Below are 143220 nucleotides of genomic sequence, written 5' to 3' on the forward strand. Positions count from 1 at the left end.
CATTGATGAACTGCCATTGGAGTTCTCGGAACATTGGAAGGGACGACATTGTTGACAGTAGTGTTGTATGAAAATATGATTTGAATTTTTTTATTTTTTTTTTTTCAAAAAAATCAATTAAACAATACAATTGTGAAATTAAAATTCCAGTCTATCCAAACAACATGTAGAATTTAAAATCCTAGAATCTAAATTCTAGCAATTTCCCAAACACCAATTTTGGAATTAAAAATAAGAATTTCAATTCCAAGAATTGAAATGAATAATTTGAAATTAAATACTAATTCCCAAACACCGCCTCAAAGTTTTCAAAATTTACCAAATGTCACTGACAAACAATACAATGACACCTCGTGCCATTAATAGCATATGGACGTTAGTTTTCCGCTAATGCAATTCTTATTTTACCAAATGTCATGGCTTTGGAAAATTATTTCACCAAATGCCATTACATTTTAAAATTAAGACACAATATTTATTTTAATGAATAAAAATAATACTTTTTTCGATTTTCGCGGCGAATAATGTTCGGGTAAGGTTTAGGGGTCATTTTGACCCTTTTATGGGTACAAATTAAACTCGAAATTGGCAAAAAAAAAAAAACGTAAATACTCCGTTTCACGTTTTTCCGAAAAAAATTACGATATCGACATACAAAACGGGGCATATGCGTTATTTTTTAGTCAATTTCGAGATTAATTTGTTCCCATGAAGAATCAAAATGACCCCCAAAACCTTATCGGATCAATTTTGATGGTTAAAAAATAACGACACTCTAATCGAAATATTTTTCAGCACACAAAATGAAGCATTTACGTTTTTTTTTTTGTCAATTTTGAGCTTAATTTGTATTCATAAAGGATCAACATGACCCCCAAAACCTTACCCGGTCAATTTTGATGGTTAAAAAATAACGACACGCTAATCGAAATATTTTTCAACACATAAAAATGAGCATATACATTATTTTTTTTTGTCAATTTCAAGCTTAATTTGTATCCATAAAGGCAAAATGACCCCCAAAATATAACCGAGCAATTTTTGCCACAAAAATAAGAAAAAATATATTATTTTTATTAATTAAAATAAATAATTAAAATGAACCAATCATATGACACGTGTCAAGATTTAATTTTAACTCCGTTAGTCATTAATCTCGATGACATTTGGTAAATTTTGAAAACCTTATTGGCATTTTGGTGAATTATTTAAGTAATCAGTAAATAGCTGTTAAATTTCTACCATTTTTTATTTTTGAACGTGTGTCAATCACAAATGACTGCCACGTACCCCACCACCTCCAAACTTCTCACAACAACAATGGCGGTAAATGAAAAACAAACTTATTATTATGACGCACACCATTGATGCACCATCATCTCCAGTTCTCTACCAAACTCCTACTCTTCGCAATCTCTACTCATTCCTCGGTACTTTTCTCTCTCCTAATTTTCGTCATCTCATTGCTTCGAATTGTCTGATTCTCTCGCTAATTCCTTTGAATTTGTTCTTCATATTTTATTTTTTTGGTTGAGTAATTTTATGATAATCTTTCTTTCCTGTTTTGATTGTTATTTATGTTATTGTTGATCATACTTCAAAAATTTTGGAAATATTTTGATTTTTGTTTCGTTGTAAATTGTTTTGTTGCTCAGTTGCTCTTGCTATTGAAATGCGAGCATAGTGTAATATGATGATTGTGGAAAATTATCCTGGTTATTTGAATCAAATAAATAAAGAATACTATTTTTTTTGGAGTTTATTGTAATTTTAGAGAGTAGTTTGTATCTGATTATATGCAATCGGTGTTGCATTTTGGTTGATTGTTCGTAATTTTAAGGTGTTGAGTTGTTTTGAGTTGAATATGTAGATATTGATGGTTAAATACTCTAATTTGTGTTTAAATTGTAATTATTAGGGTTTAATTGATGTCGATGATTTGAGTTTTTGATTATTTTTTATTTGCTATGTATTGTATGTAGTATGTTCAATTTCTATGCTTTACGTTGATGCTTTTGATATTATGTGATGATTGAAGCTATCTGATGCTAATTGCTTATCAAAGTTGTAATTAGGGTTTTGTTGTTGTTTTGTGTAGAATTTGGGGTACGGGGAAAGGACTATATGATTAGTGAGCATATTGGGGCCGTGCACAGTTCGTAATTAGTTAGGAAGGAAACACTTTAAGTTTCTTGTGTCCGTATTCTTCATTTTTTGAACTTAAGGTCTCTCACAAGGATAATGCTTATGGTAAAGAAATGTATCTATGTTAGACTCGTGTACTTCTGTTAGACATGAGCATGTGTCCAATTGAAATGAAGATTCCGAATGACATAGGTTTCATCAACACATTAGATGGAGGGATATGGGTGTTTTTAGTTGGTAAGTTTAATTGAAAATTAGTATAGATTAGTCGCAACATCAAGGAAGTTTTTAAAGCATGAGGAATGGAGCATGCTCATATAGAAGGTCAGGTGCTCTTTCTATATGTATCTACCATATTTTTCTTCTTAAGAGCATCCTCTTAGCTGTATGCCTGTTTAAAATAACCATTGTTCTGCCACTTTGTTGAAGACATCTGATCGACGAGTCAATTCAAATATCAAGTTGGAATGCATTTTATGTAGTTTTCGTTTTAAGTTTGGTGAAAATTTGTATTTATGATGCATGATGGTCGACACTTATTTTTGCTTTTTCTTCATGGATCTTGGACAATATTTTGAAATCTGTATTTTTGCAGGATGTATTGATCTGTTCACGTGAATTGGAAATAGCTTGCTGATACCACCTGTGAGGCTGTGAATGTCAAAACCCATTATGGAAGATAAAGGAGCTGCTATGATAATTGGTACTAGCTTCTACTACATCAAATTCGTTAACAGCTTAAGCTTTGGATCTCTTACTTCCAAATTTTTTGGTGTTTATATTCAATTTTGGGTTAGTGCTACTGCTGATTTATTGTAGACCAATGCATCACTCCCTCTCAAATTGAACCATGATGTGTCCTGCTGATGCTAGCTAGTCATTATTAATAGTTGGTCCAGATAATTATGTTATTTACTGTGATTTGGCACAGGGAATTTTAACAGGTCTAGTTGAAGAGGGAGTTTTAGCAGGTCTAGTTGAATATTGTTTCATTACTGGAATAGGCAATTTGTTGTCTTTACTCTTGAGATTTACATTATCACAACTTGACATGTTCCTTGTGCATCATGCTCTTGCTGTAAAGCTGTTTATGGCTATTTTTTAGCTGATTGATTAGTACAGAATGGTTGCAAGTCTCTTTAAAGATTTGCACTCCGTGAACTCAGCTAGTTGCAAATGTTATTAGCATTACTGGTAATTCATGTGATAGTGATTTTCTACTGTTCCTGGTCCTCTGCCTTGGCTCAAAGTCATCTCTGCCTCTAAAATATATTATGAATTTCCAATAAATTAATAGCATTGCAGTGCTTGCAGTGATTTTCGGTTCTCCCTCTTAACATGATAGGTATCTTGGAGGCATGCAAGTTAAGGCATTGCCTTGAAACATCTGTTATACTGTCCTTGTTGAAGTGTTTCTATATTCTCCACCAGTATATAGTATATACCGTATATTTGGACTTGAACATTAAAGTAGTCACAGTATTGATGTTCCTTAGATGTCCGAGTGAGTGCTGAGGTGGAGAATGAAAACTTCCATTCAAATTTAAGAAAATTTCAGCATGTGCTTTGTGTTAATTATGTTTTTGTGGTTGTTTTGGCAAGATTATCTGAAGATCACCTCATGTATTTATTAGTAACAAATAACTTTTAGTTTTCTCATTCCTTGAACTTTGTTGTATCTCGTTTTTATTACTCTAGATGATTCTAAAGGAGCTTTATGTGACTCAGATAAGATTGACAATGGCCAGAGCAAAAAAGAAGCTAAATCTGAGAGGGTTCAAGAGGATGTTGTGCTTATGCCTACAGAGGATTCATTCTCTGCAGAAGATACCGTACCATTCAGCATGACTGATCCCCAATCTGGGAGAGAGATTGCACAAATGGAAGCACTTAAACAATGTGACTATTCAACAGATGTGAATATGGAGGCTACTATAAATCCTGATGATGTTGTACGAGCTGGAGGTTTTGGTGCCAGAGATGACTTAAGTAGTTTTCTTCCTACTGCAAGTGACTCAACTGACTTTGAAGCTTCTTTGCTTGACGCACGTGACTATGAAGAGTGCCAGGGTGAGCAACACCGACCAGGCCTTGGCTGGAGTGAAAATAGAGTGTCAGAGTAAAAGTGTTGTTTCAGGAAATCTCTTTCAGATTTTTTCTCTAGTCACAAACTATGGTAAAGGTACGTTTGTAACACATTCAGTGTGTCTAGTTCTTTATGGTTGTGTGCTTTGTTGTTGACTTGCTTTGCCTGCCAAAAGGCAAACTTGTTGCGTGTCTTTTCATGTGGGCCAATCTAAGATTCTTTTTCAGTAATCTCTTTCTACCATGGAAAATTTCTAATTTATCTGCTCTTCTCTTGTCTTTTCAGCTTTACATTCTCATTAGCATAAGCAATTGAATCAGTTTATCTATAGTCTAACATACAAAAATGGGTGCTTTGTTCAAAATTGTTGGAAAAATGTGTAGAACAAGATTGTAAATCAATGAATGCTGTACTTCTTTGTGAACTTTTAGATACTAGGGCGCTGAAAGATGTGCCAGCTATGTAGATGGGCTACTTACAGACTTTAGCTTTATTGCTTCCCTCTTTTATGCTGCTGAGTGGACCAATTTGAATTAGGTTCTTGAAATGATGGCCTGTATCATGAAATGGCTCTACCTTTTGGGAAGATTCTTTGCCCTGGTGTGAGAATTGATAGAGGGTCATAGGCTAGTTTCCTACGTGCAAAAACATTCCATTGAGGTCCAAAATGAGCTCTCCATCCGTCCTGACTGTCATAATGTGGAAGATATTGCTTTGCCCCAAGCTTGGAAATTTTACAGAAATTAAGTATTCTGTTGTTTTTGGCTAAAATGCTTTCAAGTCCGTCTGATCCAGATGAAGATGGCATCGCAGATGTTAGAAAAGCTACAAGGTAGAAAACATCTTCTGATGGGGTCACCATTGATGTCTTGTGATTCCATCTGTTAAGCATTATTATACATATACTACTTTAGTGCTTACCCTTAAAAAAAAAAACATTGTTGTCTTCTCTATAAGGGGGAATAGTAGACAAGCACATGTCGGAAAAGTAAGTACCTTGATTGGTTGACGGGATAGATGAGGATCGGGCCATTGCTTGTGTCTGTGAGAATATGACCGATTACCTCTTCAGCAAAAGTGTGTATCTTACTCTTGGGAATAAGAAGATTTAACCAGGGATGGGGAACATCCCACAATCCTTTCTCTCGGAGCTTTATCTCTGATAGGTGAACTCTGTTTAGGAAATCCATGTATGATACTTCAGACTGGAAAAGTGTGTGAGAGATATAATTTAATTTGGATAGTATATGTTCTGTTTCCTGCATTTGGAAAGACACAAGAGGTTCAGTTTCGATAATGAATGATTTGCTTGTGTATCAACATATGAAAAAGTGGTTTTTAAGAAATACTAACCTCATTTGTAATGCTCGCATCCTCGGGATTAAAGTATTTTGCCATTTCAAGGCAGTAAAGAGTTTTTCCTTCTGATCTAAATTGACTAGCCTGCAGGGGTTCTCTGGGGCTGAAGGTAGATCTCCAGTTATTAATAAGACCTGTTCTGTTTATTATGACAAAGCCTTCAATATAATCAAATGGATTATCTGATGATATTAGCTGTTCTTGATCCTTGGTAAATAAGTTGAAGTCCGAGTATAGCACTCTAATCCATTTTACCTGTGAAAAAAGTTTTCAGATGACTACAGGGACCTTTATAATTCAACAACCAAAGTCAGTTAAATTATGGACACTACTTACCGTTTTGGAAGCTGGCTCGAGAGAGATTCTGGCCCGAGTGATGATGCCAAACTGTCCTAGTCCCCCAAGAACACCATAAAAGAGGTCAGCGTTCTGTTTTGCTGAACAGTTCACTATGTCTCCTTTTCCTGAGCCCATAAAAAAAGGAAAACAATTAATCAAAATGGGCCTAAAATTTTTCCCTGCATTAAATGTGACCTTGTCAAATGAATAACATGCTGAAATAATTATATGCCTGCATTTATTTTTTTGATATTCTAGTTTAAGTATTTACTTTCTAATATCTTGTAAGTTGAGTAACGAGTTAACAACTTACCAGTGACAACTTCCAGCTGATGGACATTGTTTATTTGAGGTCCATGTCTGAATGCTTGTCCACTAATCCCGGCATTTGATAAAGTTCCCCCGACGGTCAAATAAAGGTAATCGGTCCATGATTTAGGAGTTAATCCCTGTTTTAGGGTCTCATGCAGAATATTAATCCACAATTCACCCCCTGAAACATCGACATAGGGTTGTTCCCCTGTATGAACATGCATTTTTGGTTCTTCTAATGATTCCATGTTGATGACTATGCCGCCATGACTTTGCGATTGGCCTTGAAGTGAGTGACCGTGGCCTCTTGCGGTAATAGTGAGTTTTGGATTATGGCCCATGTTGAAAACATGTTTAACTATTGTAGAGATGTCAGAAACTGATTTTGGTAACAGAATTGCCATTGGAAGGAAATGGTATCTGTTACCGAAGTCATTTGCTACACGATGGGTATTTTCGAAATCAAGACGGCCGTTTAGATTGAGTTTTTTAAGTGATGATACTAGATCAAGTGAGCTCAAGTTTGTGAAATCTGGGATAGCTTGGGGAAGGTAAGAGCAGTGATTGATATTATGATCAGCTAAGTTTAACAAGAGAATTAAGAAAACTTTTAGCAGCACTGCTGCACTTTGTCTAAGGGACTTACATGAGAACATTTTCTCGACTGATTTTTTTTATATGCCGATCAAACTATAAGTTTTGTGAAAGTGAAAGACAAAGAAGAGGCACTGAAATTTGGGAAAATCTTGGGTTTTTCTTTGTAAAGCAAATGAAAAGAAGAGGTGTGGAAGAGATGCAGTGTGGGAGGGAATTTAAAGGGAGTGCCTTGAAAGGCCTTAGTCAAATGCGGTCACGTATGTTACAAAGTGGTGGAAACTTCATTAAGAGATTGACATTTTCTTGCTATTATGTTATTATTAATTAATTGTAGGCCATCATTATAGACTTGCTGTGGGGGCTGGTTTCGCTAAGTTGATCTTAGATTGGCTGCAACTGTTTTACCTTTCTCTTTTTTTAAGTTTGTACTTGTATTTTTTAAATGTGTTTTCATATTTGCATAAGGATGTAGGAATTTTCTTTCGTAAATGTTAGTGGTAGTGGTTTTTCATACGCGACTGTATGCTGTATGCATGTGTGTATTGTTTTTCAGAAAACCGTTATATCTTTACTTCTTCAACCCATAACTTCTCTAGCTCCTCCATGCTTATTATGATTGAAAGTATGTTTTAAGAATAAAATTCGATTATCTTAAATCAGACGATAAAAAACCCTTTACCCAGCCTTGGAATTGTAGCACAGTAATCACAGGAAGAGGAAAAATATTTTTCTTAAGTTGTTTTTAGGTGCCAATTGTGTTTAGTTTTCTTTAAAATTTAACATTTCGGGAAATATACCTTTCAAGTGGATTATCCCCCACCTACCCTACCCATCAAGTCTTTGCCTGGTCCTTGCCCTATCAATTTTTTTCTTTATTCCCCCTTTATTTTGGAGGTATATTATTCTCCCAATATATCAATGGAAGATCTCTTGTCATGGACTAAATATCTTTTAACAATTATGGTCTATGGAGGAGGACTAAAATACTTGTCAAAGTGATTGGGTTGATCGTCATGTATAGGGGTATGTTTTTGGTGTTGGTGACATATATTGGGGTTATAATTGTGGTTATCCTCATTAAATAGGGTGCGTTTTGGGAAGAAAGATACTAGTGCAAGGTCGTTTTTATGAGGTTTAACATTTCCTAGACTTTTCTATTTCAAATTTAGGTATTCGTGATTAATCCCTAACACACAACACTTTATTTCGGGCTAACTACGATTTTTTTTTTTATTTTTTTTTTTTGGTATTTTAAACTTAGGACCTATTCTCTTACGTTGAAATTCAGATCAACTCAGTTCAGTTTAGTTCAGCTCCTAATTTTCCTTCTCTTATAAAATATTCATTTCATTTCAGCTCATCTCAGCTCAGTTCATTCAATGAGAACATGCCCTTAGTCTATTTAAAAATGTCTCAACCTATTTTGTTTACACTCTTTTGAATTAAACTTTCCTAGAACTTATTTTGTTTGAAATAATTTTAACATAACAGGGCCTTAATCGTCATTCATTGTGTTGTGTTAATCATCCCTTAAACTGATGATAGATATAGGTAGCTAGGAATGAAAAGTTAGAAAATGAAATGAAGCAGTTGAATGCTATTTCTAATTTTTCTAGCCAATTATTAGCCCTACCTATTTAAGGCAATTAGTCCTGTATCCCCAAATAAGGAGAAAAAACCTAGGGTGTATTCAGTCTACAAGAGTGGAAAAACATGTCTCTGAAAATTACAAGTTGCAGAAGGCAGTTTGGTAGAACTGATGCTGAAATCTTTGATCGGAGAGCGATTGACGGGGTTGGCCCCTACTATAGGACTCCCAGAAGGGTGGCTCTGAGTTGGATTTGTGGGGTCCTGCTATTGATCTTATTATTATGTTTTGGCTTATGGTGTGGGCACGTTTATTATGCTAATAATAATGTACTTTAATATTTCAAGTCTTCTTCTGGTGACCAGATTTTTGACTTGTGAGACTACAATTAGTAAGTTGTTGAATAAAATGTTATTAAATATAAAAGGGTAATGCTATACATAGCCCTTAGGGCTATATATAAGCATTAAAAACACTCTTGGAAATTGTATAAAATTAGGAATTTATGACAAAAACACGCGTAGATCAGTGTAATTAGTGTGAATTTGTCATGTTTTTCTAAATTTAAACAGTTTTCAAGAGTATTTTTAATGCTTATATGTAGCCCTAAGGGCTATGTATAACATTTTCCAATATAAAATAGAAATAGGTTAAATATAGTATATGTGATAAAGTTGCTGAGATGAGATTTTAATGGGATGTTAGTTTGAGACTCATGGGACTAGTGGAAGTTATGAAACCTACAAGATATGAGGTTATGGTTTAAAGAAATTTATGTAGTCGTTAAAGCTGGTTTGAAAGAATGAAAGCATTGAGTTCAAGTCTAATAGAGTTGTTTGTTAATAATATTGAATTATAAAGAGTAACTCATATTTGGATGCTGGCAAGAGCCCAATCTTCTACTTGTGTAATTCCATCAAGTAATTGTTTGAATGATGAGACCAAGCTAAACTTAGGCTAGTGACGAAGGAGATCATCTTTTAAGTTGGACTAGTATCAAGGTTGGGGTCTTATTAAAGGCACTTTGGGGGAAGGGATCAGATCCCCATACCTTACTCCCACTCTCAAAATGTAGCCTATAAATTGGACTAGGTAAACATGTGAAGGGATTTAGCCGGTAGGGCAATTTTTAATTTATATACTCGTATAGGGAATAAAAATATATTAAATGAAGTCTAAAACTCTACTGTTTAGCATGTTTATTGATACATTGGACGTGTGTTACACCTAAGGGTAGAGTTGTCGTAATTTTTAAAAATTACCTACTAATTTTAAAAGAATTATTCAGTTAACAGCTCGCCAATTATTTTATAATGAAAAAACCAAATTACCTTTATTTCTCTTCTATAGCTAACTCCATTTTGTCCAAAGAGTTACCTTACACAAGGTTATATTGGCTTGTGCTGGCTTTCTACTAGACTACTACTCCCTCCGTTCCTAAATGTTTTTTACGTTTTCATTTAGGGTGTTCCTTTTTATTCTTTACATTTAGTATCTTTTCTATTTTAGTCATAAATTTTGGACAAAATTACCCTTGTTTTATAATTTTTTTACTCAAAAGTCCTTACTTTATCATGTGCTATTGTACTTTTTGTACTATTTTAATAGTTTTTCAACACTTATTATTACTTTCTCTCTCCTCTCTCCTCTAACTTCTTCACCCACATGCTCAACATTGTATTTTTCAATAAAATTGTACTTTCAATCATTGAAATATTCCAATATACCTCAACTTTAGACAATTTCTTAATAACCGCGCTTAATTCCAAACGTAAAAAACATTAGGGAACGGAGGGAGTAGTAATTATGACAAAAAAAAAAAAATTATGTTAGAGTCAAATGTCCTTTTTATTTCTTAATTATTATGGCTTCAATGTCACGTGATGTTCACAAGGATGTGCTCTATAAGAAGAGCTTTGGACCACTGCCACTATGTAGTTCCATTAGCATCTATGATTTTAAAGCACACTAGCCTTGTGAGGAAAACAAAAAAAATCCATCATTTTAAGGTCAATAAAATCATTTAATGTTATTTTTGCTAATTGTTCACTTTAAATTAGTGCTCCTATGTTTCTTTTCTGTCCTTAAATTTTTCCTTTGGGGCACCTTTATTTTATTTTTAATGTTTGTTAATTTGCTAAATTTTAGTGGCCAGGGCATCTAGTTGAATTGATGGGTCTCTTATTCACAAAAAGAGCAGAGATTTTGAACTTCATTTCCTATCTTTCATTGATATCATTAGTAAATAGTATGGTGAAACTTTAAAAGATTAGGAGTTCTAGACTAAATTAACTGTGGCTGGTAACCACGTATGGGTGCATCCGTGCATATTTTTTTGGTGCGACACGGGCTAAACGTCAGGGATGGCATCTTGTGATAGGAAGGATTAGGGGTGTTCGCGGTGTGGTTTGGATCATAAACCGCACTAAACCGCAAAAGTGCGGTTTGTAATTTTTTCAAACCGCACTTTTAAAAAAACTGCACCAAACCGCACCGCAAGATGCAGTTTGGTGCGGTGCGGTTTGCGATTTAACTGTATTTTATTAAAATTGTAATTATTCTTTTTAAAACAAAACTTTTATTTTATTTTATAATTATTAGTTGATAATTTAAATATTAAACTCTTTGTATTAACCTTTAATTAACTAATAGTAAAAAATTAGCTCATATATTTTAGTTCTTTTATATAATTTTAACGAAAATATAGTACAAAAATCGCAAACCGCATTAAAGTGCGGTTTGCGGTGCGGTTTGGTCTCAATAATTTTGGAAACCACACCAAACCGCAAACCGCGGTTTGGTCATTTTAAAAAACTGCACCGCAATTTTCAAACCACAAACCGCACCAAACCGCAAATTGCGGTTTGGTTTACGGTTTGGTGCAGTCTAAACCGCACTTTGTACAGCCCTAGGAAGGATGTATCCAATATAAAGGAATGAAGTTGGTTGTTACCCTGCTTATGAGCTAGTCATGGCTGTTAGGATTCTTAAATCCCAACACTGGGGCATCCCTGAAATGATTTTGGTTATCTAATAAACTTGTCATACTTGGGTATTAAATGGGTAAACTTCCACTAACCTTTAATTGGATTACTATTTAATTATCTTAATACTACCATTATTATTTTGTTTCTTTTGCTCGTCAGCAATATATTTCAGCAGTCATTGTGGGAGTGTGAGTTGAAATTGAATGATGTTTATAATAAGCATGTTAGGTTTTTGTCTTTGTGTTCTTATGTGTCTCTTTCTTTCAATTTTTGTTGCTGTGTACATGTCTTCTTTATACTATATACTCGCGTCGTGGTTGTTAAGGGTTTAAGTATGTTTTAGAGTTTATACTAATGCCATCATATATTTTGCTTAAAGCATAGTATGTGGCATCTTCTATTGTTTAATGGAATTTCTATGTATTATCTTTTATGAAAAATGTATCACTATTGTGTTATCCTCTTTATAGAGGTTGCTCAAGATTCACCTAGGAATAGGTAGGAATCCTTTCTCTTTCAAATGTCTTGCGAGTGTAATAGGTCATACTTGTACGTACTCTGTCTATTAGTGGGTTCAATGGAACAAATTGTTAGGGCATGCTTGGATCGAGAGAAATGTATTACTAGGGTAAAAAAAGCCAAACTAAGAAAGGAGAAGATAGTGATGGTGTGCTTGTAAGAAAAATTATGTAGTGAAGGTGAGGTATGAGGTGAAATGAAGAGGCTCATTTTGGGGTAGTAGTTACAGTAAGGGGAGGGTGTGTAATTATTACTCTTATTATGGGGGTAATAATTCCTTAATCTCTCTCTTTTCCTCATGAAACAACTACCTCTTTTTTATTAGCAAAAATATTTCATTAATTAAAAGTCATACGACATTTACTATAGAGATTCGACGTTTACAAATACATAAGATATTGAATCAAATAAAATTTTTCTTCATAAAAATTACGATCATCAAGTAGATCTTGCACCGTGGAACATCTCCCGCTATATCGCTGGAAATTACAGTCCTGTTGGAGAGACAATTTATCAATTCTTTATAGTTGTGAGGATGTTTCCTTTTGATTCATCTGTCTGTATTCGAATATTCGAAAACTTGATAATTTTTTCACCAACGAAATAAATTCATGGCAATCCATTAGATTAATATCATGGTTTCAATACTAAGAAATTTCTCCCCCCGAAAAGAGGAGATAAACCTTGTCTTTTAAAGGAGATCGAAAAACCCTTGTCTTTCGAAAGAGATCGAAAAACCCTTGTCTTTCGAAGGAGATCGGAAACCCTATCTTTTAGGAGGGAGAAAAGTTCCTCCTAAAAGGAAGAAGCATAATTATAAACATGATTTTTTTTTAAAACAAACAAGAATTGGGGCTTTCTACCGGTTGAAACCGATGGAAACCCCTTCAAAATTCAACAATGGAGCGAAAAAAAAAAACAATGGAGGCTAGGGTTTTTTGACAGAGAGAAGTATACCAACTATTGAACAAATACTGTTCCATTTGTAAACACCATACCTCTTACAACAACCTCTAATTACTTGTGTGTTTGCAAGTTTGACTTTTAATATTCCCTTAATATATTACCTCCAATTCAAACATGACCTTGTGCAGAAAAATTGGATCAAATCCTTATAGTTGTGCAAGGGACATAACCTTTCGTTTGGTGATATATCTATTATTGTTTGTCAGGATAAATAAACCTACCAATTTTTGAACTACATAGCCTAAGTTATTTAGACATGGTAAGACTGTAAGAGTGTTACTTATATCCAAGTGATACGTCAAGGCTCAAAATTTTAACATGTTAAATGGGTCAGGGATGCTATCCTTAAACTGACTTTGGTGTAGAGGCTAGAAACAAGGCATTCATGTGTCATTTTTTTACTTTCAAGACTTGTGTGTATGATTTTTTTTTTTCCTTTAAGTGTAAACACGCAATTTAAGGCTTGTTATGTTTAGTTCAATTTCAGTTTAGTTCAACTCATTTCTAATTAGTTTAGTTCAGTTCAGTTCACTTTCTAGTTTTCTACTCTCATAAATAATTCATTTCAGCTATATTCAGTTCAGTTCAGCTTCAATCGGTTCAGTTCAGTTATTTTCAGTAAATCGGAACAGGCCCTTAGAACGGCTACATTAGTTGGTCGTTAAATTTATAATTCAACCCTATATGTGAGTTGTGAGCATACTTCACATATTTTCATCGGTTCATCCTCTTTCCTTTATTCCCTCTATGAATGTGAATGATTGAAGTGTTAGGTTATACAGAGTAAGACAAAATATAGAGTCGAAGTAACAGATAGACCATCATGTAGTATTGTAGTTGCATTAATTTTGCTTTAAGAAGATAATTGCCCACTAAACTTATATGGCCAGTATCTTAAGTTCATCATTCATTTGATTTTGAAGCAGGCCAAAAGGCGGTATTATTTATAATATTTTTATATAGGTTTTGAAATTTCATATGAGCAATCATGGGGTTGCATCTAGTGGTCATGCAACAATGGAGGACAAAATGAGCTTTCAGCCAAAAGGCTGTAAATCCTATACATTTGAGCTTTTTGAGTCCTAGATTCCAGCACTATAACCTTTCTTTTTGTAAGAGCCAAATTACAGCTGTTGCCCCAACCAAGAGAAACCGTGGGAAAATAATTACTTTGCTTTGCTTTTTTTAATTTTCTCATAATTGTTTTGTTTTTTGAGGTTTTCTTTAGATCCAATACAAATTTTTTGTTGGTACTTTCTTTGTTTATTGAGTGGTCTATCCAATATTGATTTGTGCTTTGTTTTAGGTAGTAATTTGATCATTGTTTTTTTAATTATTATGTGAGAATGACTTTCACAATAATTAAAATTTAATAGATTTGGTTGAGATATGTACCTTCTTTCATTGCAACTTAAAATGTCTGTGTTTGGTTTTTTTTTTTATATGATTATGTTTATGGCTCTGATGTAGTTATATTAAAGTGTATTAGTAGCACTCATCAGATAAGATTTGCCTTATTGTTACTATTAATGCATGGATGGATTCTACAATCATTCTGTTTTCCAAGGAATTGTAGCAAAGAAGACAGACAAGAATCTATTGTCAATTTATGCTTGTAACTTTCGGAAGGTTTTTAATTTATTAATGTCGTCTGTAAGCGTCATTGCTGAGGTTTTTCAGCAATATTGAAATGATTTGTTTTTAGTTCTTTGTTAAGAGTTGTATTGATAAGTAGGTAGATGTTTTTTTAGGCTGTGAGATAAAGTAGAGGGATGATGGTTTCCATGTTAATAGAAAAATAAATGAGATAATCTTGTAAGGACAAACTCAAACAATATGGAACAATCTTTAAGAGACCATTTGAGTACTCACCTATTACTCGGGAGATGATCTTGGCAAACCAACAAATGATTTTGGTGCACCCATTGTGATAACACAATTTGCTCTACTCTTCTTACAATATGGTTTAGTTAGCAAAAATCAGTTTCTTTAGTACTCTTGCTCTTAGATAGTTGCAGTTACTCCTTCCACTCCTTCAAGAATTGAGATTGCTTTATTTTCTTTTATGTTGTCCCAAAAATTGTCTCGTTTTCACTTTAATTTGTATGGTACTCAAAGGTTTTTCTACTTTTAGTGGTTATTTGGTTGAACATAGTAAGCATTTCTTATGATGTGTGTTTGCTCATGAATTTTTAACTCCTAGGAAGTGTAATAATTTGTAATTTGTTTAGGATTATAACGAGAATATGACTTATGATTGTAGGTTTATATCTGGGATTAATAAATGATAGAATTTGAAAATTTTGGCATTGATTATAAGTTTACCAACTAGTCACTTGGTCTCGTATTAGTTTTTACTTTTAATTGTCGTGAAAAATAATTTTGGATGATAAGTTGATGTTAAATGAAATAGTAAGGTATTATTTTATTGAGAAAGTAGATTTGATTGAAGATAGTGATTGTAAGAGACTGTAATCTGTACATTTTAGTAGTGGAAAAAGAAAGTCTAGGGTGTGCTCGTCGGTTTGAGAGGCAATAGAAATATTAGGGGGTTGGGAGGAGTTTATGGTGGTAAGCAATTATAGTGGTTGTTGAGGGGAATAGTGGGTGGCTGGGTGGGGAATGAGTGGAGGTGATCATAAATTCGGGCCAGGCCGGGCCTTAATATCAATTGTCATGCCCAAATCCGACCAAAGCAGGCTTTTTAGGCTGGGCTAGTGGGTCGGGCTATTGTTGATCACCTTTGGGAATGAGTTGCTTATTGAACTGATGGGTAGTTGGTTGCAAAGGGGTGACTTGGTTTATGTGGGTGGTTGGTGTGGTGTTAAGGAGGAATAAAGGGAATGTTAAATTTATTTTCTCTTTTAAGGTTAAAAAATTAAATAGATTAAAGAAACGATTTGAACCTTGTTGCTCTTTAATATGAGTTTTTGAGAGAAATTTATCGAAACTAGTGATATCTACAAAACTATGTCTTTTAGCGTAATCAAGATTATATTTGATGCTGTCATGTAAATCTTGGTGTTATTCCCTACCAAAGTATGGTTGGAATTAATCGAGACCATTATCTCCACTAGCTTAGAAGATGACATAGCATTGAGAATTTGAGATCATCCAAGTTAGATAATCCAAGGTTTTATCATGAGAAAGCATAAAGAATAGCATTGTTTATTCTTGGAATCACATCGTTATATAGTACTAGAATGGTTTTAGAGAGATTATAGCCGTTGTTGTATGACTATTTGATGGGAAAGCTACTGTGAAAATACATACAAGGTTTGTTGCCAATACTTTATTATTTTACCAAAAAAAACTTAAAAAGGTAGACTACCAAAAGGTCTTTTATTTAATTATTTATTTTAATAATGATTTAGTAGAGACACTCTATCAAGATCCTCAAGTAAATGTTTAGTGTGAACTAAGCAATCCAACATGGATAATCATACAATGGCACATACATGCAATTTTTTTAATCAAATTAAAAGTCTCCACAAACAGACCAATATTGCAATTAAAGACACAGTTAGGCCAACTATAATTAATTAATGTGAGGATGGGTTATATGATAAGAAGTACTCGTATATAAGCTAGGTTTGACTTGTGTTGGTATTTCATCTAAGGAGTTCTCGTCCAACTTGAATTCGGCTTGGTAAAAGTTTAGTTTGAGTGAGATTGATTTAATTCAAGATTTAAAAATTGAGTTGAGAAATCTTAACTAAACTCTATCAATTAATTTGATAATTGATATCCTAAACTATCAAAAATCAAGATATATCTTAATTTTTTTTTATTTTTTATTTTTTATTTTTTTTTTTTAATAAAGATGTATCTTAAATTCTTAAAAAAATTTACATCATTTTATCGTTTTATAAATGTAAAATTAATGATTTGAAAAATTTGAGTGAGGATCTCAATTGAGCAAGTCAACACAAACGACTTGAAAACCACTCGATCGTGTAAGCTAAGCTTGATATTCCTTGTTTGATATGTGCTCCTTACTCACGATTGTTTTTTAACTCGTGCTCTTTAAATCATTACATGATACAAACTTGTTGGTAGATTAATTTGAATCAATTTTTTCTCCTTGGTACAAGAGCAATGCTTGATAAAAGAGTTTTAGCCTAAAATTAACCCATGCCCAAATTAAGGCTTGTAGGTTATATTAATTCAATCTCATAACCCGTTAGGTCATTTTCAACTATATAGGATAAAAGTATAACAAGAAATTATAATGCATTTTATTTACTTGATTTTTACTAATTAAAACTTGTATAATTTTATCATATCTTATTTGAACTTACTTTGTATTTAAACTTATTACTATTTTATTAGAATTTATTTTAGGTTTGAAGTAAACTTGTGTAACCTTTATTAACCTTTACGAGAATTTAGAGTAGACTAGACCATAACAGCTTAAAAGAATAGAGTCTATGAGGAAAAACCAACCAAAAGTGATATGATCAAACTTAATGAGTGTGCAAGACAATTTTTAAGGGACGGAGTTAACTGACTTTTGACTAATGGATTAATATTAATTTTCCAATATTAACATAATAATTATGGGGAGAAACTTGTTCCATTGTTCCCCACGCACCAACATTTCACTTAAATGGAGTCCATATGTCGACCACAGAATCATTTTTTAAACTTTGGCTCAAATGAAATAGTATCACTTTTTTTCATCCTCTACACGACTACACTCCTTTCTTAAACCTTTGCCTTTATTTATTTGTCTTTGTTTTATTTTATTTTATTTTATTTCATTTTTTTGGTAAAAGAACGCCTCAACCTTTTAAAGGCTAAAACATTTTGTTAACATGGCTTTTTTTTACAAAAATAAAATAAAAATAAATTCTACTTTCCTACCCTTGCAAATAATTTTGTTAATGAAGCTCATTTTTGCCTTTTGTTTTCCTCGAATTTTCAAATTGTCACATTGATAATAATTGTGAACCATAAAATCAACAAATACATATTGTTTCCACCAAAAAAAACAAATACATACTGTGAAAAATAAATTGGATCCTTAAGTTGCTCTTTAATTTTTCTTTAAAATTATTGAGTATCATGCACTACATACTCTTCTTGTTTTTGAAATTTCGATTCAATTTTGCTTCATTCTATTTTTTGACCTCATATTAATGTATAACAACTTTACTCCTTTATCTCAAAACCTTTACATTTTTATTTTCTTTTATTTTTTTTAGTATAGACTTCATTCTGTAAGTTGGACGAAATTTTGGACCAGATTTAGCTAATTTTTCCCCCCCAAAATATCTGCATGCATTATAAAATTGCTGTTGTGTTGCTTTATTAACTTTTTGGCGGCTATGTTGCCTAACTGCCAATCAGATTAACCCCCTAAAAATTAGCATTGTCTGTCTAATACACTATAGAGATTTTATTTATTTATATAATTCATATAAAAATTGATTATATAGCACAACTGCACAAGGCTATTAATCTGATATTCGTTACTTTGCAGAAAATAAGGTAACCTAGTGGGGACTTTAACAACATTTTAACTACGAAGTACTAACCTAATGGTGACTTTAACGGCTTTACACTGAGATATTGATTCTTTCATAAATAGCAAATTTTCTTAGTTTTTATTTCTTGATAAATTAGGTTTTGGGCTTGTGAGAAGACGAACTTAATTTCCCATTGTATCTTACCTTTAAAAAAAATGATAATTTTTTACTCCCTTCATCCCTTATTGATAGTCCCTTTTGGCCAAATTGTTCATCGACTTCATCCCCCCCCCCCTCTTTTTTTGAAAGAAGTCTAAAGGACATTAAATTTCATTATTGAAAGTCATATGGCATCTGCAATTGACAATTAATGATAATGAAAAAAAATTTAGCAAAATTGAGCGAGAAGGGAATCTATCTGATCACAAATAGTAGCAGGAACTTTAAAAACCGAGAGAATGTGATTGAAAGAGGCTACCAAAATAGAATTAATAATGACCAACTTAGCTGCCGCCGACAATTGAAGAGACGAAAAGGTAGCTAGACGTTGAACCACCTTGTCTACCATAAACTGAAATCTTTGCATTTACCGCGGCTTAAATCAACAGGTAGACCCAAATAATCACCTATGGAAGGCCAAGTCTACGTATAAAGGGTAGAAGATAAAAAGTCCCGGTAATCATCCGGAGTATTAGCACTAAACCGGACATAGGATTTTTGTAAATTTATCATCTGACCAAAGACCGAGCAAAACTCATTAGTGACCGATAGAATGTGGTCATAGGCCGAGGGAGAAACCTTGAAAAATAACAAAGCATCATCAGCAAAGAACAGGTGAGAGACAGAAAGAGCTCGACGCGAGATACGCAAGCCGTGGAATAAATCAAGATGCTCATCTCGACACAGCATTAAAGAGAAAACCCTCTATACAAAGAACAAACAAGTAAGGCGATAAAGGATCACCCTGACGGAGACCACATTTAAGCTGAAATATAACTGGTCTCTCTAATGAAATATGAAAGCATCGCAAAAAATTATCCAATGGCTGACAAAAAGAGACATGTTATATGAAAGCAACGCAAAAAATTAAAAAAAAATGGTGTGGTGGCAATAGCAACAACAAAGAGACCGCCTATCTGATATTTTAATAGGCGGCCTCTTTGATATTTTAAAAAACCGGCAGTGGACTAAACTCAATAGAAGCACAAAGAGACCGCCTATCTTTAATAAGAGGTCTCTTTGATATATATATATCTTCAAAAAAAAAAGTGTTACATTCTTGTAAGTGCAATCCAACTAAACAACATAGAACTCCTTCGTTCAAAACTTGCTATCTTATTGATAATGTAGCATGACGACTGAATGAACTTAATGATTAATGGAGTTTTGAAGATAAGACTTTATTTTAAACAAGATTCATATCATTATAAATAAGACGAAAAAAAGAAGTAAAAGTTACATTATCGGATTAGGTGCTTTTATTTTACCTAGGTTAAAACTCGAAAAGGTGAAAGTGGAGGATAAAAAAAGGCATGAACTAATATATATATTTCAACTGAAAAATCTGATTGGAAATTGACCTTACAAAATGAAGGTAGTAATTAATTAATTTGGAACTTTCCCAAACTAACTCTATACAATCGACAACTCACCTTCCAAAAGAGATAATATCTTCAACACTTTCTACAAAAGCTCCATAAAAATGAATACTAAAAGGAAATTTCATAAGAAAACTCAGAATTTATGCATCTTTCATACCATATTATTATTTTATCATTGGACTATAGTACGTTTTTTGTTATCATTTAATTATTTTACATTGGACCAACCAATCAAACTCTAAAAGTCTTTATAAAACCAACTTTAAATTATGTGGTCATTTTAGTTATTTTCCACCATTTTGTTAAGTCACTTTCTTTAGCTTCCCAACTTGAGCATATTTTAATTATAACGCATGCATGTACTTGAAAAAAAATATGCTGGTTTTTATTATATAAATAGTTGTCAAGTATTTATAGGGTTGTAGGACAATGGGCAGTGAGCCAACATTGTGAGGCTACTAGCAAATGAAAGCAACTAACTCAATTGATGTACTTTGCCATAATATAGTCACAAAAATTGATCATGTTTAATGCAATGATACTTTTTGTGAAAACTCCCTTAGAACTAGTAGTTAGAAATTTAATATCGTTTAAATTAATTGTATTATTGTCGGTGCTTGCCTAGATGGTTCCATTAATAGCATATTGTTTGGAAATTAAATATGCCTGTTAAAAAAAATTCACCATCACAATATTTTATTTCTTTCATTATACTACAACCTCTTTCTATATACTGTACGTATTGTGTGCGGTTGGCCACACCATGTGGCCACTTATAAAAGAACAAAGTAACTTCTATAACACTGACCCGGTAGCCCCTGTAATACTGATCGAGTATCCTTAAGTAACCCCTATAACACTGACGGAGTAACCCCTGTAACACTAACAAAGTAATCCTCGTAATGGTTGGTCACACTGTGTGGCCAGCCAAATAAGACTTTGTGTTTTACATAACCGATAGAAACAATTGTTAAAAAGGACTTTTTATGTTTGATAAATATTATTTTATTATTATTATTTATTTAAAAAAAAAGTGGCAATTTCGGACATTTAATTGTTTTATGATTTTGATTGGGACCTTTTCCTGAATTTTGGACATTGGTAGGCAGATAATATTCGGCGAAGACCAATATCTATCTATTCTATATATTTAAAAGACGTTTATAAAATTGTGTATGTGCCACGTGTATCCTTTCTTACATCAGTATGACGTTACATCATCATTTAACAACCTTTAATTTAGCATCATGTCACATCCTCATTCAATCATTTTAATTAAATATGGATACAAAGATATTTGAACCTCAAACCTCATTGAATGGAAAACACATGTATTACTATCTTAGCTAGAATTGAATCATGCTCTATTAATCCACATTTATATATAAATACATACATGTATTAATGTATTAGAATGTAGAATAAAAAAAATCCAAAATAAACTATTGTTGTCATAGTATTCTTATTTACCCACGTTAAAAAATTAATAAGTCTTGTAAAGCACCTAATATAAAAATGAAATTATTTGAAGTATCACTTAGGCCTTGTTTAGTTCACCTTATTTTTACTTATTTCAGGAAAAATAAGTTTAGATCAGATCAGATAAAAAAAAAATAAGTTCAAATCAAATCAGATCAGGAAAAATAGTTCAGATCAGAAAAATTAAGTTCATATCAGATCAGAAAAAATAAGTTCAGATCAGATAAGTTCAAATTAAATACAAATTATTATTATTATTATTATTATTATTATTCAAACAATAAACGACAATAATTAAATTTTCATTATAAGCTCCAAATCATAAACGTTTACAAATATAATTTCCATCATAAGAAGTTCCAAATTTCCTTCGCTATATTAAGTTGTACTTCGTTCATTACAGCCTTACGATTCTCGTTAAACAAATCATAATCTGCTCTTGGTTCGATTTCTATACCACTATCAATGGGTATATCCAACTCATGTAATCGAATAAAATTGTGAAGTGTGAATACGGCTACCATAATCGCCAATTGATGTTTAGTGTCCATATTTGGCATCATTGTGAGTATTTTCCATTGAAATTTGAATTGTCCAAAACATCTCAAATCATTCCAATGATTTGTTTCTTGTTTGATATTGAATTGCTTCATTTTACGATCAAAGTACTCACTATTCTATCCCAATTAAGCTTTAAATATCCAAATTCTTTCATCTCCAAGCATATGTCCAACAATATCTCCGTACATTCTTCAGACCATGCTACTCTACCAGCCATTACACTATGATAAAGAGCACTTTGGAATCAATATTTCATGCATAAATTATACACATTAAGATAAAATATTAATTGTGCTTTACATTTTCATCGATATTACTTGCATTAGGTCAAATGTAAAATTCATGAAATCAAATAAATGTATATTTTCCTACATTATCAAAAAAACAATGGAAAAATGATAAAATTAATGACATAGAGTGTTGAAGTATTTACCTATGATTAGAGATGGCAATGGATCGAATTTGGATTGGGTGGAGCTTCACCCGCATCCATCCATTATCCTAATTGCTCCATCCACATCCATCCGTCATCCGCTTCACCCATCATCCATATCCGTCCGTCCATCATCCGCGGATGAAACGGGTGGAGCGGATGACAAATGGATGAGTACTAGAATGAAAAAAAAACTCACATAAACTTTAATTTTCGTTTATTTATATAATTATTATTTTAACTTATTAATAAAAAAAGAAATAATAACAACATATTGTTTGAAAAATTAATTTGCAACAAAAAAAAACAAGTAATTTCTTGCACATTTTATATTTTATTAGTAAAATTCTTTGATTAAAAATTTAATATATGTTAAACGGATGGGTGGATGGTTAGCGGGTGAAAAAAATATCATCCACATCCGATCCAATCCATCACCCGCTTCATCCGTCACCCGCTTCTCATCCATTTAATTCGGGTTTTCGTCCATTTATTTTAAGCGGGTGGAGCGGGTTAGCGGATATCCACTTAATATTGCCATCCCTACCTATGATGAAGATAAAAGACAAACAACCTATTGAACAGATGAATAGAAAAATATTTTAGGAGATTGATTTAGAGTGTGAAAATTATGACACTAAGATGTTGTTTTATATAGGTTAATAGAGGTGTAACCCATATTTGTTCGGAATATTGAAATATGAAATGATAATTTTCAATTCAATTTAGTCAACCATTTTACATTACCAAAAAATTTGTAAAATTCCCTATAACAAAAACAAGTCAAATCTCTTTTTTCTATATATGACAAATTTAATTTGCAATTTAGGTTTTTTAGGATCCCATTTTAATACTTTCTTATAAACAAATTCATTTATGAGGTTGGATATTGTAAATAATAAAATTATCAAATATTACAAGAATATTACCTAGTACTATATGATAATATTAATACTTTTAGGTTTCTTTTAAAATATTTGTAAGGGATCTAAATATTTTATATTAATAATAATAATAATTTTCCTAACAATAATAATAATAATAATAATGAATAAATAAATAAATAAATAATAATAAAACATTAATATGTTTTAAAAAAACATTAATATTGATTAAAATAAAAGTAGAATATTGAAATAATTAACATAAGTTCAGATCAGAAAAAATAAGTTCAGATCAGATCGGATCAGAAAAAATAAGTTCAATTCAGATCAGATCAGAAAAAATAAGTTCAGATCAGATTAGATCAGAAAACATAAGTTCAGATCAGATCAGATAAGATAAGATCAGATCAGATCAGACCAGACCAGATCAGCTAAAATCAGGTGAACTAAACAGGGCCTCAGAGCAAAGCCCGGATCACATACTAGTGTGCAAATTAAAGCATGCGTGACTTCGTCCATATATTTGATTCAACACTTTTGTTTTCTAAGCTTTAAATAAGCACTTTGGTTGTTGTAGGCATCATAGGAGTCGGTCTGTTGGCAATTGTTGGCAATCGTAGGAATATGTGAAATTGACATTGCATCAAATGGGATAAGGGAAAAAGTACGGAGCTGTCAACAAGATTTACGAACTTGTAAACTATTCTTGGTTCAATAACAAAAAGGACAAAATTAAAGCAACTAACCATGATATAATCAATGAAGTTTACACCCCTTTCATTATTCATGAGATTGCTAATTTCATATAATCTTGAAGCACAAGAGGGTTCAGGGATGAAGGTACGAAATCGAGTTTAGAAGTTGATTATTTTCGTATTGCCTTATACTCGGTTCTTATTGCGACATGTATTAAATTGCAATTGAAAAGACACACGAATATAAATTCAATTCGCTCTATAATTAATATGCTAAGTTGGTTGAATATTATGCATACATAATTGCTAAATTAAATATGTGATCACTCGATTAAACAGTCAGATTAATGGGATCTTAAAACGTTGTCCATAGTTATCTTACTAGTTGTGATTTTTAGATACTGGTCTTGATTAACATGTAATAGCGATCATGCAAATTAAAAAAGCAATAAAACAGGTAAACAATAATATTAAGAGCATATATATGAACATTCTACCACTCAATTTGACTACAATTGTTTGCAATACTAGCTCCTTCTATCATGGTTATTAGACTTGTTTAATGAGTATGTTATAAGGAAAAAACTTTGGTTTACATTCTACATAAAAGTAGTTGACCATAACTTATTAGTGGCCTAGCAAGACTCGTTAGCACTTGAAGCAGTTGCATATTCGAATCTTGTATAGATCATTTAATTTTTATGTGTTAGTTGATCGATAATATTTAATAAATAAATAAATTGATAATGAATCGTGGAAAGTAGTCGCACCACATGATAAGACTTCCTTTAAAACGATTTTTAATGTATAGTATAGATAAAAACATTGTCTCAAGTTAATCAATCTTCTTTAAACCCAATTTGCCCATTTGGTGACATTAAAGAGGGGGAGTGAAGATGAGAGGTGGGGGACGGAGAAGAAATAGAGTGAGACAGAAAGCTAAATATTGTTGATGTCGCAACTTGATAAATGATTTGAAATTAAATGAGTTTTATACTTCTATTCTACTTTGTATTATTCAATTGTCCCACAAAAATTACATATTCCAAGTTATGATGGTTTTTGACTTGAAAACGAAATTAAACCACTTTGAAAGTAACATGCATGTCAACAAAATTACCCCGGCCTCAAACTGTCAACATGTTACTAAATTCAAACTGTCAACATGTTACTAAATTATTAATACTGTATTTGGAACACCTTTCTCGCGCGACAAGGTAATCGAGAAAACCGAATTTGTCAGTGAATTTCCCGTTCTCAGTCCCAAACCTGGATAAAGAAAAATAAGGATTTTGGTAGGTCAATAACAGCCAGTGTAAAACTTTGTCACATCCCATAACATGAGCTAGATTTTTGTCGATGACTACACGGAATAATCACTTTTGATTCATATAACTGACCCCACTTACGGGATTAAGACTTTGATCGATTCAATTGATTGATTGATTAACAGTGTGTTTGGATAGTTAATTGGGAAGGAAGGGGGGGGGGGCAAGGGAGGGAAAAATAAAGAGTTTTCCTTCTATATCTCTTAAATAATAGAGAGATTAAATTCTTACAATTTAATCCCATCATTTATCATTGTTTCGATTCCCTTCCTTACTTATTTGTTATCCATATGAAAGATAATTCTTCCTTCTATTTCTCTTCTCTTTCTTTCCCTCTATTTTTTTTCTATCCAAACAAAGTAACAATTATTCATTTACTTACTTTGTATATTTCATATTGCTTCTGGTTTTCTTTAATTTACAACGCACCTTCATGGAATGCACTATGAGAAAGAGATTAAGTTCACATAATTGGACAATTGAATCAACATTAATTTAAACACACATTACCTAACCTTTCTCTATTATTATGTTAAAATTATTTTGATAAAGTCATCTTGTTAAAAACATTATGGTAAAAAGAATATCAAAAATATTATTATACAAATTTGTAAAATTACTCTTAATGTGAAAATAAAAACTCTTAACATGTTGAAGATCAAATGTAAAATTAAAAAATAAGTTTTTTTTTTTTTATATACATAATTTTAGGCAAAATACTCCTATTCAAGACCAATTTTAAAAGAGTTTCAGATTGGACCAAATTGAAGACATTAAAATTAAATTTCTCGACCAGAAGTTCAAAATAATGTTCTTTGGTTCGGATTAGTTTGGTACGGTCTAGTCTGATCAATTTTTCTAACTCGAAGTGTTTTCAAAAACCTTTATCCTTTTCCATCATATTTTTTAAAAAAATTATTTCTTATCAATTAAGAGTTTAGAGAACAATACACGGTAAAACAAGTATGGAGTACATAAGTATCAAGGATATTTGTTGTGGGTGGAATATTTCACAGGTGATAATAATGTATCACATCGATTAAAACAAAGAAATGTCTCTTGACATACGAATGAATATATGCCGCTAGTATAGCACCCGTTGATAGAAACCACATTTTTTTTTTCTTGGAATAGTTATTATCCTTTTTTTTCTTTCTTTCTCATAAAAATCTGAGTGTGATTGTATATACCATTAACTTACAATGCATGATGACTATATATAGTAATTAAAATCCTTACCGAGTAGTCTATTTCTTGAGTCATATCTTAATACTATCTTTAATTATATGGGATTCAATTCATTAATAGTAACATTTTGCATTTGACTAATTAAATAATTTGACATGGGGTGAGTAACATTGAATTTGGATTAAAGAAAGACAAACTAAAACTTAATTAGGGAGACAAATATTTGAGGGTATGATCACTCCAAGTATAGGGAGATAGTCACTAATATCGATCCATATTAGTCCATGGTGGAAGACAAGAAAGGACATGCAAAAAGTGAGTGCAATGGATTTTCAACCAACCAACCATTGATCATGCTTCTTTGATACCCCAATAACATGTGCAACAGTAAAATAAAATAAATAAATAAATGATACAAAAAAATTTCTATGTTATTTTGTGTCAAAGAAAAGGACCAATCATATGGCCTGGCCAAGGACTACATATATACCTATGAACTATCGAGTATCATTTTTTATTTTTTATTTTTAATTACATATACTTCCTCCATTTTTTTTATTGCATCATAGGGTTTTGAAGGCAAAATTTGGTAGTGGAAAAAAGTAAGAGAGAGAAACGTAAAAATACAAAATTGTCCATGTAATGTAAGATAAAATAAAAAGTAAGTGTGAAAAAGTAAGGGTATGTTGGGTATTTGCAATGTGAACATAGATATTTTTTATCCTAAAAAGGAAATGATGCAATAATAAGTAAACTTCCTAAAGTAGTAAGTGATGCGATAAAAAAAGAACGGAGGAAGTATATATTTTTATTTTATTTTTCAAATTATATATATATATATATATATATATATATATATATATTGTTTTTTTTTTTGGAAGATCCAGTATCAAAATTTGACAACAAATTAATTTAGCCAATAAAATAATAGTAATAAGAAATTTAGGACATATATGCCTTGAATGACTAAATAGTCATAAAAAAACCAAAAAAAAAAAAAAAAAAAAACAAACAACATTATTAAAAGACAGTAAATTAGTATTAGCCGTTGTTGCCCACAAATGTGTCTTTTGCACCTTGGTCCTATCCACCTTTTGAATGCTACACCAGGAGAAGGCTGATCCCTAATGAAGAATATGATCCACTGTCCATCTTAGATCAACGTCGATGTTGCTATTATTCCTTAATTAGCATCTTAACCATATTCTTCGAATCCGTGTAAATTGTTATCGACGTTAGATGTCGAAGAGCTCCCCACTTAAGACCATGGATACAAGCATTCATCTCAGTTTGCACGGCCGACTGAGCTAGGCCATGTGTCGCACCTCCGAGACCATCGAACTTATCTTTCTCCACCCCTTCTGGGCACCACCCCATTCCTGATCTCCTTGTCTGCTTATTCTAGGATCCATCAACTTATATTACAGTTGACCCTTTTTGAGTTCTATCATTAAATTAGTTAGAATTTCCTGCATAAAACCTGGCGGGTTGTCATGTAAACTCTCTGGAGGGTTCAGGCAGCGTAAGTTCGTCTCTCCATTACCGCTAAAAAGATCATGTTGACGCAATCCCTCTAAAATAATTGCCGGAGTCGACAACAAACTCGACCCTGACCTCCTAAAAACCCTATTATTCCTATTATTCCACAAACCCCACAAAGTGGCCAAGAAGAAGGTAATCCTATGGCCATGTTTCCCATCCAAGCTAAGGTAAAGCTGGATATAGTACAGAAATCAATCTACAAAGGACTGGTGTGCATTATCTTCTAAATGGATGCCTAATATTCCACCCCTCCAAATATCTTTCTCCGTCGTACAAAACCTGAAAACATGTTGCATATCTTCCTCCAAATCCTCACAAAGATCACAGTAAACTTGAATATCCAACCCTCTTCTACCTAGAATACCTCTTGTGGCCAAACCATTATGGAGTAATTTCCACACAAAAAAGTTTCCATTTGGGGAGTATATGAAGAGCCCAGAGAACTTTATAAAACTCCAAAACCGCCACATTTCCTGTCCGAGACTCCATTCCTTTAACAAAAGCATAACTTGTTTTGACTGAATAACAGCCAGACTTATAGTTTAACCAGTACATGTAGTCCTCTGCCTCCGTCATTGGCACTTTCATTGATGCTATAACAGTCGTATCCTTGAGATTAAAACAAGAATTCAGTTTTCTGTGATTCCATCCTGTACCATATTGGTCTAACAAATCCTTAGCCCTCCAATTCCAAACCTCGCTCATCGTATCCAAAGACCGCGTTGTCAGTATCTTCCTTTCCATCCACCTATCTTTCGTAGCCATATATAATTGTTTTCCCATTCCCAAACTTCCAACCACACCCCTGAATCAAAATGTTCCCAGAAGAGTAGGGCATGTTTACCAAAGAAGCTGGTTTCCCTGAGAGAATAGGACTTACAAAACGCGCCCTGCACACCTTAGACAACAAAAGATGTGGATTGTTACTTACTCTCCACGCCTATTTCATAAGAAGTGCGCTATTCAAACAAGCCAAGCTGTGTATCTGTTTTGGAAGTAGTATAGAAATTCCCTTAGGTTATGATTTATCCATAATTTTAAAAATAACCATTAAAAAAACACCAAACCAAAACTCTTCTCTTATCTGTTTGCGAACATAGCTAACTCATATTTACTGAACCACGTAAAATATGTGTGCGTCAGTGCGTGTGTGTGTTTTTTTTTTTGGTGTTTAGACAGCCACAAGGGCGAGTGATGAGAATTAATACCATGAACACCTAAAATTGGGAGAGAATTTTAAACAACTTGAGCTATCCCTCAATCTCAAATGTGTTTTTTTTTAATCTTTCTTGCATCTGGTATAACATAAAGCTGTTCTCTTCACCTTAAATCAATAATATTCCATAAGAATAATTTCAATTCAGTTTAAATAAGTTTAGTTTGACAAAAATAAGTCTAGTTTAGTAAAAAATAATTTAAGTTTAATAAATGTAAAGAAGAAATATAGTAGAGAATTAATAAAAATAATTTCAGTTCAATAGAATTAATTTCACTTCAATAACATTAATTCTAGTTCAGGTTAAATAATTTCAGTCTAATATTACCTCCGTTAAATGTTATGTGCAACTTTGAGGTATTATTTGTGAGATATAAAATATTCCAAAGTTGCACATAACATTTAACGAAGGTAGTAAAAATAATTTCGTTTAAGCAAAAATAAGGTGAAGTAAACATGGTCGAAAGAATATGCATTCAATTTAGTGATCTAAACTTACTTAAATATTTATGAGCTTAATCAAAATTATCTCATAGTAAGGACAGGGCTATAGATTTTAATTTTATATTATTTTATATTTGTTATTTAGGTGGCCAAAATTAATTAGAATATAAGTGTTAGTATAATTCGATTAGTAGAAGAAAGATTAGCTTTGAGTTGAAATCATATTTACAAAATAATATCCTTACAAAGTTACAAGTTAGGATTAGCTTTCTTAGACTAGGTTTTGTCATAAAAAAATTTAGACTAATTATTCAACTTATACATGTGTGATGGTGTTTAATGAAAAATATTATTATGGCATTGAAATTTATAGAATTTTATGCAAGTTTAGCTTGTGTATATCTTGGCCTTATTTGATTACAAATTATAAGCTCGTGATGCTTAGTGCTTCTTGACTGAGATTCTCAAGCCTCTTAACTGCGATTAAAGGTTATACTCGAAACAAAATTGCCCCTTAGTCGTATTTCACGAGGCTTGCCCGGATTATCATCACCTTGATAAACATGAGTTGTTTATCAAATGGAAAATTTGTAATTAAATGGAAAAAAAAAACATTGTTTATGGTAAAATCGCTAACACCATTAGCAGTTATACCATGAATAATTTTTTATTTTTGGGCACTGTTCATAGTAGAACCTCTAATGACGTTAGTTGTTCTACCATGATTAGTGCAAAAAAAAAAAAAATCAATGCTAATGATGATAAAACCACTAACACTATTAGTGGTTATTCCTTCAACAATGTTTTTTTGTTATTTAATTTACAAATTTGCCACTATGATAAACAACTCATGTTTATCAAGGTGACAAACTTGTATTTTCTGGTATTTCACTTAAGAAATCAAACAAACAAAACCAATTTGTGCAACACATTAATTATAACCAGCAAGAGCGGATCTTTTAATCAAGAATGCTGATAAGCTTTGGTTAAGGAGTCCACATTTTTTTCCCTTAATTATCATGCATCATTTGATTAAAAAATATATTAGTTTGCCTACAATTAAGGCCCCGTTCACTTCACCTTTTGTTGAATTGAAATTAATTTTACTAAACTGAGATTATTTTTGCTAAACTTAAATTATTTTTACTGGACTGAAATTATTTTTACTGAACTGAAATTAATTTTTCTGAACTGAATTTATTTGTCTTGATTCCCTATTATATTTCTTCTTTAGAGTTAGGCCCCATTCACTTCACCTTATTTTTGCTGAAGTGAAATTATTTTTACTGGAGTGAAATTATTTTTGTTGAACTTAAATTATTTTTACTTAATCGGAATTATTTTTACTGAACTGAATTAATTTTGCTGAACTGAAATTATTTTTACTGATTCTCTGTTATATTTATTCTTTCAACTTACTGATTATTACTGAACTGAAATTATTTTTGTTAAACTAAAATTATTTTTACTGATGTGAAATTATTTTTGCTAAACTGAAATTATTTTTTACTGAACTGAAAGTATTTTTACTGAATATTATTATTTTAAGGTGAAGTGAACAGGGCCTTACAAATTTTTGCTGAACCGAAATTATTTTTACTTACTTAAAATTAATTTTATTGAACTGAACTTATTTTTACTGAAGTGAAATTATTTATACTAAATATTTGTTTTTAAGGTGGACTAATAAGGGTCTAATTTACTTAACATTTTCCCATGGGTATATGTACGTATTATTAGATTGGATAAATATATAAATATTATATTTTATTATCATTGTGGTATTGTTAATTTGTTATTAAGGAATATGCCTGTAAAAAAATCACAGAATATAGAATCATGTTTTTTTTTTTTTTTAAAGACATATAGAATCATGTTCGTTCCCGTGCATTTTGTGTAGGCGTTGATGTGCACATATCTTTGACTATTATCTTTGATTTTCATACTAAAAATGAATACAAAATTGGTATTTTATATATACACCTTGAAACAAAACTAACAAGATTGAGTGGGAATTTTTTTTATTTCCTGGTGCAATAATTGTTATTTTGTTCTTTTAAAGATTAAGTGTGAGTTTTTTTTTTTTCTTTTTTTTTTTCCCTCTTGCATAAAGATAATCAGGACTTCAAAAGTTTCACCATATACATAAAAAATATATGGGAAAATGGAACAGATAATATAAATAGATAAATGGAACACCTAATGTGAACATTATCAATTTGTTTTTTTCCATGAACAACTAGGGTACATTTTTGTTATGCAGTATATAAGTTTTTTTTTTTTTTTGAAAACTTATATAAGTTATTAGAATGAAACAATATGAAGTATTATTATGGAATTGATCATGTAATCATACTATGATAAACTATTTTCAATTTTTCAGTATACGTGTTACTCAAATAAAGGTGTTCAAAATCAATTCACACAAAGGGTCAAAATCAATTTAAATTCCAATATGGAGTATAGAATTAAGCCTTACACTTGTGTGTATATGTTTAAACTATCACATTTTCAATTCATTTAATTTTCACGTGCATAATTTTTTTTGTGTTTAAAAAGCCATAAGGGCAGGTGATGAGAATTGACGTCAGGATCTCTTAAAATCAAGACAGAAACTCTAACCACTTGAGCTATATATCCCTCGCTCTCGTAATTTGACATTAGAACGTAAGATGGGTAATAAGACACCCAAGTAAGTATCCAACCACTCGTGAAGCTAAGTTTGATAAGTTTTAAGCTTTTGCATGGACATATATACCAACCATTTAGAAGCATTGCATGACTCAACATATACACCTTGAAATGGCTAAATAAGTCAAGCAACATCATAATCTTAGTTTTATCTTTGAGGACAAGAATATGACACATTTTCCCTCAAAGTATAGGACATAGAGACACACTTGTCAAGTTGTCATACGTCTCGAATGCTTGACTTGCTACTAAAATCGTTGGAATTAGGAAAATAATCAAAGTATAAATATAAGGGAGAAAGTAATCCATGACTCTAATTAAGCACATCCACCTAAGATAATTCCTCTGCGTTTTTGTTGGTTACCACGTTTCTTTAATTAAATTTGTCAACACACTAATTTATTTATTTTTTTAATCATCAATGAATTAATTAAATTTTTAAAAAATTAATTTGATGTTACAAACAATACTTTAAAACAAATTTAACAAGAACGTACACAGGCTGACGTTGTTGTACAGTTTCTTGAGTGATGTCGCGTGAATATCGATTATGTATAGATATAGGCATATAGCCATATAGGCATATAACAAATGTCGCCTAAATATTGATTATGTACCAAACTAAAATAGTATCCCAATCCCATAAAATATCTGAACAATAAAAGTTTCCAAATGAAGTATGATTGAAATGTAGGGATTATTGGGGAATATCCTTTCACTTTTTTTTTTTTTTTTTAAGAAAGACAAAAAAAATTGGTACTTTGGTAGTGCTTGATTTTGAATCAGTCAGTTGTCAAACTAAAAACCATGCTTTGAAGGGGCGGCAGAGGGGGGCTGTGCAACTACTCTGTTTAACTGCCACGTGGTCACTTGACAGTTTGTTTCAAGACTTGAAGTTCGTTGGGTAGTTAATTGCGTCATTTCATCTCTCTTTTTTTTTTTTTTTTTTTTTAAATTAAATCTTATCTTATCCAAAAAAAATATATTATTGTAATATATTTATTCCATCATTTGTGCTAATGAAAAAGTTTAGTTTGATGAAGTCTTAGGATTAGGTATATCCATTGCTATTGATTTAGTGCATCAAAAGGTTATCACTAATTTTCTTTCCTAGTAGTTTCTTGAGCTTTAATTTGCCTAAGTATTGTATTTTTTACTCTTACATTATATCTAATCTCACTTTATATGCAATAATATGGGGACCACCTAGCACTGTCAAAACGGTTTGACAGTTCGGTTTGAAATCGGTTCAGTATTAAATCGGGTCGGTTTAAGTGTCTCGCGGGTCGGTTTCAGTTCGGTTTAAATAGTTATCAGTTCGATTCGGTTTCGGTTTATTCTTGAGCGGTTTTAATTCGGTTCGGGTTGTAAACGGTTCAGTGCTGCCGGGTTACGGTTTGTTAACGGTTCGGTGTAAACGGTTTTTATACCGATTCAAACAGTTTCGGGTTGGAAAAGGTTTCGAGTTACAAACGGTTCGGTTCTTTTTCGGTTCAGCTTTATTTTGGTTCGGTTTGTTAATGGGTTCTCCTTTTATACGATTGAATGTTATTCGGGTCAGTTTCATTTTACGTGTGCTAAATTATGGTTCGAAACGGTTTTTTAATTTCAAAAAGTCGGTTTTTAATTGGGTCGTTTGGATTTGGGTAGTTAAACGATTTTGATTTGAAATTTCATAGTACTTGCTAACCTTTTGCTGGTTAACAAGTTTTATATCAAGCTAATACTTCATCACTTCATATTTAGTCATTAGACATTATATTATATACAAATTCCCATCGATTTAAAAAATACATATCATGTTATTTCAAGTTTAGTCATACTGATCTTAGTAGTTTATTACGAAGTAACGTAGATTATAAAAGTTTAGTGTATTAATGAATTATTATTGTTTTACTATCACATTATTAGCTGCTTCTTATTCAATCATCTAATTGATGTGTCATAATCATGATTTGATGAGTTATTGTGACATCGAAATTACAATTTGATTTATAGACGGTTCGATTTGTAAGTGGTTCGGCTTATAAACGGTTCGGTGCAAACGGGTTGCAGTTTGTTAACAATAAGGTTCAAACGGTTTCGGGTTGGAAACAGTTTCGGGTTAGAAACGGTTCGGTTCTTTTTCGGTTCGGTTTGATTTCAGTTCAGTTTAGAACTGGTTCGGTTTGTTAACGGGTTCGGTTCTTATACGGTTTGACATTATTCGGATCGGTTCGGTTTCGGATTTACTTAAATACGGTTCGGGTCAGTTTTCGGTTTTACAAAATCGATTTTTAATCGGTTCGATTCTCATTTGGGTCGGTTGGTTTCGGACAGTTAAACGATTTCGGTTTGAAATTTGACAGCACTAGGACCACCCAAACCAATGACTAATTAACATTCAAAACATATTAATTCAATTTTATAATGACAATTTCAAGAGCTACAAATGCAGATGCCGGTCACACAGCAAATTGTCCAAAACAATGCAAATAGTCAATTTTGAATTCCGCCCGATCAAATTGGTATTTGCTCGGTCAAGCAAGCAACAAAACCATAAAAAAAAACATGGTAAAATCTAACACTACCCTTCGCTGGATTAGGTGTGCAACATCTTAGGGCGAATTCTCTTCGGCTTAATTTCAGTTCGGTGCAGCTTCAACCAGTTCAGTTCGATTCCTAATTTCCTTATCTTATATACAATCCATTCCAGTTCTATTCAGTTCAGTTTAGCTCCAATTTGTCCAATTCAGTAAATCAGAAGATGCCTTAGTTAATGCTAATGTTTCATAATCATATTATTTTTTATTTCTTCAAATTTTTATGCTCATAATTAAATGCATTATATTCATAATAATATTTTATATGTTCATATATAATTTTAAATATTCATAATGTAAATATGTGTTGTTCATGATATATAAATTAAATCTGTTTATGCATATGTTGTCTTTTTTAAATGTTTATGTTCATATTTTGAAATGTTATGTTCACTTTCTGAAATGCATAAGTTCATATTTTTTATGCCTATGTTCACTTTATGAAAAGCTAATGTTCACATTTAAGGGAACCTATGCATATGTTCATATTTTGCATGATTATGTTCATTGATATAAAAAAAATGCAGAAATTCAGATAAAATTCAATTCATTGGAATTAAGAAAATCATATACTACCTCCGTTAACATTTAGTTGCAACTTTGGAATATTTTATGTCTCTCAAATAATACCTCAAAGTTGCAACTAAATGTTAACGGAGGTAGTATAACCTAATCAATCGAAGTTAATCACAAAGTCACCACATAAGAAATCGAAAATCACACATTTTTATGCCTATGTTCACTTTTTGAAAAGCTAATGTTCATATTTTTTTATGCCTATGTTCACTTTTTAAAAAGCTTATATTCATATTGTGTTGTTGTTACACCTATTTCTAGGTGCATGAGTGTGCACCTAAGAATATGCGATATATATGTATTAACTCGAGATTTTGTCCAAGGCTCCAAGCCCAACTAGTTATGACCATATATGATCCTTAAGTTCCATATTCAATATATATTCTAACATAGTTTAGGTTCCATTTTACACCTAGAACATAATGATCATTTTTGGGATAGAGAAAAAAGGGGGGGGGGGGGGGTGAATCTTAAAGTAAAGAAGTTAAAAATACTTTTATAATCTAAAAGATATCAATGGAATTGCCAAGTATCCTAAAGTGCAATCATGCATTATCATTTTAAACAAGCAAAAGTTGTAGAGTAATAACACAAAGATTTGTAGTATGCACAATTGATTACTAGTTCAAATTCCTCTTCTATTGTAAAGCTAATCATTCACTTTTTTTTTTTTTTAACCTATGTGCTTCGTATTGGTATTATCTTTCTCTAAATTAAAACAAAACATAAAATGTTCCACAAATCCTATCATAGTTACAAGTAATTGAGCGTTATTTGTATGGCTGGTCACATCATGTAGCCGGCTAACACATACCAAAACACTAATTGAGTAACCCCTGACTGACCGAATAACCCCTGATTGACCGAATAAAATCTGATTAACTGAGTATCCCCTGACTCACCAAGTCATGACCGAGTAACCTCTGACCAACTAACTTCAGCCACATATAAAACTTATTGTGTAAATTTATTTGAATAAGTTATACAAAAAAAAAAAAAAAAAACACTATTGAATTCAAAATATAGGGATCATTCTGTATGTTGGCCCTGTTTGAAAAATTTGAAAAAGTGGTGGGCAGCGATATGTGGGCCGTGTGGCCCAAGTCCAATCGAGTTACATCTTTCATTTTAAATTAATTGACGTTCAGAATTGATGAAAATTAAAACATAGCCTTCATAGGTCGTATACTCGTATGCCTTATCATACAAAATCATGAATAAAGTTATAAAGTATGCCATAACTTTTGACATATTTTTATTATAAAAAAAATATGTTTATATAAACAATACAAGTAATGGAATATATTTTTACATAACTAAGGGCTTGTTCATATTTACTGAACTGAACTGATTGGAGCTGAATTGTACTAAACTGAACTAAAATGAATATTTTATGAGAGAAGGAAATTAGGAGCTGAACTAATGTAACTAAAATAAAACAAAGCTGAAGTGAACAGGCCCTAAAAGGAATTTTACAACAATAAGCATATGAATAGTTAACAATAATTATTGCATCATCCCTCTAAGCTTCGTTCTCCTCATTTTATTTTCGTTCTCCTCTTCTATATCAACAAAACGACACGCCTTCCAAGATGGGATGTCAAGAAATTGGGATATTTTAGGTGAAAGCAATCTAGTAATATCAAATTCTAATGAGTGATACTTGAATACATTGATCAAGTGGTTTGATTTATTTAGTAAAATGTATCACAAAAAGATCTTTTGTTTTCCTCAACATATTCTCAAACCAATTATGAAAAGTATGATATATAACAAATGGAACAAGAAATTTGTTGTGCAACTCTGTTTTCTCCATCACTATGCTTAATTATGCATATGAAAAGCGAGTTTTTTACGTAGCATAATGGAAGAAATGGCATAAAAGCTAGTGCATTCAACATAATGGAAGAAATGGCATAAAAGCTAGTGCATTCAAAGCATTGAGGAAAATGCATAAGAGCCGTATTCAAAGCCGTCAATCTGGTATGTATTGCATCCCAGGATGTTGAAATGTCCATTAGCTTCCTCAATTCGCTGAGAAGTAGAGCTACTAACATATACTTCATATGAAAATCAACTTCTCATGCATTTATACGTCAACCAAATATGTAATTAGTGACAGCGTTAGTAACATATAGCCCAACCCAAAGCCTAGCAACTCGAGATTATGCCTAGAGAGTGCCTCTGAATCTAACAGTCACAATCCAAATGTGATAAACCTGATCAAGAAGAGAATCATTCCAAGACCCCTATAGGGCTCTTTAATCTTTATTCGACATCCTGGCTTGGTTGGAACACTTTGAGTTTTGTACAAGGTCATTTTCATGTAGAAATGGCAAACAAACACGATTGCTTACAAAACACAAATAGTGCTAGTTTCAAGCAAGTAGAAAGAATTTGGTTGTATATACTAGTGTCTCCAAGATTTCAAGTGACCTACAAACAAACCCCTACCTGTGATTTTTTTGTAAAAAAAAGCAGGCCACTTGAAGTATTGAGCACAAGAGCACCACTTCTCATTCCGGACCGATACATACCAACTTCCAAGTTGAAAACAACTACAACAAGCATGATTTCAGCAAATATGAAGACATGAATGAACTCCCTTAAGCATGGCACAGTAGCGCCATAACCTCTTTATCCCCATCTAGAGTTCCAACAACCAATATATCAACTTGCCTTCTGGTCCTCTAGAAAATGGATTTCTGGTATGTTCTCTCTCCATCTCAAATTACACAGCAGTTTTGACTAATTTAACAATGCAAAAGGGAAGAACAATAAGTACTGACTTCCATGGATGGGCAGGCAGAAATAAGGTCTAGGTTGCCGAGTGTCAGGTATGGGACATATACCCAAGTGTCAGGTATGGGATAGATATCCAAATGTCAGGTATACTTGGTGCAAAATTTCCAACACTTCTTGAATTAGACAGAGGTGTGACTCCTGTGAGAGCACGACATTCAAGAAGTGATGAAACATACACCAAATCCTCAAAGACTTCATGGTTTTTACCATACAATTAGGCATTTTAGGTTCACAATTTTCAGCAATGCTTCAGGTGTAACTCATGCTTCTGGTTGGATTTCTTATCTCAACCCCAATTTCAAGCACATCACCTGTCGCATGGTTTTTCTTTTGATATCTTTCTCTAATTTTATTTTAAAAAAACCTTCACATAAAAGTGCTTCAAAATAACTGAAATTTTGGGATTAGAATCAGAAGTATTGAGAAAAGATTTCATACCCTTATTAGAGGATCAAGTGTCCAAAATGGGTTCCAATAGTAACATAAATAATGTCAAACAACATAATTACAAGATATTGTTGCACAAATCCTGCTAAGCTGGATCTCTACCATCAGTGATCACACTTCAATACCAAATCAAAGAACTCCAATTACTTAGTACATACATAGAGTTCATTAAAATAATTACTAGCCGTTGCCAAGGGCTCTATAGGTAACCTAAACTCATATTTTAGGATTTGCTATCAAGTCAGAATAGTATACCTACTATAACATTCAGAGGAATAGGGGAAAAAAAAAAAGATTGGGAGCAAAAATCACATTTTCACCATCAAAACGTACAATCTGACCTCAAAAATGTTTCATCATGATGCAGCTTCAGCAACAGATTTCAATTTCTTTGGGGGTGGATTTCCTCCAGAAATCACCACATAAGAATAAAAGAGCAGCATCGCCGCACTGTGATAAGCATGACACAAGTAAGCAAGAAATCATTTATAAAAGCATAGCTTTACCAATGACAAAGATGAACAGTGAGAATAGCAACATACCTCACTAAAACATAAAGTCCTGATGGAAACAGTTTCTTTGACTGCAAACACATAGAGTAAATCGAAATTAACTTAAATGCACTAGACAGTCACAACCTAGCAAGCACTAATGAGTATTCACATACCACGGAGTAGTTCTGAAAGTTCTTCCACAACAAGGTTGCTGCAAGAACTGAACAACAGAATATGCAAGAGTCAAAGATATAGAAACATTAAGAAAAATGCATGATGTCAAGACAATACAGTAAGTAAGAAAAAAGCAGTCTAATGCTATCAAGTTTATAAGTCATTAATGACAGCGGTAACTTGGCTGTTCACACAAAATCGGAGTATAGAAATTAAAAATAAATAAATAAAATAAAATAAACAGAAACGATTATTAATAATTTTATTCTTTGGTCATAATGACGAAAGATTGGAGGAACAACTCAAAGGCTACATGCCCAGTAGTCCAGTACATAGTGTGTAGAGTTGTAGACCTAAAGAGGAAAGAGGAGACTCTTAGGGGCCATTTGGTTTGCACAGGGTAAACAGAATGGAGTCAAGAAAGAACAAGAGAGAGAAAGGAAAGCAAAACCATTTGATTTGAATTGTTGTTTGGTAACATTTGGTAATTCACCTCTCCTTTTCCTTTCACTATTGCACCAACACCCTATTTCTTTCTCCGCTCTTTCTCCTCCCATCCTTGCTCCCACCACTGCCGTCCCTTCACCTAGCCGCCTCGCCACCGATTTCGCCCCTCTTCACCTTGCTTCCATTGCCTCCCCCTCTCTGGGTTGTGGGTTATTGGATGGTTGCTGGTTGTTTGGTTGTTTTATGGTGGAAAGGGGTGGGTTTTCAAAGAGGTGGGTTTTCAAAGATGCATGGGATGTAGGTTTGGGGAGTGTGACACTGGTTGTAGGTAGTTAGGTGGGGTGGTACCTGTGGTGGTGATGAAGGTGATGGTGGCAGTTGGACGGTTGTGGAGGTCGTTGCTGCTGGTGGTAGTGTTGGTGGGTATGGTTGTGTGGTGTTGTATGGGGCAGCTCAAGAAAGGGATTGGAAATACCATTGGGGGTGGTGGAAACAAGAAAGGGAAAGGGAGTGGGAAAACTAACCAAACAAACAAACTAAGGGAATCAAGCTCGTTGATTTCCTTAACCTTTCTTGAAGACCCCAAGGGCCCCTTAGTAGTTTGATATCCATGGAAAAGTGAAAACCCTATAGGTGAGGAAATGGTTGTAGTGGTTCCTTCTTAAATCGGAATTCATATGAGATATCAATCTTTAAACACAATGACATTCATTTTAATTGGTTCTTTCAATAGTTCAGGAAGTCTGTTGTTGTCATCTGCAATGGGTTCAAAACCAGATGTGATAGTCATGAAACCAAGAAAATGTAATATATGATGTACGTAAACTATGAGTCAGATTATAAATTGGAGTAGTTTGTTAAGAATGTAAGTGACTATGGTCAATTAGAGATGAGAATGACAAATTGTGATGCAGCTGGTTCAGACATTCCCCCACCCTGCCACTCCTGCTGTAAACTAATGGCCAACTAGCAACAACCAAGACAGCAAGTGCATCGCATAGCACGTAGATTTGCCCATATAAGACATTTGGTCCATGGAAGATTAAAATATGTTAGGAATCCTAATTTATGAGCCAGTATGATTATGATATCCTCTGGAAGCAGGTTGGTCGTCTAATATCTTACCAATAAATTAAAACATATAAATAGCAAAAAGGCCATTAATAACTTTGTCAATGAAAATACAACGTATTTCGAGAGCAATATATATGCGTACCTGCTTGTCCAATAATAAGAGGGAAACTTGATTTGCCTTCTTTCCAAACCTTTAAACTGATTATACTGAATGCTAGAATAGCACCACCAAAAAGAACACCTGTTCCAAGAGAGGCCAAGTTCCTTGAAAAAATAGAACCAAGAAGTCCCCCAGTGAGAACGAAACCACCTGTTACAAAGTCACAATTAACCTGAAGTTTATTCTGCTGCCTCAAACGCAAAAACAAATGATAATATCTACTCTTTTTTGGGTAATAAACCATAACCAACCCATATTAATTACTCCTGAACAGTGTTTGACACCTAAACTCTGCAGCACGAGGGCTTAGAAGGATCTAGGTGAGGCATATTCGCCAAATTGCAAAAATGTGCAGCGGCCACATTAATTTCATATATGTAACCTATTTTCACACTTACAACTATAGTTTTGAGAATAACGCCTCAAACCTGCACTTTGCAGGTAAGTCTAGGATCCCTACCACCTCAGTGACTCTTGAGTCATAAATCTCTTAATAATGCTCCTAAAAGCTAAAAATTCTTGTTATATGAAACTAATTTCTCTAAAATAATTGCATTATATACAAGTATTTATCTATCAAGTGTTTCGGGATCGTACCCATATCCATAGCTTTTTAATCATGTGCAACTTTAAGTCTTTAACGGGAGCTCTTCAAGCACACAAACCTATATGTACGTGATCAACTCAAGAATAATAGAGATGTTGTGCCTACTGCCGAATTTCCAATATATTGAGAATCTATTAAACTTAACAATCAAAATGTGAAATATCCAAACACACACACACTCACCAAAAGGGATACCGAAGCAAAAGTCGTGGATCTTAGCCGCCTTCTTCTGCTCAACGACATCCGGAATCAAAGTTCCATTCCCACCAATTTTTCCATTAACATGTTCCTCTGTCTCAGGATACGATTTCTCAACCGGTTCCACGGTTGGGCTCGATAAATCAGCCGCATAACTTAGCTTAGGCATGTTGCCTGAACTAGAGGTTTCAGCATCCTGTCCTTCAACGCTCCTAACAACTGATAACTATCAAAGTACCTTCCACCATCAGTATTATTTCAACAAAATTACATGAATATCAACCATATGCATAGATCAGTATCAACATAAACATCAATTTCACCTATTATAGCAACAAAATTAGAATAATTAATTACATCTACATCAAAATCAAAGCATAATTATTATGCTGATTGATCTACATCGCTACAAATCATTAAGTTACAATTGCATACAAAAATTCATAATTGCTACAAATTATATGAAATGTTGAACATTTTTCGTAAAGATCTCAAATTGAAGGATAAATAAAGCTGTCAAATGAAATTAAACGAGAAAATATCGAAAAATTAGGGTTTTGATGAACAATTTGGTACCTTTGAACGATGATTGAAGAATAGCGACGACGATCGGCGTTGTTGGAGATGAAAATTGCGGCTGATGTAAGAGGAGCATGATAATTGAGAGATTGTTGCTGCCATTTTTACGATCTTGGATTGAAAAATCGATCGAAAATATTTGTGATTGGATTTGGCTGAATTGTGGAAATTGGTTTACAATGAAATTGGAAAGTGTGGGAATAAATAAATTGAAATGCGTGGGTATAAATGCGTGGAATAAATTCAATGGAAAGGTGTTAACTACCACCAGAACGGAGTTGAATAGTTTTCCACGATAATAACGAGGGTTAGATTGTGCCTGTGCCATGGTTTGACTAGGAATATGGACCTAACAACTAAAGTCATCTTGATCGGGTTTGGGTCATTTTAGGTGCCGTTTAAGTTTAAAACGGATCAAATCTAGGTTTTAAGTTTGATTTTGTTTTATAATTGTCAAATTAGGTGCACTTCAAGTTGAGACTTCAAGCTAATATTGAAGTAAGTCATTTCAGGTCAAGTAGCTAAGCGCTTTGGCCTTGTGCATGTGTGGGTTGAAAGTGATGCTAAAGGTGTGGTGAACAAGATTAAACAGGCAAAGAATGATCTTTCTCCTAATTGGCTGATCTATGATGATATAATTGTCTTGCCAAGACTTTTCATCATGTGTTTTAATATCATGTACATAGAGCAGGAAATACAATTGCCCATCTTGTAGCTCGATAGAATATTAGGATACCCGTGGTAGTGATGAATTTGTATGTTTTGGTAACGTCCAGCAAAGCATTTTAGCTCTTGCAGAGTTTGATTTGGAATAAAATCTTGCTAATGTCTTTTCTAAAAAAAAATCATTTCTAGTCAAATCAATAGTTATAAAGAAAACATGACATGTTACTATTCTTTCACAAATAAATTTTTTTTTTAAAAAAAAGTTATGTGGCTGACCACATTATGTGCCCGAAGTTACATGATCAAGGGTTATGTGATCGGTCAAGGGTTACTTGATCCGTCAACAATAAGTCAGTCCATCAAGAATTACCTGATTATTATTTCGTTGACTTTAGGTTTTTGAGTCATACGGTCCTACCAAATTATAACATTGGCAAACATTGGCGCCTTTTTTCGGCAGTCCAAAATAGATAAACCCCAATGCCTTCTTCAGTTCTTCCTCTTTCCACATTAAAATTTCCCAAAACCCTAGATTTTGCAATTGAAGCATGAGCCTTCAATTGTTTCGCTCATTTCGCTACTGCAGCAAAGTCATTCATGGCCGTTCATTCCTCTCCTCTTTCTCAACACTGGTATATCTCTCTCTCTCTCTCTCTCTCTCTCTCTCTCTTCTTTTCTTCCTTTTTTTTATTTTTGAATTATTGAATGATTTTAGTGCAAATTCCGATATTATAATTAGCAGAAATTGCCAGAATTTAAGCATTTTGTCTGCTTTATTTCTGATTATCATTATTATGCAGAACAAATTTTGTTAGTATTTTTTTTTTGATATATTAAAACTTATAAAACCGAGCACAACTTTAGCTAGTGTACATAGTTTTGGTATTAATCTCCCCAAATTTCGAATAATAAGGATTGACGTTGGTTGGGGATGAATAGAGAATGAAATATACTTTCAAATACGAAAGAATGAGTAGTTGAATGGCAAAAGTGCTAGTTTAATGACCGATAGGAAGCTTTGTTCATGAAATCATTAATGATTGAATTAAGTTTAGAAGTTTGCATTTCATTAAACGCGTTAGATGGTCAAAACAAAAACGAGAGGAAGACAAAGAAGGAAAAATTACTCGTTTTTTTTAAAAAAAAATCAATGAAGAATTAAGTTAATGGTCACTCCGTGTATTGTGCGTCCAAAATTCAACTGATACATTCTTGGTGAGAAAATTATCATCTTGTCTATGTGAATAATCGATTAATTGGTTTGTTAGGAAGTATCGAACCTTTGACCATCACAAAGTTGCCGATAGTGTGTTGTCATTATGTGTAGTAGAAAATTTGTCCCTGGAGATCCAAACCATGGTTTCCCCACCTTGTTGTTCTGAAAGTGTTATTCACATTTCACATAAAGTGCTTTCAACTAGTTATTTGTCATTTATCACTTGATTATATGCTTTGGTCCTTTGTTTATATTTTATTTGTCTCAAGTCATTTTTCTTGTACTTTCTCAATCCATGATGTTAGACGTATAAAATTAACTTTAACAAGTATTTCACGTGATAGAATCCCATATATTCGATGCCTCGGATCTTTTGTACCAGTCACTTGTGATGTCATGATTTTGATAACTGATTTACTGTAATTTTTGGAACTACCATCAACTGTCACTTTTGTAATATTGTCCTTCACCTTTTTCCTGATTTGTTTGTCTCTAGCAGATCTTACACGATTCTATTAATTATTTGTCATTTGAGTATGTGTTCTATATTCTTAGCTATATTGATAGGTAATGCATACTCTATATTTTTCAGCATTGGGAACCTGAAAGCTGCACTCCTTCCGACGACTTACAGGCCTGCTTTCCATCTGCTATAGGTATAGTGCCTCAGGCTCTCTTAACTAGCTTTGGTTATAAACCAGTTTGCCAGATCTTAACTTGTTGATTTATGTTTAATGGCTTTTGTCTGTCTTTCCCTCATAAGCAGCAATTTCAAGTTTTACTTATTTTTTATTTCAAATATGATTTTTCTCAGCTATAACACACAAATAAGGCTAATGTCCTCTAGTGGAAAAACTCTTTTGCCTTGTGATTTGCTCTATTTAGTGTTTCCTGTAGAAATAATTGTAGCAAGCTTCTGAATGGAGGAAGTAAAATCTGTAAATCCCTTGTGAAATATTGACATCAAAAGTTTGCTAGGAATTAGCTCAGATCAGAGAGATTAGGAAGATGATTAAGCAGAAAAAAATTAGCTAAGTATCAGATATTCGTATTGATGATCAGAGTAATCAAACAATACAATCACTCTTCATTCGAGAGGAAGAGCAGCTCTCCAAAACTAAGCAAAGCTTAACAATATTTTCAGCATGATCATTATTCCTCCTAATGAGGCCTATTTATAGAAAAAGTCTCATAACTAACTCTAACTTATTCCTCAAGACACTACTAATAGGCTATGACTAATGTGCCCCTCCCTCAAGTATTGATTCCTTGCATTCTTGTTTGCAGATGATGCATCAGAAATAGAATTTGATGAACTTGTAGATGACAGAGCTGCTAAGGAGAAACACACTGCATTGCATGGTGCTCTAACACAACTTGCGAGTGAATTTGGGAAAGAGTGCAGGCTATCTTTGCCAAATTTCTTTATTCCGCGTTGCGCTTCAGTGATATCCACAGGATCCTTAAAGCTTGACCTGGCTCTTGGGATAGGAGGTTTACCAAAGGTATTGAATTAAGTGGATATGACACTCTCATCTAGCATACTTTGGTTTTATGAACTCATTTTTCTTTAAGGTTTGGAGATTCATGTGAGTGGATAGGATCTAGGTTGAATGATTGATTGGACCTAGATTTGGCCAAAATGCCTGCCCATTCCCTATCTAATCAAATCTGAATTGCACCAGAAATAAAATAACATGTTTTTGAGCCAAACCTAATTGTTCCCTTATCAACTAAACGTGCTCAAATTTTGATCTGATCAAAATTAACTGAATTCATTACTCCCACCCTTTTGGAAAATTGAATTGCTCCCTTGGACACACAATTAAGAAAATGATGTGCGTGGAGCATAAATGAGTTGTTTAATGTAAAGTTAGTGGATTTATTTTAAATTGTTAATTTTGTTATAAAAAAGGTTACGCGAGAGTAGGAGAAGTTGGTGACTACAATTTAGTAATTGTGCTCCCTTTCCAATTATGGTACTGTGCAAAGTATTCTTAAACAGCCAAAAGTGGAAAGTGTGTCATTATTCTGAAATAAAGGGAGTATTATTTAATCGAGAATAAACCCCCAACTGCATTGATTCTTTCATATGTTTTTGGTTTTGTTACAATCTTTAATAGAATTCTCGCTTAATATGATCAGTACACCTATGCCAAGTTGATAACCACTTTCTTGTTGATGTGTTATGGTTTGATCAGAATTTTCAATTTGACAAATTACAAAGGTTTGACCTCCTTTGAATTTATTAACTTTTTAACCATGAAGACGTTACTAGGTTCATGAATTTGTACTGAATGACAATTTTTAAATATTTTTCCCCCTCTTTCAAGGAGATGGAAGTGTTATATTTTTTCCCACTAAAAAAGATCCTCATCTTCCTCAAGAGAGTTTTATTTGTTGAATAGGGGAGAATTGTCGAGATTTTTGGAAAGGAAGCCTCTGGAAAAACAACACTTGCACTTCATGTGATTAAAGAAGCCCAAAAGCTTGGAGGTATGAAGTGTCTCTCATTCTTCCATAATTTTTCTTCTTGTTGGTAACAAGTCATTTTATGGCTGTTATTTCACATCCATGTTTCACAATAACAGCACGCCTGCTCACCTTTATAATTAGTGAGATTTGTGCAACTCTCAGTCTAGTTTGACATGATATGTTTATTCTGTTTTGGTGTTTTGAAATCTGAGCAGGGTTGTGGCCAAATTAAATATCCAATCCAATCTGAAAAAAAATTGATATCCTATCCAAAATATCCGAATATTATAAACCAAATCAGACATCTGTTTTTTCGGATCACATATCTTATTTTTTCCGGATATTTAAAAATTTGAAAGGTGAATGCTTAATATTTTACTTTTAATAAAATTTTATTTTTGTCTTAGAAAATGTAAAAAAAAAAAAAAAAAAAAAAAAAAGGATATTTTGGATGTCTGAAAATTATAAAAGGCAATCCAAAAATTCTTGTGGATAACCTGGGGATAGTCTTATTAGGCAGTTTCTTGTGGTAGTTGAATACTCTTCTGATATGATTATCTACCAAATTTCCTATGCTGTGTTTCTTTAATTATACATGCTATATGTCCTGTGAGCTTGGTGATTTATCTCTGTTTATCTGGAGTCCAATGGATAACATCCTTAAAAAAAATTCCCTTGCAGGTTTTTGTGCATATCTTGATTCTGAAAATGCTATGGATCCCATGCTTGCTGAAGCCATTGGTGTTGATACAAAGAATCTGCTTATATCATGTCCAGATTCAGCTGAGAACATGCTTAGTGTAGTTGATAAATTGACCCAAAGTGGGTCATTAGATGTGATTGTGGTTGATAGTGTAAGTGATAACCTTCTTTTATGTTTTCTTATATTGTTTATTATCAACATGTGTTGCTTTGCTCTTCGGTTGTAAACTTGTAATCCTATATAAATGCTATGTATCCTGATTTTTTATCTGTATGTTTGTCCCCAAATTCTTCCTTTCACGAAAAAAGACCACTTTTTTTTTTTTACTGAATGTGGTGCTTGATCTTAGGATTATGCAGGTAGCAGCTCTTGTTCCACAGTGTGAGCTTGATGGTGAAATTGGAACTGGTGAACCCGATGCCCTTTCAAAAATAATGACCAAGGCACTCAAAAGGATTCATTACTCATTATGTCGATCAAAAACACTCATCATATTTCTTAATCAGGTTGGATTCTCATTGACTCTTGTAAATTGATTTCTGCGTCCGCAAACAAATTGGTGCACTTTGTTTTGGCTCAGAGATTAAGAAAATTTGCTAAATGTGAGAAATTTTTTTGGAAGCGGGTTGAGAGAGAATGTATAAAGTAAAAGATAGTGTTGGGATAAACCCCCAAAAAAAAGGTGGGTATTTTTTATTTATCCCAGCACTATCTTGTGGAATAAAATAGGGTAAAAAGGGGCCAGGGATTTTTTTTTTTTTTTTTTTTTTTTTTTTTTTTTTTTTGTGTTGTGGAATTGACTAGAGGGAAGACCATAAGAGGATGCTTTTTGGATTTTCAAATTAGGCAATTGTGCTATGCATTTAAGGCTTAGGTGGTATTTTTGCATTTTTTTTATTCTTATTATTACTTGTATACTCTCCATTCTAACTAGAATATCCTTTATTTCTTGATGTAATTTCATTGGTCTAGGTAAGATACAGTCCAAGATCCAATCAGGGTCCTGGTATGAGGGATGAGATAACTTGTGGTGGGAATGCCCTGGGATTCTATGCTGCCGCACGATTGAGAATTTCAAGAACTGGACTATTAAAGCTGAATGATGAGGTCAGTTGATTAAAACAATGAACAAGTTCATACATTGTTTTGTAATTGTGCTCAGCGCAATCTAAAGAATTTCTTGAATCGATTTTATGTGTTCAAATCCAGTGAGTTGTGCAATATTGATTGGTGAATGGTTATAGCTTATATCCTACAGTGTTGCAGCAGTTGCTTCAGTTATTTTCAATTTAGGTATGATGCAGTTGATTCTTTCTCTTCTTAATAGGGCTGCAACTGATCACATTAACTGATCTTTCTATTATTATCTGAATGAGTTATAGAGGCTCTTAAGGGATCCTTTCCCTGCATTTAAATTCGTCCACTATCTTTCAGTGTAACTTAATGGTTGGTTGTTTTTTCCTTTGATCTTGACATTAGTCAACAATGAAATTACTCCGTCATGCTTATAGAGTAAAGAAAGCAAGCAACTCTAGAAGCCAGATATGTCATTTTTGTTTTCAGTGTTTAAGTTGACTTTGAGATGGCATTACATGTAATTTGTACACGAAAACTTGTCTTTTTTCACTAATTATGGAATATCTATAATTCTCATCTCATGTCTTGATCTGAGACATGAGTATTTATTCTCTCATATCAAGATGGAACATTTTGATATTATATTTGTGTTTCAGTCCATTTAGTTTGAAAATTCTCCTGTCACTGAATTGTTTATTATATATGTGCTTAAGGTGACTGGCATCAAGATATGTGTTCAAGTGATGAAAAATAAATTAGCACCAGGAATGAAGAGCACTGAATTGGGAATTAACTTTGGAAGAGGATTACGCTTTGAACCTGAGGTCTTAGAATTGGCTATTGAGCATGGTCTGATTATAAAGCAAGGTGATAGTTATCTGATTGAGGGGGAATCTGTTAGCAGTGAGCATGCCGCTGAAAGATATTTGGCAGAAAATGAGGTAGTTTTGGAGAAAGTGGTAATGGACTTGAGACGTCAGTTATTTGACAGGAATTCCTGATTGCCTTGTATAGTTGTATCATTGGTTTGATAATCTTTGCTACACTTGATTATTACTGTGAAGTCAGCAAGTCACTGCTATCCTGTGGTAACATTGCTAGAGGATCCGTGTGAAGCATGTATTACTACTATTCGTCTACTTGGGGCAGGTGTTAATCGGATTCGGATGCTCTCCTCTATCTAGGAGTTAGAAAATCAGAACTGTGGTTTCAGGAGAATTTTAGTGTTTCAAACTGTGCTCTTGTCTGATCCTGCTCTCTGTGTAATGAAGCTGATTCTTTCATGGAACAAAGGGGTCCATTAAATTTAAGTGTTTCTGCAGAACCTTCTACCGTGTCGAGCTCTTGTTCTTTTTTTTTTTTTTTTTTTTTTTTTGGTAGGTTAATGAACCTCCCTCCCTTGTATTCCCCTTTATTTGAAACGATACAATGACATCAATCTTCAGCGCTGTGCATTTGTATCTAAATACAAGTACTAGATTAGGATTGCTAACATTATTGCTTGTGTAATATAACCAACTCTGTTCCTTACAAGCCTTTGTAGAACTTTGAAAATGCTAGATCTTGTACTTCATTATGTTTTGTGCGTTATGTCCTCTGATTTTTTGGTTGTACCGTGCTTTTATGAGAATTTCATCTAAGTTTGTCATTTTTTATGTACGTTATAAAATTTTCTTTGGGTGTGAGTTTCCGCGCCCAAATCGTATCTTATACCATTGTGTAGATTGTGTATCATACCTATGGTGCCCTAAATGAATATGTTTCAGTTTCAGATTATGTGGTGATGTTACTCCTATATTTTCTCCTGCCTGTCCCTTCTATCATTGGCATCTTCTATGTTTTGCTGTTATTTCTGGTAGATCTTAACTGTCTTGCTGTTGCAATCTGTTATACTATAACTAAATCTTTTGGAAGCTAAAAATAGTATGTCTGTAATAGGTAGATTTTAGCTGTGTTATTATGGATGACACGGTAATAATAATGTAGTTACTCCTTTGTGTTGGTATATGAGGGGAGTTTAGGTCCTGTTTTATATGGGTCATGCAAAATATTTTTCCCCCCTCAGGAATTCGAGCTGTACCCTCGAACCCTGTTGAAAGATAGGGGTGCCCTTGGAACTCGAACACAGTAAGGAGCGGAGGATTCCTCGGCTAGTCCATCAACCATGATATTGCTCGTCATTGGACTTCTCTTAGCTTTTAACTTTTGCAGCAATCAGGTCAGTTTCATCATCGTTGTTGATATTTATCATCATCAAAATTAGTCTTTCTTACATTATAGCATCAATGGAGATTAGCCTAGATAATTTTGGAATTGAACACAAATTATATGACATAAAGCATATACTACGTATTAATGTCATAAGACTTAAATAGGAATGATCCAACCTGAATTTTGGAGGCATGATTTATTGTTATTATTTATGTATTTGTTTTTCTCTTCATGCAGAGGCTCAAGTTGGAGTTTGTTACAAAACACCAGGAAAGAATGAAACACCCCCAGTAGAAGCTATAGCTCTTCTGGAAAGACATAATATAAAACGAATTCGACTGTATGAACCAAATCAAGAGACCTTAACAGCCCTGAAGAGTACAGACATTAAAGTTTTGCTTGGCGTACCAAACTCAGTTCTCTTACCCCTTGCTAATGACCCTGCTGTAGCTGAATCGTGGGTGCAAACTAATGTCAAGTCCTACTCTCCTGATGTTAAATTCAAGTACCTCATTGTTGGTAATGAGATAAGCACTAACAATATGAATAATCCCTTGTCCTTCGTCCTCCTAAACGCCATGCAAAACATCCAAAATGCACTGGCTAAGCAAGGATTAAGATATATCAAGGTAACAACCGCCTTTGACACTTCAGTCCTTAAAAATCCATTTACTGATCGTCCATCAAACATCTCCTTCGTGGTTGAGGCTCTCTTGTTCCTGGATCCCATCCTGAAATTTCTGTTGGAACATCATGCTCCTGTAATGGTCAATATATACCCTTACTATGCCCATATTCTTAATCCAACTGGGTCAACACTTGACTATGCTCTTTTCAATGCCTCTGGTGGAAACTTGTTCGCGGACTTGGTGGATTCCATGTACTCAGCCTTAAAGAAGATGGGTTATGACTCAATCAACGTCGTTGTGGGAGAAACTGGCTGGCCCTCAGCTGGTGGTGTTGCTGCGAGTGTTGAGAATCAGAAGACCTACATCAGTAAACTGCGTAAGCAAATAAAGAAAGGTACACCGATGAAGCCTAAGAAACATATTGAAACTTACTTGTATTCTGTGTTTGATGAGGATATTCAGGGAGTACCTGAAGTTGAAAAACATTGGGGCTTATTTACTCCTAACAAAGAATTTAAGTTCGAGTTTTTCGGACCATTGGACTAGCTTAGTTAAGGTTTCCTTCCTTGTTTGTACATGTTTATAAAATTTGTGCTTACATTTTTTGCTGTTAATTGATTTGGTTGCAGAGTATTTACTGATCTGTTTATTATGTATCCCTGTTGGAATAAATATGAAGTACAAATTTATATCATTAACTAGGAATCAGGTTGTTTAAATCAATTTCAGGGCAAGCCGAAAGTAATAAGAATAAGGTGAAGAGAACAAAGCTTAATTTTGGGTCACATAACTCACATTAACTTTTGGGTCGGGCTGATTCAGGTAGACTTTTGGATCATGTAATTTTGAACGTAGTTTGGGTAGTTCCGATTGAGCAATCAGACGAGTTAGTTTTGTCAAGTCTTTACTAGTCATCATTGATTCAATTCATAGGAGAAGCCAATGTCTTCAGCCCTTCAGTAGCACAGGAACCAGTAAAAACAACACAATTAACTTTCTGCCAAACAGAATGTACATTGGTAGTATTGGATGATTTCATCAAAGAAGAAGAATATATATACCATTGCAGAGGTCACCCCCAACCATCTAATCGAAGTCGAAAAAAAGTGACAACAAATAAAACAAATGTATTAACACCAAGAAATTCTATACCACTCTCAAACAACCACAACTCTTTGACACTCAATTTTACAGTATTAACTTTGTACTATGTGTTAGTCAAAACAAAATTTTTCACTCTTTTGTTTCATCAAATCCCAAGAGAAAACAATCACAAACCAAAATTTTCATGACAAAATGAGCCCAATAAATAAATAAAAAGGAGAATTTCATCAATTTCCAAACTTATTGGTGAAGAACTCCCATTCTTTAAGATAATAGTCTAGGAACAATTTGTCCTTCCAAGTGCACTGGACTCACCATTGTAATAAGACCAAGAAGAATGCAGCCTACTCTTACACGGCGATCCATATTGCTCGAAACATGTATCAAGGTACCCTAGCCTTTGTCGCGGTGTACTCAATGACCTCATCTTTGCCTTGGCTGATTCTGTCACAACCATGTAAGTTGGAAACATGGTAGAGTTGGATAGCTGAAAGTCGTCGATACCTTGCTTTAGCCTCGTGTGAGAAAATGATCTTCTAGGATGTGAATATGGGGAGCTCACTTCCTCTGTAAAATCCTGTTTTGCTAGATTTGTAGCCCTTGATTTGACCCTCAAGTGTGTTCCTAAGTCCCAGCTCCTTGCATTTGGATGTAACTCTAAGATAGCGCCTTTTGAATGTCCCTTGTCACGGATATCTTCCTCGTTCCATTGTTTTCTTAGGCATGTTTTTCCTTCATTGTTTCGGTGTGGTAGTGCTTCTTCAAGTATTTGAGAACATTTGCTCTCCTGTAAAATGTCCTTGGAATTTAAGTTCTCATTTTTTCCCCTTAATAAACATTTATGGTCCACTTGGTTGACGTACTATGCCAATTTGTGTGTGTACAAATGAAAATTCATTATTTATTATTGCCTACCAAACAGGTTGTTAAGAGTTATAGGAAAAGTAAGAGTGTTAATTACCCGATGAGAGAATGAATATTGCTTCATTCGCTCTCTTCTAAAGACGGCCTCTTGCTTATGCAAGTATATGGATTCGATCTCCTCCTTCGAAAACAAGCTGTCAGTCCATTGCCTCTGGCTCTTGCATTGAAGCTGTCAAACATGAAAAAACAATATTAGCAAAGAAAATGCTAAGCTAAAACTGATTTAACAGCAAGAGCTGCACTACCTTGGAATTTTCTCCTACTATGTTCTTTGTGCTAGGAGATTGATCAATTACACTAGGAACTCTTATTGTATGAACTACCTTTGTGGAATTTACACACTTCAAATGCTGAAGTTTTGTGCTCACTCGACGCCTCACAGCTCGTCCTCGTGCTATTGCTTGTATTCTTACCACTCCTTTTAGTGCTCTCAGTGCCTTCCTTGCCTGAAAGTTCACTCAAATCAATCTCAAATTAGCCATTTCAAAAAAATGCAAGGGAGGGAAAATTAATAGGGACTTTAGCATTAAAAGAAGTCAAATATTCAAACATAAATCGTGATTCTATATTAAAATATCGCACTTTAAATTAGCAGCTCGGCTTTGTTCACTTCAACTGATATCATATTGAACAAAACTAACTATAAATCTATGAGTTTATTTTTTTTACTGATTAAAACTAATTTTTATAACTCGAATAAGAATAAAACGAGACCTTAAGGGTTTGTTCACAATAACTGAACTGAACTGATTGGAGCTGTAATGAACTGAATTGAATAGAGCTAAAATGAATATTTTATGAGAAAAGAAAATTAGAAACTGAGCTGAACTGAACAAGACTGAAATTAAGTTGAAGTGAATATGTCCTAGGTGGGTAATAAAGATGCCACGAATGTTGAAGTGGTCTATAGAGGTCTTACAAGGTATCCCCTGAAAGAAGTCTGAATTTTGATGGCAGCCAAGTATTGAACCTCTCTTTCATGTTGTCGTAACGACGAATGTCGGGACACACTTGTGAGCCGGACTACCTCCGCAGCTGCCTGAGCTGCAGCAACTGCAGCCTCAGCAGCCGCGGCGGTGGCCCGAGCAACATTCATTGCAATCTTCCTCTGCTCATCTCTGGCTTCACTTAGTGACTTTTCTTGTAATGTTGTTGATGTTGCAGGGAGTTGTTTGAACCTAAATCTATTAAAAATCCAACCCCAACTCTTTGGCTTACCCTGAAAAAGTTCAGCAATTTAATTTAATCATTACATTAACTAATTAAATTTAGTGATCAAATAATGGATAGTTGAAAAATAGAGGAAAATTCATAAGAACAAAATTTATGTACCTTTTTTGCTTTTGGTTTGGATTCACAACTTATTAGGTTCTTGACAAGATTAAACCACCAATTCTTCTTAGCCATAAAGATTATGGACAAATTAATCAAACCAATTAATTTCCTGAAAAATTAAGGAGAAATATCAATACCCATTTGTAATTAATTAAAGGCTTAAAGCATTTACATAAATAAATAAATAATAAAAAAAAAAGTATGTAAAATTAATAATATAGACTCAATAATTGTATTTCTGTTGCATAAAAAGGCACTTTAGCAATTCTATCCAAATTCCACTAAAAAGGAAAAAGTTGAAGACACTAAGAAACTTCACATGAAGACTTTATTGCAAAATCTCATCAAAGAGTAATATTCAAGTAACATACCTTAGTTGATAAAGTAATGGGAGTAACTCGGGGTCGAGTAGCAACACATAAGACTAGAGATAGATAAAACCCGTCAACACCAGTGTAGACAGTGTCACTTGTAACTCTCGAAACACCAAAATAAAACGACTCGAAAATCTACTAGTCAAAGTAAAGAAAATATAACATGTATTATTATAAGCTATATATGATATTGGACCAACCCTAAAAATTCTGTTGTTGGGTTGAAAATTATGCCAAAAAAAGAGGCACAAAAAATAGAGTGAATAAATAAAAGAATTGAAGTGGAAGAAGATGTATCTACCCTTTGATGTTTGGTGTGACAAAAGAAAAGAAGAGATGTCATATTTCATTCTCTCTCTTTCCTACTTATAACTGCTTAAGAGAAGAGAAGACTAGTTCCAACCTTTTTTTTTTGTTTGTAAAATAGTCTATTACCTACGGCGGACCACACTGTACTTTCCCAAGTCAATCATAGGAGTTATTCATTGCTGCCAATGTGTCCTTTTGAATGATCACTTTTTTAGAAAAAAAAAAATTATTTTTCTTATGAAAAATTGTTTACACAACTAAAAAATGCAAAATTTGTTGATTTTGGAAAGAGAGAAGAAATGGTTCTTTGAATAGTAGTACTCTACTTTTTTGGCGTTAAGTTGGTTGGAGTTTGTGTCTAGTTATTATAACGGTGAAACGGATAGAAAATTAAGTTAAATATATAAAGTATAATTTGTAAAGCTTTGTATATTACGGAGTAGGAAATAACATTATTTATGATCACTTGATCTACTATTACATGTATTGACGTATAGTTGTATACCCTTTCATTTTACACCCAGTGATGAAAAGATAACATAGGGATTAGGGAGTGTATATGTATCAATTAGTTGCAAATTGGGGGGACACATTTAAATCATTCTTATGCTAGTTATTGTTAGAAGTTAGTTGTTAGGGTCTGTTCTCATTGACTAGACTGAACTGAACTGAATTGAGTTGAACTGAACTGAGCTGAACTAAACTGAGCTGAACTGAACTGAACTGAAATGAAATGAATATTTTATAAGAGAAGGAAATTAGGAGCTGAGCTAAACTGAACTGAACTGAATTTGAACGTAAAAGAACATGCCCTCAAAGTAGTTGTTTAGGCAAGTGTGAAGTTTTTGAAACAAATTATTATCCTAGACGTTGTTACGGTAGTTTATGCTAGATATGAAGTATATGTACTATGACTCTAGTAATATTCAAAATTCATGTAATATTTTACTTATTCAACATATAATAATAAAATTTACACCAAAAGTTATTGTCAGGACACTATCCTACTATATAAAAATCTTATTAATCTAGATAAATTCTCATATTTTAAACATATTAATGATTAAAATCAACAAGCATTAAACCTATACATAATTTAGAAAGTAGTGGTGTCAGATGTAAAGATGAAGCTAAAAAAATGCATGTGGGTGTAGGGAAGCTTAGGGCAAAGTGATGTAATGTCTTTAAGCCTGAAAAACAAACATTCAACCAAAAACTCATTATTAAAGTGATGTAACTTCCTACCTTAATTTGACTAACATTTGATTCAGTGAAGAATTTGATTGCTGCCAAAATCCATTTGCAGGATGAATGCTAATTACAGATTTATTCTTTGTACATCCAAAATATATGGCGTAACACCATGTCCTCCCATGTCTTATGAGTATGGCATCCGTTACGTAGTACTCGTACGAATTAGCTACATGTTATCGGTTGAGAATCGGGATGGATCAGAGAAGGTAAGTGATAGATTATACAACATATTCCCGAACTTTAACTATTAGCATAACCTTTTAATTGACTTGGTTCATTAACATGATATTCAGAACCAGTATAATGTGACCTTTTAAATCTGATCTGCCCTACACTTTCAAGTGGAACATTTCGTGTAAGGTATATGGAGGGCCTATGTTGCATCTAAACTTCAAGTCCAACAGAGTCTTATATGAGAGGGCGTGTTCAACCTATATACACATTGTTACATACTTTTAAAAGCAAAAATATCACTTTCTTTATTGTATCTTTAGTTACATTTCGTGGCCAACTTCAAGCTTCCAACTCAATAGAAACTTGATGATATAATTATGAACTTTGAAAGTTAATTATGAGAACTAATTAAGTAGCTTAATAACGTCCAATAATGATCAAGCTAAGGCCTTCCAAAAAAGTGGGGTATAGTACTTGAAAAAGACTTATAATTACTGTTTTAAGAAAAATCAAGACACGTGAAAGACTATCCACCCTTGTGTTTAGACCCACACCTTGTAATTGCAAGAACATGCTCTAATCTTACACATTGCATCATAATTTAAAATTAGTGATTATGACAATTATAAAATTGGCACTTGACTACTTGAGTTGTAACATCATAAATTGTTGCTATTATTTAATTCAAAAGTCAGAATATTTTGAATTTTGTAGGTGAATTTATAAAATAGTCTTAATTGATATAATTTGTATAAATTAAATTAATTTAATTAATTAAAGTCAATTAAATATTTGCTCAAATGATGTGATATCTATCTATAGATTATGGTCCATGGATGTCTTTTGAGCTGTACCAAAATTTTCTAATCCCCAAAAGTCCTTTGCAATAAAGTTTTAACTAATAATGAATGTTTTATTTATTTATGTTCTTCAAAGTATGACTACTCCTTACTCCTTAGTTTCTATCATGTGGTACAAGTTGATGTAAATGGATCAAACTTATAAAAATATAATGACAAAACAAAATTTTTTGGAACATTATTGAATTCATTTGAAAGGATGGTTATGTTATCGATTGGAGTTACTATATATAGGAAGTCCCAATTGGTTTTTTTTTCCATAAAAAGTTACTCTAGTTGATTGATGAATAATTAAATTGAATTCTGGTTATGAATGGAAGGTTCTTATTATTGGAAAGTATTTTGTCTATCCTAGGTAAAGGTAGAAATAAAAATGGATCGTTTCAATTACATTTCAATCAAATCAGGTCGAAACTCGTAATACACGACAAACTTAAGTTGTTTAGAAATCATATCTAGTTTTATTGGGTCATGTTTATTATTTGAATTTGAGTTTAATTCTAATCTAAGTTATTTTTACTTTAGTCCTATTGAACTTCGAGTTTGATTAATACTAAGTAAGTAGGGTTCATCATAGGTAGAGCTCTCAAATCCTGACCCGACCCAACCCAACCCAACCCATCCTAATTTCAAAATCGAGTCACTAAAGAAAATCGAAGCTAACTCGACCCAAACGACCCGAAATCAACCCAATTTGACCCACTTGTCATAATTTGTATTAACTCAAACGATCCAAATCACCCGAACCAAATAAACAACCCATATGACCCAAAATTAACTCGAACCTGACCCGTTGATCTGATTTGACTAGGTAACTCACAAGTTATCTTGACATGTCAATATTTAGGACTTGTATGTTCTTTTCAGCTTAATTTCAATTTAGTTCAGTTCAGCTTAGCTCCAATTAGTTTAATTCAATTCAGTTCCTAATTTCTTTCTCATATAAACAATTCATTACAGTTTAGCTCAGCTCAGTTTAGTAAATCAGAACAAGCCCTTAGTTGTTCATGATTTTCAAGTTTAAGTTGGAATTGACAAACAAGCACAATTAATACCGCAACATAAAAAGAAACAAAAACTGATTGAGAAAGTACCATTATATATATATTTTTATTATTTTATTATATTTGAAAGAAGAATATAATAATCATTCCAAATTGAATCAAATAAACAGTTCACATAAATTAAAGGTCAGGTAGGTACCTTTAGTTTCAAGAAATGAAGTAGCTATAGCATAGCTAGATGAATACCAATGTCATCATTTGGAGCTCATCATCTAAAGCAAAAAGAAAAATCAAGAGATGCATGCAATCAAAAATTAATTAAACATTTAAATAAACTCATTAATCTTCATAATTACATACACATCTCCTCATCATTAAGCAATGTTTGTTATTCATGCAAAAAGTAAATCAAAGTATAAAAAGTAACTCTTTAATTTGTAGTAATTATATAATATATCCTAAACATATGATATAGTTATTGCATAAAATCTTGGTCCCAGATGAAAGTATGTGGAAGAATGTACACCCTCAAAAAATAATTGGATTTTCTGTTCAACTTCTTACAGGGCCAGGGTGGATCTAATGACTTAGAGCCGAAAGAAGATTTCCACACCTCTAAACTAGATTATATTCATGTTTTTCAAGTTAATTACTTTTTAATTAACTTTTAAAAAATGGTTTCTCTTTTTAATTCACCCTAATTATAGACATTTTCTTCATGTACTATGGTAAGTAAGTATGATCTTGTGGTAGAAAGACAATGTATATATTTAATTTAATTGTTACTCTTATTTCTTTTTAATGTCTCATTGATACTTTTGTGATATAAAAAAGTCTCAGTGAATCCAATGATGCATCTCACCATTGTTAATATATTTTATACGAAGTATGTTACAATAATTTTTGAGTTTAAACTATTTACTTTTTTCCTACTTTGAAACCCTAAATTATCTCTTTATTTATCAAGTGATAAAATTGTAAATAAATTAACAAAAATGTCCAATCAACATGACATGTTAAACTCACATGTATTCCATTAGCATTTGTTTGGAAAAAAAAAAAGTCTAATTTCTCAACAGACGCACCATTTTGACTTTTTACATTGTCCTCTCTTGAAAATTAGCCTGACTCTGTCATTAATTTCCTTTTCCCAGTCCTTCAACCCAACCCTTAGCTTGTTGTACCATGTTATGAGGATTTAATTTGAAAGTATACCAAGGCCATGAATCTTGGGGTATTTTACCATCCTTTCATCTTTGCAAATCATAAGTTGAAGATTTATTATGTACTGTATTGATCAACAATATCCTTACAAGTTGCTTCAGTGTCATGTCAAGAATAGTAATTCGAAGTATAATCTAAGATCCAAATAGCATAAGAATGAAGAGAGGAATGTTTTTCATGAGGAAGCTCCGGTTAATCAAATTGATAAACAAAATTTGTTTATCAAATGGCAAAATGGCATTTTCGTAAATATATCAACAACAGTGGGACCCATATTTATAAAAAGTTGTTGATTTATTTACAATTTTGCCATTTGATAAACAAATTTTGTTTATCATATTGATAAACTTGAATTTTCTCGTTTTTCATAAAAGGAAAGTAGACTACTTGGAACATTCTAACAAGTACATGAATCAAGTCAAATAATTCTCCCTTCACAATGATCTAATATACCCTTCATGCTCATTTATCCGTTGTGTATTGTATTAAGGTAATGGGGTTGTTTGGCAATTGGCTTTTTGTCTGGCTTTTTGCCTAGCTTTTGGCTTTTGGCTTTTAAGTTTGATCAAACAATCAAAAAATATGTTTGGTAGTTGGCTTTTTTGTTGGCTTTTAAGCTAGCTTTTCCGCCAAAAGCTAATAAGAGTAGCTTTTTTAATTGCCTTTTGGCTTGTTGGCCCACTTTATCACTAATAAACAGCTAACAATCATTAATAATTTTACCAAATACTTTTGAAAACAGTCAGCTTAATACAATAACTTAAAAAGCCAACCCATACAGCTAATACTTCCAGCTAGTCAAACAAGCCAAGCAAACAAGCCAACATCCAACCGCCGATTGCCAAACAACCCCAATATGACTCGTTTGATAAGTGATCATAAATTACACGAATAATAATCTAGTTTTGTGTAAATTTACATGGATGATTTTACCTTTATGATGTTTTTATGTACAGAACAAGCTGCCAATGCCTTATTCGAAGTACTTCTTAGTGTAAAGAAGCAGAGGAAATAGATGACATCAAAACTTCAGCGTAACATGACTATGTACAGAACTGTCCTCCATTGTAATCCATGACTTGAGAGAATGGCTGCTCAGTGATCTCGAGTATTCTAGCTCCTTTAGCCCAATTTCCATAACCACCATAGCCAGTGTGGCGCGCAAAGCAAAGCCAGAATTTTTTGTAAGGACAGCACCAGTCTAGTCCATGATTGTGCCCCACAAACACAGCCTACCATAAACACAAAACATGAAGCAAACTAACTAGAGTAAAAATCCTAATATATGTACTGTAATGATCATGGAAGAACATAAGTTTTGAACATCGAACATTTTTTATAATCAACCAGAATGTTTGCACCAAGTAAGATTAATGACTGACTGAACTTTTTCTGTAAGGAATGTTTATAATTGGAATAACGTTGTAGTTGTGAATGTGCATACCTGAACTGAAGACCGAGCTTCTAATGTGTTCATGATACCGAATTCAGCTTCTTGAGGAGCAACAGTCTCTTTGTTAATCGATCCTACACAAGGTTTATCTATTTTACCAGAAGGTGCCACAGTTTTGTAAGCTCTGCTAGGAATGTGCCAAAAGATTATCTCAGGCACTCTGAAAGTGTTGAGCATGTCATCTTAGTTGCTGTCCGGGAAAGTTTGAAGAAACGAGTCAATATCATGCATAATTTTATGTACCTTGAGTCAGGGTTGATTTCCTGAGATGTGCTGTTAAACCATTTTGCTTGTGCAGATGATATGACTTCCGGATAAGACCCCCCTCCAGAGTCTAGAAAGTACAGGTAGGCTACCGGTGATTCTGAATCATCTGATGATGAAATTCTGAGGACATAGTTGGATACACTAGGCCATAGATTTTTAGGTCCCTTTTGAGAGAATGATAATGTATTGCTTCCAATGTCATGATTAATCAATTGTAAACGCGTTGTGCCCATGAAGCTGCAATTGTCCTCCCCTGCAGGATGAACCGTAATCAATGCTTCTTGCATAAGGCATACATACATTAAGGGAAAAAAAAAAAATCGAAAGACTGGACAAAGGTGATGTGCTCTTAACCTTACAAAAATAAGTTTCTGAAAAAATATTCAGCTGATCAGGGCTAACCAAGTTCAAGTTCAATTTATAACTAAAACATATTAAGATAAGGTGTAACAAAAATAAGTAGGTAGGTTTCTTGTGTGAAAGAATGAAGCCATTTAATTAGAAATTCAAGAAAGTCATATTTTTCTAGGAATTTCGGTCACCTGAAGATAATGAAGTATCTGATGTGCACTTCAGAGAGGGAATTCCGCTATCTGAAAACCATTCCGTAGGCCATGTAAATTGAGCATCATCATGGTTTCCAAAGACAATGGCCCAAGGAATGCACCTATTTTTAGCTGGTGAGAGCGCTTGATCCCAATATAGACTCGCATTTGCTATTGGAATGTTATTAGCTGTGATAACATCTCCTAGATAAATTACAAAGTCTGCACCCACAGTTGTAGATTATTAATGTAAGTCCATAAAAAGATCGCGACCAGTCCTGAAGTTCGAGTAACATTATATATGCATTGGTTCATGATGAGTTCAGGACCTTGAATCATGCTTATACTAATAACACAGTTATATGGTGTTGATTGAGAATAGCAGAAAGGACACCAGACACAAAAGGTGCTAGATTCCTGAGGCTAACTGATTGAAGAGCAAAATAGCATAACTTGGTCAATTTTTCAATTTTGAAATTGAATAAAGTTTTGCTTGTTTTTGGTGAAATAAAAAAGGACCTAAAGAAAGTTTACTTTTACCCTAAATTCAACTGGATTGTCTCCAACTCATCCTGTGAAGGTGTGATCCAAATCACTTCAACTCGACTTGAACTGAAACCGAACTAAATGACTCACTAGTCTACCAAAGTTGGGCCAAATGAACCATTTGCAGCAAATTCCTAGTGTAGCAAGTGTACCCGACCGCCCGTTTTTTTTTAATCAAACTATAGGGCCTTCACTAGGCGCCTATAGCAAGCCCTACAAGCCCACCAACATATTGTCCTCCTTTACTGCCTAGTGCCTATGAGTTTACACGTATAGCTACGTTGATAGTGTAATTTGAACTAATAATGTACTTCGTAATAATTCAATTTAGACATTAATACTCCGTAGTACAAACTAGACTCTAAAGAGCTGTACGAAATCACCAACTCTATAGCCTCTATTGCTATACCAGGCCACATGAAAGGGCAACGAATCACTGATTGATTAACATAGAAAAGTATTGAACAACTGCCTTTGCTTGAAAATTACAATCACATTGATTTAGAAAAGGTCATCACTTATTTATGTACTCCCTCCGTCTCTAAATTACATTCCTACTTCTAACATTTATTCCTAAAACGAGTACAGTTCTGTATCAAAGGTTCTTATTACAAGATCAAATCAGATTATATTTACGTTAATAAACACATATGGCCATATGGGTAATGCCAATTATTCTCTAGACAAAGTGATCGGGTTACATGGGACAACATTGTATATGACTAGGGTGTCCATCTTACTATTGTCATGTATGTGTAACATGTACACCACGGTTTAACAAGGGAGGAAAATGTAAGACGATGTAAAATTACACTAGAATATACGACGAAGATAGAAATATTATTGTAGCTAAATATAACACAAAGTTTTTAGGATCATCAATTTTATGATACATCACCTGGTTTCTCTTGATCTAGGATAGAAGACATAACATTGGTAGAGTGAACATCTTGAAGAGGGCCCCACTTAGTCCACGCGTCTTCACCAAAATGCAAGTCAGCGAAGAGTGCAATCTTGAAGGGTAGGCCTTTCTGCACCTGAAGATTTTTTGCTGTCCTTGTGTTAGGATCCAACCTCTTTCATCATGTATTTTGCTTTCTTATGTCTTTATTTAGCTTATGTTAAACTTTCAATGTATTCGTGTAAGTAGTTTAGGCGCTAGAGGAGATTATTGTGTTACTGTCATTTCAGTGTTCACTAGTATTTCTCCATGTAAGCAATATAAAGCTCCATATGGAGCGATGGTTGAATGAATGAAAAAGCTCCTATTCGGGTTGCCTTGCTTTAAGACTTGTGTGTTGATTTAAGCCTTTATAGATATTGTGCTTGCCTTGTTTTAAAGCTCCCCACCAAACCAAGAGAATCTCAAAGACGCCTACATCCTTGTCGGTTCCGCTTGTGCCCGCTTCGAAGTATCGGTCGTCACAAGCCCCGACCCTGCACTCGTTACTAACGATTGCCTCATTGAGATACCTTTGGTCCGTGTTGCTGTGTGCCCACGAACCTCTCTCACTCTAGGCTTGCGTTCTTGTTTCTAAAAGATAAGAGCGCGCCGCACGATCCGGTGTCAAACCACTCGGACCGTGACAGTTGGTATCAGAGCCAACGCTGCATCGTTGCCTAAACTCGTGTTCAAGTAGCACGCCAGTGATGGAAGATAATCTCGAATACACCTTCGAACAACGGCTGGCCTGGCTTGAGGGCAAGTCCGAACAATGGGCCTTCCTAGAGGAAAGGGTGCCCAAGCTCGAAGATATTGTGATTAAGCAGGATAATGAAATCAGCATTCTACGTTCCACAGTAGATGGACTGTTGGAGCAACTGAATTGTGTCCAGGCACTAGCTGATGAGACACTCGACAAGTGTGCCACTATGCATGCTCCTCAAGGCTTTGGGGGCAGTGGGGGTGCAAAGATAAAGCCGCCCAAGCCCCAAACCTTTGATGGGGCAAGAGATTCGAAGCAAGTCGACAACTTCATCTTTGACATGGAACAATACTTCCGGATTTGTCAAATAGAGGATCCCTTCAAGGTGGATACTGCCACCATGTATTTAGTGGAGGACGCGAAGTTGTGGTGGCGCACCAAATATGCCGACATTCAAGCAAAACGAATCACGCTTGATAGTTGGGAGGATCTCAAGAAGGAGATCAAGAACCAGTTCTGCCCGGATAACACCGAGTTCGTGGCTCGCACAAAGTTAACCACCCTACACCACAAGACTTCCATTCGAGAATATGTGAAGGAATATTGTGCGTGCATGTTAGAGATCCAAGATATGTCAGAGAAGGATCGGTTGTTCAACTTTGTGCGAGGTTTGAAGGATTGGGCGCAACGTGAGATTTGGCGCCAAAAGATAGACACTCTAGCCGGTGCTATAGCAGCAGCTGAGAAGTTAATGGATTACTCACCCGATAAGGGCCCTAATCAGAAGAAGGGGAACAATGGACAAGCAACAAGCACTCCTAGAAGCCAACACCCCGCCTCCCAAGTTAGCTCAAACAATGTTGGGAGTAGGTACAACAAGATTGTGGGGGATGACTCTAGAAGGAGTGGAGCTTCCTCTTCATCAAGTAAGGGAAGCACATCAACCTTCTCAACGGGGAACAGACCCCTAACATGCGTCCTCTGTCGGGGCCCTCACAAGTGGTTCGAATGCCGTCATAAGGGAGAAATCGATAGTCTCCAAAAGAAGTTATCGGCGATGACGGTGGAGTCAAAACAGACCGAAGAAGCATGCGAAGTAGAACCTGATGAGGAAGAGCCCTCAAGGCTGGGCGCGGTGCACATGTTGTACGCCATGGGAAAGGAAGAGCCCGAGGAGAGGTCCAAAAACACTGAGTTGATGTATGTAGAAGTGTTGGTGAATGGGAGGAGGGGCAATGCGATGATTGACACCGGGGCCACCCATAACTTCATATCCCAAGGAGAAGCTCGAAGATTGGGGCTGAAGCCGATTCAAGAAGGGGGTAGTATGAAAGCTGTTAACTCAGCCGCCAAGCCAGTTCATGGGGTTGCAAGGAACATCCCAACAAAGCTGGGGGACTGGAGCGGAAACCTGGATTTCACTGTAGCCACCATGGATGACTTTAACCTTGTACTCGGTATGGACTTCCTACGTGCAAGTAAAGCTGTCCCGATGCTCCATCTGGGGTCAGTATTAGTAGCTGGACAACAGCCTTGCCTCCTCAAGACTTGCAAGATGAGAAAAGGGTCTAAAGGCCCCCTCCTTTCGGCAATGCAACTAAAAAAGGGGTTGAAAAGGAACGAACCCACATTCCTTGCTACTTTATCAGTGAAAGAAGATGAAGCCCCTCATGAAATCCCCGCAGCTTTAGATAAGCTTCTCACGGAATTTGAGGACCTCCTCCCCAAAGAGCTCCCAAAGGTGCTTCCTCCTAGGAGGGCTGTGGATCACGAGATTGAACTTGTTCCTGGTTCGAGGCCCCCTGCTCGAGGCCCTTACCGTATGGCCCCTCCCGAGCTAGCGGAACTTAGAAAGCAACTGGAAGACTTACTAGAGTCAGGATTCATCCGCCCCTCGAAAGCTCCTTATGGAGCTCCCGTGCTCTTCCAGAAGAAACAAGATGGGAGCCTCCGATTGTGCATAGACTACCGAGCCCTCAACAAGGTCACAGTGCGGAATCATTACCCCATTCCGTTGGTGGCGGACTTGTTCGATCAACTAGGGGATGCAGTGTTCTTCACGAAGTTGGATCTGAAATCTGGCTACCACCAGGTTCGCATTGCTCAAGGAGATGAACCGAAGACCGCATGTGTGACGAGATATGGAGCATTTGAGTGGCTAGTTATGCCGTTTGGGTTGACCAATGCCCCCGCAACCTTCTGCACCTTGATGAATCAAGTGTTCCATGAATTTCTCGACAAATTTGTAGTGGTGTACCTGGATGACATTGTAATTTATAGCAAGACCTTTGAAGAACACCTTGACCACTTGAGAAAGGTGTTTGAGAAGCTGCGAAAACATCATCTGTTCGTCAAGAGAGAAAAATGTGCTTTCGCCCAAGAAGAAGTTGGGTTCTTGGGACACTTTGTAGGTAAAGGCCGCATAAGGATGGATCCAAAGAAGATACAAGCAATTCAGGATTGGAAAGATCCAAGGAACACTTCCGAGCTTCGGTCCTTTCTAGGCTTGGCAAATTATTACCGCAGATTTATCAAGGGATACTCCGAGTTAGCCAGTCCCCTCACCGACCTCTTGCAGAAGGATCGTCGTTGGGAATGGTCAGAGAAACAGCAAAAAGCTTTTCAGAAATTGAAAGATTCAGTAGTGAGAGAGCCAGTCCTCGCTCTCCCTAACCCCAACAAACCCTTTGAAGTAGAGACAGACGCTTCCGATTTTGCCTTGGGAGGAGTACTACTCCAAGATGGCCATCCCATCGCATTCGAGAGTCGGAAGTTGAACAGTACGGAAAGGAAGTACGCAGCACAAGAAAAGGAACTCCTAGCTATTGTGCACTGCCTTAGGGGCTGGAGACATTACTTGTTGGGCTCGAAGTTCATCGTCCGCACCGACAATACTGCTGCAACCCACTTTCTCTCTCAGCCTAAGTTGACGGGAAGACAGGCTCGATGGCAAGAATCCTTAGCTGAGTTCGATGTAGAGTTTGCATACAGGACAGGGGCTAGCAACAGGGTAGCAGATGCGCTGAGCAGGCGAGCAGACCTGGCACCCCTACAAAGATTAGCCCCTTTAACTTCAAGCAACGTCGCTACCTCTGTGCGTGATCAAGTCAAAGCTTACTTAGGAGATGATCCGATGACAGGAACCATCAAGAAACTGATTGAAGAAGGGAAAACTAGACGTTTCTGGATGGAAGACAGACTCGTCTACACTAAAGGAAAGAAACTCTTCATCCCTAGAGGAGGTGGTTTGAGAAAGATGCTCTTGAGGGAATGCCACGACACGCTATGGGCAGGTCATCCGGGTTGGCAAAGGACACTCAGCTTACTGAGCACAGGATACTATTGGCCGGGGATGAAAGAGGACGTGATGAACTACACAAGAATTTGTCTGGTGTGTCAACAAGACAAGGTCAACCGACAGAAATCCGGTGGGCTCCTTGAACCGTTACCAATCCCTACTCGCCCTTGGGAGAGTGTATCCATGGACTTCATCAGTGGCCTCCCAAAGGTGGACCAGCTCTCCGCAGTAATGGTGGTTGTAGATAGATTCTCAAAATATGCTACCTTCGTTCCAATGAAAAAGGCATGTGGTGCTGAAGAAACTACCTCATTATTTTTCAAGCACGTTGTGAAGTATTGGGGACTCCCCAAGAGTATAGTGAGCGACAGAGACACGAGATTCACAAGCATATTCTGGTCAGAGTTGTTTCGGATGATGGGGTCAGAACTCAATATGTCATCAAGTCATCATCCACAATCAGATGGGCAGACGGAGAGATTCAATGGGTTACTTGAAGAATATTTGCGCCACTTCGTCAGTGCCAATCAGAAGGATTGGGTGAGACTCCTCGATGTAGCTCAGCTTTGTTTCAACGCCCAAAAGAGCTCCTCATCAAACAAGAGCCCTTTCGAGCTGACCATGGGCCAACAACCTCTCTTGCCTCACACAGTAGCAGACACCGAGGCCGGACGAAGTACTCAAGCTCGAGAATTCAAAAGGGAGTGGGAGCAAAACACAGAGATTGCTCGGGCCTACTTGGAGCGAGCAGCTAGGAGAATGAAGAAGTGGGCTGATCAAAACAGAAGACCGTTGGAGTTTGATGTTGGGGATATGGTGATGGTGAAAGTGTTACCCGAACAATTGAAGTTTTTGAGAGGAAGAGATCGAAGATTAATCAGAAAATACGAAGGCCCCATCCGCATCATAAAACGGATAGGGAAGAATGCGTACAAGGTCGAACCTCCAGCATGGATGAAGATACACCCAGTCTTTCACGTCAGCCGCCTCAAGCCCTACCACCCAGATCAAGAAGACTCAAGCCGCAACATCAGCAACCGAGCCAGCATCAGGAGCAGACAGCGCAGCACCTCTTCAGCAGAGACCTAAGGATCAAGAACTTTAGTCTCCTTAGTCATATTTTGTAAGTCGACGAGGACGTCGACAGCTTAAGTGGGGGAGGATGTTAGGATCCAACCTCTTTCATCATGTATTTTGCTTTCTTATGTCTTTATTTAGCTTATGTTAAACTTTCAATGTATTCGTGTAAGTAGTTTAGGCGCTAGAGGAGATTATTGTGTTACTGTCATTTCAGTGTTCACTAGTATTTCTCCATGTAAGCAATATAAAGCTCTATATGGAGCGATGGTTGAATGAATGAAAAAGCTCCTATTCGGGTTGCCTTGCTTTAAGACTTGTGTGTTGATTTAAGCCTTTATAGATATTGTGCTTGCCTTGTTTTAAAGCTCCCCACCAAACCAAGAGACTCTCAAAGACGCCTACATCCTTGTCGGTTCCGCTTGTGCCCGCTTCGAAGTATCGGCCGTCACAAGCCCCGACCCTGCACTCGTTACTAACGATTGCCTCATTGAGATACCTTTGGTCCGTGTTTCTGTGTGCCCACGAACCTCTCTCACTCTAGGCTTGCGTTCTTGTTTCTAAAAGATAAGAGCGCGCCGCACGATCCGGTGTCAAACCACTCGGACCGTGACACCTTGGCTTAGCCACTACCACTGAACCAAATCTAATTAATGGCAAAAGGAGGACGATTTTGAGGAGAGAGAATTTTATGCATTGTTTCCCATTTTGCCCCTCCATTTTATCTTATGTTTCCCATAACAATTCATGGTTGTTAACTTGTTATGTTATGACTTGTGAATGGGTAGCTTGGTTGTTGGTTAAGTTTGGAACTTTGCTTTTTTTGCTTCCAAGTGTTTATAAGACAAATGTAACCCAATTTGTTAGGCCTGGGTCACCTACTTTTCAAAAAATCATATACTGCTTGGAGTTGTCACTCGCTTATAAGGAAGTCCTTTCTTCCTTAATTCTTCGGAACTTAAGGTCTGTTCTGATACGATTATTTTCATTTCATTTTGGTTTAGTTAAGCTCTAATAAAAGTTCAGTTTAGTTCAGTTATGTTCTAATAAGTTCAGTTCAGTTCAGTTTAGTTCAGTTCAGCTCGAATAAGTTCAATTCAGTTTAGTTCAGTTCAGCTCTAATAAGTTCATTTTAATTCAGTTTAGCCCAGTTTAGTCAATGAGAACAGACCCTTAGGATGAACAACCCCAACATAATTGGCCATAACGCTCTTGCGAAAATTGTGATTTTGGCTTATGGTAAAAGATTTAGTCCAGCACATTGCATGACTTTTGAAATCCAATCTTACTCTATGTGGATTATTTTGTCTTTAAAAAATCTCTAATTTGGTAGGAAAATAACTAAGTTTCCCATATCTATGCCAAAACCATAAACAATACCCGTGCGCATGAGCTTGTATGCATGATCCATCATTTATTGAGAAAATCCAAGTTATCACCTTGATAAACTTGGAATTAAAATCAATTAACAATCTTGTAAATGGATTAACAAGTTTTAGTAAGTGTGGGTCTCATATGTTGATTTTATTACAAAAATGTCATTCGGAATGGCATTTGCAATATTTATTTATCAAGGTGATAAACTAGGACTTGCACTCATTCACTTATACATGTTCAAGAAGGGTAAATAAGTAAAAGCATTAGAGTATGGGAGGGGCCAATGGGATATTCTTTGGCATATGTTTTGTGAAGTTTGATTGACAAAGAGAGCCTAACAAATAAAGCTGGTGCTTGGTTGCTTATGATACAACTATTTGATTTGCATTTATAAAAGGCAACATGAACCAACATAAAACTTGTGATTTTCAGAAGATGAAATTTCAAGAACAAATGTTGATTTACATACCTTAAGCAAACGGTTTATTACAAAAAGAAAAACATAATCGCGATTAATCTTCGAGAACAAGAGATTATTATTAAGATTGAGAACGCTTAACACAACAAGCTCATTGACTCATTCAATAACTCTTCCATATATCCCCCATGTTATACACATAAACATGCCATCCAGCTACAAAATAACCTCCTACAGTACAAAATAGCACAAGTATATACTAATCTTAGTATTACCATATCAATCTACGGCATTACGAATTTATGATACTAGATTAACAAAAGAATTTTGATTATGTATCAACAAAATACCACTGCTAATATGCTTTAAACTCCTGCAAAATTTGCTCACAATCATACTATTAATCTACCATTGCCTTGAAACAGGTTTCCGCTTTATCAGAGGGCGTTCAATATCAGAAAAATTGCCTCTTCTGTTGCTTCCAAAATCACCGAAGAATGACTGGTCATTACCATTATGTAGATACTGGGAGATGTTGAACCCATGCTGACCCCCATAATCTGACTTCTTGTAGCTACGATGATCCCACCATTTATTGGTTGCGTAGCCATCCCAATTATCAGTCCCGTAGTCATCCCAATTATTGGTCCCATCGCCATCCCAATGATATTCTTTGTAGTGAACCATATCATTAGCAACGTAAACAAAACTATTATCCCAGCCATTATTCAAGCAACCTTTCTTTGCATTGTTCACATTGCTGTCACCCCAACGATCATAATCAGCCTCCCAACCATTATTCGAGCAACCTTTCTCTGCGTTATTCACAATCTTGTCACCCCAATGGCCATAGTAATTATCTTCCCAACCATTATTTGTGCAACCTTTCTCTGCATTGTTCATATTTCTGTCACCCCAATTATCAAAATCAGCCACCCAGCCATTATTTGAGCAACCTTTCTCTGCGTTGTTCGCAATGTTGTCACCCCAATGGCCATAATTATCATCTTCCCAACCTTTATTTGAGCAACCTTTCTCTGCATTATTCACACTGTCATGCTTTTCAGGATTATTTAATTGTGGATCCTCCTCTTCAGCATCTCCCCAACCCATAGGGCTTAAAACATATTGCTCCGGTACCACAGGAATCCCCACAACTACACCACTACTGTTCTTTTGATCTGTCTCACAAGAAATATCTGAATCTCTCTTTTCCAAGTCTAATAAGAGACGGGGATCGACATTGGAATCCCAGTCAATGTTGTCGATGAAGATGTCAGGATCAGGTAGTTCTATGTCACAAGGACGGCCAAGTGCATCTGCCAAAAACCGCTTCTTAGCATTCCAAAAAGCCTCCTCTACAGCAGAGTCCTTCCAGTTTATTATCTTTTCATCTTGGAACATGTATTTTTGTGTATGCAATATCTTTTTCCATGATACTCTTCCTACCACTGCACAGAATTTCTTCTCCAGTGAAAGCGTAGACTGCTGCCGCCCACCTACAGAATAAAGTGGAGGTTGAGCACTATTCTATGGAGTAGATAAAAAGAAAAAGAGACCTTAGAGTAATCCAATTCATTTGATCAACTAGTTCAAGTTTCAACTAATGAATCAAATAAATATTAATAGAAGCAGCATAAGGCAAAAAAGTCCTACCCCATCATACATCTAAATTAGGACACCAATTCGCTATAATGCAAATTCATTTGGAGCATCTATAATGCACAAAACATGCTTTAACTACCCTCTTTGTTAGCATACTACAATCTAATCTATATAACTTGCTTAACGTAAAAGACTTAAAATTTAGGACCTCATTGATCAAGTCATGTAATAACACGGTCCATGATAATGATCATCACTCAAAGGGAATGGACCAGCGCGTTTTTATTGCTGGTTAAGGCCATCCTACTAAAGCTACCTTAATGATAACAGTCGTAACCGCCCTACAATGTGCCGAATTTCATAGCATTCTCATGTAGCATTGCTCAACTAGGCTAGGGTTTCCAAAATGATGATATATGATTACAAAGCCATTTATTCCATATCATAAGTTGCTCTCTCCATCAAACACAAAAGTTTATTGGTTTCATAGGTATTTTTAGTGTTTCACCCCTTTATAGAACATACAAAGGTTGTGTGTAAGGAAATATACAACATATACACCAAAAATAGTGTACAAAAAGATTCCCAAGACTTTATTCCTTGCTTTTTCATATAAATAAATAAAAAACAAGTAGAACATAAATCAAATAAAATCTTCCTTATATATCAATGTCAGACACTCAACACAACATTTCCTAATTTAACACAAAAGATTAAGAATATAGACAAAATTAAGATAAAAGTAAGTCAATTAATTTGATGTTAGTATGTTACTCTAATTATAAGGTTCCTAAATTCAGTAGATATTTATTTGAATTGATTGTTTTGGTCTATTAACTATATAGAGTCGCAAGGGCAATAATGTAGACGGGATTTGATTACGATAATTACGAAATTAGCTAAACCTTAATTGATAATCTCAATTAAAAAAAAGAAAGGGGAAATCAAGAAACCCACATTCAATTTAATTGAGCAAAGTTCAAAATCAAATAACAAACACCCAAATAATTGTATTTTAATTATAAGAAACTTCAAATTATCTGACAATAAAAACAGAAAATATCAAAAATAGAAAGTCTGACAAATTACCGTTGCCAAAAGAAGGCTTCCTGTTGTTGTTCTGTGATCTCGACCATGAACCGCCATTGAAATTCTCTGCCTTTGGTTTCTTCTTCCAGTAAGTACGATTATTATAATTATAGTTATTATTTTCCATCATCCCACCATAAACCAACCAAAATAATTCTTCTGAAAATCAAAAACCCAGAAAAATTATGCAAGAATCAGACCGACCCAGAAAAATTCAGCTTAAATTACACCGACTTAGTAGAATTGTTGCAAGAAAAAAGGGTTTGAAGGCGAGACAGTGATCACCCACAGTATTAGCCCAAGGGTTGATTTTATAATTTTTGGGAGGTGAGAGAAAATAAATTCAAGCCCAAAGGTTTCTGGGAATATAAGGTGAAAGATTATTTATGAAGAGGGAGAGGGTTATATATATATATATATATATATATATATATATATATATATATATATATATATATATAGTGGGGTTAAAGAAAGAGTAATCCATACTCGATCCAAATATCTGATTTGATAGCTCTATAAAATTATGATTTATTTGAATAGGAATACGAAGGGTTATATCATATCATATACTTCCTCCGTTTTTTTATTATTGCACCATAGAGGTTGGATACAAATATTTTGGTAGTGGAAAAAAATAAGAGAGAGAAAGGTAAAAATACAAAATTGCCCATGTGACATATTGATAAACTAAAAAGTAAGTGTGAAAAAACAAGGGTATGTTGGGTATTTGTAGTGTGAAAACAAATAATTTTTTTTTCCTAAAGAGGAAATGGTGCAATATTTGTAAAACTTCCTAAAAAGGTAAGTGGTGCAATAATAAAAGAACGGAGGAAGTATAACTAATATATAAAGCTAAACTTTTAGTCATGTCACGAGACAACGACACTTGACGTTCTAACTTTTCGTCAATTGTCGCGCCACATTAGATAGATTTAAATAGACTTCCTAAGATAAAAAAGTTAGTATAGAATTCTATTTGGATAGAATTTTAGAAAAAAAAAACTAGTTAAAGTCCCGCACAATGCACGGATTTTAATAACTTATATAGTAAATTACTACATTAATTTAACAATTATATGCTAAAAAAAATAGAATTGCTATAAAAATATACTTTCAAAAATATTTCGTTTGAGTGCATATGAAAAAAATATAATCGCTAAAATGGAAAGTAAATATTATAGGCTATATGGTCCTGTTTGGCAAAAGTAGCGGTAGCGGGTAGCTTCTAGCTTTTAAGGTAGCGGGTAGCTTTTAAGGTAGCGAGTAGCGATCAATTAGTAATGGGTAGAGATTAGCTGTCAAAGTAACGGTTAATAGCATGAGTGTTTGGCAAAAGTAGCGGTTCATACCAAAATATATCAAAATTCATATAAATATTGTTTTAAAAGTAAAAAAATTTCCAAACTACTCGCTACTTCTAAACGCTACTATTTTTAACGTTTGAGAAAAGCTACCTAAACGCTACCTCTATCCCTAACCGCTACTAGAATCACTACCTTGCCAAACACTCTTAATTTTTTTCAAATAGTGTTTTGAGTGGTCAAAACGCTAACCGCTACCTCAAACGCTAGCACCAAACAGGGCCTATAAATATTTTTCATAAGGAAAGATAAAGAATGGAGGGAAAATTTGTAACCAGTGAATAACATGTGTCATCACTGGTTTTGCTTTTAGTATTAAGTTATTGATTGATGATATATATTAAATTACTACATTAATTTAACAATTATATGCTAAAAAAAATAGAATTACTATAAAAATATACTTTCAAAAATATTTCGTTTGAGTGCGTATGACAAAAATATAATCGCTAAAATGGAAAGTAAATATTATAGGCTATAAATATTTTTCATAAGGAAAGATAAAGAATGGAGGGAAAATTTGTAACTAGTGAATAACATGTGTCATCACTGGTTTCGCTTTTAGTATTAAGAGTTATTGATTGTTAGAGTTTTATTTTCAATAAAATACCAATATTTCAGATGTACAAATTGAATTATAATTTTATTCAAAAAAAATTATTAGATCATAATTCTAAAAAATCATAATTCTAAAAAATTATCATATAAATTAATTTTTTATATCATAATATTTTTTTTTTTTGAAAAAAATTATATCATAATAATTTTTAGAGTGGAGGAAGTAGTTCAAAGCGTAAAACATCCATTTATAATATATACTAATCAGTTAAAATAATATACTTCACAATGTAATAGAATTTTATTACTATGTAGACCAATCAATTAGAGTCGGGTTATGAATCATCTCGAATTGGGTCACTTTAGGTTACAAGTCAAAAAATGTTCAACCCTATCTAAAGTTTTGGGTTTGACTCAACCCAAGAGGCTTCGAATATTTATTTCATTTAAATTATTTTTTGCTAAATTTTTATTTTTTTAAAATGTATTAAATCGAACTTTTCACCAACATTATTATTAGTCATTACATGCCTAAGCTACTAGATACCAAATCGTCACAAAAGCACATTAATTCCTAACTAATTTGTATCAATGATATATTTTAAAATTTTGACATATAGATTAAAATTTATCTTAAAATTCAATAAATAACCCGGGTGTCGCACGGGGCACAAAACTAGTTTATATATATATAGTGGGGTTAAGGAAAGAGTAATCCAAACTCGATCCGAACATCTGATTTGATAGCTCTATAAAATTATCATTTATTTGAATAGGAATAGGGAGGGTTATATTTATATATATAGTGGGGTTAAGGAAAGAGTAATCCAAACTCGATCCGAACATCTAATTTGATAGCTCTATTAAATTATGATTTATTAATAGGACTAGGAATTGTAATTGTTACAATTTGAAGGTTCTTACATACACCAAACGGTTCCTAAAAAAACATCGAACGGTAAAATATTACCCATTAAGGGGTTTTTTATTTTTTTATTTAGTGATTAAATGAAGGAAAATTTGTAAATTATCACCTGAAAAACATACCTATTTTGAAATTACCACATGTTTAATATTTTTTTTACCACCCCTTAAATTAAAAACGCATTTATTTTCCCACCTTTTTCAAAAATTCACCATCATCGGGCCCCACCTAACGGCTACATTGAGCCTTTTTATTGTTTTTCCCCTCGATTTATTTTTCCCTTTAAAACAACTTCAAATTCAATTTGCCATTTAATTACCAACCACCAAATTCTCACAGACGGTGCTACTTAGTATTTGAAGACAAATCCCTAATAATCGAAGATGCTCAATTTGCAGTAAGGTATGATCCATTTGTTCTTAAATTAGGGTTCTTCGCTCACTATAATTGCGGTAAATTGCTGGATATGAAATTAGGATTCTAGGGAGAAATAAATTGGGGGTTTTTCCACAGTTAGGGTTTCTATTGCTAATAAATTGGGCTTCCTATGAAATTTGAATTCATTTGAGTTTTTGCTATGAAATTAGGGTTTACTTTAATAATTTTAAGGGTGGTTGAACATTTGACAGTGAATTGAAGAAAGAGAGAGATGATTGATGATTTTTCAGAAATTTATTGAAGAAATTGAATGAGGGAAGGGTTTAGTTGAGTGTAACAGAATAGTGAGAGGGTGAAATCGAGAGAAAAGAAGAAAATAAAAGGAGGGAAATAAGTTAGGTAGGCTCACTGACGGAAAAGCTACCGGATTTTTTTTAAAGAGGTGGTAAATAAATGCGTTTTTAATTTAAGGGGTGGTAATTTACAAATTTACAAAACGGGTGGTAATTTCAAAATAGGTATGCTTTTTGGGGGCAATTTACAAATTTTCCTTAAACGAATAACAAATCATCAAAAAAAATTAAATTAATATTTCTAATTCAAATCCAAAGTATGGTGTCAAAATTATATACTATTTATTGGTTCGGACAATGCATCGTCTCATCATAAATTTATAAATTTGATCAAAATTGATTAAGAAGAGTTAATATTGACCAATATTATTAAGTAAATGAAATTAATAAAAGATAATCCCTTGTCCCCCATCCCCTTTTTATTCTTCCCATTTTGTAATTTTGACATTCGTAAAGTGAGATAATCTTTTAAATCAATACTATTATTTTAAAACAAGAAGTTGGAAGGACACTTGTTCTCTTCCTTTTTTTTTTTTTTTTAAAATAATTTTTTTTAGTTACAAAAAAAAAAAATGATACATCTTTATAATCCAAATCACCTGGCCTAATCATGCCTATTCATCAAAATAATAGAAAATCAATCAAACATACCTTGTACCCTAATACCTTAATCATGCCTATTCAAGAAAATAATTTTTTGATAGAATAAATAAATAAAATTATTAAAACAAAAATTCAATAAAACATCTCTAACATCTGAATTTTCAAATTGATTAATCATGTCTTTTTGAAATACATGTATATGATTATTATTAGATTTTAATCAATATCAATATCAAATACTTCAATACTTTCAATTTAATAACATGAACTTTTGCAAACAAATTAGAGTGCCACGTGGGTACATTGACATTCCTTTTATTTCATTTTTTTACCTTTTTTTTTTTTTTGTTTTTTTAACCTTTAAAAATTATACTTCTCTCATCATAGTATCATGTTGTTGCACGAGGGCAATTTCCCCTATCTTTTTTTAATCTTCTTCCTCTCATCTACTGAACATATTTTTATTTTACAATTTATATCCCTCTTCTCCTCAAATTCCCTTCTTTACAATCAATGATCTTTTTTCCCAATTTAAATTTAAATTATATTTTTTACTCATGAAAATTAAAGTTGAAATTTAGTCAAATTTGTCTTCAATTAAGTTTCTTCCTATCAGTTTTAAGTAAGTTCATTATGTTTCTCTTTCAATGTTGTGTTTAAATCCTAATGGTTAGTTCATTTAATTCTAGGGAATTCCAATAGTTGCAAGTTGGTTGTGATGGACTAACGACCGCTTAATTAGTATTTGTCATTCGAACTACTTTTCAGGTTTCCTTCTTTTCAAATTTCTTCTTAAAGGTCGTATATTCTTAAAGTTTGTTGACAATGTTTTAATTTTGGATTTAAATGATTATTGATCGTTTAGTCCTTACTCCTAAAAATTGATGAGATATTCAGTGTTAATTTTCATTAAGATTTGTTGTTTTTTTTTTATATATAAATCTTTTTAGCCGGATATTAATCTGTGAGAGATTTATGGAAGACAATATCAAGAGTACTATTCTCAGTTATGAAAATATATCTGATCCATAATGTTGAAATAATATCTTGGTTTACAATATCAGGACGATATATATATATATATATATATATATATATATATATATATATATATAATTCGTACATTGAAATCCCATTTTATATTATTAATGTTTATTGTTTTTTTTTTTAAATATAATACAATAAACAGCCGTGCATCGCGTGGGTTTAAGACTAGTTACTCTTAATATATTAGGCATGCATAACATAGTCATGTTAGGTCATCTTATTTAATTCGCCTCCATGAATAGATTATTAAATTGGCAAACGTGCATAGTCCAAATGGGAAGAACATTTGGAGACGAAGGGAGTATCATCTTTCATTAATGTATAGGAAAATTTGTCAAAAAAAATCCTTTAAGTACATCAAATTGCGAAAAAAAACACTTTAAAAGCTTCATCGTAAAAGAAAACTCGAAGTTTTTTTTTTTTTTTTTTTTTTATACAACATAGTGCCTCTAATTCAATCGATTGAGCTCTAATTTCTTCTAGTTACCCTCTCAGTCTCCCTTAGCCATTTAATAATTAAATTAATTTATAAACAAAATAGAAACAAAGACCACCACCCCCATCACCAACCAACCACCCTCTCCCTGTCCCTCTCCCTCAGCAGTAGCCCCCTCCCCCCAACCGAGTCGCCGCTTTGAACCCTCCATCACTGGCGACCCACCTCTATCGCTGGCCGACCTCCCTCCTTTCCCCCCTACCCTCGCTACAACCCTGTCCTTCCCTAAACCTTAACCCCGACCATTCACCTAACACCTACGATTTCTTCTTCAGTTGGGGAATCAGCTAAAAACTTAACTAAGACAACGAAGAGAGCATCAATATCGAGTGGAAGATGATCCTTAGAGAGGTCGGCGATAGGCGATGACGGTGAGAAAGAAAGAGGGAGAGAAAGTGAGTCAAGGAGAGAAGAGGAAGAGCGAGAAGAAAAAGTGAGGCACCTGACCGAAAAGACTTATTAGATGCTCGGTGTTAAGGTTTACGGAGGGGAGTAGGTTACAGTGGGGGTAAGGGGGAAAGGAAGGAGGGTTGGCTGGCGATGGAGGTGGGTCTTTTGGGGTGGGGGGTTCAAGGCGGCAACTCGGTTGGGGAATGGGGGCTGCTGCCATGAGAGAGGGGAAAGGGGAGGGATTGGCTGGCTGGTAGGGGGGATGGTGGTATTTGCTTTTCTATTTATAAATTAAGTTAATATTAAATGGTTAAGTGAGAATTAGAGGATAACTAGAAGAAATTTGAACTTAATTAAGTGGATTAAAGGCAATAGGTTGTCTTTAACAATTTTTTTTTTTAACAATTGGATCTTTTTTGCCAGAATGTTAAAAATCGAGTTTTCTTTTGCCAAAAAACTTTTAAATGTTTTTTTATACGCAAAATGGAGCATTTAAGAGGTTTATTAAAAAAATTTCCATATATATATATATATATATATTATCAAATTGAGTTTTTCAAGTAAATTAAAACATTATCATAGAGAACTAAAGTTACATCACTGAAGAGTTTTTCAAATAAACTAAACATTACTATAATTCAATGTGATGAGAGAAAAATATAACACATAAGATGACATATAGTGCACATGTGACACCAAATCATATTAAAGGATATTGACACATGAGTTAGCATGTTGTCCCTATAAAATTTAATTATATAATAGATTAATTGGGAAGAAATCAATTTCCATATATAATGCTATAATGAAAACCTTTTCTTTATATGCAACTATCTCAAAACTACTCCACACACACACACACACACACACACATATATACGGTGAGAATAGGCCCATATATGAGAATTCATACTTATATGAGAACAGATTTTAAATTTAGAACATGTGAGTAAAAATTTAGAACATCATACTTAACTTTCTGTAGCATAGCGTTTAGAATAAAATGCCTAGAAATTTAGAACCTAGACTCAATGATTCTTAACATATGTAATAGTTCTTAGAAGAAAAACTTAGCTTTTCAAAATATAATTTTAGTTGGAACGTGATACTCAAATTTTAAGACCTTGAACTCAAAAACAAATCTGAACATATATGCAATATTTTTTAGAACATATGCAACATATTTTAGAACATATGTAACAATTTTAATATTAAACACGAATTGAAATTCGATTTTTACAACGAATTGATTCGAAATCAGTTTATTCTTGATTTCCAAGCTAACAAAAACATATGAATTGTTGTTTAGTTTCTTATATTCAATTAAAATTCCTTGAAATTTCAAACTCTATAATTTGCCCAATTTTATTGATTTGGATGAAAAAAAAAAATTGATTTCACATATTAAATTCTCAATTAAGCTTGGTTTACCTTTGATTAAGCTTCACAACTTGAATTCTTGACAACAATTGTTCAAAAGTTGATACAAAACACATGAAATTATTGAGCATGTGGTGATGGTGGTCATCGTGGAGTGGAGAGAGAGTGTTGGCCATAATGTCGGGGAAAAGAGAAAGAGTGATGGTGGTGGAGGTGACGGCATAAAGGCTATGGAATAGGCGGTGGTGGTGATAGAGGATCTAGAGATTGAATAGTGTTGGTGAGGAGAGGAGAGAGAATGTTAAGGTTGAAGAATAGAGGTTTTAGTAAGGAAAAATTAATAATTACCACCTACTATAGCTGTTGTTTTAGTAATAACCATCAACAATTATTATTATTATTATTATTATTATTATTATGTTATTTTACCACCAACAATTCTTCAAAACATCAAATGTTACCACCTCTTTGCTCAACCCTCAATTATGATGTCACCCTCTTCAAATTTCCTCATTTAACCTCTCTTCTGTCGATTCTCGCTCTTTTGTTCAGCTATCTCTCTTATGTTACCCTCATTATTACTAAGTTCAACCATCAAATTTACTTCCCAAACTGATATATAGATTCTTCATTGCTCTCTCTTAGTCTCTTTCTCTCCTTTTCCTTCCCAAATTTGAGTCCTCATCAATGTTGTCTGACCAAATTGTAACCTTAATTTTGTTCCTAATTAGCAGTAATTCACAAAATAAGTATCAATTTTGCAACAAACTGTAAATTGATTTCATAAACCCTAATTGAAATACAATAACCCCCAAATTGATTTTATAACCCTATTTACACATACCTCTCCTTGGTTACATTATTGTTGTTTACATGGAAGAATAATGACGGATGAAAACCCTAATTTGACTAACGCCTATCAAACTAACTAAAAATTCCCCAAAATTCCTTCTGTCCCTATTTCTTTGCCCCATAGCTAATTTTTGAGTCAATTTTTAATAACTTTGACCGTAAATTTCCATTAATGTATAAGAGATAATATAGTCAAATGGGATCTTATTGGATTTGTCGAATTATATATTTTATTGATATCAAGTTTTTATAATTTTTACACTTATAGATATTGAGATATATATGTTTTAACACGCATCTCGAAGACCGTGAAAAGTCCAATGGAGAAAAAAAAAGGGACAGAGGGAGTATTAAAGAAAAGAGAAGAATAAAGTAATGAGAATTGTTAGTGAGCCCACTATGACGTTACGATAGAGGGGATGAGCAAAGAGGTGGTAAATTTTGATATTTTGAAATTTTGTGGTAATAAATAAAACTGTTGGTAAGGTTATATATAAAACGACAACGATTAATACTACGTGTTAATTATCAAATTTTCCTTTTAATTAAAATAAAACCATTAACACAACTAGGGGTAAAAGTTTGGTTTATAATGTGGTTTGTAGCCCAAACTGAAACCAAACCATATTAATTTGATTTGAGATTTTTCAAACCACACCACACCAAGTTACTATTTGGCTCAACCAAATCACATCTTTTTAATCTGATTTTACCAAACCAAACCGCAATTTGTAAATTTGATTTGTAACTTTTTTTAAGCTTGATTTGATTCATTGTCGGTCAATTAACAAAATGATTAAGATCTAAGAGATCAAGACATGTGATTTTTAATTAGTTTATTACCAAAATGATTAAGATCTAAGAGATTAAGACTGAAGATTGCATACCTTGAGTCCTTGAGATTTGAGAGAGGATCGGAGTAGATCGTGAGTTGAGAGAAGAAATCGTAGCGCTGTGAGGGTGATCGCCTAGACGGTGGCAACTCTCGCAAGGGGGAGGCAATGAGAGTGAGAGAGGCACAAGTAGTGAGTGGAGTGACTGGAGATTACAAAAGAATAGAATAAGAGTTTTTTTAGGCGTTATATAGGTAGGGTAGAAAATTAGAATTGGGCTATAACTTAGGTGGGCCTAAATTTCAGTTTGGTTTTTTATTTTTCAAAATCCCAAAATTGAAACCAAACCGCAAACTATTTTTATTTTATTATTTTCCAAATCAAACCGAACCATATTTTAAAAAATCGAACCGAAACATATTTTTTTTTTAAAAAAAAAGTCAAACAACATTACTAATTCAGTTTGGTTTGCGGTTCGGTTCAGTTTTAAACCATATTACTTTCACCTCTAAACACAACACCAACAGAGGCTTTAGTTATAGTAACTCTTTTGATGTTGGTTTAATTAATAAAACCTCTAAACCATTACAGGTATTAGCGGGTTTATTTTAATTAAAACATCCAACACTTGTAGCAATTTAGTAATGGACCATTTGATTCCATAAGTTAATCAATTGAAAATTGTTAATAACATTAGTACTTCCTCCGTGTTTAATAAGGCCTTATTTGGTTGACAGTATATAATGGGGAATGAAAATTTATAGAAATTGATGTGTTGAGTCGTTGTTTGGTTGACACATAAAAATAAAAATGGATGAAATAGAAATTCATGGGAATTTCAACTTCCCTCAAAACATGGGAAGGAAATTATGTAACCCTCCTAGTTAATTGAAATTCATGAGAATTTATAGTTCCCACATTGCCAACCAAACAAATTATAGGAATTTCATTAGGGGAGTAATTTTCTATGAAATACAACTTCTTGTGGGAATTTATTTCCCATGTCAACCAAACGACCTCTAAGTGTTACACCTTACCCCTGCATTTTAATATTTTTACTTTTCTTCTTTCATGGTCCCCACCCAAATCCACTACTTTTTATTTTTATTACTCTCTATGTTTTTTAAATACTTGCTCCACTTTTCTTTTACAACCGTTTTTAAATACTTGCTTCACTTTTCTTTTATAACCATTTTTAAATGTTTGCTCCATTTCCCTATTTGAAAAACTTTTATAATATTTAATTCATTTCTCTCAACTAGTGGACCAAATTTTATTACTATTAGATTCTCTCTTCTCCAACTTACCTTCTACTAACCTCACTATCTCTATACTTTATTACTTTCTCCAATTTATCCTAAAACTCAGCGCATGGAAAAAATGGAGCAAATATTTAAAAACGGAGGGAGTATTACTATTTCTTTCTTCTCACATTCATTACTTTTCAACAAACTATTAACCTCAGTATATTTCTTTTAGGGGTCGTTTGGTTCGCACGAGGGAATCGGAATGGAATGAACAAAGGGAAAGGAGAAGAATGGAATGAAAATACCCTATTTTTGCTTTGTTAGTTGTTTGTTTTTATAACAAAGGGAATCAATCCCACCACCACACCACCACCACCACAACCACCACACATTATTTCATTAATTTTTCATCTTTCTCAGCCACCAAACCCCTCGTCGGCCCTCCCCCGCCCCTTAGCTTGCCGGTTCTCCCCCTCCCCTCGCCGCCCTTCGCAAGCCCTCCCCTTCCCCACGTCCCCGCTAGCCGCGCCTGCATCGAACTTCCTTCTCCCGAAAAAACCACCCCTAGCCACGATCTCCCTCGACCCCGAAAACCGTCGCCTGGACCTCCCACCACCCTCAAAAGCGACGGTTTTCGGGGTCGAGGGAGATCGGGGCTAGGGTTTTGCGGGGCTAGGGGTGGTTTTTGCGGGGGAGGGGAGGGTGGCGAGGCTCGGGGGAGGATCGATGGTGGTCGGGGGGGCGACGGTGGTCAGGGTAGGGGCAACAGTGGTCTGGGCTGGTTTTCCGGTGGTGTTGGTAGGTGAAGGTGGTGATGTGGTGGTGTGAAGGTGGGTAGGGAATGAGAATGGAAATACCTAGGGGGTGGGGAATGAAGTTGGAATGATTTGGGGTAATGGGGAGGGTAAAGGGAATGAATAAAAGTGCTAAACAAACATCAACAAAGGGAATCTGGCCAGTTGATTCCCATTCCCTTTCCTGATTACCCCCAACCAAACGGCCCCTTAGTACTATTTTTAATAATTCAACTACCCTACTTACCTTTTACGAGTATTTTATTTAAGTCACTTAAATTGCCTAAAATTATATGGCGGTCAAAGTGTAACACTCACAAAAACACGGAGGGAATAATATTAGTAAAACCACTAATACTGCTAGTGGTAACAATAATAGCAATTCATTATATTAAACCGTTAACGTCATTAGCAATTTTAAGCTTCAAAAAAAAAAAAAAAATCTCTTCCCAATCGAATTTTTGTGGACGGATTGTGAGGAATTAGTATACCAATTATGCATAATTAATATTCCCGGAATCGCTGGGTACACACTAGTTTCAATTTTTTTTTTAAAAAAAATAAGCTATTAATTGATTTGATGATGAAGACTCTTTAGAACTTTTTTTTTTTGACGGGAAAGACTCTTTAGAACTTTAGGAACGAGGAATAAGGAAAAAGTTGAAAGCTACAATATTGTGTTTATAGGGCTGCTAAATCCAAAGAGGAGAAACAAAGGCGTGCTTATTAGCTGTTGTAGCTTATTGAGGTTTTCCATGTGTTCAGTAAAAGTGAGGTCCATTTAGCGTTACGTGTTTACTAATATTTGGAAAGAAAGAAAAGAGCAAGTAGCCCTATATAGCTATTTAGTATTGGCCTTAATCATATTTGGCAAATTGGTAATTCAATGGTGGGTTATTGGAATACCAAAAGATAGAAATATGGGGTAGTTCTTTAGAAAAAGTCAAAAGATATTTAGTCACGCAAAGTATCTACCGTAGAGTTGTTAGTTTCTAACTCGAACCGTTATAATCGATTATTTCAAAACTGAACTGAAAAAGGAACTGAATCGTTAACAACCCTTTTTTTGAAAACCGAAAGTGACCTGCCCTTATTTTGTCCAATCCAAAATTGAACCGAATCGAATTTGTGCAAACCATTATGACCCTACCCGTTATCAAGCCATATCATTACAACTCAAAACTGAAAACAACTCGAACTTATTACGTTCGAATGCGATATCAACCCAAATTGATAATGACCCAATTTTTTCAAATCCAAACTCAACCAAACCGAATTTGTGCAAACCGCTTCAATAACTCGACCCGTTATCAATCCAAATTGTTACAACCCGAAACTGAAAACAACCCGAATCGATTACGTTCGAACCCGATAGCTAGTTACTAGACCCATTTAAAACCAAAACCGTTTAAAACCCTTGCAAAAATTTGCTAAACTTGAACTATTTTAACCCGTAATTAGCTGTAGGTGTCAATTGAAGTGCGCCTACTTTAGCATGTTGTGAATATGCTTGACAATCATAAGAAGTGAGAATTGACATTATACGATTAGGCACAAAGAAAGTAGGAATCCACCAACAAGTTTTTAAGGAACTTGTATTAGGAAATTCTTTTTCTCATGAATTTGTAGGGAAGCTAGAGTTCTTTTTCTCAATATAGAAAGAATCGATATTTTGAAAGAATTATTCTACCTCCATTCTTTTCCTCAAATCGTTTTATTTTGAAAAAATTGTAACCTGCTCTTGATACGATGACAAATTAGGGTGAAGAGATAATTGAATGACTTGTATATTATTGATCAATAGGTATAATATTTATACAAAACCTAATCTCATAATATAGAAAACAATCTTACTAAAAGATATACTAGCATAATTATAAATCTTGAAGATTTATTCTCTAACTAATATCTTAACATAAAATAAACCTAAATATATTATATTCTCTTAATAATATCTACGAGAAATATATCACACATATATTTTCCTATATCTCAATCTCTAAAAGTATGAGAATGAATTTAGGATTGAGGTTTTGGAGAAACCTCATTAAACTAAAAGACTAGATTAAATCACTGGTTATTGTTTTTAATATTTTTATTATTGTAAATTTAGGGTGCGTTTTATTTACCTGATTTTTACTTATCTGAAGTTATCTTATCTTATTAGCTCTTATTAAAACTTATTTTAGTTATAAATTGAACGTGAGTAGCCCTGATTTATATTTGAACTTTATTTGGAGTGTTTGGTTCGCAAAGTGGTATAGGTTTGGAATCAGAAATAGGGTTAAGGTGATATTGGGTTGGAACTTGATACTTAATACCATGTGTTTGGTTCAAATCTGGATTGGAATTTGGAATATCATCCCCTTAATTTCATGTATTTGATACCTAAGAGAATGGAATGAGCCAAACCCACCTCCCCCAAGGTTTTTAAACCCCATACCTCATGGGTTTAAGGTATGGGTTTAAAAATCATACCTCATGGGTTTAAGATATGGGTTTAAAAATCATATTTTTGACAACCAAAGATATGATATGAATTTGGTCATTCTAAACCCATACCTCATACCTGTAATCTGCGAACCAAACACCCCCTTACGATGATGAGAATCAATTTTATGATCACCTGAATATAGGAGAGCTCTAACCACTTAAACTATCCCTCACTCTCTTGTGTTTTATAGTTGTGGCGGGTCATTACTTTTAAGGGGGCGTTTGTTTCGCAAACTGGTGTGGGGTTGAAATCAGGAATGAAACTATAGTGATATGGGTTTAGAACTTGATTCTTAATGCCATATGTTTGGTACGATTTTGGAATGCAATTTTTTTCTTGGGTTTTTCTACACGGTACCCTTAAGGTATTCACTTTTCTAAGCTGTGCCCACCCATTTTCAAAATTCCATGCTGTATCCCCATGGTATGTTTAGTGTGTACGTACGATGTAACCCTGCCGTTAAGTTGTCGTTAGCTATTGTCATTAGTTTTATGTTGCCTCACCACCAAAACTCAGCCCTCACGACCCATCCCTAACCACCCTAACTAACGCACCCAGCCACCGCCACACCCAGCAACCGCCACACACCAACAACCACCACACCTAGCACAACCGCCACACACCAACCACCATGAAGAAAATTGAACCCAGCCCTAACCCTAACTAGCCCCACCACCACCACTGCCACTGCTGGCAACATCTACTGGCTCTCCCATCCCCACCTACCCCAGCCGATGCACCACCTTAGCCCAACCCCAAACTCCGCAGCTGATGCATCACCCTAGCCCAACTCAAAACACCTCAGGCCCAACCACTACCGCGCAAAACCACCCCCCCTTTCCCTCACCCTTTAAACGACCAAATCGACCATTTGGGGTTTCAATGGTCGATTCCAGTCAATTTGAGGGTGAAAGGGTAAAGGATTGGAGTTTGTCATCCTTTAGGGTTCAAGCATCAGATTTTTGGTGGTCGAATCGGCGGCGAATTGCTGTTGTTGTTTCGGCGGTGCGTTGGGCTGGTTGTGGTTCGTAGGGTGGTGCGGTGGCTGGGGTGAAGTCTGGTGGTTGGTTCGCTGGGCGGGTGAGTTTGGAGGAGGGAAGGGTTGGTGGTGCGTGGGTGGCTTTGCAGGAGAGAGGTTTTTTTTTTTTTTTTTTTTTTTTTTTTTTTTTTTTTTTAATTTTAAATAGACTTTTTAACAAAAGTTAACGGTGTTAAGTTTAGGATTAATGAGGGGTTACATCGTACACATAAAGGTGCCTTGGGGTTACAGTGTGGAATTTTGAAAATGGGTGGGCACAGCTTAGAAAAGTGAATACTTTAGGGATACTGTGTAGAAAAACTCTTTTCTTCTTTTATTTGATACGTAAAAGTATGAAAATGAACCAAACTCACCTCTCCCTAAGATATGAGTTTAAAATTCTTAAAATCGTAAAACAAACATAAGGTATGAATTTAAGTTATTCTAAACTCATACTTTATCCCTTTACGTGAACCACACACCCCCTAAGTTTTAACAGGGCTCCATTCCCTACCTCTCTCCTCTTAGTTATTTCACTGAAGCGCACTTAACGTTCTCCATTGCAGCGCAGTTCACGTTCTCCGTTGAAGGCTTGAAGCGCAGTTCGTTGAATCTAATTCTTGTATCCCCCATTGAAGCAGCTTCTAAGGTAAGTTGTTTCTTGTTGTTATCATCATATCATATCATATCATATCATATCAATTTCGCAATCTAGGGTTTATGTTTCATCTAATCTAATTTAATTATCACTGCTTTGAGTTTAGGGTTCGTAAATCTCAACTATTGCTTCTAAATTCTTAGCTTATGAAACATCATAACCAAAATTATGAGCCTAATTTGCCTAAAATCATGTATTTTTCGAGATACCATGTAAAAAAATGATTGATAAAATGGCGCTGGCAAATTCCACCATTTCCCCGGCATGAAATCGTGTCCAAGTGTCATACCCACGTCCGAGTGTCGAGGGTCTGACATGGGTAATTGAGGAGAAAGGAAGAGTCGATGTAATATTAATCATAATGTTATTACTACGTCTGTATCATATTATTTGCAACGATTAAGTAGAGAATCGTTGCAAATAATATGTAATGGAGGTAGTATTTAGCTGTGAATTTCATTGATGGGCTAAATGGTTATTTTGTTACTTATATAGGCATAATGGAGGTAGATGAAGAGAATCCTTCTTCTGCTTCAGTTGCTGAACCAACTCCTCCAGGAACTGATACTGAGATGCTGGCTACTTCTGAACCAGCTACTGATATCATGGGTCCTGCTACTCTTACATCCCCTATGATTACACCGCCTGCTGTCCCGCTATCAGCTCCTTCTGCAGTCGCCCCTTTGTCAGCTCCACCTCCGGTGCTGGTCCCATCAATCGCGCCTCTTCCTCCTGCAACATCTAGACCATTAGCCCCTCTCCCTGCCCGTCCTTCCCTTACTCAAAATGGTGAGGCAAAGGAATCGGATTCTGAGGATGATGACCAGGGTTCAGAAATGGATGCGCAAGATTCCTCTGTTGGGTATGAAATTACAGAGGAGAGTCGGGCTGTTAGGGAACGTCAGGAGAAAGCGATGAAGGAATTCATGATGAAAAGACGCGCTGCTGCTTTAGCTGTCCCCACAAATGACGTAGCTGTGCGGACTAGGCTTCGGCGGCTTGGTGAACCCATTACTCTCTTTGGGGAGAGAGAGATGGAAAGAAGGGACCGGCTGCGGATGCTTATGGCTAAGCTTGATGCTGAAGGGCAATTGGAAAAGCTTATGAAAGCCCATGAAGAAGAGGAAGAAGCAGCTTCAGCTAAGGATGAGGTCGATGAAGAAATGTTTCAGTACCCATTTTATACAGAGGGGACCCAAGAATTGTTGGAGGCTCGGAAGTTTATAGCGAAGTTCTCTATTGTTCGAGCATCTCAGCATCTGCAGCGTGCAAGAAGGAAAAGAGATGATCCAGATGAAGATGAAGATGCTGAAGTTGATTGGGCTCTTAGACAGGCAGAGACTTTTGTTCTTGATTCTAGTGAGATTGGTGATGACCGCCCACTCGGGGGTTGTTCGTTTTCAAAAGATGGGAATTTTCTTGCTACCTGGTACGTTCTCTAGTTCTGTAATCTATCTTTGCCTGGTTGGAGGTTACTTTTTCCTTTATCATAATAAAAGTGATTGATACTTGAAGATGTTGTGGTTGATTATCATCCTATTTTGTTTGTCAAAACTAGCAAATTGGACTTCATATAAAGGGTGTGATTTGTGGCTTGATACGAGATGTATATCAATATTTGTGGTTCTGTTGTAAGATATGTGATTAAGATAATTTATCCATGAAACCAAGATGTTGAATTATTACATCTATCCAGGAAAATTTATTTTTAAAATTCTTCCTCTTGCCCTTTTGTATTGATTTTTTTTTTTTATTTTTTTTTTTTTTATTTTTTTCATTCTTATGTCATTCAGAAGTCTGAATCTTCACAATACTTCTTTCTTTTTTATTTGCTTTTAATTTTCAATATGTTTTGGGAGGAGGAGGCTATTCTTTCCATTTGCTGAAAATGATGAAAGAAATAGTTATGAACTATAACAAGCTCTATGATGTATTCGTTCCTTAGCCCTCTTTTAGAATTAAATTTCAGGACAGTATGGTCAAATTTTGATCTGTATGCTTTAAATTAACTTCTTAATTTGCTGTTATGTTCTAGAAAGGAAAGATACTGAAAATTTGACTTTTTTATACAAAGAATTGGGATGTGTTGTGTTTGAATATGCAAAAGCTGGTGAAAGAAAATCCATGGGGAAACTGAATTTTTGTGAACTGGAATTTCAACATCTTTTTGAAGAGAAGTATTCTAATAATTAACCAGTGTATCTTCTTGTCATCAATGAATTAACCAGTGTAAGAATTAAAATTATAGAATGACAGATAACGGACTGCTATCCATGTGCTCCCTAGATGATGTACTGCGATATGAGTTGTGTAATAGAGTTTTGGAGGAAGTAACAGAAAAGGAGAGTTTTTCCTGTTTTTAACTAGTGTGAGGAATTATTTTTTTATTTTTTTTTAATGTTGTGACTGTTGATGGTATGGAAATCAGGTAAAATTAGACGAGTCACTTTGTCCAACTTCATATATAATTTATGAAGACAGTTGGCTTTGTAGATTGATGGATATGAGCTGACTAATCTATTATTTCTCAAGATTTGAAGATATGATGCTTAGATTTGCATTTAAATAGCCTATAATCATTTCTCTAAATTATGAGAGTAATGAGCCGCATGATGAAGGAGAATACTGATTGTGATTTTATTGCTTGTTTTGTCCTTTTCAGTTCTTCTAGTGGAGTTGCTAAGATATGGAGTATGCCTGAAGTGAAGAGGGTCTCTGCCTTGAAGGGACACACTGTGCATGCTACTGATGTTGCATTTTCTCCTGTAAGTGACATTGTAGCAACTGCCTCTGCTGATCGTACTGCAAAGTTGTGGAATACAGATGGTACATTAGTGAGAACATTTGAAGGTCATTTAGATCGCTTAGCTCGTATTGCCTTCCATCCATCCGGAAAGTACTTGGGCACCACAAGTTTTGACAAAACTTGGCGTCTATGGGATATTGAAAGTGGTGCAGAGTTGCTTCTTCAAGAAGGCCATAGCAGGAGTGTTTATGGCATAGCTTTTCATCTAGATGGATCCTTGGTAGCATCCTGTGGACTGGATTCTCTCACACGTGTCTGGGATCTTCGAACAGGAAGAAGTGTTCTCGCTTTGGAAGGACACATCAAACCTGTAAATTTCTTCTCTTGTTATGCTCATGTACAATTTATGCTATACACACTGATAGTTTACTCACTTGGTATCTCTTCTCTCAGGTCTATGGGGCTGATTTTTCTCCTAATGGCTATCATTTGGCCACCGGCTCCGAAGATAATACCTGCCGAATCTGGGATTTGAGAAAGAAAAAGTCCTTGTACATAATCCCCGCCCATTCTAAGCTTATTTCAGAGGTCAAATTTGAGCCCCAAGAGGGATATTACTTGGTCACTTCTTCATACGATACAACTGTTAAGGTATGAGTCTTGGCACTAAATTACTTTTAACTGATTAAAACAATTAGTGTGTTTTGTTCCAGTTGTTAGTAATATTTTCTCATTTGGTTCTATTTCATCAGGTATGGTCATCTCGAGACTTCAAGCTTATCAAGACTTTATCCGGATGTGAATCAAGAGTCACATCCGTAGATATTACAGGAGGTAAGATCTTTTCTTTTGACAAACTATTAGTAAAAGTGGTGCATGAAATTTGGGAAGTTGTAGGCAGTAGCAGCATCCCATGATAGTCTCTTCATGGCTGTCACTCTGTTCTATGTGGAATTATCTTTGGAAGTTACCATTCGAAATCTAAATTCATTTGTCCCTAGAAATCTTACTAGGTCATGAACTTATGATGGAATGATAAGAGGATTAATTAGCAGTTTTCCGTGTATGCCTGTCAACTAAATCTTAGCTAGTTTATACAGGGGTCTGAGTGTGGTTATACTAGTAGAGATCTTTAGGCCTCAAAATTAGGAGTGGTAAGTTGAATGTTTAAGGATGATCAGCTGAATTCTGAGCAAAATGGAACACTTTCTTTAGGATATTCATATATTCAGTTGCTCTCCTAATATTGCTAAAAAATTAGTATATGTAAAGCTATGCTATGTTGGTCAGTTTTATATGAATGTTGTCTTAGCTTTGCATCAATTTCATAAAACCAACTGAATTGTACAAAGTACACAGGCTGTATCACATTGAACTAATTAAGAAGTGCAATCTATATCGCATTTAATCTTGCTTATATATGTACAAAGTATAATTTAAAAGTAACTTATTATTTAAGTTCGTGTTCATATTCTCCCCCACCCCCATCCCACTCAAAGGATAAATCTTTTCAGGTTCCTTATATCGTCTCTTTTTGTGGTGATACAGATGGACAATGCATTGCTACAGTTGGACATGATCGAACAATTAAGCTCTGGTCAAGCAGTGTCCCCTCTGAAGAAAAGTCGATGGACCTAGGCTAAGGGTCAGTTTAGCAATTTTGTATTAGCTGATCTGACAATAGGTTTTTGTAGATTGCAAAATCTGCTTGTATTAGATTGCAAAATCTGCTTGTATGAAACATGTTAAAACAGTTAGCTATTAGCGGGCTAGTTCATGATAGGTGCAGAGTTACATGAAAGGAATTTTATTTTTGTATCCTACATTACTAATCTATACAAAAAAATAGTGATATTCACTTGGTTACATCAACATGAATTGAAAGCCATATACTTCTCCATTTTACTAAAATTGCAGCACTTGCGAATGACAGTAATTAGGGCAACAGGAGAGAAACAAGGAAACTTTTGTGATTATACAAAAAGTATTGTACTTCAGCCTTGCATGTTAAATTAGGGGGAAAAAAAGCAACCACAAAATTTCATTTTCCATACTCAAAATTGCAAATAATGAGTACTTAACAAAGTATAGCAATCAATAACTTAGTACAATATTCAATAAACACCGGGAGAGAGATTTGTACTATTTAACTATAATAATTTTATTCCAAAATTTTCAAACTACGTAAATATTATTTTTTATTTGGTATCAGCGCGTTTCTGGTGCGGTAAGGTGTCATATCATTAACCCTTCAAGTAACCCCTCTTAAATAACCCCTCTAGTAACCCTCCAGACAGAGTAACCCTTGACTGACTTAGTAACCCCTAGTAACCCCCAACCTAGTAACCCCTAACAGGCTTAGTAACCCCTAACAGACTTAGTAACCCCTAACCGACCTAGTAACCCCTAACAGACCTAGTAACTCCTAACCTAGTAACCCCAAGTAACCCATAATCTATAACCCCTCTTAAGTAACTCCTCTAGTAACCCTCTAGACAGAGTAACCCCTGAGTCCCTGACTGACTTAGTAACCCCTGACTGACCTAGTAACCCCCGACCAGTAACCCCTAGTAACCCCTAACAGACTTAATAACCCCTAGTAACCCCAAGTAACCCCTAACCGACTTAGTAATCCCTAGTAACCCCTGACCGACCTAGTAACCCCTAACAGACCTAGTAACCCCTAACCTAGTAACCCCAAGTAACTCATAACCGACCTAGTACCCCTTATAACCCCGGCCTAGTAAACCCTGACCAACCTAGTAACCTCTAGTAACCCCCGACCTAGTAACCATTTACCCACATCCAAACCCACCGTAACCATCACCAACACGAACCTTTCTCAATCGCAGTCCTCAAAACCTTAAACTCCACCACACCACCACCAACTCCCGTACCACTAACAACCACGCCAAGATCTAACCAAACCGAACCCACAACCACAAAATAAATTTAAATTGTTAAAAAAAAAAATCGAACAAATACCTCAAAATTAATATTGGCTTCGAATTTCACTTGAAATATGGCTAAAAAGCCAAATTCAGCCATAAAAACTCTAGATCTAGAGTTTTTATGGCTGGATTTGGCCTTAAAACCTCTAGCTTGGACTACGAGGAGCTTTCTTACCCCCTACCACCGCTGCTCCATTTAACTTGTTTATTTTAAGTGGGCTAACTAAAAAAGATGAAAATAGGAGAGAGAAAGAGGAGAGAGAAAAAGAGGAGAGAGGAGAGAGGAGAGATAGAAGAAAGTTCAGAAAATGGGCATGTTTAAGTGGGAAGAAGAAAACAAGAAAGTAAATAGGAGATAGAGAAGAGAGAGAAAAAAAAATAAAAAAATTGTATTGCGGCTGGCCGTATGGTGCGACCAGCTGCATATGAAACTTTGTGATTTGGTATTCTTAATTATTTCATACACTCGCATTTACTTATATTATTCCATATCTTTTTTTTTTAACAGATTCAACTCTTTTATAATCATCTTTTATACGGAGTATTAGATTTTGCCAAAACCCCTTATTCCTAAATAAATGACATATTTGACCTAAATAAATAAATTTAAGCTGATAGTTGAAATCCAGGAATATATTTTATACTCTGTCACTCAATATTCACGTACTAACTTTGATCGTCATTTTTAAGTAACGTATAAAATACGAATTTATTACAAAAATTAACATCAGAAAAACCATTGCAATTGTACAGTAGTGGGGATCGTTGGGAAAGAAACATTTCTATTCATAGTATTGATTTGAAATTTTATAAAACTATAAAAATTGATTTAATTTTTTGTATAACATTCCTGTAATTTTACAATTTTTAATTTTTTTTGAAGGTTTTCTTTAAAAAAAAAAATATAAACCTTTTCTTTGCCTTTTAATATAATAAACTTTTTTTTTAAAAGAAAAAGACTTACTGTGCATGACACACGATCTAATCTAGTGTTATTTATTTATTTTTTTTGAGGGGAAAACTAGTGGTATCTAATTTAGAGTGTTTCCCCTTCTTTCAAAAAAAAAAAAAAAAAAAAAAAGGGTTTCCTCAATTTCCTACGAACCTATAACAGCAATTTTGACCAGTTTGTCTGTAGCCAAACTTTAGCTTCATATAGGGCCAATTAGGGGTGAGCAAAATTTCCGGGTACCCGGATTGGAATTGGAACCGGTGGGTCCGGAGCCGGAATTGGACCCGGTGGTTCCAATTCCGGGTAATAAATTTAGGAACCGGTTGCAACCGGTTCCAATTCCAATTCTTGATTTTTGGGACCCAGAACCGGTTGGGTACCCGGTTACCCAACACATGATACACTAAATAAGTTTTTTAATATAAAATTATGTTAAATGTATCTAGTTAGTAAAATAAAAAAAATATTTTTAATACCTAATATAAATAAAATATCTTAATGCACATATAAATACAAGTGTTAAACGCTAAAAATTAAAATAAACTTAAATAAGTATTATAATTTATATTATATTTTAATAATTATTTACGTTTGTGGGTACCCGGAACCGGAACCGTTACCCGGTGGTTCCAATTCCAAGTCCTAAAGTTTAGGACCCGGTTAAACCAATTCCAATTCCGGTTCCGGATTTTAGGACCCGGTTTCAACCAATTCCGGGTCCGGGTCCTAAAATTTTGACCGGGTACCCGGTTTGCTCACCCCTAGGGCCAATTAACCAGATTGGTAAATAAAAAAGACATCTAGCAACAATTTGGTAAAAAAACTTACTCCGGCGACAATTTGGTAAAAATAATAAACTTCGGCGACATTTAGACCAAAAAATCTATTTTTTCCCGAAAAACTCTTTAAAAATCCTATTTTAATTTGTTTTGTGTTCTTAAATTTATTTTTTCCATTTAAAATTTTGAAACTTAACTGAAAATTGATACTTAACGTTTTTTTTTCTTCAAATTGTTATTTCCGTAAAAAAGGGTTGGTAAAATAACAAGAAAAACGAACTATATTAAGCATTCGCGAGTAATTTATCGAAATTTTTTGTATTTTTGGGTTAATTGTCTCCTGAGATTATTTTATTTACCAAATTGTCGTCGGAGTAAGTTTTTTTTTACCAAATTGTCTCTAATGGTCTTTTTTATTTACCAATCTGGTCAATTGGCCTTCATATAGTTACACAACTTTAGTTTTGAATCAGATACGGAGTATATGAAAAATAGTTGTGACATTTTAAATTGTTAATAATAGGAGTACTTAATCTGAACTACCACTAGCAATTTATTGTTTGAGAATATCAAAACAGAAAATGGTAAAAGAAAAGAATCCAACTGCTGCTGCAAAACTATTGATTCAAGTAAATATAGTTGAGAATCTCAACATGTCATTTTAAACAGTTTTCCCTGGGTAAAAAATGGAAATATACGCTTCGCAAGATCTCTACTTGAGATAATGAAATATATAGAATTTGAACTTGATGTAGTTTTGCAACAATGCAGTGTGAATGCTGCATGAATTTCTATGACTATTGGCTGTCGGCCTTCACTCTACTGTTTTTACCAAAATTCTCCCGTCAGGCTTCTCCAAGTGTGAGTTACACAAGTGAACCACCTATTTGTGTAATAAAACTGCTGATAATGATCTCATATCGATTTTCTTTTTCTAATCGAGATCTTATTTGTACCAGCCAGCAAGCAGCCACCGCAGCAAGAAACAAAAACCGCAAGCAATTGCCTGTAGAAAAGAACAGATCATACTCTGGCATTGGTGGACAAAAATGCACATTTTACTTGGAATATCTTTATAGTATGAATTTCCGGACAACATCCAGATGCATTGCTAAGCTTTTCAATTATGTGTGTATGCTGGGGAGAGGGAGTGGGGGGGGGGGGTGAGGTTGCAGAGGAGCTAGGAGGCTCACCTGGAGAACGAGGAGAAAAATGCAGAGCGATTGTTCAGACATGCTTCCACAAAATTTCAATGAAAAGTTCACTAAAGTACCATCCCATGTCCCCGTTAACAGTCCTGTTTGAGGGTCAAAACTGCCATCCAAAAATATTGTCAGGTGAGGTTGGAGGACTATGAACCAATGGTCGAGAAAATAGAATAAAATTACCTTGGGAGACGATGCCGGGGACAAGGAATAATTTTCGCAAGCTGGAAGAAGTCACAGCACACATTAGAAATGCTCTAGAGTAGATGAGTGGAAGAGAAGAAAGGAAAATCTAACCTGGGGAAGTGACAAGATGAAATTCACAACTTGAGGAATAAAGAAAATAATTAGTGTTTCACTGTAAAATAGAGGAAATCAGAAAAGGTCAGCATAAAGGAAATATTATTATTATTTTTTACTTTCCAAACTATCATAATACGACTCTTTTCTAAAGATGATATGACATTTATTTTGAAGATGTATGATGATAGATGGTGGTAACACATCTGCATATGCAAAGTCGCAAAAGGAATTTAATATGCATACATATATAACTTTTCATGAATTAATAGATTGTGTTTTGATATGATAGATAAAGCAAACATAAGAGGCTTGCTGGATGCTATGAAATACTGAGCCTTAGTTGACACGTTTTGATTTTTGACAGTATTCACAAACTCTACTTTGACTAGCTTTTATGATTTTTAGATATGAAAAGACATAGTCACGTGGAATCCTGTTACACCCCTCTCCATGTGTATTTTCAAAATATCAATTTCTTATAATTATTACTTATTGAAAATTAGGGATATTTACGGTTAAATCTATGCATTGACAAACATGACAAAAGACAAAAGAAACATGGCAACTAATTTGGAACGGAGGAAGTATGAAATATGTGTTACGCCAGTCAATATTATACAAAATCTTAATGCAAACAAATCAAGACACACTGCTTTTTGTACTACCTAAAAGTGTGAACTACTGCATGGATACATGCATGCCCAAACTTGAAAGCAACTTCTAAGATGTGTAGGTACTGCGTAGACTGTGAAATCTAAAAGTACCAACAGGCAACAGCGTTTAAAAAAAAAATAGGAAACAAATGAGAGGACGCCACATTTTAACAAAAGCAAGAAATACCTGTAGTTTCCCTAAAACAAGAAATACCTGTAGTGACCCAGAATGCCAACAACGGCCATTGTCATTCCTGCAAAGTATGTATATGTATCCCCAACAAACACTGAAGATGGATACCTAGAAGATGTAAAAGCAGGATCTTAAAAAGATATTCAAGGAGTACAACTGAAACATAGCATCAGTCATTCAGTCAACAAAAAATTTACCAATTGTAAGAAAGTAAGGCCAAAGAAGTAGCGAGCAAAGGTTGAACAAGATATATAGAAAATGCATGAGCCTGCTGATTCTCGGAATTGTCCGTGGCTGCCCCAATTTGCATAACATTATGGATCAGAATCTGTAACAAAAACTCAAATGATCAGACTGTATAAAATCTTTGGATGCAGCAAATTCAAAAGTGCATAGGCTTACAGCAGCAGCAATGACAACAGTCTGGCCAACTTCAAGACCATTTATACCAGCATGAATATTGATAGAATTAGTGCAAAACACTGTCAGAAGGACCATGTATAGCTTATATATCCATCCTGCACATATAGGAAGGCCACAATGTAAATAATAGAAGGATGTCACAATCCCCCACAATGACATAGCAAGATATGCTCAACATCGAATGATTCATCTGTTGCCAAGAGCACTTTCCTTCCATTTACTTTTAAAAAACATGCTAAAGTTATTCTGCAGAAATATGATCAGCTGTAGTATACTGAACAAGGGAAAGTGATGAAACCACTCTCTGCACAAATGAAACTTATAAATTGAGGAACACAATGTTATACATAAAATCATACAGAAAAATCATATCCTAAAAAGAGACGGCCACAGGCCACCTCAAGTAAAATCTACGCATGCTGCAGACTCTGAGCATTAATTGGCAAAACAATTCCTCACTATAAAGTTATTAAACAATAAGAAACGTTTGAAATAGCAATCCATAATCAACCATATGATGAGCAATATTCCATGCAGTCAATATGAAACATATTTCATGCTATCCCTTAGGTTACACACCAAAGATTTGTCAAAAATCCTACACCGTCACACAGCAGCATTGATGTGATCAATGAAACGATATACATAACAGAAAGGATTCATACAAGCATTTTACCTAGATCCAATATCTCCAGCCCAACATATGGAATGAGAGGTTTTGGGATTACAACGGTGGTATGGCCAGCATAAGCCATTAGTAGAGGAAGAGCAGCAATAAAAGGCAAGACCAGTTTCCTGCACATGAAAAATAATTCAATCAGAATTTTCTCCCAAAACAAAATAGTTGAAGGGGATTTTAGAAATATGATACTTACACTCTCCATGGAACGTCAAGAACATCATCAACAAATCCAAGCAAAATCATGAAACAAATGGATGCCAAAGCTGCGTTATACTCAACTAGCCACTACAAAAATAATAATTTATGAGAACTATGAAAATCTGCCTCCAAAAAAATAACTCAGGAGAAGTAAGGAATCAGCAAGTACTGACTAATTTAAACTGCCTAAATATATGAAAGATCCATTTTTAATAAAAGATATATTCTTGTTCTCAAATCTCAATCTGGAGCATCAAAGCACCAAACATACAACTAAGAGAGAGAAGGAAGCTGGCAAACAGTTTTTAAGTCTTTTCCATATAGATATTAGTCCCTCTTCCTTCCCACTCTAAATGCCTTAATGTATATTCTAAGCCAAAATTCTTTCCCTAACACCAATATCAGTTTACAAAATTGCTTTCTCTCAAGATCAATACCCAAGTGTCTTAATAATAATCCTTTTGGCATAAAAAAGTGAAACTGCATAATTCATATGTTGGTTACTTACATACACTGTAGGTAAGTACAGATTCTCACATATAGTTAGTTAGTTACTCCAATGTTGGCAATCGATAACCAAACAAATCAAGAAACTTCACATGAATTTAATAAAAGTGCATAATTCCTGTAAAAAGCAACTTTCAAGAAAGTTCTACTTCATGAGTCAGCCAAACAGATACAGGTTGATGAAATCTTTCAAGATGCCAGTCATGAAAGAAGAATGGTGTTAAAAAGGGAAGCAAGCAGAAGTTGCAAAATAATTCTACTTGTCCACTTGAAACCCTTACCTACCAATGTGATCATAGGTCTATATTGTCCAAGATTTCAGTCTTTTATGGTTGAACTATATGCCCTATGGTGTATAGGTATTTTAAGTTATCTGCATCGACTGCATGGCCTTGGTGAAAACAGTTTTCAAGTCTAGCCTTGAGTTTCTTTGCACCACATAAGCAAAGATTCAGAAAGAGAAAAATTCCAAGTTCTTTCAAAGAAGTTGCGTTACCAACAGCTCAAAAATTCTTCAGATAGCACCACTAATATCCATTTTTTTTATTTGAAAAAAAGTACAAGGATGCAAGATTCTACAAAAAGCTGACTTCCAGTAACACTCACAAATCACAAAGCATAACACAGTAACACACACATTGGGAAAAAGACAGTTATTTTATTTGGATTCATAAAAGCAACGTATCATCAGTATTATTAAGTACATCCAAAATTGTTCTTCAAGCCATTACACACTTTGGAATTTTTTTCACTACAAAAAGGTTGAAGAAGGAAACAGATTTACATAAGGGGAAGTTTGCAAAATAATTTCAAGAAAATACTTCATCTCAAGAATCAGTCATAAAAAATGGCAGTCATTATTTGCTTATCTCAGTTCAGGATGGAAGTCCATGAAAGCATTTCAACATGAAAAGAGGTGTTTACTGCTTAACACAAATATTACTCTCATAAGAGTATAAGACTCACCAACATGTCACTGCAGCCAATAACCACTAATGTTTTCCATCAACATCAACAAAATTTACGGAATCGTTGATTCATTTCCACAAAACTATTACTTTGTAATCACATAGGGTTCTTCAGCAGATAAACTAACTTCCTCATCCCTAATACAGTAGTACCTATTAATCTGTACCGCTATTTCACACTCTGCAAGACTTCTAAATCTAATAACCTATTCTTGACCTTCCTCGCCCTCTACAATTTCAAACCACCATAGCCACAATAAGTCATAAATTATAAGACGTCTAGTACCAAGGAATTTTGCTTTTTAAACCATCCATATTATCTGAGAGCAAAATGACTGGATAAGAAAGATACAATGGAGAAAATATTGATTAGAAAGACTAAAAATAACACTTAAAAAATGCAGTCACAGAACAGATGAAGCAGAAAACAATTCGTGGACTTACAACGGAGTCGGAAGTGAAGTTGAAATGTTGAAACAATATCGCCACGACCAAAAAGACAATCCCGACAACTATACCCAATGACTCAGGTCTGCAAATAAGCATGCCACATGATTACATAGGGTAAAGGAAGAGAAGAATAAGCATACATTATTCAGAAGTAATTCATAATGGGTGTAAATTAGCTCCTCATTATTAGCCATTAAGTCATCAACTCGTCATAACAACTGAATTTCTTCATCACTTTTCAAATCCAATTTGCACCAGTTCAACCAACATCAACATTTACACTCCTAAATTGATACTTAGTTCAAAAGGCAAATTAACACAAGTGATCTATTCCACAATTCACAATAACCCTAAATTCCATCAAAGTTTAACATCACAGCTTACATAGCAACAATCTCACAAACCACAAAAATTAAGAAACAAAAAACACGAGAAAATTCACAAAAATTCATCAAATTTCCAACACTAGCATTATAAATCAAACAACCCAACAACATTGCAACATTATTACTTCAAAACCCAACAATAAAATCAAGCAATCAACCAATTTCAATCCACAAAAAAAAAAACCCATCAAAATTCCAACAAATTTAACATAATTCAAGAGAAAAAAAAAAATACTAACACTTTAATTTTCCCTTGAGGAGTTCCCTTCTTGTTAATATCAAACCCAAACAAATTCCGACGAATCACATAACGAGACGCAACAGGAATCAATCTGAGAGTGAAGAGAAATCCGGCGAAACTGAGGGCAGCATTGATGAGAATGGATCGCTTGATTTGAGCATCAATTTTGAAGTGAATCAAGAGAAGATAAGCGTAAGGGAGCAACAAAAGGGAGGAGAGAGAAAGAACTTTGAGCCATTTTGAAGATGAAACTGCGATTTTGAGTTCTTCCGGCGAAGTTGACGGTGGTTGTTTCGGCGGCGGAGACTCATGTAGGGTTTGTCTCGCCGGAGTTTTAGGGCCGTTCGCCGACGGAGCTCGTCGCCGGGAAGTCATGATTTTCTCTCACAAATTATGACTCTGACTAACTTAGCGTTTACTCTACTCTTTTCTTTCTTTTTTTGTTTTCCTCCTTTCTCTATTTCACACTTTTCAGTTGGGCCACTTTTCTTTGAAATTTTAATACGAGTATTATACGGTGTGTATATTACGGTGTATATATATACTCCGTACTAGGTACACGAGTATTTTTTTAAGGAAAGGAGAAGAACCTTGATAGGCTTGAAATGATCTCAACCTTCATGGTTTGTTTGGTACAGACGTACAGTATTTGCGAGTTAGACATTTTAATAGTATGGGAAAAGGATAAGAGATCTTCACTTTCAAAGTGTTGTAGAGGGGATTGAATCCTCAACCTTAAAATTGAAAGGAACAGTTGTTTCCACTAGATCAGGCTTAACTTGATATAATTCAGTGTATACGAAGGGAGAGTATTTTGAGTACGAGTTTAGGGAATTATACGATCAAATATGCTACTCCGTACTTAGTACTTGGTGGACTATATTTGGAAGAAAATTTATAGTTTTGTCTTCCTCCTTGTGTAAAGCCGCTTATTTAGTTTTGGTTGAGGAGAAATTAACGAGTGAGAAAAATGGTGGGACTAAATATAAATATACTCTATATACTTCGTATTAAAAGACACGTGTGAAAACACTTGATTAAAAAAATTACTACCTTCGTTACAGGTTATGTGCAACGATTTGACATAAAGCAGAGAGGGAAAATGTCTAATTGTTGCACATAACCTGTAACGGAGGTAGTAAATGGAAAGTTTGTCAACTACAGGTAATAGGCACGAGTCGCTCGACTTATCATTTATCAATACACCATCAAAGGAATTATATTTCTAGTCCACAAACTATTGGGCAAAAAGGTTCGATCAAAAGGATCCTAAGGAGCTAAGCCGCCTCCTTTCTTCAATGGTTGAAAGGGTTCCTTTTTAATACGCAACCGTGAAGGAACTGAGGGATCACTTTGGAAATGGGACCATGGTTAATCTTTATATATCAACTTTTATGCGAGCATTAGACCAAGAACATCAGCTGGCTATGCATAAACAATAAACAGAAGACAATAACATGTGTAAATACTTGATTTACATTAAAGTTATAACGTCTCAAGTGAATAAGACTCAACTAGGACACACTGCAAGGACAAGCTTACAAGGATGAAAAAGGCTCTGATTGCAAAATTGAACCAACCCCGTGTAAACTTTGTGATGCCCCTTTTCCAAATAAAGCCGACTTCCTCGCATCCCAATAATAGTGAATGCTCAACGCAGTGCATCAAAGCTGAAGAGCAATTGCTTGGTCCTCCGGTTCATAAAGTTAGAACAGGAGCAGGCAAGATTTGCAGCACTGATGTCAAATTTGCACCATCAAGAAGTGTTTTTCTTCATGAGCCACACATGGATCCCACTTGATGAGTTATATATGGGTGTAGGCTAGCACTTGATTACTAGGCCAATGGGACAGTGGTCACTACCATTGACATCTGGGAGAATATAGGAGTCATGAACCCTGTCAGCTATTGATCCTGAGACTAGAAAGTAGTCAAGCCGCCATCCTGCATAGTGCAAAAAAAAAAAAAAAAATTGGATCAAGGAATCTGACAATTTCTCTCCACATCAAAGCCAGTTAGCAGCAGAAGAAAATAAAAAGGGAAGAAGTCCTGCTTAAAGGAAGAGAATGATTGTACTACAGCACTATTCAAGGAAGCTGGCTATAGCAAAAGGGAACACCATCGAGATCTGACTGAAGTGAATGCTTTGCACAGAAGGCCAAAAGGCTCAATAACCATGGAGTAAGTGGAATAATATGCAGATATAAAAGCAGTGAGTCTACGTGATTCAAGCAAATCGGCTATGTGAAGACCATCTTTAATCTAACTTGCAAGACGCGTGTGTCAACATAGATCAATACCTCTGTTAGTTTTACGTCCACCATGCCTGTAGCCCCAATAAGTATATCCCACAACATTGGGATGCTGATTTCTGAAAGTGTCCACAAATCCCTGGGACAGGAAGTTCTTCTCAAATGATTCCCTTTCTTCAATTGTAAATCCAGCACTCCTCTTGTTTCCCTGAGGATTTGGGTACCAATTAAGTGAATCAAACACTGCAATATACCTTCCAAACAATGGTGTTTAAGCGTAGACTATCATCATTACCACATTAAAAAGGGCAGGAATCCACCTCATTTCTATCAGATACAGCTTTGCAAAATAGTTTCTTTCAGATACTCAGCTTAGGTGAAATCAGGAACATCACACAATGATGTGCATGCTGGTTGAACAATTATCTTTTGCCTATTCTTATTCCTTAAATTCTCAGAAGTACTGAGAAGTTAAATTAAAATTCACATAAGGCCATAATGGTATTGAAACGCTGCTTTAAAATCTATCATATTGTGAGTGGACAAGTAAAAAGTTTCTAATTACCAGCAACCACAAGGTTGTATGAAAATCTAAGGAATTCTGAATCCATTTACAAGTAAATTTTGCCAAATCAAGGAAAGCAAATATCACAAAATTTGTTAATAATTTCATACAGAGATAAAGATCATCAAGATTGTCACTACTTACAGCAGGGTTATAAATGTCAATCTCTTGATGTGCACAGTTCAGATCACCAGTCAGAATTACAGGTTTTGACTTTTCTAATTCCTGCATCATAATGCAACAAAGATAGAGCACTGTCAAGGATCTATTTGATAATTATGTATACTTAGAGTTACTTTTACCATATATGCAGAACCAAAAGGCAAGCACTGACAACAATTACTATGGAGAGGGAAAAAAGCAGAACAAGTCCCCCTTGCTAACTGAAACCAGCATGCACATCTTAACCACACCAAACAATTTCCAACCAGCTGATATACTCTTGTAAATAATATTTTTTTCTGTGGGTTCTACATTAGCTGCTTTGCATAATGAAATACTCTTAGAATCTCCCGTAAGGTAAATGGTGATATTAGATGTGAAATCAATCAACAAAATGCTAAATTGAATGAATAGACAGAAGCAGCATCAGAGCATTCACAGTTACTGAGTATAATATCAAGACTAAAACACCATAAACACCTACATTCTGTTTCAATCAGACATGGTGCAACATAATATCTTTGTAAATTTAAAATCAGGCATATTGAATCTCAAAAGCAGCAATATGCACATTTGTCAAAGTCATTGAAATTTCATCAAATTAAAAAAAAATATTGGGATTAATATAGAATAAAAGCAAAAAGATGGCAATACTAAACTATAAACACAGTGCATGTACCATACAACAAAAAGAACAAGCATACTTACAAACTCAAACCATCAAGTTTATACAAAAGTTACTGTCACAAAGAAAACTCACAAGTCAGATTACGTGATGAAACACTGCTACAATCAGAAAACATGATGCAAAATTTCAGGGAATACAATCAGAAAACAGTAAACAAAATTTCAGGGAATACAATCAGAAAACAGAAAACAGAAAACAAAAACTTTTTACTCACTAGTCTTTAAGATTATCATTATATGGCTTTAAAGTTGTGGCCAAACTAATAACAATAACACAAAGATCACCACCAAAAAACAGCAAGTCAGCAACACAAAATTGTATAGTTTTGGGGAGAAAATACCAAGACATGAAACTGATTTTATAAGTACAAGGTATAAAATAGTTGCAGCCAAAGCACAGAAAGGTCATAAACAATGGTGCAGATTTACAGCCAATAGATGCCAAAAATAAAAAAAAATTAGGCACAGCGTTATTCAAAATGCTACAAAATTCATCCTTACTTTCACATACTGGCTGAGCGACGGGTCCCATTCTGTAATCCTGTACGACTAATATCAAAAGCATTCATCAACAATGAGAATTGGAATTTCTTAAAATTATACAAACAACTAAGTACAAAACAAAGATTATAGTACAAAGATATGAGATGAAATCAATTACCAATCTCTTGAGACCATCCCCAGAATTGGGAACATATACACACAATAGATAATATGAATCAAACTCTACTGTTACTACACGGCCCTCAGTATCATGATCTGCTATTCCAAGGCCATATTTCACTGACAAAGGTTTAACCTGTAAAACAAATATTAAAATCATGAAGAACAATAACTTGTTCAACACAGATTATTCACAGCCACATTCTTTCTTCTTTGTCTTTACCCATTCATTATTATGAAGAAACACCAAACTTTTAATGTCTAAACCTTCTTTAATGTACTAGAGTTTGAAGTGTGAAAGGAGGTCTCACATATGATCAAGAGGCAAAATGAAGTTCACAACCTTAAAAGCAATTGGGATTATGAATTCTAGATTATGAAAGAGATTTATGATATACAGACATATAACAAATTTTACACAAGTTTGTAATAGGTTATTTATAACAGAAGCCGCAAAAAAATAAGCTCTACTTAGGAGAGGTATTATATATCACTTTTAACAAGGGCCATACCCGTGAAACAATTGCTGTACCAGAGTATCCAGCTTTAGCTATACTACACGTCCAGAAACTGTTTTCATAGCCTTCCAAAAGATCTCTGACTGTTTCAACATCTTTCTCCTGGACAAGGTGCCAGATAATTAAGATACTTATACATCGAAATCAAAACATGTCAAAGCTAATAGCTCTTTAAATTATGTCACAGCAGCCAAAAGATTATGATGGCTCAGATTGTCTATCACAGCGATGGAAAAAGCTTACCAAATAAAAAATTTCAAATTTTAGAAAAAAAAATACTCTACAGTAAGCTCGTAATGGTTTCCTCAAAAGAATTTTCCCTAATGATCTTAAAGGGTTTACCAATCATACATAAAGAGGTTTTAGGTATTTGGCTGTTAAGTGGTTTTTTCACTGTGGCTTTATAATGTGGCAGAACAGCCAAAAAAAAAAAAAAAAAAAAAAAAAAAAAAAAAAAAAAAAAAACACCAACCGGATTTCGAGTGGCCAAAAAGCTAGCATTTGTGACAAAAATGAAAAACTAGCTGGACTAGCTTTTGGTCTTTCTTTATTAATTACCTTGTTTAATGATTTAATTGTAACTCTAAAAGCCAATCAAGCTTCCCTATAACAACCATATGATATCTGTAGGTAACCAAAAGTCGAACTTCAACAGGAACTAGTAATTTAAAGACTTGCCACAATAATTTGTCTTAGTGAAATCAGAGTCACAAAGAGCATGACAAGAATTAAAAGAATAAAACTTGCCTGTAATTTGGTCTCCTGCAAGCACAAAACATCAAAATCCTCTCTTTGGGCAAGCTCAAGTGCAGAGAATCCCTCCAACTTGAGTAATGCCCTCAAACCATTTACATTCCAAGACAACAGCTTCACAACATTAGAATCACGTGTAAGAGGAGGTGGCCTCATGGTTTTTGGATTATAAGCAACCCAACCTTTCTGAGGCTTTTTGTGGGCAAACCTTGTCCATGGTTCCTTCTCATAAGAAGATTCATTAACCTCTTGAGAAACTTCCACATGAACGCTAGCAGAACCTGCAGCCACTTTTCTTTTTGTAGTACGCTTTTTTCCTGCAGCAAAATGCCAATTTACCAGCTCATGAGTGTACAGGTGCAAGTTTGCATATTCTAAGGGGCAAGGGTGAACAAGAGCAGAAACAACATCAATTTAAAGGGAAACAATACTTCTGACAGACACAATAATTAAGAAGATGACATACCAGAGACATCACTAGTCTCTACGGATGTACTTTGCTTCACGGTCTTGATGTCGATATCAACATCCAAAGTCTCATCAGCAACATCTTTTTCATTTGTTTTACTCCGTTTACGTTGTGGTGAGCTAATTTGATTTGATACATTCTCCTCTAAAGATTCATTCTCACTTAGCAAAGAAATTTTACCTGTGTCCAAGTAATACATCTATGACCTTAAAACCACATAGAGATGCCATACTAAAGCAACAAAAAGAACCAAATTCATCATCAATCAAAATGCACTAATATAACAAGGGGATAAAAATCAAACAGCTTAAAGTTCATACCATCAATGCCCTCTTCCAAAATAGTTTTCAAAGCCGAAACAAGCTCTTGTTTGCGACCTTTGCTGGATGCTCCAACATTCCTAGCCGGACACACAACACACCACCCATTAACATACAATTTACAATTTTTTTTTTTGAATAGTACAATTTACAAATTTAATAAAATGCATAAATAACACTTCCTCCGTCTAGATTTAATTGTCACATTACAAGTTCAAATAACACTATCAAAGCAACCATTAATTTCGGGGCGGAGGGAGTACAACCAACCTAAAACATAAAGCTACCAAATTTTTGTTCAAGGGTTTCACAAAAAACATAAAGCTACCAAGTATTGTATTAAAAAAGAAATCGCCTTTTAACCCAAAAAAAAAAAAATTTAAAAAATCACCTTAATGCAGTTCTAAGCTCTTGAACTGTCATATTCTCCAGCTTTCCTGGGTCATTTTTTATGCTCAAAATTTCAGCTAATTTGCTTCCAACAACAGCATTTTCCTGAACAAGTGCAATACAAAACATTAATCAATCCACCAACAAAAAATTAAAATCCCAAACAAAAAAATGGAAAACCCCAACTTTTAAATTATAGAAAAAACCAACATTTGAAACATTTTTCTGAGAATTTGGACTAGCATCAACTGACAATTTTGCCGATTTCTCGTTTTTACCAGAACCCATTGCTCGTACTTGAATCGCAAACAACCCTTGTTGAATTTTGAGATTTTTCTGGAACCCTACACAACTGCAAGTTTTGAATTTTTAGAAATTGGGCATAGAATTTATTGCTGAGGTTTTAATTTGATAATTTAATTGAGAAATAAAAGGTGAAATTAGAAAAGGGGATGACCTAAAATTGATGAAATTTCGAAACCCTAGTAGCATAATGTTGGACACATTGAAGAGAATATGAGAATGGCGCGCAATTAACACTTAACTGCCGTTATTCGTCAGTGTGACTGTGGACTGTGTGGAGAGACGGAAGCTGTTACAATTTTTTTTTTTTTTTTTTTTATTATTATTTAAAGTTGGGGTTTCAGTAGGAACACTTTGGGTGGGGATCCTTTACACTCCTCTTTCACTTTTAAATTGTCTAACACGCAAATACTAGACTAAGAAAAAAAATGTGAGGGTTGAGGTCCAAGCTAATATACAAAGTTGATACATCTATCAGGGGATAAATTGGTCATATTTTCAATGAAATCGAGGTTAGGGGTTAATTTGTAATCACAAATTCAAAATAGTTTTTTCCTCAAATTTCCGTTCTCACATCACGACCAAGATAACTTAAAATTTCATTTTCTTCCTCTACATGTGCCACCATTGTTGGAGATGCTGCTACAAAGGAGATGTTTTCCTTAAGGAGTTAATATATGGTCATATTTTATACTCTTTGCTACTGGGGTATCTTTTTGTTCCACAACAAAGCAGCGTTGGGGTCATTGTTGTTGAGAAAGGATGGAATAAAAAGAAGATGACAGGAAAAAGAGGAAGAGGGGAAGAGGAAGGCCTTTGTACGTAGTTGATCCGCGGAACGGTGGAGAGATGGTGGTGGTTGTGATGGTGATGTAATGATGGATTTGGTTAATTTTATTGTAAAAAAAAAAAAAAAAAAAAAAAAAAAAAAAAAAAAAAGTTGCATAAAATATTTCTCAAAGGCAAAAGCTAACGAACACTTGGGGTGTTGAATAAGCTAAACCACCATATAGATCGCTTATGTTCAGCCAAGTCTTATCACAGGGGTCATACTCTTCCAGGTACACCCGTCATACTCTATCAATTATTTCATTGGTATTAATTTTGAGAAGAAATTCCGGCATCAGAAACCCACGAGAAACCAATAAATCAGTAGAAATATTAAATTAAAATTTACATTAATTACACTGTTTGACGCGTGATTTCGACATGCATTTTTCAAATTAATGCTACTTTAAGAAATATTTTAAATGTTTATCTAACGCCCGAGGGTGTTCGTTTGCACGTAGGATCCTTTCTCAAAATATATTATTCAAGGTGTTATACGGAGTAATAATTTATACATCAATGCAAATAATTAGGGTTTTTTCTCTTACGTTGAAATTCAGTTCAGTTCAGCTCAGTTCAGTTCAGCTCAGTCCAGTTCACTTCAGTTCAGCTCAGTTCAATTCAGCTCTAATTTCCTTCTCTTATAAAATATTCAGTTCAATTCAGCTGAATTCAGTCAATGAGAACAGGCCCTTAGTATTGATAACTTTATTACCCATTTCGAATTGATACAGTAATACTCTGTATTTAAGATTAATATTTACACTAAAATACTCAAATCAAAAGAGTAATAAATAAACAAGAACATTTTAGGTATTCTAATAATCTACCTTAGCTTGGTAATAATAAATTATATAAAGGAGTATGTAAGTGATCAAAACCTGGAATCAAATATTGTTTACAACATCAATTCATCGCTTAACTCTCTAATCACCATTAAAGATTCCTGAAATGAATTATTATATATATCTATCTAATTTGCAATTCTAGAACTCAAATCTCTAATATTGTTATTTTACACCGGTGCCTAAAATGAGAGAAGGTTAGACTATGTATCATATGTATGTGTATTGTTATATCCATAGTAGATTGATCTTCGTGACCTAACTTATTATTCCAAGAATAATATAAATACTTTGTATAATTTCCTTATAATCATGTTCTATATTTGATGATGATTAGAGATTAAGGTGAAGTAGTGCTTGCTGAAGACATTAATGACGCAAAAATTCCTGATTCCTTTAACTTCTGCATAATCACCTGTGAGAATTATGGTAAGAAATAAGTATTAATATGGATTTTGTTGGCGCACAAATTAAATATTGAAACGGTCATATATTTCATAAAGAATGTTTATGGTATATGAAGTCACCTTGGGAGTATAAATACGAGTAAAAATTCCATATTTCAAAAATTTTAGGTTCACATTTTCGTTATTCCACACGACATGGTCTTGGTACCTACATAAGAAATAAAATTAGACCTAAAAAATCACATATACAAACTTATAATTATTTGCCAATCAAAGTACTAATACATAACACTAAGGAATACTTTAGCGATATCAATATGCATGCGTGATTAACAATATCAATATGCATGTGTGAAAATGTGAGGTATTTGTATTTTTGTTTAATTTGTTCTCTTGGTACGTGACAAAGAATTTAGGGTTTGTTCTCTTCGGATTATTTTTAGTTCAGTTCAGTTCCAATAAGTTCAGTTCAGTTCTTATTTTCCTTCTCTCATAAAATTTTCAGTTCAGCTCCAATAAGTTCAGTAAAGTCAATCAGAACAGACCCTTAATAAAGCTCGATCTTTTGAGTACTTTAATTAAAAAAACTTTTTACTTAGTTTGTAATACTTAAATTTTAGTTAGCGAGCATATATTGATATATATATGTAAAAAAATAATAATAAATAAATAAAAAAAATAAAAAAGGGAAAGAAAATGTTGTGTGTACGTATTTTCTCACCATTGAAGCATTCCTTCTTGTGTTTCCGTAGAAGCAACAATAAATGCCTGTAGTTTTATAAAAATTTCTTCACAGTTAGAGGCCAAAATGAAGAAGAGAGGACAATGAGAAGTAAAAGAACAAGATACATACATTTCTATCAAAATCCAACCAAAAACATCTTTTGACATCGTCTTTTGTAGGCTGGCATTTACATCTATCACGCCTTGAAGTTAAGTCGGAAAATCTTGCGTATGTATAGTGCAAAATTGCAGCTTCCTTTAAGTCTATCTCTCTGTCATTGATCATCAGGAAACTCTATTACTCCTCATAAATTACACAAGGTGTGTAAGTGAGGTGCCATATAAACTAAACAAGGTGTGTAGGTGTTAAAACTAGCTCAACTGGCCTAATCTGAAACCAATTCGAACAAATTAAAACTTGATTCAGATCCATTTTGACTTTTATACATGTATGGACAAAATAATTTAACATGACTTATATGTGAAATAGACAAGGCTAGACCTTACCGAACCTACCCAATATACATACTTCCTCCGTTCTTTTATTATTGCACCACTTGCCTTTTTATGAAGTTTTACAAATATTGCACCATTTCCTCTTTAGGAAAAAAAATAATTTGTGTTCACACTACAAATACCCAATATACCCTTGTTTTTTCACACTTACTTTTTAATTTATCAATATGCCACATGGGCAATTTTGTATTTTTACCATTCTCTCTCTTACTTTTTTCCACTACCATAATATTTGTACCCAACCCCTATGGTGCAATAATAAAAAAACGGAGGAAGTATATACTTTCCAGGTCTTGGGCCCGGGTGATAACCCACCTTAGCTTGTATGGCTGCACGCACACTCCACATTAGTATGATGTTGTCCGCTTTGGGTCTAATCCACACGGATTTGTTTTTGGAAACACTTTTTCAAACAAACTCATACTAATGAAGCCTGTACTCACTTATAAGGTCGAAACTAGCTATTCACTTCCTTATTTAATTAGTCAGGTATTATTTAGCATAAACATACAAGATGACATAAATTGGTTATACTTTGTATATACTTGTATATGAATAGGAGGATGAAGCATACTTTGGTTGTTTGACATAGTTATACCATCGATGTGCACCATTTGGGCGAAGGTGATCTTGTATTCTTGCTGCTGATTTTCCATTTCCATAAGTAAGAAAATAGTTTGGGTTTCCTCGAGCTGCCAACTTGTACAATTTGAAATTTGTATCATTTGGAAGATGAGCGAAATTTTTTTTGAACAATGAAACCTATATTATTCGGGATGACTTTAGAATTTAGATGTAGGAATCAAGCTATAGTATATAGATAAGTTGAAGTGAACCTTACCTCAATGAAAGGCTCTTTAATGTCATCCCTCTCAACCGCACTTTCCTGAAACCAAAATAAAATAAGTCAGTTGTAAAAAAGTTTAAAATATTTAGAAAGCATTTTAGCCTCAGTTCATTTTTCAATTTTTAAAAGACTTTTTTTCAGAAACTACCTAATACAATCTAAAATATGTGAGAAACTACCGTATAAAAAAATGTTGTAAGAAACTACCTTATAAAAGGTAAATGTTGTAAGGTACTGCCTTTGGCCGAATTCTCACCGTTAATCTAATTTTAAGGCATTGACCTACCTCAAAACACCCCCCGAAACCACCACAGAGATTGCTTTTCAAGGTGATAAGGTTATTTTGGGGTGGTTAGAAGATATTTCGAGTTTGTGAGATAGTTTGATTTCGTGATTCGAGATGTTGATTTTTGGGGTTAGAGGTGGTGGTTTTGGGATTGGAGGGTGGTTTCGGCTTGATGAAGACAATTTCAAGTAGGCTGTGTTGGTTTTGGGGTGAAAGCGGTGGTTTTGAGGATGTTTTGAGGTGGGTCAATGGTGGATTTCCGAAAGAGGTGGTATTTTACAACAATTAACATTTTGTTATGTAGTTTCTTACAACATTTTTCCTTTTATTAGGTAAATTTTTACAACATTTTTTTATTAGGTAGTTTCTCACAAAATCCAGGGCTCTGATACCATGAAAGAGAGTATTATAGGCCATGGCTTATGTATTCCCTTATGTCAAATATAATTACTTGCATAATAGTATAGAAATATGTATATGTAGACTAACTATTAAAAGTATATATTATAGGACAATTTAGATATTCCAATTCAATTAGTTCATGCAATTATACTTTTTTTGGTCGAATAATATGATGTCCTTACATTATTATGCTCACTATCCATTGGTAGCTAGTAGCCCCAATCAAACTAATAAGACAAAAATTAAAAAAAAAAATATAAATAAAAGAAGAAGAAAGAAGGACAACATATTTAATCAAGATATTCGCAATGATGATCTTATTTTGAAGGATACTTACATAATTAGAAAGTACGATTGCATCAACATCACTTGGAACCTTAGCTAATAACTCTGCTACCGAGTAGTTTTGAGTCCCTGCAGGATGCACGAGCTCATCAGTGTCAATATGGAATATCCACTCCATCCCAGAATCCTGCATGAACAGGAACGATCAACATTACAAAACATAATAAAGGCATCAATTTATCAGCTCAAGGAAATGTGATGCATAATTGGATTGATTTTAATTTGTTAGGTCATACAGTGTCATACATATATACAAAGTACAATATAGTAAGAGTTAAGTTTTATAGTACATACCCTCGCCATGACTATAGCCATTTCCATGTTTAGGGTTTGCTTCACAAACAATTCGCCGTTGCATGGCTTGTGAAAGGCATTTGAAAGCCAAGTCTCGTTCCAAATTCGACTGGCAAACCAAAATTAGGAGGAAAGCATGTGAAGATTTTTTCTAGGATTTTCTATGCACTCTTAGGTTGTTCCTTATATATATATATACCTCAAAGTTGCAAGTAAATGTTAACGGAGGTAGTATATATATATATATATATATATATATATATATATATATATATATATATATATATATATATATATTTGAGACCAATTCATAAAATAATCAATCATGATCGAATAACACATTATTGGAAAATTCAATAGCATTATTTCAATCAACTACACAATTTATAAACTTTAGAAGAGAACATTGTCAACATATTAGGTCTAGGCACAAACCTTTTAGCTTGTTGTTTTTCTAATTCAATTGTTCTTGGTATAACTTTTACACCCTGAAACAAGATGACATATTCACTTCTTATCAAACATAATAAGACCATAATACGTACGTAGTATATATTTTCGACAATAATCTTGCAAATCAAACGCAAATTAAAATAGTTCTTATTATCAGAAAACTATTTTTAAAAAAAAAAATAAAATTACTTACTGGAATAGACTCAAGTACTTTGGTTGCATTATGGGTTGCAGCCTTCCCTTCAACAAAGAGGAAAAAGTTGGAAATGCCAACAACCTTATGAAACAAGATCCATGACAATATATCCTCTAGTCTAGCTGACGTTGTTGAAGTTATACATATCTAACACAATTTCAAATAACTTTATTAATTATTATATGTAAATGAGAATTATATTTATTCATAAATACTACTTCCGGATCATATTATAATATTATATGCAATTTTGGGATATTATTTGTGATATATAAAAAATTCCAAAGTTATATATAATACGATCCGAAAGTAGTAGAATGTATGTAATTTAAGAAAAAAAAAAGTCAAAATCATAAAGTCAGGCACAAAAAGTCAAACTTAGGAGTGATTTGTAAATTTTACCACAAAACACTCATCCAAAACATTGGTTAAAAACTTAAAATTAAACATCTTTTTACCGTGTAAAAAGTCAAATGTCACCTTATACAATTTAAAAACCAAAATCACATAAAATTCAAAGAAAAAGGCTCAAAGAAGCTAACCTTTGGTGTAAGAACAGAGTCATTGTTCATAAACTTGAAACTACTTAAACCAGAGGAAGCATTTGATGAAGAATTCAACTTCGCCGGAGCCGGGGTAGTACAAGTGATCGGACGGTCTAACGACAACCGTGTCAACGGATCGATGCCACCGCCTCGCCATTGAAGAAAGAAGGTTAATATTAACACAAATGAAGGGAGAAGAATGAGAAGTAAAAGGTGTTTATTGATGAATTTTTTTATGGTATGATATGAAGAAATAGGAGCTTGGCTAATAAGATTCACCATTGTATGTAATATTCAAAGGTTTTAGAACAAATAAACAAAATAATGAGAGAAAGAATATTTATTTATATATGAAGAATATGTATTAATTAAATTGTTACAAGTTGATTTATATAGTTTTACTAGTTTAATTTTATTTATTAAGATAAATATAAACTAAAATTAAAGAAGTGGTAAACCATTGACTAGAGAATGTGAAGGTGGAGGGAGGCAAGGTAATGTGAAGTTGTATTTTTTAATGTGTAATTATTATGTAAGGCCATGTTAGTGTATGACTAAAGAATTAAGATTATTAGCTGTTGATTTATTCAATATTCTTTTCTTTTTTTTTTTCTTCATCATTTAAGCTTGTAATCTGTTTTATTATTTGCTAGTTGCCTCTATTATTTTCAAATTTCAACATATATAAGGTGAAGGTTGGTTACTTATCACTGATGGTTTTTAGTTTTTTGTCTAAAAATTATACAATAATGAAAGTTGTAAAATGAGGTTTTATTACGCATAAAAGGTCATGTTCTCATCACCTCAATTTCATTAGACAAGTGATTGTGACTAATTTTTACTAGTGTATACTGTATATGGTATGATAATTTATCAAGTCATTTTTTCATATTGAGTTATTATTATTTAATACAATATCTTTCTCGAGATAATCAATTGATATAGTGAAGATTTGAATTTGATTTTGATCTTTATAGAGTTATATATGAAAAAAGAGAATAATGTTGAAAAGTTTGATTTTTTTTTTTTTTTTTTTTTGGAAACTTTTTTTTGAATAGTTTAAATATATTCATGAATTGATCATATAGTATTATTACAAGAGTATGAGCCTAATACAAACTCTATGATTTACTAAACAATATAAAAGAATCAAATAAATTAATGATAACATAATGTAATATCAAAGATATTTACGTAACACAATATCTCCAATTATACCAAAAATAACAAAATAATATGGATCTTATTCAACCAATATTGGTGGCCATGTGTCCAATGATAGGGACTATTAACGGAGACCCATTTTCATTATAGTTGAGTTCAATTTAGTCTACTATAAGCTAATTTCGTTAAATAACAATTCCTCTTACATGTGAGTTGTGACTAATTATACCACATCGAGATAAAAGAAACCAAGAAAGGATGACAACATATTTTTAGGCATAATTGAGAACTAATAATGTACCACACTACTACGCCTAAGCACTTTGAATGTAATTAATGATTTAATCACCAATTTTCAGAGAAAGTGGAAACATTGAGTAAACTCCAGTTCCAAATATTACTGGAGCTGGAGGATCTGCGCCCAAAAATGTGGGTTTACTTGGACCGAAAGTTAACATATTAATGATTAACTCCTTTAATTATACTTCATCTTATTTATTTCTATTTTAGTAAATCCATTTTCATTGTACATGTTTGCCAATGTGTGCACTTTAATGTTAATATTTTTAATGAATTACAAAATTATGAAAAGTCAATAGTTTGAAACTGTATAGTGAGATGAATATAACAAAATACAACATGACTATACTTTTTGATGTAATAATTTTCAAATAATTGAGAGAGATTGTTATAAACACTTGATTGCTCATTTAATCATCAAATGGAAAAAAAAAAAAAAAAACTTTGGATTGTGCACCTTGTACCCCGGTACATGTATATAATAATTTTCAATCGGTAATAGACTGATAGTAAAAGTGAAATTTGTAAATTGTGCCAAAATCAAGAAGTTTATTTCAATAATAAAAAGAAACAAAGGGGCAATTAAGTACATGGTTACCTCCTTAAGTTTCTCCAAAGAATAAAATTCTCTAAATTACTATAACTATATTCTCTAATATTTGCATAGTTGTATGCTTTATACATAATTACATATCAACGATAGATTTAACGTGACTATAAATATTTTTGATGAAGAAAATATTTTCATTCGCGGTGATGATTTAAAATTCAAGGTGAAGTGTCTTATGCCGATGAGATTATAGAAGCAAAAACACCGGATTCCTTTAACTTCTGAATAATTACCTGTGAAAACATTTTTTTTTATGAATGAGACATCGAGATCTATTGTAGCAAAATACTTCGTATAATTTAAGTGTATAGAGAGAGATCACAAAGTAATTTTTGTCGGTATGGAGACTTACCATGGGAGTATAAATACGAGTAAAAATACCATATTTCAATAATTTACGGTTCATTTTATCATTATCCCACACCACATGGTCACGATACCTACATACATAAGAATGAAGTGTAAGATCGAATTAGACCAAAACAATAGATCTACTTATAGGTGTAGTTTGATCAATATTTAACTACTAATTCTATGATTTAATTCATTTATTTTTGATAGAGTATAAAACATATTCTTAAGCCTCAACCATCAGCTTAAGCGTTTGGTTGAGATAGTCTTTTTAACATGGCTCTGATACCATGTTAACGGGTCATCTCAACCAAAAGTTTAAATTGATGGTTGAGGTCCAGGAAAATAATTTATACTCTATCAATTTTTAAAGATTTTAATGGTCAAAGTTTGCTTACTAAGCTAGAACTTGAAACAGAAAAACCAACTCTATTTAGATGGAATGGTTGGACTACGATACAATATCAAGATTATACATTTGTACATACGTGAATAATTTGGGCGTGTTCTCTTACCATTGAAGCATTCTTTCATGTGTTTCAGTAGAAGAAATAATAAATGCCTGAAATTCAGCAAGTCAATTTTCATTAGAAGCAATAATAAACATGAAAATCCAAGAATTATTATAAGGAGATGATGATGAATAAGTTGTAACATACAGATCTATCGAATTCCAACCAAAAGCATCGCTTCACATCCTCTTCTGTAGGTTGGCAATTGCATCTATCGCGCCTTGAAGTTAAGTCGGAGAATCTTGCATATGTGTAGTGCAAAATTGCAGCTTCATCCAATGTGATCTCTCTATCAATGGTTATCAAGATACAACATTGGTTACTAAATATTTGATGTTTATGTTACATACGCGTGCATATATAATCATGCTAGGACTTGTTAGTTATTGTATTGATAGCTAGCAAATTTAACTAAAAATATTATGATGCTTTTTATCAAAACGGATGAATAATGGATTTTTTTTTCCATCTATTAAAATATGGAATATTAAAATATTTCATTTAATTAGTTATTTTACTGATATGGCATGATTGTTATGGAGAGAGGGAGTAATTAAATTTTAAACAAATGAGGCATGCATGGTGGAGTGATGAGCCAAAAGATTTAAGGCGTGTTCTGATTTACTAATATAAATTGAGCTAAACTGAACTGAACGGATTATTTTATGAGAGAAGGAAATTAAGAACTAAACTGAACTTATTGGAGCTGAACTGAACTGAAAATAAGGTGAAGAGAACAAGCCCTAGTGCAAATCTTGTAATTTGATACGTTACATTTATCTATACTTACTATGAAATCATTTATCTTAATTATAAGAAGAGGCTAATTAATACTCCATCCGTCCCCGAAAGAACGACCCATTTGGGTTGATTTAGCGGGTATTAAGAAACTTAATTTGCAGTATAAATGTATGAGAAAATACAAATCAACAATAATTTGCAATTAATACCTAGAGAGATGGCACAAAGATCTGAAAAAATATATATACAAGGGTAAAATAGGGAGAAGGAGCTATATGACAAAAATATCTGAGGATATATTGATAATTTTGTGATTTTAAGATGTTGGGAAAAACAAATGGATCATTCTTTTTGGGACTAAAATTAGGCTAAATGGGTCGTGTTTGGGGGTATTTTATGTCCTTCGGGAGAGTTACAATTTCCTAGCAGACTTCCTTCTTACGCCTGTACCTGCACAAGTAACGGAGACTCCGGATGGGGGTGGGAGTTCCGCCTCCGAAGATTAAGTTAGTATCTTTTCGAAGTGGAATAAGAACGATAAAAGCTTCTCGGTTCGAGAGCGTTTCAGTAGGTTTGGGCTTTGTTTGTTTTTTGTGTGGTTGCAATTAATGTGTGTTCTCCATAAATGAGGTCTACCCTTACTATTTATAGTAAGGGAGAACTGTACCTCAATTAGGGTACAAGGGACACGTGTCGCAAAGGGATTGGGCCTTTGCAGACCGTTGAAAGATTGACACGTGTCAAGCCTTTATTGGGCCACGTGTCTTAGGGTATTTTCACCCTAAACATCTGCCCCTCACAGGTGAGATGTGGCAAACTCACGTGTCATCTGTGACAGACGTAGGGTGCATGGGGTAAGTGACGGTTCGTCTGCTTCCCCCCCTTTTTTTTTTTTTTTTTGAATTTCAAATTTTCGTGCAGAAGGTGACTGTTCGCCTTCTGCCTCTTTCTATAAGTAGGGTGGCTACCTCTTTCCTCCGCATTTTTTATTTTCTTCAAATTTTTTCAAAAATTTCCTGAGAAGAAGCTCTGATACCGGCTGCTTCTTTCAAGACTTTCGAGCATCCGGTTTTCGCAAGAACTTGACATCTGCCTTCCGGCTGAGTGCGGATTTAGTAAGGTACCGTCTGCTTTCTCCCTCTTTTTGCCCCTAGATTAAGGACCTCACTCGGCATTTTGCCGCCTGGGTATATTTTGTCCAAAATTTCTGAATTACCCCTACCTCATCCGGGATTTCCCGTGTGAGGTTTTTGAAATATTTCCCTTGTAAAATGCCCTCATCCGTCATTTTGCCGCATGGGGCTGGCTTGGGACAAGTCCAAAAATCCCCCTCATCCGGCGTTTTGCCGTCTGGGATGTTTAATATACTCCCATCCGGCATTGTGCCGCATGGGACCCCTTTGAGCCAACTTTGTTTTTATTCAGACTAGTCATAAGTAACCCCATCCGGCCTTTAGCTGTATAGGGGTGGTTTGATCAACCTTTGCTTTCAAACATCATTCAAATGGCCCCCATCCGGCATTTAACCGTATGGGGGTAGTTTGAGCAGCCTTGGCTTTTTCTCAAATATCATTCAAATTGCCCCCATCCGGCATTTAACCGTATGGGGGTAGTTTGAGCAGCCTTGGCTTTTTCTCAAACATCATTCAAATTGCCCCCATCCGGCATTTAACCGTATGGGGGTAGTTTGAGCAGCCCTGGCTTTTTCTCAAACATCATTCAAATAGCCCCCATCCGGCATTTAACCGTATGGGGGTCGTTTGAGCAGCCTTGGCTCAAACTTTTTCAAATTTCCCCCATCCGGCTTTTAACCGTAGGGGGGTCGTCTGAGCAGCCTTTAGCTTTTTCTCAAACATACAAATAGCCCCCATCCGGCTTTTACCCGTATGGGGGTCGTTTGAGCTTCCTTGGCTCAAACTTTGTTTCAAATTGCCCCATCCGGCTTTTAACCGTATGAGGGTCGTTTGAGCAGCCTTGGCTTTTTCTCAAACGTTGTTTAAATTGCCCCCATCCGGCGTCTAACCGTATGGGGGTTGTTTGAGCAGCCTTTAGCTTTTTCTCAAACATACAAATAGCCCCCATCCGGCTTTTACCCGTATGGGGGTCGTTTGAGCTTCCTTGGCTCAAACTTTGTTTCAAATTGCCCCCATCCGGCTTTTAACCGTATGGGGGTCGTTTGAGCAGCCTTGGCTTTTTCTCAAACGTTGTTTAAATTGCCCCCATCCGGCGTCTAACCGTATGGGGGTTGTTTGAGCAGCCTTTAGCTTTTTCTCAAACATACAAATAGCCCCCATCCGGCTTTTACCCGTATGGGGGTCGTTTGAGCTTCCTTGGCTCAAACTTTGTTTCAAATTGCCCCCATCCGGCTTTTAACCGTATGGGGGTCGTTTGAGCAGCCTTGGCTTTTTCTCAAACGTTGTTTAAATTGCCCCTATCCGGCGTCTAACCGTATGGGGGTTGTTTGAGCAGCCTTTAGCTTTTTCTCAAACATACAAATAGCCCCCATCCGGCTTTTACCCGTATGGGGGTCGCTTGAGCTTCCTTGGCTCAAACTTTGTTTCAAATTGCCCCCATCCGGCATTTAACCGTATGGGGGTCATTTGAGCAGCCTTGGCTCAAACATTGTTTCAAATTGCCCCCATCCGGCTTTTAACCGTATGGGGGTCGCTTGAGCAATTTCCAGTCCATCTCTGCTAACCCTCATCCGGGACTCCACCGCTTGGGGAGCTTTTGAATGAGTTTCTATCAAATACGTCTGATCTATGTATCTTTATTTCAGCTTTAAACACATTCGGAGACTTCCGCCTGTGAAGGTTTCAAGCAATCAACTCAGCAAATTTCAACCTCCAAAGGTACCGTCTGCACCCTGTTTCAATTCTTTTTGTTAATTTTCCGGTTGCATAGATAGGATATGGACCCTTCAATTATACACTCGGCACAGCCTACGACTGCTGTCAGGCGGTCACCAGGCACGGCTGAGTCTAGGACTGGGACTGCCGTCTGGGGGTATTTGGGCGAACCTTCACCTACCTCGAATCCGACCGTCTCTGTTCATGTGCAGGACAGAATGGCTCGGATAAGATGGACGGCAGTTGACCCGGATTACAAGTCCGACGACGCAGCCGAAGATCCGGCTGATCCCAGAATCGAGGACCAGACGGCAGGACCGTCTGGTGAAATTCCTTTGGAAGAAACCCTGGGGACTCGTCAAGATTCCCCGAGCGGTCCGAGCACACCGGGTGACAGCATATTGGAAGACTCTGATTCTAATGCCGAAGGATCCGGCGATGAATCTGCTGGAGAAGAGTCTGGGTCCGAATCTGAAGCCCCTGCACAGGAGGCTGAGCCTATTGATGAGGAGGCCTACAAATGGCCGGCTAAGGGGGATCCGACTGACATGACCATGTCTGCAAGAGACGTGGTCACCCTTACTGCAACCCTTCCTGCCTTTCTTTTTAAAAGGAAACCAGTTGGGAAGGACTGGGAAATAAGAGTCCCGCCTGTTAATGCAGCCGTCGTATGGACGGACGACTTGGACCATGCCGATGATTTTTTCAGCTGTTATGAGGCGGCATTCAAAGCAGGCCTCCGGTTCCCCCTTCACCCCTGCATCAAGGACATATTGCTGGGGTATGACTTGGGCGTATGGCAATTGACTCCTAACTCTTGGGTCAATATTTTGGGGTACATTGCCGCATGTTAGCTGCAGGAGGTGAACCCCAGTTGGGAGGCTTTTGCACACATGCATTACCTCAGCCGGGCTCCGGGTGGGTGGAATGCCTGGTACACCCTTACCACCAACCAAGAATACATGATGACTTTGGAGAAGCCATCAAAGTGGACCAACTGGAAGAGAAAATTTTATGTCGTCTCTTCTCCTTCCACTTCCCTAAATCACCGGCTGCGGCGGTATAATAAGCACCCGGCATTGCTGGGCAAAAAATGCGCGCTCCCGAAAGTGCCGTCTGAGGCCTGGGACCAAATAATGGAGACGGGTCTCTTCCTCAAAACGACCCATCTGATGGAGGACGGTAGTGAAATCATCGTCCCAAAGTTCTGGGTACCCCTCCCGGAATGGTTCAGGGACGAGTCCTTCTTGTCCCTTTGCAATCTAAGTTCAATGTTTAAAAAGAGTAGGTTCATTAACCCATCCGGTATTCTGACGCCTGATTATGCGTACACGCTCTAACTCGAATCTCCCTTTTTGCAGGTAAAGCTAAAAGAATGGTGCCTCCTGAAAAGACACCTGCCTTCTCAGCTATTGAGCTGAGAAAGAAGCAAATCGAAGAGAAGAAGGCGGCACTGGCCGCCAAGAATGCTGGGGTAAAACCTCTTCCATTTCTTACCGGATGACATATGATGAGCTGCCTTTGTTTCTAACTGATTGCTTTGTTTTGACTATTTTCAGGGTGGAACCCAAGGCATGCCAAAATCACTAGCAAGCATGCACAAAAGACCGGCTGGTGTGATACCCCAGCCGGCTTCAAAAGCTCCAAGGCTGCCGGGTCCACCTTTGGCAGCTAGTCCTGCAAAGAGGACGTCTGCCCCTGCCAGGCCAACCACTGCAGGGAAGAGCCTGCAGCTAACGCCGAGTGCTTCGGCGGGCCAGACCCGGATGGGATCTGGCTCAGATGCGGCTGGGGGGGATGGCACCCCACAGCCTGAACAAGGTAAAACCTCTGCCTTTGACCCCCCCTGGCCGCTTGGGCATATGAGAGTCAAAACTCAAGCAAGCCAGTCTGGGGGCTCCTCTGGCAGCCGCATGAATATAGGCGGCGCATATGCCCAGTATCTGACAGATAACCCTTCCTTTGCAGATGACTCTACCAGCCGGCCCGACTACAACCAATACGCCAAGAGAATGGTCAAGACTCTGACCCGTTCTGAAAAGGAGGCGGTGCCGGCTGTACACCAGGTTAACCTGGATCGCATCAACTCTCTTCTTGCTGAGGTAAATAACCCGAATGCCCTATGCTTGTCTCAAGCTCTGCTTTTGCCGGATGAGTAGTAATTATCATCATTAGTTCTAACTCCTTTTCCGGTTGGTACCATAGGTGATGCTGAGAGTGGACGGGCTCCGAGTCCCCTTGCGTAAAAAGCAAGAGGAGGTAAGAGACGCTCAGAAGCGTGCCCTTGACCTACTTGACGTTAGTCAATTTCACACTATTAAATATGATTTGGCAACTAAAGAGAGGGAGTTGCAACAGGAGGAATTACTGAAAGAGGCTGTGCTGGCTGGGGATGAGGCCAAGAAGAAAGTTGATGAACTTGAGCTTAAGGTCAAGGACCTCCAGGCTGATCTTAGAGCTCTGGAAGGAGCTGACAAGGAAAATGCCAACCTCCGCCAGAAGAACAGCGAGCTGACTGTCCAACTCACTAATATTCAGGCGGCCCACAAAAAGGAGCTGAACGAGGAACTCAGCCGCCTGATTACAGAGAATGAAGCCGACTGCGAGGAGCGCATGAAGCTGGCTTGGGGCCTCATCCATCCGGACTCTGACTTTGACTATTTCAACCTCCGTTACTTGTATGCTTCTGAAGTTTATGAAGCTCGAGTACTCGGCACTCCTGCCCCTCCTCCTTTCGACGAGTGGGCTGAGAAGGGGTTAGGGTCAGAGCCGGATGGGGTGCCAATGGGAAACCAGCCGAAGCAGCTGCAGGAGCAGACGGCTGAGACTCAGGTTGGGCAAGCTCAAGGTTGGAGCAGCCTCAGCAACAAGAGCAACAGCAAGATTGATATTTTCTTTTTTTTTACCGGCCTGCGTGCCGTGTATTTTCGATGTATCTTTCCCGGACAGGGGTCCGGCTAACATTTCAATTAGATTAATATTAATCTATTAACCGACACAGTCGGTTTTGCTATCTCTATTATTAGCATTTTTTTTATTTATGCATTTTTACAAGTATTTCAGCCGTTCTATATATGTCGGATGAAGAAGCGATACCACAATATGCCCCTGAAATGGCTACCTGTTTACCCCAACAGTAGACTGGCAGCCGTTTCATGGAAGCCGGATGGGGGGTCAGTGACTGCCCTAACCTTGCCCCGTCTGGTACAATTATATATAGGATGGGATGTAAAACCGTTTAGGTGGTTACGGTGGCCCATTAGGAATTTCATTTTTCCGGATGGACCTCTTTTGGGTCCTTGCCGGATGAATGCTAGATGCAAAGGATCATTTCTAACGGCTGCAAAATTGTTTTAGACAAATGCCGTTTGAGTTATTGGATCGCTAGAACAATGTTCCACCCAGAAGGGAGCTGTTCTCTCCAGTGATTCACCCGGATGGACCTCTTTTGGGTCCTTGCCGGATGAATCCTAGATGCAAAGGATCATTTCTAACGGCTGCAAAATCGTTTTAGACAAACGCCGTTTGAGTTATTGGATCGCTAGAACAATGTTCCACCCAGAAGGGAGCTGTTCTCTCCAGTGATTCACCCGGATGGACCTCTTTTGGATCCTTGCCGGATGAATCCTAGATGCAAAGGATCATTTCTAACGGCTGCAAAATCGTTTTAGACAAACGCCGTTTGAGTTATTGGATCGCTGGAACAATGTTCCACCCAGAAGGGAGCTGTTCTCTTCAGTGATTCACCCGGATGGGTGTCACCGGATGACTGCTCTTTTTGGAGCAGTGGTTTTAACAAGTGTTCTTCCGTCTGTGTTCTTGCACTAGACAGGTGCAAATACAATGTAGAATAATTATATGCTTCACTTTCAATCCTTAGAAGTAGTACTTTTTCAAGTTATCTACATTCCAGGTACGAGGCAGCCGCATTCCGTCTGGGGTTTCCAGGCGGTATGTGCCGTTTCTAACTTCTTCAAAAATCCGGTAGGGTCCCTCCCAGTTTGGGGTTAGTTTCCCTTGTTCGTATGCCCTACCGGTTGCTTCAAGCTTCCGTAATACAAAATCTCCAACTTTGAGGGGGCGTTTAAGCACCCTTTTGTTGTAGGCCCTCGTCATTCGAAGGCGGTAGATTTCATGACGCAAGGCGGCGTTGCCCCTTCTTTCTGGAAGAGTATCCAGAGACAGGCGCATGGCTTCCCAATTTGCCTCTTCATCATACAACATGATTCGAAGTGTTGGCTCATATAATTCAATGGGAAGCACCGCCTCTGTGCCATATGCCATAAGGAATGGAGTTTCACCGGTTGACCCCTTCTCAGTAGTTCTGATGGACCAAAGAACGTGAGTTAACTCTTCTGCCCAAAGCCCGCCTGCCTTCTCGATCTTTTTCTTTATGCCGCCTGAGATGAGCTTGTTGAAAGCTTCAACTTGACCGTTTGCTTGCGGACGGCCAACGGATGCAAAGTAGTGGGAAATCCCTTGATCTTGCAACCAAGTCTTTAGGACAGGCGTTTCCAACTGGGGGCCATTGTCAAAGACCATTGACATTGGTACACCGAACCGGGTGATGACATTTCTCCAAATGAAGGAGATGACATCCTTAGTTTTTGATGCCCTTTACCGCCTCGGCCTCAACCCACTTGGTGAAGTAATCAACAGCCACTAAAATGTATCTTCTGCCGCCTGGGGCAGGAGTGTATGGCCCCAAAATATCCATGCCCCATTTTGCAAAGGGAATTGGGCTGTGAATAGTTGTCAAATCAGTTGTCGGCTGCCTTATCAGCCGGCCGAACCTCTGGCACTTGTCGCATCTTTTCACCAGATCTAATGCATCCGCCTCTAGTGTAGGCCAAAAGTATCCTTGTCGCCGGGTTCTTTTGGCGAGGGTCCTCCCGCCAATGTGAGATCCACAGAAGCCGGCGTGGAGATCTTCCAGTATTTCCTTGCCCCGTTCTGGGGTAGCACACTTGAATAGCGGCTGCAAGTAACCCTTCCGGAACAGTTCACCTTTGTGCATTGCGAAGCTTAATGCTCGTCTTTTAAGAGCAGCTGCTTCGGATGAGGTTTCCGGTAGAGTGCCGTCTACCAAGTAATTCCGGATGGGGTCCATCCAAGTGGAGCTTCGATCTAGAACTCCAATGGGGTCATGTTCAATGCTTTTCTTTTCCATGACTTCCCAGAAGACTGATCTAGGCGTATCACATGTGGCGGAGGATGCAAGTTTGGATAGTGCATCCGCCTGATTATTCTCGGATCTGGGTACTTGACTTAGGTTGAATTCATCAAATGCCCCAGCCTCCTCTTTGACCGCCTGTAGATACATAATCATCACCGGATGGGTGGCCTCGTAGTCACCGTTGTACTGGCTAACGATGAGTTGGGAATCTGAGCAGGCATCAACTTTCCTTGCCCCGACTGCCTTACACATGCGTATACCGGCTAGCAGGGCTTCGTATTCAGCTTCATTATTCGAAGCTTGAAACTTGAATCGTAGAGCATACTCGTATTTGTCCCCCTCCGGAGAGTGAATAATTACACCCGCTCCGCAACCATTCAGCGTAGAGCTCCCGTCTACATAAACCCTCCAAACTTGATCAGTTTTATCCGGTTGTATTGGCCTTGTCATTTCAACGATGAAGTCGGCAAACGCCTGACCCCTCACTGCTCGCCTGGGTTCGAAAGTGATTTCTAAGCTTTGGATTTCCACAGCCCATTTAATCATTCTTCCGGATGACTCTAAAGTGGTCATAGGCCTTTTGAGCGGCTGATCAGTGTAAACGGTCACCGGATGTGCTAAAAAATACGGTTTCAGCCGCTTGACTGCTTTGAACAAAGCCAGACCGAATTTTTCGATCATGGGATAACGAAGTTCAGCATTCCGGAGGATATGGCTTATAAAGTATACCGGGAGCTGATTGCCGTCTCTCTCAGCAAGGAGGACGGCGCTCAAGGAGTGATCCGAGACGGCCAAGTACATGTAGAGAGCCTCCTGGGGTAGGGGACTCACCAATCTTGGCAAAGAATGCAGGTGTTGCTTCAGCCGTTGAAATGCCGCCTCAGCCTCTTCACCCCATTCAAACCTTGACCTCTTTTTGATTGCTTGAAAGAAATACAGGCACTTGTCACCTGACCGGCTGAGGAATCTCCCCAATGCCGCCAGGCAACCGGTAAGCTTTTGAGCCTCCCTGACGGTACGTGGCGACTGCATGTCAATCACCGCCTGTACTTTGTCCGGATTGGCCTCTATGCCCCTCTGATCAATCAAAAATCCAAGAAACTTCCCGGACTCAACTCCAAATACGCATTTTTTTGGATTTAACATGACTTTATGCCATCTGAGGGTGGTGAGAGTTTCTCGGAGGTCGGCTAGATGATTCGCCTGCAGCTTTGATTTGACAATCATATCATCAATGTACGCCTCCACGTTCCTTCCAATCTGATCATAAAAGACCGAGTTCATCATTCGCTGGAAAGTAGCAGGCGCATTCTTCAACCCAAACGGCATCACCGTGTAGCAATATAGCCCTTGATCTGTGACGAAAGCCGTCTTCTCTTGGTCTTTCTTCCACAAGGGTATCTGATGGAAGCCGGAATAGGCGTCCATGAAACTCATCAGGGCATGGCCGGCTGTAGAGTCTATCAAATGATCGATCTTTGGAAGCGGGTAGCTATCCTTCGGACAAGCCCTGTTGAGGTCCGTGTAATCTACACACATCCGCCAGGTTCCATTCGGCTTTTTCACAAGGACGACATTGGCTACCCAATCCGGGTAGTAACATTGCCGGATGAATCCAGCATCCAAGAGTTTCTTGACCTCGGTTGCTGCCGCCTGGGACCTTTCCTCGCCATGGTTCCGTTTCTTTTGCCTGACCGGCTTCTTCTTAGGATCCACAGCGAGTCTATGTACAGCAAGATCCGAACTTACACCCGGCATCTCTTCTACTTCAAAGGCAAACACATCTTTGAACTCCTTCAGCAAAAGGAGCAAATCTGATCCCAAACTTTCAAACGCAGCCGTTCCAACCTTGACGGTTCTGTCTGGCCGGCTGTCTTCAAGGACAACATCAATTATTTCTCCAGCCGGCTGAGGGCGAAGGACGTTTGTCCTCTCCCCGGACAGTGATTGCTATTGTTTCTCCTTCACAGGCGCCAGTTGGTCCGCCTTCCTCTTTTTACCGGCTGGCTTTGTAGCCGGTAAGCTTTGATCACAGTCGTCAAGTTCAACAATTTCTTTCTCTTGACCGCCTGTGTCAAGCGTTGGTTTGATGTCCGAGAGGTAACACTCTCTCGCCATCTTTTGGTCCCCACTCAAGGAACCGACTGTGCCATCATCCCTTTCAAACTTTATCAACATTAGAGATGGGATGATAACTGCCTTTGAGAGGTTAAGGGTTGGACGGCCAATAATCAGATTGTAGGCAGTCAGCTCTTCTACAACAAGAAACTTGACAACCATATGCCGGCCCTTACCCTTCTCTCCGAACCGGATGGGTAGATCAATCATGCCCACCGGATGTACTACTCCTCCCCCAAAACCTACAAGAGGGTATGAGGCCGGAAGCATGCTACTGGGCTTATACTTGAGTTTCTCCAAGCACCGGTAGCTGATGAGGTCGGATGAGCTCCCGGTATTAATCAAGATCCGGCCAACTCTTTGATTGGCGATTTTGCACTCGATGACTATGGGGTCATCATGAGGCCGCCTGACCTCGCCCCTATCTCTCTCGGAGATGTTAACTTCCGGAAATGAATATTCAGACGACTGGCCCTCATCCACTGAGTTGACCAGTTTCCGAATGTTGTCTTTTGTGCCCCGGATGGTAAGCCCACCTCCCGCAAATCCACCGGCTATGGTCAGGATGGTTTCCTCATCCGTATCCGATTGAGTAGCCGTCTTCTTTGGGGGTGGTCCTCTTGCTTGTTTAGGAGTACCCCTTGACTTGGAAAGATAAGATTTGAGAGCCCCCTCATCAGCGAGCCGGTCGAAGAGCCGCCTGAGGCTAAAGCAACCCTCAGTGTCGTGGCCAATTTCCTCGTGAAAAAGACAATATTTGCTCTTATCCCGGGCGCTTAGAGGACTCTTCATAGGAGACGGTTTTTCAAGATTCAACCGGTCCTTTACTTCGTTGAGAATGGAGGCACAGTCCTTGTTGAACTCGTACTTTGGCACATACGGATCCGACCTCTTCCTTTTCTGGAAAGGTTGTCCGGATGAGTCTGCCGCCCATACCCCCTTTCTCTTGTCTTCCTTTTTGGCCGACTGGGTAGGCCGACTCTCTTTTTTATCGGATCTTTTGTAATCCGTTGGAAGTTTAACAGCACACAATTCCACTGCCTGAATGTAGGCCTCCGCCTTCATGAGCGCCTCGTGAAGAGTGGAGACCCTCTTCCTAACCAATTCAAACTTAAAAGTTGATCCATCTTTTAAGCCTTTGAAGAAATCAGTATAGGCAACGTCATCAGACAATCCATGGATTTGGATCCTCATCAGGTTAAACCGCCTGACATATGACCGGAGCCCCTCTTTGTCTCCCTGTTGTATTGCCCCTAGATCAAGGCTTGTTTTCTTGGCAGGGATGTTCATAGAAAAGTTGGACGTAAACCAGTAGGCCAAGGTCCTGAAATTATTGATGCATCCGGCTGGGAGGTTACCAAACCAACGTTGAGCAATCCCTTTCAACGTAGCCGGGAAGCACCGGCACCATGCGGCGTCATCCAAACCCTGCAAATACATCACGTTGGTGTATGCCATAAGGTGATCTTCCGGGTTGGTGGTACCGGCGTAGGCGCCTACCAACACGTTTTTGATTTTAGACGGCTGGGTCATCTCGGTGATTTCTCTGGAGAACGCCGTTGGCTGTTCCCCAAGGTTGAGCAGCCGGAGCTGCCAGTCCATAGGCTGGACGGGCGGCTGATGCTGCCCCCCGAAAATACCTGCCTGTGCATAGGGGGATCCAAAGGGCGTATACGGTGTTCCATGCACTGCCGGTTGGATCATATGGGGGCCGGATCAAGCGGAAACCTCGCTCGTCCGGCTGTCATTGTTTGTTCTCGAGTGCCTTCCTGAGGTGGCATTGAAGCTGTCTCGAAAGGTCGATGTTGATGCCGACTCGGATCGCTGAGTCTTTTTATCTTGGATGAGCGTCCGGGCGTCAGAATAGACTTTCTTGGTTCCATCCGGCTGAATGTGCCGGACGGGCTTTCTGACTCCATCTATAGGAGTGTGCATCTTTGAGAAATCAAAGAGCCTAGCCGGCATGTTTGACTTCGGATGCGGGGTAGATGCTCTACCCTTTACTGTTTTGGCTGTCTTTTTACCGTGACGCCTTTCTTCCGCCTGACCCTTACGGGGGCCGGCTGTATAGTCCAGAAGGCCTTTGATCTCTCCTTTGAAGCTCATCATCATATTCATGAGCTCATCTCTGGAGACTGGGGAGTCTCCGGCGGTAGAGGTTAACCCAAGCGGCCCCCTAGTTGGCTTGCTAGGAGCCACCTGGTTCCCTTCCCGTTCTCTCTTATCTTTGGAACGGGTGTTCTTGGTCCTTAAAGAGCCATCCGCAGCAGTGTAGGCTTCCAAGTCATAGTTATCGGCTGTATCTTGGTCCGAATGGACCTCAACCTCCCCAGTAGGCAGATTGCCTTTACCAGGTAGTATAGGCTCAGATGTCATCTAGAAAGTACTCTCCCCACAGACGGCGCCAGATGTTTGGGGGTATTTTATGTCCTTCGGGAGAGTTACAATTTCCTAGCAGACTTCCTTCTTACGCCTGTACCTGCACAAGTAACGGAGACTCCGGATGGGGGTGGGAGTTCCGCCTCCGAAGATTAAGTTAGTATCTTTTCGAAGTGGAATAAGAACAATAAAAGCTTCTCGGTTCGAGAGCGTTTCAGTAGGTTTGGGCTTTGTTTGTTTTTTGTGTGGTTGCAATTAATGTGTGTTTTTCATAAATGAGGTCTACCCTTACTATTTATAGTAAGGGAGAACTGTACCTCAATTAGGCTGTAAGGGACACGTGTCGCAAAGGGATTGGGCCTTTGCAGACCGTTGAAAGATTGACACGTGTCAAGCCTTTATTGGGCCACGTGTCTTAGGGTATTTTCACCCTAAACAAGAAGAATGTCTGTGATGCAATTCTGGGGACAATTATGAACATTCCTGGAAAAACGAAGGATGGAAAGAGTGCGCGGTTAGATTTGCAAGAGTGGGGTGTTCGTCCGGAGTTGTGGGTTCAAGCTAAGGTAGGGATGGCGAAGGTTAAGGAAAAGGGAAACGAAGATGGCGGTCAAAACCGTAAGGGGAAGCGCAAGGAAAAGGCCACGGGTATCGCAAAGAAGAAAGGTGATGGAAAAGGAAAGAACCAAAAGGTGTATTTACCTCCAACTTGCTACACATTATCAAAGGAAGAAAAAAGGAGGTTTTGTGCTTGTTTGTATGACATTAAGCTTCCATCTGGGTTCTCGTCAAACATGAAAGGTTTGTTTCCTTAAATGGAGAATTGAAGTTGACAAGTATGAAATCCCATGATTGTCACATGATGATGCAAGTTTTCCTACCGATTGCACTTCGTGGTATTTTACCAAAGCACGTGAGAGAAGTTATAACAATCCTCTGTGGGTTTTCCAATACTATCTGCAGCAAAGTTCTTGATCCCTTTACACTTGATGCTCTCCAGGCGACTGTTGTGGTAACTTTGTGCAAATTTGAGATGTTTTTCTCACCTTCACTTTTTGACATAATGGTGCATTTGATTCTGCATTTGGTTCGTGAGATTAAGTTGTGCGGTCCAGTATTTATGAGGTGGTGCTACCCTTTTGAACGACACATGGGTACACTGCAAGATAAAGTAAGAAATCTAACCCATCTGGAAGGCAGTATGATACAAGGAATTGTGTCCGAGGAGATTGGGAATTTCGTGGCAGAGTATGTTGCCGTTGCCGAACCTATTGGGCTTCCCACTTCCCGACATGAAGGGAGACTTGATGGTCATGGCACAATCGGGTCAAAAAGGATCTGGGCTGCTCGAGATCAAATCATGCAAGCTCACCTATTTGTGCTTCATCATATTGCGGAGGTTCACCCATATTTAGAAGAGCACATGGATAGTTTGCGTGTTGAATATCCATCAAAAGGGGAAAGAGCACTAATGCAGTTGCATAATAAGATGTTTGTGAAGTGGTTCCATGATCGTGTGTTGCGTCAATTGGATGAGACTGTGTCTGATACAATAATGTGGCTAGCTTATGGTACAAAGGAAGATGTTCATTCATTTGAGGGATATGATATAAATGGGTACACATTTTGGACTGAAAGTCGGGATCAGAAATCCTCATCGACTCAAAATAGTGGTGTCACTCTTGTGGCTTCATCAAGAGAGTTTGCAAGTGCGAAGGATACATCACCATTTGACGCACTATTATCATACTATGGACGAATTCAGGAAATATGGGAAATAGATTACCGTGACTTCAAGGTTGGTCTATTCAAGTGTAAATGGGTCGATAATTATAGGCGCAACGTGAGAAATGATGACTTCACTCTTGTAGATCTTGGCCACTTGCGGGATAGACTTAAACCATTCATCCTTGCATCTCAAGCTAAGCAAGTGTTCTATGTAACTGACCCGTCCGATCCAAGATGGTCCATCGTCCTGGCTGGCAAAAGGAGAATTTTAGGGGTTGGAGAGGTTGAGGACGAGGAAGAATATGATGCATTTGATGATTCTCCCCCTTTCACTGCTCCTACACTTGATGTAGCAACTGATGTAGATGATGATGCTACTTATATTCGATCTGACCACAATGATGGAATACACGAATGAGGTACTTTTATTAATGCATGTTTTATTTACTAAATATCTTATGCTCCAACAACTTTGTTTATTTCGGGAAGTGTTTTATTTTTTTGTATTTTCAACGTATAAGCATGTAATATGAACTAAATATATGAATTGTTTAGAGGATTATATGTGAGTTTGTTATGAAACCAAAGAAGTTGGGTAAGTGTTTGTCTTTCTTCGTGCCTCAGATTTGATTGCCATTACTCATGACTAACAACATGCTTTGCTTGTTTACTGTAGGTGTGCACATATCATGGATCCTGATGAGAACCTTCATTCTGATGAGGATATGGATGATGATGATGGTGACGAGTTGTATGATGTTAATAAGGAGACGGATATGGGGGAACCGGAAGACCAAGCTTATGACGAGTTCCAACATAAGCTTGATGAATTTGAGCGTATAGCTGAAACTGCCCCACCTATTGATGATAATGTGGTTACCGAAGTTGTAGGTGATTCACATTGTGAAACTCAAATGCAAAGGCAAGTGAAAAAAAACCAGTGGTGGAGGAGGGGTAAAGCCACCGGTGAACAGAAGGAGTAGGGGTGCAACTAAAGCATTCAAGAAACCCGGCGTTCCTATGGTGCTTGAGTTTGATGAGTTAGGTCAACCTACTGGCCAATGGCGCGATAAATTTTCTAGTCAAGTTGGCATTCTAACTCGTAAAATACCAATCACACTTGAGTTTGCCGATATACCTCAAGGGTTGCTTCAAACATTTTGGGACGATACTATGGTAAGTATTTATTCAATCACACTTTTATTTTAAATTCATATATATCTTGGCAAAAAAAAATAAAAAAAAATTGCAAAAACCTCCCCTGGGCCTAACCCGAGGGCTGCAGCCGGCAGCTGCCCGGGATTGCAGCCTGGGTGCTGCAGCTGCCTGGGCTGCTGCCTGTGTGCTGCAGCTGCCTGCGCAGTAGCCTGGGCTGCTGCAGCTGCCTGGGTGCTGCAGCTGCCTAGGCAGTAGCATGGGCTGCTGCAGCTGCCTGGGTGCTGCTTTGCTCGATTCCCGGGGTTTTTTCCCCCTTTTTTTCATTTTTTTTTCTCTTGCCTAACTTGGATGTTTGCGCCAATTACAGAGTATGTTCCATATTCCTGATGAGCCGGCGAAGAGAAAAGTCTTTGTAGCTTTTGTACAAGAGAGATTCAAAAACTTCAAGAGTTACTTGAGGACGAGATGGATCCATAAGAGAAGAAAGAGAAGACCAATGAAAAATGTGCCTGCAGATGAAGAAGAAGATAAACCTGATAAGAAACCGTGGGATTTATATCCACAAAAACGGTGGATGATTGGGAGAAGTTTGTGGAAAAATCTTCCACTAGGACCGCACTTGTATGTTTTTATTTATCAATAGAGTCGGCTACTCATATTTAGTTTCTTACAATGACTGATGCTAACATATATTTCTGAATGTATAGGAAAAAAGCGAACAAGCTAGAATCAATGCCGGAAAGAAATTGTATAGCCGTCATATGGGTTGTAAGACCTTTGCGGAGTCAAGACCAAAGTGGGTCAAAGCGGGTCTATACCCCAAATCCATAATGTCATCAACTGATAAACCACTTTCTTCCACGGTCACAACTTTGGTTAATCGTGCAATTGACTGGTGGTGTGCTATGCATGGGATGGACAACGAAACCGGCAAGTATGTCATGCAACCGGATAAGAAAGTAGTAGCAGATGCACTTGTAAGAAAATTTTTCTACTTATTAATTATATTTCCTTGTCAAGTACATTGTACTTAGATCTGATAAATTTTTGTGTTGTTAAAGCTCGAGCATACTTCGGAAGTGATTGAAGGCAAGCTGACTCCAAGCATCGAACATGATCCTTACACCTTAGCTTTGGGAAAACCATACCACCCTGGGTGAGTAATTGGTTTTGGCGGGAAACAACTAGGGTGGGAGAAGGTGATGGGTTCAGAATACACCAAATCAGCAAAAAGCAGATCAAGTGTTAATTCGCCACATCGGATTGATGAAAAGGAAAAGGAATCAATTAAGGCGGAGATACGCGCGGAGTTGCAAGAACAGATGCAAAGTCAATTCAATGCCATTCTGATGCACATGAACTTGCCGCCTTTGCCATTTCCCTCGAGTACCCTAGTAGACTCATGTAGTCACCCAGGAGGCCCCGAGGACGATCCTGTAGTTGAGAGAGAGGTAATTTTAGTACAACTACGAATTATGTCATATGAAGTTCGTCTAATGAGGTCGTTTGCATGTTTAATTATTTTACTTTTGCAGGATCCTAGTCCTATGGATGGAGAGTCACTGAAGAGAGCAAATCCGATGCCTGAACCTTTCCCAGATGTTAAGGTGAACTTCACTACGTAATCTGCTTTTCTTATGTTAGGCTTTCGTTTGTTATTTCTTAACTTATGTCCTCACTTCTAACCAAATATGTAGGAAGAGACGCCTTGTGAGCTTATTCACCCCGGGGAAAACACCGGTGGACAGTTTCAGTTGGTGGGGTATGGTAGTGCACAACCTTTTGACAAGGTCCATTTTAAGTCTAATACTAGCACCCATAACATCTTGGTCGGGATCGATTCTATAGTTGCTGGGTTTGAGGACTTACCACTACCGGTGCCTAGAGAGGAATATGATTTTTTTAAGCTGCGTGACGCGACCGGAAGCTTTGTGCAATGGCCACGTGATCGGTTGATGTTGGTAGAAGGGGTAAGTAAACACTACTTGTATGTAAATACTTGTATTCCACTAGATTAACATGTGCTTTGTGCAATGACCATGATCTTTTATGCTACTAGATTACTATGGAAATTCAGTCCGCTAAAAGGAAGAAGGTGGAGAACCCAAAATCCAAGGAAGAAGGTCCTCCGAAGATGGAACAAGGACAAGTGTCGAAGAAGAGTTCGAGAGCTTCATGTACTCCACTCGTAGAAGCCAATGTCCTTAGGTCGCTTTCGAAAGCATGTACTTTTCTTCACAATTGTGTTAGTGAGTTGCCTACGGGTACACATATTCAAGTGAACTTGCCTAAGGCATTGTTCCACTATGATGAGGATGCGATCGCATACATTTCTAGAGAGGATGTGATGGAATTTCTAATCGGTTTCATGCTTAACATTTCCATCATTCAAACTTTCATGAGGTAAATTAACGAGACTATTTCTAAACATATTATATTTTTGATATTTTCGTACCAAAACAATGCAACTAGTAATTACTTGCACACATTACTTTCTTGAAGGTCACTACAGGAGCTCCTTGCTAGTAAACCCGATGGTTAAGCAGCAGTTGGGTGGTTATGCCCCGAGCAGACCTCCGTAACCAAATGCTTGCATAACCCTCGTGATGTGATAGATTACCTTGAGCAGGTTATTAGAGAATCAATGCGTGCGGGAAACAAGTTCTTATTAGCCCCTTGTTTTGAGGAGTAAGTTTAAATATGTCACTCTTAATTTGTTTGTTAAGTATAAATGTTGACGCATAACAATTGATGGATTGATATTTGCTTTAATATATATGTAGTCTACATTGGAGCCTTATGGTGATTTGTTTTCCAATAACACAATCTACTACTTTGACTCGTCTCGTATATTGCCATCAAGAAAGTTGCTAGTGAATAACCTATTGAATAGGTACATATCGCTTCCTATATATTATTTTGTATCATCACCAAAGTGATTGAGTGGCTATGTTCCTAAATCGTTTGTTTTTTATTTTTTTGAAGTGTTATGAAGAAGTTGAATTGTCGTTTGGTTGCGGGTCCCACGTGGAAATATCGAAGGTAAAGCCTTGATATATTGATTTATTTAATAAAATTGCCTTGAGTTATGGCTATGCATGACTATTTGAACTTTGTGTCATGTTAGTGTGCGCAACAAGACAACGGCGTTGATTATGCCCTCTACGTGATGAGGTTTATGCATGACATAGTCAATAGGTGCACTGAACCCCAACACATTGAGGAGGTACTTGTTTTTACTTTTTTCCTGTTCGATTTCAGGTAAAAGTCGTCCTAAAACTAAGTATAATGCTAATTTTCTATGATTCCAAACATTAGACACCTAAAACTAGTTGGAATTGACATGTTATGATAAAGAAATAGCTCATTAGATAAGAAATGTACAAATCGGGCAAAGTAGTAGTGAAATAGGCGATTTTGGGTAAAAGTCGTCCTAAAACTAAGTATAATGCTAATTTGCTATTATTCCAAACATTAAACACCTAAGACTAGTTATAATTGACATGTTATGATAAAGAAATAGCTCATTAGATAAGAAATGTACAAATCGGGCAAAGTAGTAGTGAAATAGGCGATTTTGGGTAAAAGCCATCCTAAAACTAAGTATAATGCTAATTTGCTATGATTCCAAACATTAGACACCTAATACTAGTTGTAATTGACATGTTATGATAAAGAAATAGCTTATTAGATAAGAAATGTACAAATCGGGCAAAGTAGTAGTGAAATAGGCTATTTAGGGTAAAAGCCGTCCTAAAACTTAGTTGAATGCTAATTTGCTATGATTTCAAACATTAGACACCTAATACTAGTTATAATTGACATGTTATGATAAAGAAATAGCTCATTAGATAAGAAATGTACAAATCGGGCAAAGTAGTAGTGAAATAGGCGATTTTGGGTAAAAGCCTTCCTAAAACTTAGTTGAATGCTAATTTGCAATGATTTCAAACATTAGACACCTAAGACTAGTTATAATTGACATGTTATGATAAAGAAATAGCTCATTAGATAACAAATGTAGAAATCGGGCAAAGTAGAAGTCAAATAGGCGATTTTGGGTTTAAGCCGTCCAAATACTTAGTAAAACCTTCTTCTGATGCGCTTATAGACCTTAGACACCCAAGACTAGTTAATATGGGTCTGCTCTACGGACAAATTAGGTCATTTGATACAAAATGCAGAAAATGGGAAAGTGAGCACCCGAGGCAACTACCTCGGGTTATGCCAGGCAGCTGCAAGCAGCCAGCCACTAAACTGCAACAGCTGCCAGGCAGCTGCACAGGATGCCGCAGCAGCCACCTGGCAGCTGCAGCAGCAGCCTAGGAGCTGCACAGGCAGCTGCACCGACAGCTGCAGCAGCCACCAGGGAGCTGCACAGGCAGCTGCAGCAGCCACCAGAAAGCTGCTAAGGCAGCTGCTGCAGCAGCCCAGGCTGCAACCAAGGCAGCTGCAGCAGCCGTTCAAGAAACTGAGCCGCTCATGCAAATTTTTGTAAGTTTTGCGTACTTGCATTGTTAGTGTATTATGGGCAATGTTTGTGAAAAAAAATTCTAAACGGAAAAAAATGGAAAAAAATGGGCAAGTAGAAGTGGAATAGGCGATTTTTGGTAAAAGCCGTCCTAAAACTTAGTAGAATGCTAAGTTTCTATGATTTCAAACATTAGACACCTAAGACTAGTTGTAATTGACATGTTATGATAGATAAATAGCTCATTAGATAAGAAATGTAGAAAACGGGCAAAGTAGTAGTGAAATAGGCGATTTCGGGTAAAAGCCATCCTAAAACTAAGTATAATGCTAATTTGCTATGATTCCAAACATTAGACACCTAATACTAGTTGTAATTTACATGTTATGATAAAGAAATAGCTCATTAGATAAGAAATGTACAAATCGGGCAAAGTAGTAGTGAAATAGGCTAATTTGGGTAAAAGCCGTCCTAAAACTTAGTTGAATGCTAATTTGCTATGATTTCAAACATTAGACACCTAATACTAGTAATAATTGACATGTTATGATAAAGAAATAGCTCATTAGATAAGAAATGTAGAAATCGGGCAAAGTAGAAGTCAAATAGGCGATTTTGGGTTTAAGCCGTTCAAATACTTAGTAAAACCTTCTTCTGATGCGCTTATAGACCTTAGACACCCAAGACTAGTTAATATGGGTCTGCTCTAAGGACAAATTTGGTCATTTGATACAAAATGCAGAAAATGGGAAAGTGAGCACCCGAGGCAACTACCTCGGGTTATGCCATGCAGCTGCAAGCAGCCAGCCACTAAACTGCAACAGCTGCCAGGCAGCCGCAGCAGCAACATAGGCAGCTGCACAGGAAGCCGCAGCAGCCACCTAGCACCTGCAGCAACAGCCAGGCCACTGCACAAGCCACTGCAGCAGCAGCCTAGGAGCTGCACCAGCAGCTGCAGCAGCCACCAGGGAACTGCACAGGCAGCTCCAGCAGCCAGCAGAAAGCTGCTAAGGCAGCTGCTGCAGCAGCCCAGGCTGCACCCAAGGCAGCTGCAGCAGCCGTTCAAGAAACCAAGCCGCTCATGCAATTTTTTGTAAGTTTTGCGTACTTGCATTGTTAGTGTATTATGGGCAATGTTTGTGAAAAAAAATTCCAAACAGAAAAAAATGTAAAAAATGGGCAAGTAGAAGTGGAATAGGCGATTTTTGGTAAAAGTCGTCCTAAAACTTAGTAGAATGCTAAGTTTCTATGATTTCAAACATTAGACACCTAAGACTAGTTGTAATTGACATGTTATGATAGATAAATAGCTCATTAGATAAGAAATGTAGAAAACGGGCAAAGTAGTAGTGAAATAGGCGATTTTTGGTAAAAGCCGTCCTAAAACTTGGTAGAATGCTAATTTGCTATGATTTCAAACATTACACACCTAAGACTAGTTACAATTGACATGTTATGATAAAGAATTTGCTCATTAGATAAGAAATGTAGAAAACGGGCAAAGTAGTAGTGAAATAGGCGATTTTTGGTAAAAGCCGTCCTAAAACTTAGTAGAATGCTAAGTGGCTATGATTTCAAACATTACACACCTAATACTAGTTGTAATTGACTTGTTATGATATATAAATAGCTCATTAGACAAGAAATGTAGAAAACGGGCAAAGTAGTAGTGAAATAGGCGATTTCGGGTAAAAGCCGTCCTAAAACTTAGTAGAATGCTAAGTTGCTATGATTTCAAACATTACACACCTAAGAATAGTTTTAATTGACATGTTATGATAGACAAATAGCTCATTAGATAAGAAATGTAGAAAACGGGCAAAGTAGTAGTGAAATAGGCGATTTCGGGTAAAAGCCGTCCTAAAACTTAGTAGAATGCTAAGTTGCTATGATTTCAAAAATTACAAACCTAAGACTAGTTGTGATTGACATGTTATGATAGATAAATAGCTCATTAGATATGAAATGTAGAAAACGGGCAAAGTAGTAGTGAAATAGGCGATTTCGGATAAAAGCCGTCCTAAAACTTAGTAGAATGCTAAGTTGTTATGATTTCAAACATTAGAAACCTAAGACTAGTTGTAATTGACATTTTATGATAGATAAATAGCTCATTAAATATGAAATGTAGAAAACGGGCAAAGTAGTAGTGAAATAGGCGATTTCGGGTAAAAGCCGTCCTAAAACTTAGTAGAATGTTAATTTGCTATGATTTTAAACATTAGACACCTAACTAGTTGTAATTGACATGTTATGTTAGATAAATAGCTCATTAGATATGAAATGTAGAAAACGGGCAAAGTAGTAGTGAAGTAGGCGATTTCGGGTAAAAGTCGTCCTAAAACTTAGTAGAATGCTAATTTCTTATGATTTCAAACATTAGACACCTAATACTAGTTATAATTGACATGTTATGATAAATAAATAGTTCATTAGATAAGAAATGTAGAAATCCGGCAAGTTAGAAGTTAAATAGGCGTTTTTGGTAAAAGCCGTCCTAAAACTTAGTAGAATGCTAACTTGCTATGATTTCAAACATTAGACACCTAAGACTAGTTATAATTGACATGTTATGATAAAGAAATTTCTCATTAGATATGAAATGTAGAAATCGGGCAAAGTATTAGTGAAATAGGCGATTTTTGGTAAAACCGTCCTAAAACTTAGTAGAATGCTAAATTGGGCAAGTTAGAATGATGTTTGAAATATTTAACATATATACATTATTATTTTTTAATTATTATTAGTTTTAATTTTATGTAATATATGAATGATGTTTAATGTTTGGTCTTTTTTTTTTCAAAGGTTTGTAAGATTCAAAGGGAAGGCCCTTTGACAAAGGAAGAAGTTGATGAAATTCGCGACATGTGGGCTTTTTTTATGAAATTTGATGGCATCTAGGTAGAATATATAATATATATGTGTTAGTTAGATAATGAATGAGATTGAGTTTTTTTTTTATTTATGAACAATTAATATTTATTTACTATATCTTTTTTATTTTTATTAAATCCGTATGTACATTATATTACTTATTTGTAATTAGTACTATACATTATTTATGAGTTTTATATATGTTATTATTATTATGCATTTTATTGTTATTGAATTATTATTATTCCAAAATTTGTAATATTTTTAATTAATTATTATTAATTATTAATATTAATTAATAATAATATTAATAATAATAATAATTTTTAAAATTACAGATTAATGTGCATATCAAAACAGGTCACTAGTAATATTATTATTATTAATTATTATATATATAAAAATAAAAAAATAAAAAAAAATTACAAATGGGAAGCGGTTTGGCGCCAAAACCGCTTGCCATTTGCACTGGACATAATTTTATGTGAAGTACAAATGGCAAGCGGTTTTGGCGCCAAACCGCTTGCCATTCCCCCCAAATGGGAAGCGGTTCTGAACC

At 35.7% G+C, this 143220-nt stretch overlaps 12 protein-coding genes across 16 annotated transcripts; 4 read left to right on the forward strand and 8 right to left on the reverse strand.

The window, feature by feature from the left end:
* The first annotated feature begins 1293 nt into the window (after positions 1-1293).
* On the forward strand, positions 1294-4464 carry LOC110691571. The gene is made up of 3 exons (XM_021868510.1): positions 1294-1430; positions 2741-2848; positions 3874-4464. Exons 2-3 carry the CDS (start codon positions 2803-2805, stop codon positions 4266-4268), a joined length of 441 nt encoding a protein of 146 aa, XP_021724202.1. The 5' UTR covers positions 1294-1430; positions 2741-2802; the 3' UTR covers positions 4269-4464.
* On the reverse strand, positions 4162-7428 carry LOC110691570 (cytokinin dehydrogenase 1-like). Of its 2 annotated transcripts, XR_002505319.1 has the most exons (6): positions 6243-7428; positions 5927-6054; positions 5585-5845; positions 5228-5490; positions 4711-5112; positions 4162-4240 (listed from the first exon to the last, which is right to left on the reverse strand). XR_002505319.1 is itself a non-coding variant. In XM_021868509.1 (5 exons), the coding sequence occupies exons 1-5, from the start codon at positions 6895-6897 to the stop codon at positions 4791-4793; spliced, it is 1629 nt and encodes a 542-aa protein (XP_021724201.1). In that variant the 5' UTR covers positions 6898-7428; the 3' UTR covers positions 4570-4790. The 2 variants fall into 2 exon arrangements, 1 of the variants encoding a protein (XP_021724201.1); XM_021868509.1 differs by lacking the exon at positions 4162-4240 and having other exon boundaries at positions 4570-5112.
* Positions 7429-38811: 31383 nt separating this feature from the next.
* On the reverse strand, positions 38812-42885 carry LOC110691572 (protein FATTY ACID EXPORT 1, chloroplastic-like). Its single transcript, XM_021868511.1, has 6 exons — positions 42572-42885; positions 41981-42221; positions 41173-41340; positions 39509-39555; positions 39384-39424; positions 38812-39291 (listed from the first exon to the last, which is right to left on the reverse strand). The coding sequence occupies exons 1-6, from the start codon at positions 42674-42676 to the stop codon at positions 39198-39200; spliced, it is 696 nt and encodes a 231-aa protein (XP_021724203.1). The 5' UTR covers positions 42677-42885; the 3' UTR covers positions 38812-39197.
* Positions 42886-43714: 829 nt separating this feature from the next.
* LOC110691574 (DNA repair protein recA homolog 2, mitochondrial-like) lies at positions 43715-50445 on the forward strand. Its single transcript, XM_021868516.1, has 8 exons — positions 43715-43872; positions 45049-45112; positions 45744-45961; positions 46865-46952; positions 47613-47785; positions 47994-48140; positions 48607-48741; positions 49425-50445. The coding sequence occupies exons 1-8, from the start codon at positions 43789-43791 to the stop codon at positions 49710-49712; spliced, it is 1197 nt and encodes a 398-aa protein (XP_021724208.1). The 5' UTR covers positions 43715-43788; the 3' UTR covers positions 49713-50445.
* Positions 50446-50996: 551 nt separating this feature from the next.
* LOC110691619 (glucan endo-1,3-beta-glucosidase, acidic-like) lies at positions 50997-51816 on the forward strand. Its single transcript, XM_021868575.1, has 3 exons — positions 50997-51060; positions 51160-51683; positions 51811-51816. The coding sequence occupies exons 1-3, from the start codon at positions 50997-50999 to the stop codon at positions 51814-51816; spliced, it is 594 nt and encodes a 197-aa protein (XP_021724267.1).
* LOC110691573 (protein IQ-DOMAIN 14-like) lies at positions 51765-55633 on the reverse strand. 4 transcript variants are annotated; one of them, XM_021868515.1, is made up of 7 exons: positions 55286-55633; positions 54912-55023; positions 54499-54798; positions 53903-54025; positions 53617-53748; positions 52971-53442; positions 51765-51910 (listed from the first exon to the last, which is right to left on the reverse strand). In XM_021868515.1, exons 2-7 carry the CDS (start codon positions 54984-54986, stop codon positions 51870-51872), a joined length of 1143 nt encoding a protein of 380 aa, XP_021724207.1. In that variant the 5' UTR covers positions 54987-55023; positions 55286-55633; the 3' UTR covers positions 51765-51869. The 4 variants fall into 4 exon arrangements, with proteins under 4 accessions (XP_021724207.1, XP_021724204.1, XP_021724205.1 ...); XM_021868512.1 differs by having other exon boundaries at positions 53825-54025; XM_021868513.1 differs by lacking the exon at positions 55286-55633 and having other exon boundaries at positions 53825-54025; positions 54912-55266.
* A 5501-nt stretch (positions 55634-61134) lies between these two features.
* On the reverse strand, positions 61135-69665 carry LOC110691620 (probable inactive purple acid phosphatase 16). The gene is given in 7 exon segments (XM_021868576.1): positions 61135-61198; positions 61200-61345; positions 61558-61726; positions 61810-62086; positions 62376-62600; positions 63823-63980; positions 69562-69665. Coding segments are annotated over 7 exon segments (1143 nt in total).
* Positions 69666-70834: 1169 nt separating this feature from the next.
* Positions 70835-73812, reverse strand: LOC110691575 (bifunctional endo-1,4-beta-xylanase XylA-like). Its single transcript, XM_021868517.1, has 2 exons — positions 73435-73812; positions 70835-72239 (listed from the first exon to the last, which is right to left on the reverse strand). The coding sequence occupies exons 1-2, from the start codon at positions 73562-73564 to the stop codon at positions 71146-71148; spliced, it is 1224 nt and encodes a 407-aa protein (XP_021724209.1). The 5' UTR covers positions 73565-73812; the 3' UTR covers positions 70835-71145.
* A 14828-nt stretch (positions 73813-88640) lies between these two features.
* LOC110691576 (U4/U6 small nuclear ribonucleoprotein PRP4-like protein) lies at positions 88641-93436 on the forward strand. The gene is made up of 6 exons (XM_021868518.1): positions 88641-88815; positions 89320-90253; positions 91487-91940; positions 92024-92221; positions 92323-92404; positions 93119-93436. The coding sequence occupies exons 2-6, from the start codon at positions 89325-89327 to the stop codon at positions 93211-93213; spliced, it is 1758 nt and encodes a 585-aa protein (XP_021724210.1). The 5' UTR covers positions 88641-88815; positions 89320-89324; the 3' UTR covers positions 93214-93436.
* A 3398-nt stretch (positions 93437-96834) lies between these two features.
* LOC110691577 (UDP-N-acetylglucosamine--dolichyl-phosphate N-acetylglucosaminephosphotransferase-like) lies at positions 96835-102939 on the reverse strand. Its single transcript, XM_021868519.1, has 11 exons — positions 102460-102939; positions 101829-101916; positions 99905-99996; positions 99706-99824; positions 99009-99124; positions 98804-98934; positions 98628-98714; positions 97755-97815; positions 97641-97681; positions 97446-97566; positions 96835-97258 (listed from the first exon to the last, which is right to left on the reverse strand). The coding sequence occupies exons 1-11, from the start codon at positions 102834-102836 to the stop codon at positions 97199-97201; spliced, it is 1293 nt and encodes a 430-aa protein (XP_021724211.1). The 5' UTR covers positions 102837-102939; the 3' UTR covers positions 96835-97198.
* A 944-nt stretch (positions 102940-103883) lies between these two features.
* On the reverse strand, positions 103884-110715 carry LOC110691580 (DNA-(apurinic or apyrimidinic site) lyase, chloroplastic-like). Its single transcript, XM_021868520.1, has 12 exons — positions 109698-110715; positions 109451-109592; positions 109242-109345; positions 108851-108930; positions 108528-108710; positions 108056-108378; positions 107303-107410; positions 106789-106926; positions 106629-106676; positions 105423-105503; positions 104762-104921; positions 103884-104405 (listed from the first exon to the last, which is right to left on the reverse strand). Exons 1-12 carry the CDS (start codon positions 109730-109732, stop codon positions 104284-104286), a joined length of 1524 nt encoding a protein of 507 aa, XP_021724212.1. The 5' UTR covers positions 109733-110715; the 3' UTR covers positions 103884-104283.
* A 481-nt stretch (positions 110716-111196) lies between these two features.
* On the reverse strand, positions 111197-116719 carry LOC110691581 (glycosyltransferase-like KOBITO 1). Its single transcript, XM_021868521.1, has 11 exons — positions 116228-116719; positions 115683-115832; positions 115472-115524; positions 115037-115145; positions 114735-114869; positions 113704-113748; positions 113437-113624; positions 112477-112618; positions 112345-112391; positions 111744-111831; positions 111197-111631 (listed from the first exon to the last, which is right to left on the reverse strand). The coding sequence occupies exons 1-11, from the start codon at positions 116510-116512 to the stop codon at positions 111557-111559; spliced, it is 1317 nt and encodes a 438-aa protein (XP_021724213.1). The 5' UTR covers positions 116513-116719; the 3' UTR covers positions 111197-111556.
* Positions 116720-143220: the final 26501 nt, after the last annotated feature.

This window comes from Chenopodium quinoa, unplaced genomic scaffold (assembly GCF_001683475.1).
Source record: "Chenopodium quinoa cultivar QQ74 unplaced genomic scaffold, ASM168347v1, whole genome shotgun sequence".
NCBI lineage: Eukaryota > Viridiplantae > Streptophyta > Magnoliopsida > Caryophyllales > Amaranthaceae > Chenopodium > Chenopodium quinoa.

Excerpts from the sequence above, each read along its gene's own strand:
- LOC110691570 (XM_021868509.1), bottom strand. The coding sequence starts at position 6,897 with ATGTTCTCATGTAAGTCCCTTAGACAAAGTGCAGCAGTGCTGCTAAAA. Across the intron at positions 6,055-6,242 it reads TCAGCTGGAAGTTGTCACTG|GAAAAGGAGACATAGTGAAC; the intron begins GTAAGTTGTTAA and ends TTATGGGCTCAG. Across the intron at positions 5,491-5,584 it reads ATGCGAGCATTACAAATGAG|GAAACAGAACATATACTATC; the intron begins GTTAGTATTTCT and ends TTCCAAATGCAG.
- LOC110691577 (XM_021868519.1), bottom strand. The coding sequence starts at position 102,836 with ATGACTTCCCGGCGACGAGCTCCGTCGGCGAACGGCCCTAAAACTCCG. Across the intron at positions 99,125-99,705 it reads GCTGGAGATATTGGATCTAG|GATGGATATATAAGCTATAC; the intron begins GTAAAATGCTTG and ends CTATATGTGCAG. Across the intron at positions 97,816-98,627 it reads GGCATTCTGGGTCACTACAG|TGAAACACTAATTATTTTCT; the intron begins GTATTTCTTGTT and ends TCTATTTTACAG.
- LOC110691580 (XM_021868520.1), bottom strand. The coding sequence starts at position 109,732 with ATGCTACTAGGGTTTCGAAATTTCATCAATTTTAG. Across the intron at positions 109,593-109,697 it reads CGAAATTTCATCAATTTTAG|TTGTGTAGGGTTCCAGAAAA; the intron begins GTCATCCCCTTT and ends CAAAACTTGCAG. Across the intron at positions 104,406-104,761 it reads TGGACGTAAAACTAACAGAG|GATGGCGGCTTGACTACTTT; the intron begins GTATTGATCTAT and ends TGCACTATGCAG.
- LOC110691575 (XM_021868517.1), bottom strand. The coding sequence starts at position 73,564 with ATGATGGAAAATAATAACTATAATTATAATAATCGTACTTACTGGAAG. Across the intron at positions 72,240-73,434 it reads GAAGCCTTCTTTTGGCAACG|GTGGGCGGCAGCAGTCTACG; the intron begins GTAATTTGTCAG and ends TTTATTCTGTAG.
- LOC110691573 (XM_021868512.1), bottom strand. The coding sequence starts at position 54,986 with ATGGCTAAGAAGAATTGGTGGTTTAATCTTGTCAAGAACCTAATAAGT. Across the intron at positions 54,026-54,498 it reads CTTCTTTCAGGGGATACCTT|GCAAGGAAGGCACTGAGAGC; the intron begins GTAAGACCTCTA and ends GTGAACTTTCAG. Across the intron at positions 51,911-52,970 it reads TTCTTGGTCTTATTACAATG|GTCTTCTGATTCTCAACACT; the intron begins GTGAGTCCAGTG and ends TTACTGATGTAG.
- LOC110691619 (XM_021868575.1), top strand. The coding sequence starts at position 50,997 with ATGGAGATTAGCCTAGATAATTTTGGAATTGAACACAAATTATATGAC. Across the intron at positions 51,061-51,159 it reads TGACATAAAGCATATACTAC|AGGCTCAAGTTGGAGTTTGT; the intron begins GTATTAATGTCA and ends CTCTTCATGCAG.
- LOC110691574 (XM_021868516.1), top strand. The coding sequence starts at position 43,789 with ATGAGCCTTCAATTGTTTCGCTCATTTCGCTACTGCAGCAAAGTCATT. Across the intron at positions 45,962-46,864 it reads GGATAGGAGGTTTACCAAAG|GGGAGAATTGTCGAGATTTT; the intron begins GTATTGAATTAA and ends TTTGTTGAATAG. Across the intron at positions 48,141-48,606 it reads TCATCATATTTCTTAATCAG|GTAAGATACAGTCCAAGATC; the intron begins GTTGGATTCTCA and ends TCATTGGTCTAG.
- LOC110691576 (XM_021868518.1), top strand. The coding sequence starts at position 89,325 with ATGGAGGTAGATGAAGAGAATCCTTCTTCTGCTTCAGTTGCTGAACCA. Across the intron at positions 90,254-91,486 it reads GGGAATTTTCTTGCTACCTG|TTCTTCTAGTGGAGTTGCTA; the intron begins GTACGTTCTCTA and ends TGTCCTTTTCAG. Across the intron at positions 92,222-92,322 it reads CATACGATACAACTGTTAAG|GTATGGTCATCTCGAGACTT; the intron begins GTATGAGTCTTG and ends CTATTTCATCAG.
- LOC110691572 (XM_021868511.1), bottom strand. The coding sequence starts at position 42,676 with ATGGCAGCAACAATCTCTCAATTATCATGCTCCTCTTACATCAGCCGC. Across the intron at positions 41,341-41,980 it reads TTGCTTCGGTATCCCTTTTG|GTGGTTTCGTTCTCACTGGG; the intron begins GTGAGTGTGTGT and ends ACTTTGTAACAG. Across the intron at positions 39,556-41,172 it reads TCTTATTATTGGACAAGCAG|TTCTTGCAGCAACCTTGTTG; the intron begins GTACGCATATAT and ends TCTGTTGTTCAG.
- LOC110691571 (XM_021868510.1), top strand. The coding sequence starts at position 2,803 with ATGTCAAAACCCATTATGGAAGATAAAGGAGCTGCTATGATAATTG. Across the intron at positions 2,849-3,873 it reads AGGAGCTGCTATGATAATTG|ATAAGATTGACAATGGCCAG; the intron begins GTACTAGCTTCT and ends TATGTGACTCAG.
- LOC110691581 (XM_021868521.1), bottom strand. The coding sequence starts at position 116,512 with ATGGTGAATCTTATTAGCCAAGCTCCTATTTCTTCATATCATACCATA. Across the intron at positions 115,525-115,682 it reads AAGTACTTGAGTCTATTCCA|GGTGTAAAAGTTATACCAAG; the intron begins GTAAGTAATTTT and ends ATCTTGTTTCAG. Across the intron at positions 113,749-114,734 it reads CAATCGTACTTTCTAATTAT|GAAAGTGCGGTTGAGAGGGA; the intron begins GTAAGTATCCTT and ends TTTTGGTTTCAG.